This window comes from Dermacentor variabilis, chromosome 9, assembly GCF_050947875.1.
Source record: "Dermacentor variabilis isolate Ectoservices chromosome 9, ASM5094787v1, whole genome shotgun sequence".
NCBI classification, from domain to species: Eukaryota; Metazoa; Arthropoda; class Arachnida; order Ixodida; family Ixodidae; genus Dermacentor; species Dermacentor variabilis.
Genome location: NC_134576.1, coordinates 46,853,589 through 46,997,767, shown reverse-complemented (window position 1 = coordinate 46,997,767; position 144,179 = coordinate 46,853,589). Strand labels below are relative to the sequence as shown.

At 47.0% G+C, this 144,179-nt stretch overlaps 1 protein-coding gene and 1 long non-coding RNA gene across 2 annotated transcripts; both read right to left on the bottom strand.

Annotated features, from left to right (window-relative positions):
- Window positions 1–2,914: 2,914 nt before the first annotated feature.
- Window positions 2,915–7,421, bottom strand: LOC142558003 (uncharacterized). Its single transcript, XR_012822912.1, has 3 exons — window positions 7,267–7,421; window positions 5,768–5,803; window positions 2,915–3,115 (listed from the first exon to the last, which is right to left on the bottom strand). It is a non-coding gene; the product is annotated as an uncharacterized LOC142558003 (long non-coding RNA).
- Window positions 7,422–46,653: 39,232 nt separating this feature from the next.
- On the bottom strand, window positions 46,654–123,139 carry LOC142558333 (MIF4G domain-containing protein-like). The gene is made up of 5 exons (XM_075670479.1): window positions 123,065–123,139; window positions 81,162–81,303; window positions 74,386–74,504; window positions 69,179–69,427; window positions 46,654–46,878 (listed from the first exon to the last, which is right to left on the bottom strand). Exons 1-5 carry the CDS (start codon window positions 123,137–123,139, stop codon window positions 46,654–46,656), a joined length of 810 nt encoding a protein of 269 aa, XP_075526594.1.
- Window positions 123,140–144,179: the final 21,040 nt, after the last annotated feature.

Genomic DNA, 144,179 nt, shown 5'->3' with positions numbered 1-144,179 from the left:
TAGAAAGGCACAACATTTGTAAGCTCATTTGAGAAATCCAAATTGGGCCCTTCAGGAGACTAACACAGAACATAAAAATGTCGTGAGTTACAAAAGCACAACACTTGTGTTTTGGTTTGAGCTGTCCAACTTGGGCTCTTGAGAGGTTATTGGTCCCATGCGAGAAGCGAGGCCACAGTTCTTTACATAGGGCATGTTGGTACCAGGCAATTTGTGACACGTGAAGCCTGCAAAAACAAGAAGCCAGAACAAGTTTTAAAAAGCAACTTCCACATGCAAAAGAATGGCATGCAATCTGCCCTCGTTATAACGAAATTGATTTATGTATTTGTGTTGCTTTATTCCAACTTTCCATGGGTACAGCTTTACAGCATGACCATTTAAATTTATTCAGTGCGGCACAGGACTCCACTAAGTGTCAAATGCAGGAAAGGGCGAAGAGGAACAAAACACTGTAGCAAAATAACTTTATGAATATCCTCAATGTCAAAGATGTGAGCTTTGCTTGCCGAGAAACGAAATGGTGAAACAAATTCATGTCGTTCATAAATAAACCTGAACTGACAACTAAAATTATTTCTTATAACTTTCATAATTAAAATTTGCTGCACTTCACTGTGCTTTTCCATGCTCCAAATACAATACTGTCATGTCACTACAACTGAGTGTAGCTTCATTTGATGTTAGGTTTCCTGAGTTCACATGCAATCGGAATGTACTTCTCGCCTTACAATGACTTAAGACTTTCTACATTAAAGAAGACACTGCTTACAGTGAAGTATGTTTTCTGCCTCGACGACTGAATTACTGTTATAATGAGGATTCCGTGTAGTGCACCAAGCTGCTTAGCATGACACATGCAGAATGTGACAGAGACGAAGAAATGCCGTCTTTTAAGAGCCATATGCCATAGGACTGACTTCTTTAACCCTTTTAGGGTTCACTGCCGTACATCTGTGGCTGTGATGGAACGTTCTGAAAAAAATTTGCCTTTTCAGAATAAAGTGTTGCCTAGCATCCCACTGGAGGTGCTGCAACCTTCTGAGACTTCTAGAAAATATTCTTATAGTGGTGTCGCTCCTTGGGTTTCTCCAAAACTGATTTTTCACCTAGCTCCTTGGTGTCTGTCATTGCAGTAATTTGGGAGTGTTGCCACAAGTTTTTTGTAAGTTTCATTACACAAAAAAAATTATGCTGCTTTATCCTGCATAAAAAATAAAACATGTAAAACTGCAAATACTGAAATGGTATTGCCACTTTATTGTTATTTAAAAATATTATTTACCAGTTTATTTTCTCGGAATGTCACTCTGAAGAACTTAAATCTGCAATAAAAATATTAAGGGTGCGCGAAAAGTGATTTTTGAGGCTGAACCGAAAAATGCTAGAAGCAAATCAAATAATGGATAGCTTCTGAATAATGAACAGCTGATATCACAATTAATGTAAGATGAGGCTCACATCCTAGTATTATTAAAGTTAGCAAGTTTCTGTCATTGTTATGTTATGAAAAGCTGTTTATTAAAAGCACAAATGGAGCAGCAGAAAGTTTCTTCACATGCACAGGACTCTTCAGTAAGCATAAATGATTGCTGTAAAGCCTCTAAAGTACAGCTACTGAAGTAACGTAGCCTGGTCTGCTATTACAAGTTCTTACATTTTATGTCTACGCTATGTTATTGGAGGTGAAAATTTACCGTACTTTGGCTCAAATTTCATGTTTTATTGGTGTTTCGAAATATTAGAATACTCGCACTTACAAATAGTGACCACTCAAAGACTAAATTGAATAGGACACTATTCAATTCGAAAGTTTTGAGCATTTGCACACCACAAAAAATATATAACTCCTAAATTAGAGAGGCATATTTCTCCCCAAAATGTGATCCTCAACGGGCTAAACAAGAGCGACAGAAAAGCCCATTCATCTTTTTGATTAATTTAAGCCCATAATCTACTTGGCAATAGTTCATAATAACCCTGTTAACAGGTAGGTGAAGTAAGGAAGCAGGAATCAATTCTAACAATTTCAGAATGGGAGTAGTGAACATGTCCGATGGTCTGTAAGAAGCTTTATACATTAGGCCCCAAGATCCTATTCTCAATTTATTGAAGTATATGGGGAAAAGCCACATAAATATTTTTTTCATATCTTAGAATACAAAGTGATAAAGTGTGCATTAATAAATACGAGTCATAGGTTAAGTGCTTAGAATGAGTAAGCGCCCACTAAACGTAGTACTGTTGACAGCAATGCTTGCAACTCTGTCCCTGTTGTTTCTTTGATTGAAACAACCAAAAGAAAATTGCCACACCACTCAGGTTCCCTCCGCTAAAAGGCTGCTGTCTGGCATCACATGGACCTCCTTCAATATAGGAGCAACCTTAATTCGATGTGGTCAGTTAAAATTGGTGAAACTACTGTTTCACATTTCAGAACCTGGAGAGCTGTTTTGACTTCTGCAATTTGGTGAACATGCTCCTGCTCGAGCTGAGCAGTAACCACACTTGAGCATACCTTCTCCGCAATTCGCGTATTAGAATAACATTTTCAGGCTAACTAAACATGTCCTCCATGCCAATAGATTTGGAGCGTGCTTCACAAACAACTATTCCTTGCAATGACAGCCAAGTAACACTGCTAATGCGCAAATGCAGCTCATTTTATGTGGTGGAGCCACTAAAAACTTTCAGCAGTGAAGGCAGCTTTTAAATTTTAGAAGCATTTGAGTATGGCGGCATTACGCACTTAAGATCGTATGAACAGTCATTCCAAATAGTAGGCTATTGTTGCACACAACTGCACACACGGGCTACTTGAAAGTCGTTTGTTATGCCAATGGCAAGTTCATAATCTTAGAAAAAAATGTGAATGTAAAAATGCAACCAGAAAGGATATATGGTACTTGCCTATAAAAGCACTGACCCTGGTGGGGTCAAGAGCCTTTTTTGCCCCTTGGTGTTATTTCCAAAGCCCAAATGGCCCATGAGCTCCTCCTCTGTGAACACATGGTGAAGCAAGGCCCTTGCAAACTTTCCTGGTCCACCATGGCAGGCCATGGCAAGCTGTGCCAGGATAACCTTCTCAATGTGCACTCCTTCAACCTATGTGAACCTGCATGTTTAAGTAAATGTTAGCAAAACAGTTTTAAGCCTTTCAAGCACATTCACACAACAGCCCTACTGCAAATAAATTACAAAAGTACCTGTTGCAAATCTAGATTGCTAAACTTGACTTCTTACAAGCTTCTTATGCTGTCTGGACGCCACATGTTTCAGAAAAACAAGCCAGCACAAAGAAGAATAATAAACCAAAGTATCCAAACATCTAGTACTTGAAAAAGGGGAGTACCAGCGAAACATAAATGACACGCACACAAGGAAACGGCATTAGACACGGACGGACGTTGGGATGGACCAGCATCCGTCCCTGTCTAACGCCTTTTACGTGTGTGCGCGTCCTTTGTTTTGCTGGTACCCCCCTTTTTCAAGTTTATCATGCACCAACTGGCCCAAGAGCTTGCGCTAATGCACATCTAGTACTATTTATTGTGATTACCATTCTTAGGATACTTCATATTTTCAGGTGTTTGTCTCTATTTTCCCATCCATTTGTGTCAATAGGTAGTCCATGGTCTAATGGGGAGACTGGGCTATGTTGAGGGAAGAGTTCAAAATCAACCGTTGGAACAGCTTGGGTGACTGGGTATGCGACCTTGAGCATATGCCACTTTTCAATGAATCTCCTTCCCGCTATCTTGGGCAACTGCTGCTGCTTGTGTTGGCAAGCAGCATTAGGAGCTCAAAGAGGGACATGATTGTCGATCATTACTAAGATTACCACTACACGTCACGTTAGCTTGCTGTGCTGCAGAAGCAATATGTGAGATTCCACTCCACTGTATGAAATGTACATAAGCTGCAAGGACAGTATGTGCCAACCACCACCTCAATTAAATTAATCGACTCGCAAAGCACAGGCTGCACAAGATCACGGAGTGAACTCAGAAGTTTGTGGACAGTCAGTTGATGTCCATATCAGGGACCTCTAGGGAGACTCAGTCATTTCCTCGGTGTGCATCATCGTGCCGTCATACATTGTATTACAATTCTGTCTGTCTCGTTGTACCACCGTTCTAATAGTCATCACGTATCACCACAATTCAAAATATGAATAGACACTTATATCTACTGTTTATTTAATCTTTATGGAGAATACTTTGAGCATGAGTTTTTGCAAAGATCATGAATTCTACAGCTTAAAGGAGCACTAAAGCAAAATTAAATTAATTAAATTCTGGCGTTTTAAGTGCCAAAACGACAATCTGATGTTTAGGCACGCCTTAGTGGGGAACTCTGGACTAATTTTTACCAAATCAGGCTGCAAGGTACCTGGGCAGTTTTGTATTTCACCTCCATCAAAATGCGGTTGTTTGATCCTGTGACCTCGTGCTTAGCGGAGCTGTGCCAACACCCCTAAGCAACTACAGCATGAAAGCACTAAAGAGAAAAATTATTTTAGATGTATCTGTACATGACCTTCCTACAATTCAAGAGATTCACTCATACCGTGACAAGAGGCTGAGTAAACTGTAAAAGCAGCAAGAGGAAAGATTGGTGGCAGTGCTGCTTTGAAGTTACCACACCCGCTTGCTGTGACGTCATGGATTTTGATGATGTCTGTTGAGGTGTAGCAATTTTTTTTACAAATAAAGATGTTCTTCATCGTATTCCAAAAACCCAAAATAAAAAGCGCCAAGAACTTTTACAGAACCAATACAGCCCAAGTTTGAAAAAATACTTGGAATCCATGATGTGACAATGAGGTGTCAGCACAAAGATTTTGGGGCGATACTCACAAAATTGAACTTTGAGCTTTATTTTCTCTAATAATCAAACAACTACCAAGAAAGTTACAGAAGTAGTTATTTAAGACGATGCTTTATTTTAAATTCATTTAAGGTGTCATTAGTGTCCCCTTAATACAAAACAAGGAATGCACTTGGCTGCGTAATAGGTTAACATGCATCACTGGTTCTCATTAAGGTAGGATTATCAGTATAGCAAAGGGCATGCACTGGCTGCTCCAGAGGGGAGCCCTTCCACTTCCCCTCAACCTCCCAATTTCCAATTTCTTTATGAGCAGTGATGCAATTTCTGTATCTTAACGAGACATAATGCCAAGGAGAATAAAAATGCCATGCTGGCTACATACAGCATGTGGTGACCGGCACTTCACACCGTCCAGCTCGACATCAACCTTTTTTGGAATTTGGCCCTTGAAATGTAGAAAGCCTCGATCACTGCTCGTTTTTTCAGCCAACTTTCTCAAGGGGTGCTGCTGTTCTGGTTTGATACCTCTAGCTGTGCACTGCTGTATGACATAGGTCATAATACCTTCATTCTGGTAAAACTAGAAAGATGTGCACTCATGCAGACCACTAATGTCCACACTAAGTTTCTGAACGCCCCTCTCATATCAGGCATATACACTGAAAAAGGCACATTCTGCGTTTAATATGTTCACAAGTGGCACTGAAATTCACTCCCAGTCCCGGTGCAGTTGCAAAGTCTTTAAGCTGAATGCTTAAAGGCACCATGTCTCCTAATGAAGGCACTCTGTGCCAATTGATCACTGGAGCAAATGCGTTGCAGTTGCATCAGCAATGTTGTTGTTTTTTCTGCTTCCTGCAATACATTTTCACGGTATCACTGTATTTGATCATCGTGACGCTACAGAATGGATGGCCAAAGAATTCACTTTTACCGTTCCAGCGGGGGCCTCTCCCAGCTCATTTTGAATCTGAAAAAAGATGTCACTATTAAAACGTGAAGCCACGATGCAGCAAAAGCGACAATCAAAAGAGCTACATGGACCATTAGGCTGACATAAATGGACGGATACAAATGACTAGTCATTGAATACACTAAAGTGTGGCCGCTCTTGCCAATGGCAGTGTGAGCTTGTCAAAAAATTTATTTCACATTCCTCTAGTTACTTTAAACATTATTTCCACGCATCTACTTAACTGTTATGGCCACATATAAGAGGCAGCTCCTTCATATAAAACCAGTGTAACATTCTTTTACTCCCCGTCTACCTGATGCTACTGAAGTTTTGCTTACTCTCAAAGAAAGAATTTCACAAAACTGCTCTTTCGACAAAGCATTATTCCAAGCTTGTGGCAAAGTGTCGTGATTTAGTTCACAACGATGCGCTCCCCTTTCAATCTGTTCACTGTATAGTGCTCTGATTCAAAGCAAAAATAGCTTTTCGACATAACTAGCTACTTCTATGGTCACAAGAAACAATGCTAATTATTGATGTTTATGTTGTCGATAACGTATACATGCCGCCTCGAAACACAGTGGGACGACAACGCAGATATGCCAGGCATCTCGTTCCTTTACTGATTTTAAAACTATTGTTAAATCAGTTACTGAAGTGCCATGAAATCTGCCTTTCCGTGAATGCAAAGAGCGCCTACGCGAAGCCGTTTGGGCGAAGCACTCGATGGCGTCGAACGGAGAAGATGATAAAAGAAAGTTGAATGCGCGCGACCTGGGGGAAAACAAAACACACGCGGTTGGCAAGGCGTATAACTCGATGATTTCGCAGCACTCTGTGGCATCACCCCTATTGTATCTCACGTATCGCATGTACACCCTTGAAATTCTTTATTATTATTGCGCGACAGCCTCCTCTGTTTTCCGATCGCGCGAACATCGGCCGCACGGCGTGTCAGATAGTAGCTTTGAAGCACCGCGGAGTCACTCGATCCTGAAGGGAACAGCGCAACAGAATACACTTTCGCCAATCCCACCGCACCCCCCCCCCCCTTTTTTTGCTGAAAGCTCGCTCACACGCCTTGTACTAGCGTGGCGCAAACGAAATATCTTCGATTACAGTACAGATCGGATGGTTTCACGTCGCATTGTTTTGCGCTCATTAATAAGGCTAACTCAATCGGTGCTCGAACACCGTATCAGAAATCATGGCGTACAACATGCCCTGTTTTAGGTGGCACCACATAGCTGCCTTACGCCACCATAAGCGGAGTGTAAAGTTAAACCAGGACAAAACTCCACGTTATCTACCACAAATCTAGTGCTGTACAACCCATTCTCGCAACGGAAGGATAGTACTAGGAATGAAAACTAGAAAAGAGGCGCGCGGAAGACACGCACAAGCGCTGAAATCATTTCCCCGCTTCCGTTCACCGCGTCGCAATGGACGAACAAGGGGAATTCGAAACACTCACTCACCCTTGATGTCGCTGAGTCGGAGGCGATCATGGCGATCTTCGAGGCAACAAGTCCATAAAAAGCGAGCAATACGCAGGAACATTCCAAAGATGTCACAGCGAAGCACACAAAGAACACAGAAAACGCAGGAAACTCTCACGCAAACGGCGTGCACGAACTCGCCGGAATGCGGCAAGCATCAACAGCGCAAACGCGCAATCATACATGTACACTCATACAAATACACGCTTATATTATCATAAATTGTACTATTGGATAACAAATTATGTAATTTCATGTTATTACTGAACAATTGTTGCGGTTTGCAAGTGTATAAAAGTTTTTGCTTCGCTTCTTTGATGAACTACTTTCTTTAGCGCAGTAACGCAGTGCACCGGCCGGAGCTAATGGCATGCGCGGGAAAAGGCGCCAAATTCAAACGTCACAAACGCCGCGCTAATTTGTGCGCGCACAGTTTTCGTCGTTTGGATAAAAAAAAAAAAAGTAATGCGTGCCGCAACAATACGAACTGAACTATTGACCAGAAAAGTACAGAAACGTCGCTGTTTGTGCTTCTTATTTCGACGTCATGGCAAACTGCAGGCGGTCTGTCGTCCCATTCTTTGAACATTTGTGCGTGTGCTCCTGCGCTGTGCGATTTGTCACCGAGAACGTATAGCGGCGCAGATTGTGCTTGGTGGCCGAGCAGACTCCGAACACATTCGCCAGCACCCCGTCTAGGTCACAGAAAAGAATTTGGCCTCCATGTGAAATATGAGCACCATGTCGTACATATCGGCCAAGCTTTTCGTTTCGTTCTGTATAGCGCGCTAACGGGTAAGCGAAATGCACTCTGTAAAAACGATGTTCACTCCTTTCTCCGCCGCACCCACCGTGGTGGCATAGTGGCTGAGGTGTTGCTCTACTAACCCGAGTGCTTGGGATCTAATGCCGGCCGCGGCGGCTGCATTTCGATTGGGGTGAAATGCAAAAACGACCGTGTACTGTGCGTTCGGTGCAGGTTAAAGGACCCCAGATGGCAAAAATAAATATGGCATTTCTTACTACGGTGCGGCTCATAATCAAAGCGTGCTTTTGGCACGTCAAACGCCAGACTTGAATTTTGTTAACGTTCCCCGCCACCTTGACCATATTTAACCTGGAGGCATGCAATGCCGTTTCCTAACACAGCCAGGGCACTGGCCCCTTATAATGGACGCCGATGGAAATGCAGGATGTGTCCAATCATCGGTTGTTTGTCACTGCTTGTAGGGACGTTTGTCTTCTCAAACTGCATATATATATATATATATATATATATATATATATATATATATATATATATATATATATATATATATATATATATATATATATATATATATATATGCAGGGTGTTTCTGCTAACTTTAGGCCGAGTGTATAAACTCTATGACGACGCGACTAAATGCATGTTGCTCCCTTTGGTATGTAGCGTGTCGCGCTATTTGAGTATTTTTGCTTAATTAGCTAATTAGTCAAGCATAATTAACCAACTTCTGAAGCAAGGAAGTTAGGAAAGAAATTCCAATTAGAAAGTTGCAGAGCTGTTGGCAACACGTCCGAATAAACAGTTTCTGTCTTTCTATCTGTTAAGTATTATTGTTTTTCAGCTGACTGCGGATGCTCGCGAAATAGAAAAAGCACCACGTGACATATGCCCGCCTGCGTCGTCATTGCACTGCTCCTAAGCCTTCTGCGCACAAACGAAAACATACCATTTAACCGGTGTGAACACCTGTCTGCTTATCGCCATCATGAACCGCAGCGAGGGAAGCACGTCGCTGGCGTCAATACCACAGCCAACGCCTTCGTCACTGCCCTGTCGCCTTTTAAGCGGCAACACACCCTGCTCGATGGTATGCTCGTTTGGGAGCGCTGCAAGCACGGCGCGCAAGCGGATATGTCAGGTGATATTTTTTGTATTTCACGGGCATCCGCAGTAAGCTGAAAAACACTAACACTTAATAGATAGAAAGTAAGAAATTGCCTAATAGGACGTTTTGCAAAGTGCTCTAGAGCTTTCTAATTCGAATTTTTCGCCTAACTTTGTTCCTTCAGAATGGCTAATTTTCTTGACTAATTAGCTACTTAGGAAAAATACAAGAATAGCGTGACACGTACAAGAGTGAGCAACATGCATTTGGTCGCATCGTCTTGTGGTGCATCGGCATATTTTTAAACTCTGAGTAAAGTTAGCTGAAACACGTGTATATACGTCTATGGTTCAAGTAACGTGAAACAACACCCTGTATATATGCAATGGTGATCAAGTGATCAGTAAAGCAACATATATGTGCAAAAGACGCACACATACATATGTGCGTGTGTTTCACATGTACTTCGAAACTCAATATTGCTCGTGACTCAATTTTATTCAACAATAAGTTAACAGCATTTAGTCAACGACTTTATTGTTGGAAACTACTCAACAATGGTTCAATAGTCAATACTATTCAACAATATGTCAAGAGAATTTAGTCAACGACTTTATAGTTGAAAACTACTCAATATTGGCTCAATAATACTCAATACTATTCAACAATATATCAACAGAATTTAGTCAACGAATTTATTGTTGGAAACTACTCAACAATGGCTCAATAATACTCAATACTATTCAACAATATATCAAGAGAATTTAGTCAATGACATTACTGTTGAAAACTGCTCAACAATGGCTCAATAATACTCAATACTATTCAACAATATACCAACAGAATTTAGTCAACGACTTTTTTGTTGTGAACTGCCCAACAACTTTACTGTTGAATTATTGCCTGTGGTTTCAATAATTGTTGAGGTATTGTTGAAAGGCTATTGAGTCAACAATTCGTCAACAATATGCCAACAACTTTTCAACAGTCATTTTCATAAGGGAGACGCTCACTTACAACTGAGGTTTAGTGAAAGGTTTTCCACGGAGCGGAGGGCCGCACATGCGCATTGAAAAGGTTGATAAAAAGCTCATGCACATTCGCGTGCAATACTTGTAGAAAATGCTACCACCCAAGGAGATACCTAATTTCTTTGTCAAGGCAACTCACGGCACACTGACACACGTGGCGGGTTGTGCGTAAATCGGGACAACCCCAATAATTTCTGTCGCCAGTCTCGTTAGACTTGTTTATTATGATTGCATTTCTAAATCGCGGAGTGCAACCACAATCTTTGATTTGTGGAGGTAGGTGCACGCCACCCATTTTTCACAATTTTTGCATGTGATCATGCTTGAGCTTGCATCAGCCTTTTCAATGCGCATGCGCGGTCCTCCGCTATCTGAATAAACCGGTCATTAAACATCAGTTGTAAGTGAGCATCTGTCCTGTCCACTCCGTTTCTTCCCACCCGTATTTGCGCTCAACCACAGTGCATATTATTTGTTGGTTTTTGTTTGGTTGCTTTTCTTTCCATTTTCTTTCTTTTTCTCGCAGCCTTTGTGACTTCTTGTGCGCAACAAAAATGATTGGGCCCGTGTCTGAATCGTTTATTTTCTTTATATAACTTACATAGATAACTTTGTATAACTATGAATGGATCCATAACTAGCTCGTGGTTAGAGGCATTCTCACATAACAGCAAGTCCTGTATATTGATCTATATAAAGTTATTATTATTATTATTAATACTATTATTATTATTGTGATGTTCCGGCGAAGAAGAAGAAGAACACAGAAGAGACAAGAACAGGAGGGGAAGAGGAAGGAAAAGAAGAAATCCAGGTGGATACCTGTAAATAAATGAGTGTATTTTAACTCGTACTTTATATTTGGCGCAGCCGACCATGTGGCTTGAAGTGACGTTGGCAAGAAGAACAGATGGGCAGACGACCGTGAAGACCAACCAGCTTGATGGCGAAGATCCAGTGCTTCTTCAGGAATCAGCGACTTCATCGGAACTGCTTCGCATCATCACTGAGAAGAGTCAACTGAACGAAGCGGCCCTCGTTGAGAAAGGTGTGGTAAGAATCGATGCTTCTATGTCTAAATTTGAGGTTATGTTTCCGGGACATTCAAGGATAGATTCCAAGAACGAGACTGAGCACAAGAATAACGCCTTGTTGCAAGCGCTGTTTCAGCAGCAGACCACGCAGTATGAGCAACAGCGACTGATTTTCGAAGCAGTTAGCGACTCACTAAGAGCACAGAAACCACATGAAGAGTTCAAGCCCGATAGTTTCGATGGGGTGTCCAATGCCGCCAACTTGTGGCTCAGATTTTATGAATACGCATGTGCGCAAAACCACTGGATGTCATTGGACGACAAAGTGGGCAACATGCGCCGTTTTTTATCTGGCAATGCCAGAAAATGGTGGGACATGCGAATCGCAAGTCAATGCCGTGGTTCATGGCACAAGTGGAAAGATAGTTTTCTTTCTGCTTTTGAGCGAAATCCGGTTGACAGATGGGACGACGCAATAGCTTTCAGACACAGAGAAGGGACAGCCATGGATTATTTTTTCGTGAAGAGGCGTTTACTCTACATTGACGACCCTAATCTACTGGACCCTGCAATCCTTCCCTGGATAATTCAAGGCATGACTAACGAATCGCAAAGAGAGGTTTGTGTACACCGTCCAACCTCCACGGATGACTTACTTGCTTGCCTTAAGTATGTGTCCAGTGATTTTCTGATTGACGGTCCCATCAAAAGGTATAGTACTCTACCACTGAGCATTGACGCACATGGCGAAACGGTAGAATATTTTAATACCGAGTCCGACCAATGTGAAACGATGGAAAATGTGTACCTTCTGAAGTCAAATCTCTTATTTGTTAAAATGATGGTAAATGGAAAAAGTCTGGACTCCCTGGTTGATACTGGAGCATCCGTAAGCCTGGTAAATCAGGAAATTGTCCAACCGAGCAAGGTGTATGAAGGAAGAATAGTTAGTGTTCAAAGCTATGATGGAAAAACTAGAAGGTTGCAACACTGGGCCGAAGTAGAAGTTGAATTCGGTGGACATCACGTGAAAGCAGATGCCCTTGTCATGCAGGGTGTTGACTTCCTGTTTATTTTATCTAGACCTGATATGGAAGCGATTGAAGATGAATATTTCTTGAGACGAAGTGACTATTGACGGATCATTTAAGCCTAATTTGTGTGGAATTGAAAATTCACATCGAAGAGTTAGAAATGCTGATGAGATACTGACAAATTTTTCTGAACTTAGTGTTGAGACGTACCCGCCAGCAGCAGATGTCTCCGAGGTACCGTTTAAGCTTCGTGACGTCACAGTAGTGCGTAAAAAGCCGTACAGTCTCTCCCACGAGAAAAAGACCTGGCTAAAGGCGGAACTGCAGCAAATGCTAAATGCCGGTATTATAAGGCCATCAACATCCACTTTCGCGTCGCCAATCACCATAGTACCGAAAGACGATGGCTCATTTCGCCTTTGCGCAGATTACCGGTAGATAAACGGCCAGACTGATTTGTTTCCTTTTCCCATGCCCCGAATAGACGAGATCATCAATGAAACTTGTGGATCAAATTTTTTCTATCGGATCGACCTCTGTAAAGGATACTGGCAGGTGCCACTACGAGAAGATTACAAGCAGTACACTGCTTTTGTAACACCTTTCGATGTGTACGAGTACAACCGCTTACCATTCGGTTGGAAGAATTCTGGAGCTTGGTTTCAGAAAATGATGGATGGCATTCTTGATGAGTTCCTGGGAAAGTTTCGTAACGTATCTAGTGACTAGTGCACTTGCAGACAACCAAGACGTCAACTGCCTTGCTAATTACTTTGCGCGTCTTGTCAAATCATGTATCGAACGTTTTGTGTCCATCAAAACTAAGAAAAGAAATTCTAACATTCCATGGATGACTCGTGATATCTTGCATTTGTCCCGTCGCGTTCGAAGGCTAAGGCGTTCCAGAAGAGGCGCTGATCCCATGGCGTTGGATAGATATGTTAAGGCAAAGAATGAACTCAATCTTAAGTTGCAAAATGCCAAGGATTTCTTTTTTCGCGTTCGCCTGCACAATTTGTTGAGAACTAACCCACGAAAATTTTGGTGTTCTATTTTACCTCGCGATGCTTCATCCACTTCTTTCAGAATAGATAATGACGTCATCAACGACCCGGCGGTGATATCCGAGGCTTTCAACTATCCGAGGCTTTCAACAAGTATTTCCAATCCGTGTTTGTTTCCGATAACAACCTTATCCCGACGCTTACCAATATAGTTTCTTCTGAAGCAATCAGTGACGTTGAGATAAACTGCGAAGGCATCCTCAACCTTATATTAAACCTGGATGTTAAGAAATGCACCGGTCCGGACGGGATACACAACGCGTTCTTTGTTCGTTATTCGTTGTGGTCATCAAAATATCTGTCAGTCATATTCAGAAAGTCCTTATCACCCTCTACTATAGCTTCTTCATGGAAGTTAGCCAAAGTGCTCCCTCTTTATAAATCTGGAGATAAGCAGTGTTCGTCGAACCACAGACCAATTTCACTGACGTCACACTCATGCAAAATGTTGGAACACATCATTCATAAGCACATCATGCTCTTTCTGGAATCAAATAATTTACTGTCTAATATGCAACATGGGTTTAGGCGCGGTTTTAGCACGATAACGCAGCTAGTTGAGTTCACGCATGAGGTTTCATTTAACCTTGATGTAGGCAACCAGGTTGATGCCATTTTCATAGATTTCTCGAAGGCCTTTGACACCGTTTTACATTCTAAACTTATTGCTAAACTTAATGCTGTACTGAATAATCCTCATTTAGTTAACTGGATTTTAAGCTTTCTCTCATTTCGCTCCCAGTTCGTCTCTTACAGTTCGACTGACTCCGCTACTGTTGATGTGACATCAGGTGTGCCTCAAGACTCCGTCCTTGGGCCGCTTCTTTTTATTATACATAAACGATTTGCCACTTCACTGCTCTTCTGATATCCGTCTCTATGCTGATGACTGCGTTCTATATGAAGTGATTAAATCTTCTAATGATCATTATCGCCTTCAAGAGTCGTTTTCTAGATTTTGTGATTGGTGTAACACTTGGTAAATGAACATTAATTTCAATAAAACCGTTCTGATGTCTTTCTGCAACAAATCTTCCCCTTCCCTTTTCAGTTACTCGTTCAATGGCCGTGCTGTAGATAAGGTTTCTGAGTATAAGTATCTTGGTGTCATTTTTACACATAACATGTCATGGTCCAAACACATTGATTACATATGCAGTAAAGCACTACGAAAATTAGGTTACTTGAGGCGAACGCTAACCCGATCTCCTAAAGATACAAAGTTACTAATGTATAAATCTCTAATCCGCCCTGTTCTTGATTATGCATCTGTAGTTTGGAGCCCGTATAAGCAGTTAGAGATTAATAAACTAGAAGCTATACAGAAAAAAGCTGTGCGATTTATATGTCATCGTTACGATCGCGACTTTTCGCCCTCTTCAACACTTTCTTCCTTGAACATAAACACGCTCGCTTCTCGTCGCCCTGTCGAATCATTAAAATTCTTGCATTGCATTGTCAATTCTTTAGTTAGGCTCTCAAATGATAATTACATTCACTTCGCGCCGGGATCATCAACGAGAAGACATCATGACCTAAACTTGATACCGTACTACTCACGTACTAACATGTTCAAATTCAGCTTTTTTCCCCGCTCAATCGAAGACTGGAATTCATTACCTGGGTCCATTCGCTCATGCTCATCCCAAATTTTCGCAACCGCCATCCTAGATGCATTATCGCGCTCACCCATGTCTGACAGCATTTGTATAGCTTCTCGTGTATTTTTCTTTCATTTTCTTTCATCAGTGCTCTTTTTGTAAAAGTGTTCACTTTTGTTTATTTGTGTATTTTCCTTTCATCAGTGCTCTTTAAAAATGTTCACTTGTGTCTACCGCTGTATACTCCAATGTATTTTCTGTACCTTTTCTTAACCCACTCCTGCTATAGCGCAAATTGCGCTGCAGTATAAATAAATAAATAAATAAATAAATAAATAAATAAATAAATAAATAAATAAATACATTGACGACATCATCATATACTCACGTACAAGAGAAGAACATGAAAAACACCTTTCGTGCGTGTTAGAAGCCATCAGCAAGTCAAAGTTAAAGATTAACAAGAACAAGAGTGAATTTTTTCACACGACTGTTGTCTTTCTAGGAAGAGCTTCTGACCGTAAAACTAAAACAACAAAAGAGGAGTCTATACAAAGGATGAAGAAGCTCGTCAAGCTATATGACCTACACTCACTCCGTGTTTTCGTCGGACTCGCCGGTCAATTTTGTGCGTTCATTAAAGATTACGCTGCAAAGACACGATGCCTTACCAAGCTGACGCAAAAGGATGTGTCATTTATCTGGAGTGAAGAGTGCGAGCAAGCGTACGAGTACCTTGTTGAAGCTATATCGTCGGATCCTGTGCTTGTGATACCTGACTTCAACAAGCCTTTCGAGCTGTGCACGGACGCTTCACAATATGGTACAGGGGCCGTTCTATATCAACTAGACGCAAAGGAACAGCAAGGACGCCAACTCAAGGTGATTGGCTATTATTCTTCTACGTTCTCAAAAGCTCAAGAACATTACACGACCACAGAAAAAGAGGCTCTGGCTGTTGTGATGGCACTCCGGTATTTCAGAAGCTACGTAGAGGGTCGTCATTTCCGGCTTTTCACTGACAACCGAGCGTTAACCTACCTCTTGGGAATAACCCAGCCTAAGGGCAGGGTGGCGCGTTGGATCAGTGAAATACAACAGTTCACTTTCGATGTAAGCCATCGACCTGGTGATAAGCTTCCTGACGCAGATGCTCTTTCCAGGCTTCACATCACAGAAGTGGGAACATCTGCTCATGAACACGTTTACAGCTTGTGGGAAGGCACCGAAGACCTGATGGGAAGGCACCGAAGATCTGACTTGCGATAATGGCAAATTTTGCGTGCCAGGAAGTTTGGTGAAAAATGTTTTGAAGCTGTACCATGACAGGCCAGGGTCAGGAGGGCGTGATCGATTCTGGAAAACTTATTGGAAGATAAAAAGTCGTTTCATCTGGAAAAATATGAAGGAAGATATCAAGAACTATGTGCAAACCTGTTGCCAGTGCCAAATTAACAAGGCCAAGTATCGTCCAAAAGGCAATCAAATGGTCATCGCTAATCATTGCCAAGTACCATTTGAAGTAATTCATCTAGATTTTGCTGAAATAAAGAAGCGAGGAGAGGGAGTCAGTAAGACCCAAGCATTCGTTGTCGCAATACATGAATGCACACGCATGGCAGCTGCAAAGCCAGGAAAGGAAGACGCCAATTCTGTTTTGACGTTACTGGAGCGGAATATGTTCAAGAAAACCAAGGTAGTGGTCTCCGACAGTAAGAAGCTTCAAGAATGGGCCCGTGATAGAGGAATTGCCCTAAGATTTTCCACACCCTACCATCCAGAAGGAAACGGCCTAGCTGAGAGGCTCATTCGGCATTTGAAAACATTCATCGCAATTTACCATGATTTCCGTGGAGGATGGAACTGTGCCTTGGAAGCAGCAGTCAGGCACCAAAATCATTCTCATACCATGGGATTAGGATGCACGCCTAACTTCGCTGCATTAGGCGAAGCAACTTGGCTACCGGCAGACTGCGACCTTGGAATCGTTGGGAAAGTAGATCTGCAGGAAAGGCGCAAGACAGAAGAGGAGCTAGCACGCTGCAGATCAACCATGAAGAGACACTTCGATCTGCGACAGCTCGAAGATGCCTGTAATAGAGCCTGGAGATACAGTTTTAGTCCGGAGTAGTTTAGATTGACCGAAGTCCAGATTTTCTGGGCCCTTCACAGTGATAAAGACCATCAAGCAACAATCGCTGCCCCAACAAGGAATTTTGAAATTGCTACACTATTTGGGACCGGAAGGAAAAACTGAAATAGCAACAATGGGAAATGTCATACCCTACATCCCAGGAGGGATGAAAACCGAAGTCCGGGAGGATGTGATGTTCCGGGGAAGAAGAAGACAGAAGAGACAAGAGCAGGAGAGGAAGAGGAAGAAAAGAAGTGATCAAGATGGATACCTGTAAATAAATGAATGTATTTTAACTCGTACTTAATAATAATAATAATAATAATAATAATAATAATAATAATAATAATAATAATAATAATAATAATAATAATAATAATAATAATAATAAAGAATATATTATTATTATTATTATTATTATTATTATTATTATTATTATTGGCCCTACACAGTCTTCCAATGCTCTGGCACTATGTTGTAGGCATCACGTATTCGAAACGCTGATGTCCCGGTGAGTGAAGAACTGCTGGAACGAGCGGTGCTCATTTATTACGTGTCAAGAGCGCGTCTGAAGTCCTTTTTCGCACTGGGGATTATGTACTTCTCATTGTGCGAGGCTGCACGGCTATGCCAGATTATAATGCTCTATTCAACACGCCTGCTCTCTCAACTAGAAGGTCATTAATTTCGTGAATGGTCTGCTTTTACTCCTTTGCGCTTTTCATGCATTTCGGAGATTTCACTGCCCGCCGCTAACGGGTTCACTTTGCAAGCCTCCTTCCAGCAGCTCAACTACATACTTTAGTTAGAAAAAGAGCTTCGGAGTATTATTCAGAAGGCCCGTGTGTGTGTGCGCGCGCGCGTGTGCGCGCTTTCGTAAGCGCTAATACATGCTCATGTGCGTGTGCGTGCTTATGCGCGCGTGCCTGTGTGAATTATTTGCCGAAGTTATTAGAGAGTTTTAGAATTGGGGGCGCAAGGCTCTGGGCCCCCAAGCCGCGTTGTGTCGGTTGCTCTTGGGTCTAGGTGAGCAGCAGAGTTTGAGGATTGGGCCGAACGCAGACAGCGTTGGGTTGAGCGCTCAGGGCGCCGCAGTGTGGAAAATAGAAAGTTGCTTGAAAGAAAAAAACAAAAACAAAATGAACCTCATTTCTTACAAGTGAAAACGAACAGAATGCATTTTTGAGCAAAAAGAACGAACAATAGAATGTAAGAAACTGTGTTAGTACCGGTTAGCATTACGAATTAAGTGTGCGATTCTAAGCCAAGCAAAGCCAATCGAAGCCAAGTGCTCTTAGTTGGTGTTTTCTTGTGACGCGCTGCGAAAAAACTGCGAGTTCACCCGCGTGAAATGGCGAAAATCAGTCGAAGTAAATAAAGTTTGCTCTGCGACCATCTGCTGTACGCCATCGCTGTCACCCGCGAGGGCGGCCCAAGACGGCTTGGGGGCCCACGCTAGTTTTCGATTCTTGGGTCTTGGGTTAACGTGAACGCAAGAACCCAAGACTGGCTTGGGTTCTGCGCATGCGTACTTGTGGGCGCGCAATTTTCTTGGGTCCCCAAGCCGCTTGGGCCCCCAATTCTAAAACTCTCTATTGCCCACCTTTCATGACTTCGGTAAGAACCCTTAAAAGCAAAGTAATGTACCCTCACTTGCTTTCCTTCAAGATTATCGTACTGAAGCGTGAATTTTCTCATTTAGTGGAACTCATAGTGTAAGAGTTAGGGTCGGGCATTTCAAAAGGGGTAGCCGGTCCATGCCGCCTTCCAACTCACCTACGCTAAGGACGTTGTAGAAGGGAGGAACATCCTCTTTCTCACCGAGAGCGAGGAGTACCGGGTTTATTTACAACATCTACATGAGGAGCTGAGAACGTTACGTCTCATCAGTCTAGCAAGACTGAAGTGGAGCAGTTCGAGGAGCCCAAAAATTTTGCTTAAACCTCCTCTGTGCTCCCTAGGCAGGGGGAAATCTGCCTTCCCACCTTCATCCTATCGGAGCGTCCAAAGTCGTCGAAGGAGCCGCGTTGAGGGCGAGCGTTCACACACTCACTCCCGCACCTTTGTTTCACTGAACACACATAAAGGATGGGAGCTTCGCAGACAGGGATTGTCACGCTTGACTGAAGCTGGCGCGTCTTGGTTCCTGGGATGAACCAGCAGTTAGCTGGAGCGTCTGTCAAACGACCGTGGCCGTTACCGTCGTTCGTGAGGAAGGGCCTTAGAACACCCTTTCCCAGGAGTGTTTTGCTCCAACGTTTGGTCCGGGACGGCGACAATGAACCAACAAGCAACATTCGATCCGCCAAACGTGTCTCGCCTTGCTGTCGCCGCAAGTCTGTTGGAGGGGGACGCATTGTTAGCTTCATGAAGCGATTCGTCGCAGAGGTCCGGGAGAGGCTAGAAGGTCACTGCCCCCGCTGGCCGGTCGTAACAATAGTTGTGCTTCAGCAGGCTCAATCAAAGCTACCGCGTCATGACGAACTGTTCAGTTGAAATGAGCCCTTGCTGTGGTGGTGGCACATATGGTGATGATGATGACATTGACATCAAAGTATGAAAACAAGAACTCCGGGAGTAATATTGCCTCTTGTCCAAAAGAAACGTTATACTTGCGGCTATTATCTCTTCAACCAATGACTGCGCTATGAAGGACTGCTGCAGGAATCGGATGGACAACGATTTTTGTAAATCAGATTGCGAAAGCGAAATTCTAGCACAGGCATCAACATTGCTTCCTTTCGAAAATAAATTTCCTTTTAGTCATATATTTCACGCAAATTGTATGAAAAAAAATTACGAAAACGCAAGCGACTTTCACACGCTCAACGATGCACCGTGATAAGATCACCCTTTTATGTCCCTATAGGAGAGAGAAATGAGGCAAACACAAGTCTGTTTCACTGGCACACTCGTCGCAAGAGAAAAAAAAAAAGGAATAAGCGAATGATAAAATAGGCGGCGAATTTGTTCTTGGCGCCTGTTTTTAACATCCCATGTGGGAGTAGCACAGTGGCCTACAGGAAGCCAGGAACAACAAAATCGCCATGGCGTGCAATCGCTGCCCCAAGAAATCAAGGCCCTCTCGCACAGGAGCGAATGAAACCGTCCGCCGTTTTGTTCCCGCCGTTTTCGCGGCGGCAGCAACGGGATGGTCGCTCATGCGCGGCACGCGAAGGCTGAGCGAGATGCGATCCTATTCTTCGTCCGGCCATGCCGTGCCCCATTGTAAGACGGCGCCAGATTGCAGCCTGCGGCCCCCGCCGACTAAACTGCGCGGCGATGACGACGGCGTTTTAGCCGTGCGCTAGCGACCGCTTACAACGTCGCGAGCGTCAATTATCTCTCGCGGCGGAGCCAGAAGAACAAAAAGGCGTGTCCCTGACCTTGTTTCGCCTCTCCGAGCCGGGCCCGCGGATGAGCCGGCGTCTCGGACACGCGAGTGCTACCCAGAAGCGACGAGCGCCTGCGACGACAAGAACTCGCTGAAGTGCCTGCTCGACTAAACGCGAGCCGTTCTTTTCGGTATGCAGTGCGCCGATTGCTAAACGACCGCACTATACTGGTATACTTTAGGCGCCCCCGCCAACTGCCCGACGGAGGTTCGAAAGCCACCTAGCATCATTATACTAAAAAGAGCGCCTGCGCACCTTTCGGTGGGAAAGGACACTGAAAGAATTCTGCAGACAGCGCGGGCAATGATCTTCGATATAAAACGAATATTTCGTTCCGGAGCTGAACCGGAACCTCAATCGAACCGAACAGTGGGAACCCCGCCTCCCCCTCCCCCCAAAACATCAGTTCGACGCTTTCCCTACAACAGAATCTTTCCTATATATTTATATATTCTAACACTTTCCCCTTACATTTGTCGCCAACCCGCCACCGAAATTTCTTGCATGGTATTTATTACATATATAAACATGCACGCATAAAGTATATACATAGCGGCAAGAACAGCCATGTATACACATGTCTGCAGCAACAAATAAACACTTCACCGTATAATTAACCCGAGCATCAGTTCTCTAAAGGGGGGGGGGGGCAAAAACAGATACACTTCACCAGCAGAGGATAGCAGTAGGGTGAAGAGTCAGTAAAAAAAAAATTTGTGGTTTTACGTGCCAAAACTACCTTCTGATTATGAGGCACGCCGTAGTGGAGGACTACGGAAATTTCGACCACCTGGGGTTTTTTAACGTGCACCTCAATCTAATTACACCGGTGTTTTCGCATTTCGTCCCCATCGAAATGCGGCCGCCTTGGCCGGGATACGATCCCGCGACCTCGTGCTTAGCAGCCCAACACCATAGCCACTGAGCAACCACGGCGGGTGGTGAGGAGTCACTTTCATCATAAAACTACTTCAATTGTAAAATAGCTTGGATGAAATGTCACTGCGAAGGTATAATTGGTTCTGTATTCCGATCTAACATGCAAGTTTTCTATATACTGCGCTGCCCCGTAAGTACATCAGCATGCCAAAGGCATAATATCCCTCTTACGTGGCATATAATTTCGTACAGTAAGACCACTCACATCAAGAGAGAAACAAGCTTTAATGATATGCTTGAGATGTTAGCCTGGCTGTACACCTGACATGCTACTCCTATTGCTGGGTGATGATTATGATATATGCAGTGAAATATACACGTCAAGATCTTTCTTAAAAGTCCTCTGGAGAACATCCTAAAATAATGAAATGGTGTCCTTGCAGCTAATAAACCTGGGTTCTGTAGTTTCCGGCACATCGCAGAGACGGCCATTAATTGCACGTACAAATTCGTCTCTCCTAATTCACGATGATTTAACAGGCAGCGTTTAGTGTGCAATTCATACAAAAATGTCTTGAAGTGTGGAGAAATAGACATTTTACTGACTAGTGCAAGCGCGTCGTGTCCCAATAAGCCGGTGTAAGGTGAGCGGTTTGAGGGAGGCAGAAAAAGCACAGCTATTATAATTCTGCACATATTTGTTAGTGAGACCGAGAATAAATATTAATTTGAGACACTAACTGCCAGAAGACGCACTGAGAAATAGACTTCGTGCAATTTATCCCTGCAAATAAGGACAGCAAAAAAAGTTTGTCGGAACCACTAAAATCGGCAACCCGCTGACGATATTCGCCTAAAAGAACACCCGGCGATTTTGTGCGAGAACAGTCACGAAAACAAGAATAATAGATACATTATTTGTATAACATAAAGCCTAACCAGTGCTAATGTAACCAGTCCTTAGAGTAAGGGGGGGGGGGGTTTCGAGGCTCGGCCACCCTCTCCACTTCTTTTTTTAAGGAGGGGCTCGGCCCCCTCCTTGGCAGGTCAACTGTAGTACTGCGGCACGCATACGACAAGCGCTGAAGGTGATTCTGTTACCACTAGTGCTTTGTGTGCGGCAGTTCTAACTCTCCAATTTTTTTATTAATAATTTAATCCCGATTATTCGGTTGATGGGGCATGAGAAAAACGGGAAAGCAGGTATTGTTGTACAGCCGCATGTATTTCCCTCGAGGCACTGCGCATGACAGTCACCCCCCTTGTTCGACTAAGCTTTTTGGCACAGCATACTGTTTCATACCCGAGCGCGAAGCTACCTGCTAATCAGTTAAAGAAGGTTCATCTTGGTTGCTTTACACTACCAGTTAATTTTGACTTCTTTTGTGATGCATTACGAGCGCTCTGTCATAACAAAACTCGATGTATTGTACCCCCTTTTGCACGTAAGTACGTGTGAAATCGTAAAATATATTGTTGCCGTGCCTGTGGTTGTCAATACAGCAAGGCAAATAATGTTCTGTGTTGCAGCTAAACTTATTTGCTTTGAGCTCACATACCTTAACGCCTTTACCTCCCGAGCTATTTTCGAAAAAAAAAAAAGTTTCTGAAAACGCTATTTAAAGTGATTGATTGAATTGGCACATTAAATAAGTCGCCAAAATACACCCGGGATGACAAATTTATTTGAAGAATATTCGTCAAAAATTGCTTAATTCTAAAGAAAGCTGTTTTCATTGCAATACTTGAAGTTGGATTTTTCAGCGCCAATAAACGGAACGAAGTGCGTGTGTGTGTAATATATACAATGCAACAGAAACAGAGTCGTGTTCACGCGCCACACTCAGAAGACCGGAATGCCACGTTTTTAATCACACCTGAATAAAAAGGCTGGATTCTGCGGAAAGCGGTACCCTACGCTGCGGCACTACAATGTTCAAGCCTCGCTCACGCGGGCGAGCTCCATGAAGATCGATGGTGTCTCGCTCGCATGCATGCTCCGAAGCGAGCCCAAGAGAAAAAAGCTAGAGTAATTGCAAGGAAGACTTTTGCAAAGGAATAACTGGTAAATAATGATGCAGTCTATGTCGCTTATGTATTTTAGGCTTGATAGCTTTACAACTAAGCACTTGAATGCTGTTTCCGGAAAACGCTGTTTTTCCTTACAAAAAAAAAAAGTATTTCCGCGACTAACAGTTCTTTTCGTGCAAGATTTTGCTAAATTGTTTAATTTGTCTATTACTACTGCTGAACTAATGCAATAATCTTACTTCAAGTAGAGTTTCTGAAATAAGAATTTCTTGACAAATTCTCCCAATTTAGCGATTTAGATGATGACGATTGAATTTGAAGCAAATTTTATTTGGAATGTTATTATTTTGGTTCAGTCAACACGCTACTTTGTGAGCAATATATTTGATAGAGGTTTCAACGCTGTAACTGCATTAGTTTTTTAATGTTCCTTGGCTAAAGTACAGCGTTGTAGAAGCTTACGATTTCGACATTTCTTAATACTTTTAGATAAAGCACGTTACGAATAATGAGGAAAACCATTACGAAGCACACGCATATTTCAATAAGCTTTCAATAATAGGGAGTTGACCACATTAACAGCAAAAGCTAAGTTCTCCTTAGTGCTGAAAGCAGAGTTCACTTCTCGGCCGCATACTTTTTACAAAAATTGCAGCAAATCAGTAAGGTGAAGCATGAAATTGAGGAAGTTTACATATCCATAAAAACGACAAGTTCATGATAGTTCTGTAAAATGTATCTAATAGACTATCTTAAACAGACGCAGGTGATGGATCGACTTCCTGCCTACGTGAAATTATTACGATGTTCACGTGGACTTAGCAAAAGTCACACAAACAATGTGAAGTCGACTCCCGCTAATTCGACCCTTGGGGCACCACTTCAAGATTTGGTCGAATTAAAAATGACCCGAAAATGAACAAATTCAAATCTTTTTTTTTTATTGCGTGAAGTAGTTTGTAATGTGTAACCTTCTGGTCGAAAAAATTAAGTCCGGGACGTGGTGCTTCATAGCGAGCACCTCTGCGTTTTCGCTGAGGACTTGCCCACCAGGGGTAAGGTTATGGCTCCTCACATAGCAAATCCATTGTAGCAAAGCCCCTCCGACCAGGTGCTCCGATGTGCACATAAGTTTTCTTCAGCTGTCATCCTGATCCGCGCTGTAGGCTTCAAAAATTTGCTCCGTGTTGACTATGAGCGTTGCCGGCATGCTTTTGGTGGCACGGTATTTCTCACCGATTTGTGCTCTGCGGAGAACACCGTTTTCAGCATCCCGAAGGATCCCTTTCTTGGCCTCAATAGACAGCGCCGTGTAATTGCCGCGGGACGCCATGGCGAACAGACGAAATAAACTGCTGAATACGGGGGTGAAACACTACACTAAACAAGTGGGAATAGATGGCTTCATGCGCGGAAGGAGCAACTAAATATAGAACAATTTAAAGCCTAGGGAAAGGTTAGCGCCATCTGCCGAATTTCTTGTGTTTTCGGGCTCTTATGAGCCACTGCACAGATGAAGTGGCACCGGTGGCGACCGGAGCGGGTCTAACTAGCTCAAGTGGCGTGATTTCGTGCTGGAACATAGCGAGTTTTTCTTGCGTAGCAATGTACGGCTTCTATGCGATGCTATAGAGTGCGTTCCATATTAAGCGAGAACTCGAATAATCGATAGAGGTCGTATTAACGGGAGGCGAATGTAGGCTCCTATTTCAGAGTGGTGTATAAGTACACATGTCCTGTCCCCTTAGATGCACCTCAGTAGGTGCCGTTTACAGAACAAGTTGCAGAGGTGTAAACTTGACGTGTCTTTGTTTTTTGCGACTTTTAAGATCTTCTGTAAAAAAATATTTCACAGCCTTAACAAAAAACTCCTCACAACAGTCGTTAGATTCCAAAATTTGCTTTTAAATGCAACAAACTTCATCAAAGCGAAAGACACCTTGGGACGGTGAGTAGCGGTGAGCAAAACTGCAGTTACGCCACGATCTTGCGCTGCGAAGGAGGCGGCACAACTCGGCAGACGACTGCCGCCAAATAACGGAAGTACACAACCGAATTCTTATGCGAGCACTCTGAACGCAGTGGCATTTCGTAATTTTCATACGTAAAGTATCATTGACATTGCAACCGTAGCAGACACTGCTGTGGGCGTTGATAAAGTTAATATTGCTCGTGACGTCTTCATAGATCTACCCAATAGTCATATGAGGGCGCAATAGTGTCATCAGACTCAGTTTAGATAGCGGGGATTTGGTCGAGCCGTAGGAAAGCATGAGTAATACTTGTAGAGGGCTATTGTACGTTCCCCGCTGCATGGAATTGAGTAATATGTTTGCAAGGAAGTATTTTACCGCATTTAGCCCGATTTACTTACTATGCTCAAAGCGGTGTTGCGGGGTCCTTTAAAAAAGTGAATGTGCGTATTTCTGCCCCTGCAATTCTCAAAACAGTAGCTCAGAATACATTCTTGCTTTTCAGATGCTATAGTTTCTTTGCTGGTGGAAGCAATACCCGACAGAGGCTCCGAAATGCGAGAATGTTGGACATTAAACAGTGCTTGATAAATGCGCAGGCTCGTTTACCCTTGGGTGAACACGCAAGCACCCGGCTCCGCTCCACGGAGAGTCAGTGCAGCCAGCGTGGCGGCACATCGAACTTACGCTGCGCAAGACCAGTGATGCCTGCAGGCATGGCTTCATGTGATCCGCTACCCTCTTCGGGTGCGCCAAGCCGGCGCTGCCGTGAAGCTTCGTTTTCGGTATCAAATCGTCGTCGCGTGCAAGCCAGCCTTTGTGCGCGCTCGTGTGCCGTACGTAAAAGACTGGAGGTTTTGCCGCCTTCAGCTCGGGAAGCTGCATCGGCGCCAGTCAACATTTACGACAGGCACACACAGTCTGGCCCCTCAATATCCCCCGCAGTAACGAAGGAAGGCAAATTTTCTCCCCTCAAGGGTGAACAATTTGCTGGTGCCGATGCAGTTAATTTGGGAGGACAATCCACCAGCCTCCTACGCGCAATGGCTGACTTCGCAGACATGACCATGTGTTCGTGCGAGCGAAGTTTGCTTCCCCTGTACTCAGGCCTGACACGTCCGAACAGTGTACAAGGGCGTCCGCAGAACTTTTTACAGTGGGGAGCATCCGTTGACCGGGCGACGGGGTGGGGGTGGTGGACGGTGGATATGCACCAAAAAGGCACTATTTGCGGTCCAAACAACGCACATGAAAAAGAAATTCGAAATAGCAAATTAGTGATGGGCTTGGAGAAGATACGTTGGATTTTATTAATGAACGAACATTTAAAGTTAATAAGCAAAATGCAGGAAGCTAGAATCACTCCGTGAAAAAGAATTATGAGTCTCGTCATGTGCGGGTGCTCGACTCATTTGTACCGATCACCGGTACACAGCACAATATGTTGACCAACATGTAACTGCAGCCAGCCCTTCTTCCTTGAATAGCAGCTGCAGACGCCTCGGGTTTTTCTGGGCCAATTGCGTGATGACACAGGCGTTAAAGTCACTCTTGTGTTTGATTACACGCTATCGGTGCATGCAAAGGGCGCCTAGTCTGTCATTTGTCATTGCTCAGCATATCCAGGTATTCCCTCAGTTACCACAGGTAGTAACTGGCAAGGCCACAGCAACCTCAATGGCTTTTGCGACAGCGGTGAAGCAGTTCAGAATAAGTTATTTCTAAGGAGTCCCCAGTCTTGTTGCACCACATCTCGTACCATGTTTTTTGAACTTTTCGATGCAGTAAAAGCCTTTGAGTTCTTCAGCGAGGACACCAAACTCAACACGGTTCAAATACTTCATTTTTTGCTGAATGCAGCTGGAGAAGTTTGAAGCTCTTCGCATTGCTTTCACATAAGCGGAGCGTTAAAGAAGGAGTGAGAGAGTTCAAGTAGGGCACATATATTCCCACGCAGTAGCATTCCTCCGGCGACTGAGTCCCGTAGTTTTTTCGGTGGGCCTGAGGACAGACTTGTCTTTGTAGAGACATCAGCCCGTTTAAGCGATACGCTGCCTCAGTTGCTGTTTTCTTGATATCAGGGAACTGCTTTCCAGCGTTACTCCGGTGGCCATGAAAAATATTCTGTAACTCAGATATGTGGTTGTGTACAGGATGGAAGTCCATGGATACACTTTCCAGAACATTCGTAACTGGTTCCAGCCGTGCGCTGTACTACGCTATAGTGTGCGAGCAAACGATGAAAGGTGAGCTTGTTGTTGCAAAGTAGATGATGTGAGCTCCTTGCCTACAGCCGAATCGTTCGAGGTTGATTTCATTGACACGAGCTCCTAGAGTGCTTCGCCTATGGCGATGTAATGCGGAGAGAGGGTTCCGGATTGACTTGTATTTTGCAGACCGTCTTGTTTCACACAGCATCGGAATGTTGGGCACCAATTTCCTTCTAACCACGTTCCACCGGAAGAAGCTTTTGCTTTGTTTGATGATCCCTATTGTCTTTCAAATTTCAGAGACTTCGTTCACATTGTTGATCATGAGATTCAGTTTCTGACTTGCGCAGTGGAAGAATAGTGCTTTGAAAGCTATTTCGTTAGTATTCTGTTCACTCCAGCTCCTTTTCCAGCCATTGTAGAGCATTCATCGTACGACCCAATGAGGTTCGAACGAATCAGCCCGCCATCCGTTAAAAACTTAAAAAATATGGGGTTTTACGTGCCAAAACCACGATCTGATTATGAGGGACCGTTACAAACTTCAAGGTCGCAGCGGTGATGCAAGAGGAGTTCAGCTGCTCCAGCTCCACAAATCCTATAGACTGCTCCCGAACGCTGAAATCGGCCCCCGCATTGTCAATGAAGCGGATGCCTATAGATATCTGCTCTGTTCCTTCAATATCTGCAGTTTCATTCGCAAGGACGAAAGAAGCAAACGCTGTGTTAGCTTGTGTAATGTTCAAAGTTGGCTCGCAGTCCTGAAGGGCGTTTCATACGGATATGCGCGGCCTGAGTGTGCTAATCAAGCTGTGTAGTCTTTTGCTAGTGCATAAAAATATAAAAAATTAAAGGGTTCGGCAACTCTGTACTGTTTCCACCTGCATTGCCATGTATTTTTGGCGCGTGCCACTAAACTTAGACCAAAAAGGTCGCGAAATTTGCACTTAATCTTGCTTCAATGTCGAAAAATTTTCGCTAGAACTGTTGTGTCAAATTAAATAACGTAGTTGGTTTTGAACAGTGTAACTTTAGCGAACATGGCGTGAATCCCCTACCGAAGCGTTTCACGTTTTTCCAGTGTCTGCGAAAGTGATTGAGCAGCAAAGTCACAGGGAGGGTGTATGGGGTTTTTAATTTACCAATATAAAAGAAAAGCGATGACCCTTACTTGCTTGCTTCTGCTCCCGTGCCCAAGAGTTTTCTGTGAAACAGCTTCTGAGTGTTTTTCTGTGGAGTTTCTTTTGTTGTGCTCAGGGGACGTTGAATTGAATCTTGGCCCTAACAGCCGCTCTGAATCTCTGCTTGACATAGAGTCCTTGCCAGATAACCCCTCTGAGCAGATGAGCCTAATTTTCAAGCTCATAAAAACCATGCATACGAGTTCTTTACAAACGTCAAAGTTCCAAGCGGAGATTACTGCTGGTGCTAAGGCCATAAGAAGTGGACAAAAATCACTTGAATCAAAAGTTTCTGGCATTATGAAAAGGCTAGAAGCCCTCGAGGAAAAGTAGCAAAACTTTGATGGTGTCATCCTGAAAGTTTCCAGCATAACGAAACCAATTGAGGAAGTTAACAGTCAGAATAAACTTGAATCTTGTTCAGATAAATTGGAAGATCGGTCACCCCGTGATAATTTAAATTTCCATGGTCTCCCTGATAATAATGAGACATGGCAACAAACAGAATCGAATATAATCACAATAATTGGTAGCATTACCGACACACTTCCTGAAGACACAATCCAACTTGCGCACCGTCAAGGTTCGTATTTGTCTTGCAAATCCCGTCCTGTTATTGCGAAGTCTGCAAGCTTCAAAACCGAAGGAAAACTGATAGCATTTGGTAAGAGCCAAGCTTCTTGGGAACCTTTCATATTGCGTTAGAATAAGTTAACCCTGAACGAAAAGTCATACGTGTACAACGCCAATTCTGATGAAATAGAAGAATTAAGCAACGTAGTGGTAACGTAGCGCGTGCACTTCCTGTTCCGCCACATCCTCCCATCTAGCAAAGCGCGACGGGCAGTGGTTCATGTTCTTAATTTCCTCGAGTTTTCTGTCTTATGTTGGAACGTCAGAAGTGCCTCCAACAAATACGATTCTTTATCGGTGCACCTGACACATGTTCTGCAAGAATCATTGCGCTTACTGAAACATAGTTCCCTGCACATGTCACCTACACTGAAGTGGTTCACGGTGCTTTGAAAATGTGTGCTTATAGCGGCGACCGTACTGCGCATAGAGGTATTGGCATCCTTTTGGCAATTTCAAATGGCATTCCATCTTCTATCTGCACCAGCGACGATATGGTGGCTGTGTGGTACTCCGCAGCTCTTGGTCGCAAAAAAAATATATATATATCATAGGCGTATGCTATCGCTCACCCTCTGCACAGCTTACATTTTTCCGTGACCTGCACGACATTATTAACCTTGTTCGCACGCGGTTTCCTTCATCTCCCATCCTACCCTTGAGTGATTTTAATATTCCAAACATAACCTGGAACGATAAACCTTCTTCCCTCTCTTTAAGGCACAGGCTAAGCATCTCTTTAGACTCGTTCTCAGTTTTTTCATTGTCACAATTAGTAACACACCTACGCGTGTCGCTTCTAATCCCGCAAGCATGCTTGACCTGGTTTTGACATCCCACCCTGATACAATCTCGGAGATTACACACCTACCCGGTATAAGCGATCACTGCCTACTTGCATTTTCAATTAACACTTTAACCCGTAAACCAAATAAAATCAGAAAAAATTATACATATTTACAAAAAAGCTAACTTTACCGCCATAAATAGCGAGTTAACTGCATTTCTCGATACTTTCCTACCGAATTTTGAAACAGAAGGCAGGAACACACAGGACGGCTGTTACTTCCTTCTGTCTTCCTCATATTGCGTTGCCCCTTCAAGATGTTCAACTAGTACCAACTCGCCCAAATGTTGATCCTTCTACATCATAATCATCATCAGCCTGGTTACGCACACCAAAGGGCAAAGGTGTCTCCCATACTTCTCCAACTACACCGGTAATGTGCTAATTGTGGCCATGTTGTCCCTGCAAACTTCTTAATCTCATCCGCCCACCTAACTTTCTGCCGCCCCTTGCTACGCTTCCCCTCCTTTGGAATCCAGTCCGTAACTCTTAATGACCATCGGTTATCTTTCCTCCCCATTACATGTCCTGCCGATGCCCATGCCCCCCCCCCCATTTCTTTTTCTTGATTTAAACTAACATGTCATTAACTCGTGTTTGTTCCCTCACCCACTCTGCTCTTTTCTTATCCCTTAACGTTACAACCATCATTCTTCTTTCCATAGCTCGTCGCGTCGTCCTCAATTTAAGTAGAACCCTTTTCGTAAGCCTCCAGGTTTCTGCCCCGTACGTGAGTACTGGTAAGACACAGCTGTTTTACACTTTTCTCTTGAGGGATAATGGCAACCTGCTGTTCATGCCAAACGCACCCCAGCCCATTCTTATTCTTCTGATTATTTCAGTCTTATGATCCGGATATGCGATCACTACCTGCCCCAAGTAGATGTATTCCCTTACCAGTTCCAGTGCCTCGCTACCTATCTCAAACAGCTGTTCTCTTCCGAGACTGTTAAACATTGCTTTAGTTTTCTGCAGATTAATTTGTAGACCCGCCCTTCTGCTTTGCCTTTGCAGGTCAGTGAGCATGCATTGCAATTGCTACCCTGAGTTACTAAGCAAGGCAATATCATCAGCGAATCGCAAGTTGCTAAGGTATTCTCCATTAACTCTTATCCCCAATTCTTCCTAATCCAGGTCTCTGAATACCACCTGTAAACACGCTGTGAATAGCATTGGAAAGATCGTATCTCCCTGCCTGACGCCTTTCTTTATAGGGATTTTGTTGCTTTCTTTATGGAGGACTACGGTGGCTGTGGAGCCGCTATAGATATCTTTCAGTGTATTTACATACGGCTCGTCTATACCCTGATTCCGTAATGACTCCATGACTGCTGAGGTTTCGACTGAATAAAACGCGTTCTCGTAATCAATAAAAGCTACATATATAAGGGTTGGTTATATTCCGCACATTTCTCTATCACCTGAATATGGTCTATTGTCGAGTAGCCTTTTCGAAAGCCTGGTCCTTTGGTTGACAGAAGTCTACGATGTTTCTGATTCTATTTGCGATTACCTTAGCAAATACCTTGTAGGCAACAGACAGTAAGCTGATCGGTCTATAATTTTTCAAGTCTTTGGCGTCCCCTTTCTTATGGATTAGGATTATGTTGGCGTTCTTCCAAGATGCACGCTCGAGGTCATGAGGCTTTGCGTATACAGGGTGGCCAGTTTTTCTAGAACAATCTGCCCACAATCTTTCAACAAATCTGCTGTTACCTGATCCTCCCCAGCTGCCTTTTCATTTGCATAGCTCCCAAGGCTTTATTTCTTCCGGCATTATCTGTGGGATGTCAAATTCCTCTGCACTATTCTCTCTTCCATTATCGTCGTGGGTGTCACAGGTACTGTATAAATCTCTATAGAATAAATCTCTTCTACATCTAATATTCACTAACGTGCTGATGATCGCGTTATATTTCGTGAAATAACTAAAGCAGAGGATCCTAACCACCTTCAGTCTGGTCTAATTAGTGTAGCAAACTAATGTAAAGATTGGCTAATTGAACTAAACGGTGGCAAATTTGTTGTGGTGTGTATCCGAAATAACTAATAGCATGCATACATATTAGCGAACTAATGTTCCCCTGGAATTAGTTCACTCTTATATATATCTATGCGTGCATATCTCTACTAACTTGGAACGTTTATACCGACTACGTAATCCGGAATGGTAACCGCATGCTTGGGTGCCGATGCTGAAAGTTTTCAACCGCCCCTTCATCCCTAAAATTGCTTGTTTGTACTACCCTTATACGTCCGAAACTAGAATATGCATGTGCTGTTTGGGATCCTGCCAGTGAGAAACTAATCAATTCATTAGAAATTGCGCAAAATAATTCAGTTCCTTCCATCTTACGTAATTACAATAGAAATGCGAGTGTGTCTGCCGTAGAAACCAACCTTGCACTTACCCCACTTCCTTCTCGTCGTAAAATCGCACGTTTAATACTTTTTCCTAAATTATACCACCATTCAACACTCCGCAACGATTCCATTTTTCAGCCACTTTACGCATCGCCTCGAATCGACCACCGTTATAAGGTTGGTATAGGATCGTGCCACACAAACTTGTTTTGCAGTCACTTTTCCTTCTTTCCTTCGGTCATCCACGGAATGGAACATCTTCCTGATGAAGTTGTATCCATTTGCGATAACCAAAGATTTCGAGCAACTTTAGCTAACATTGTGTAATGGGAGCATATTTTGTTTATTGTATGCTTGTAAATTAAGGGCATTTTGTATTTAGCACTTTAATATCTTATCCTGCTACCATTTTATCATGATGTTCTAAACCGCAGCTAAAAGTACACTCAGAAGCCTTTGTACTTAAACGTTCTAATTGGTTTTAACTGTTTATTTCTCTCATTTGCTGTAACCCACTCCCCTCTTTAATGCCTTCGGGCCTAAGGGTAATAATAAATAAAATAAAATATATGTATAACAATGAGTGAGATAAGAGGAAATTTTGCGTTCACCTTCAGATGGTAAGGCTACAAATCCAGGTTGGTTGAAATTCGCTGGTAATCTAACTTCCCTATCACGAACATTGAAGCATTTGGAACACAACACCCCTTCAAATTTTGCGATTCTCGACGCTCGTGAAAGAAGCAACTTCTTGGACACGCAGTTGGTCGTGTGTTAACACGGCGATGAGAAGTGCGTGGCCTTTATGTAGGTCAAATACTACGCTTCCGCCCCCTGACCCACCCGATAGCTGCGTTGTCAGGATTGGGGGCTCAATCCCATCGCTCGTAGCCCGTTGTCAAGATTGGAGTCCGGCATGAACTGGAAGGTATCTGGCCCACGCCGTCGTCCATCTTATCCACGCTGAGGACGTTGATGAAAGGAAGGACTGCTTCTCATTGAAAACGAGGAATAAGGGTTTATTTACAGTATTTACATGCAGTTCATCAGTCTAGCATGACTTCGAGAGAAAGTACGTCAGTCTAACACGACTGCTTGAGAGAGTGTCTCAGTCCAACATGACTGGCTAAGAAAGTGTGTCGAGCATCCGCACAACAGCGGCTTATAAGCACTCGGTCCCCCCTTGAATCCAAGGGGACGGAAACAATGACTTCAGTTTACAATGAACGAACCGTCCAGTTTACAATGACTGGACGGTTCGTCCAGTCATTGTAAACACGCCGCCTCTCCCCGCGACGGCTTACACACACACACGCACTCAGGTGCACGGTCCGGAGCCGACGTCAGAGGGGCTTCGTAGAACTCGGAGCTGACTCGGGTATCGCGCCCGGGTAGCCATTGTCCTGCGTTTGGTCGGCGCGTGGGAAGGGGCCTTCGTCGATGTTCCCGCGGCAACTCCCCCACTCATAGCAGAACAAGGCGGCGTCGGTGGGTTCGGTAACAATAGTTGGCCCGCCGAACGCACTCAGTCACAATGGCGACTTAGTGACGCCATGGCTAGAGGTTTGCGGCGGCGCTCCAGGAAGCGTTGACGCCCGTTGTCGCAACTGGCTGGCAACACTTGCACCTCAGCTGGGCCGTTCTTAACAGCGTGCAGTTTGATGTGTCCGAAAGCAGTGAGAAACGTAAGCGTTGCATTTAGATTCACTCGAACGAGCCCAGCCACTCTGTTATGGACGCCTTTCTACTGTCGCCTTCTAAATATCTAAGTACACTTTATTGTGATTATGTTTTCGTTAATAAATTGCTTCTATGGTTGTGAACGTTCACCATTAGAACTTGTCGTGAGACTGCAGAACCTCCAGCGTTATTGTCCATTCAAATCAGTTTTGTGAAAAAAAGAAAACGAAAAAGAAAAACCACGTTTTTATGAGCGCAATGTGAAGCCTGTTAAGAAAGCGTGCTGTGAAAGACTGGTACGATGTGCACACCGCCCTTGCGACGACCCCAATTTCTGTATTATAGTCCCAGAGTCCACGTGTCCTGCAGGAAATTTGAGCCACCTACTTGTTTTTCAATAATGAAGTGCGTCCGAGACTAATTTTCTAAGCAATTTCTCTAACTTCGAAGTTGCTAAATATCGCCAATAGTTCTGTCATATGGCCAAAGAAAGCCGCCGGTCACTAAAAAGAGAAAAAAGTCTAAATATAGCAACAAAATCGCCAAACTGGCAACAGTGAACTGGTCACCTTGAGTCTTTTCATTGACCCAAACTTTCAGAAATGTTTTTGCGCTGTTGAATTTGATGATACTGCTCCATTGATAGAATTTGGCGAAAAACACCTATAACTTCCCACCATACTTTAAAGTTAAACATCTCCTTGATCCCGAAATGCTATTGGCTACATTCACTGACAGATGGCCACTTGATGGTGACACTGATCAGTGGTCGTAGTGATCATACATGAGCAGCAGCTGAGCACTGCAGCTTACGTGAGCGAGGCGCGCGATCGTTTTGTTAGCTGCCACCTACGCTCTAAACAGAGTGAGGAATGGAATGAGCGATGGATAACAAAGGTAAATCATCTGCTCCTTTCTCCCGTTATACTTATGGTGCATCATGCGATTCATACACAGCTCGCAAAAGGCACATGCATGTTATCCTCACGGATGCAGGCTTTGTGCTTGTTGCGCCACCTTGGGACGCCATGACGAAGTGCGCCGGCAAAAAAGCGTCGCGGGAATTTTCGTATGTGATTTATTCTTACACAACGAAAAGCGGCTGACATCTGCAGCGGCTTGTGAATTGAATGAAATTACCTAAAGCTTAGGATTACATTTCGATTTTATCTGGAAATGAGCACTGTAGAATATGCATACGCGTGCTACATGATTGATGAATGCAGGCTATAAGAGTGCATACGTGCAATAAAATGCAAGAAATATTTCGTAGTTCGAAACAATCACATGTTTCAACAACATGCCTGCAGAAGCAAATTTGTAGAGAAAGATTATCAATGCACCCTTTCAAGTGGTTGCGAACAGTTATGTTCCGAATTGTGTTTCCGAATTTCGGCGCACCAAATTTAATTATTACATTTCAGTAACACATCTTACGGTTATGTTTCAAGGTACAATTGCCAAGGTTCGTCTGTTGGTTAGTTTCGAACCTTGCTCCTTCAGAATAGTCCAATGCTGTCATCATCATCATCATCATCATCATCATCAGCGTGGTTACGCCCACTGCAGGGCAAAGGCCTCTCCCATACTTCTCCAACAGCCCCGGTTATGTACTAATTGTGGCCATGTCGTCCCTGCAAACTTCTTAATCTCATCCGCCCACCTAACTTTCTGCCGCCCCCTGCTACGCTTCCCTTCTCTTGGAATCCAGTTCGTAACCCTTAATGCCCATCGGTTATCTTCCCTCCACATTACATGTCCTGCCCATGCCCATGGCCCCCCCCCCCCATTTCTTTTTCTTGATTTAAACATGTCATTAACTCGTGTTTGTTCCCTCACCCACTCTGCTCTTTTCTTATCCCTTAACGTTACAACCATCATTCTTCTTTCCATAGCTCGTCGCGTCGTCCTCAATTTAAGTAGAACCCTTTTCGTAAGCCTCCAGGTTTCTGCGTCGGACATGAGTACTGGTAAGACACATCTATTAAACACTTCTCTTGAGGGATAATGGCAACCTCCTGTTCATGATCCGAGAATGCCCGCCAAATGCACCCCAGCCAATTCTTATTCTCCTGATTATTTCCGTCTCATCATCCTGATCCGTGGTCACTACTTGCCATAAGTAGATGTATTCCCTTACCACTTCCAGTGCCTCGCTACCTATTGTAAATTGCTGTTCTCTTCCGAGACTGTTAAACATTACTTTAGTTTTCTGCAGATTAATTTTTAGATCCACTCTTCTGCTTTGCCTCTCCAGGTCAGTGAGCATGCATTGGAATTGATCCCCTGAGTTACTAAGCAAGGCAATATCATCAGCGAATCGTAGGTTACTAAGGTATTCTCCATTAACTCTTATCCCCAATTCCTCCCAATCCAGGTCTCTGAATACCTCCTGTAAACACGCTATGAATAGCATTGGAGAGATCGTATCTCCCTGCCTGACGCCTTCCTTTATTGGGCCTTTTGTTGCTTTCTTTATGGAGGACTACACTGGCTGTGGAGCCGCTATATATATCTTTCAGTATTTTTACATACGGCTGGTCTACACCCCGATTCCGTAATGCCTCCATGACTGCTGAGGTTTCGACAGAATCAAACGCTTTCTCGTAATCAATGAACGCTATATATAAGGGTTGGTTATATTCCGCACATTTCTCTATCACCTGATTGATAGAGTGAATTGTTGAGTGAATTGTCGATAGAGTGAATTGTTGAATAGGTCTATTGTTGAGTAGCCTTTACGGAATCCAGCCTGGTCCTTTGCTTGACAGAACTCTAAGATGTTCCTGATTCTATTTGCGATTACCTTAGTAAATACTTTAAATGTAACGGTCTATAATTTTCAAGTATTTGGCGTCCCCTTTCTTATGGATTAGGATTATGTTAGCGTTCTTCCAAGATTCCGGTACGCTCGAGGTCATGAGGCGTTGCGCATACAGGGTGGCCAGTTTGTCTAGAACAATCTGCCCACCATCCTTCAAGAAATCTGCTGTTACCTGATCCTCCCCAGTTGCCTACCCCCTTTGCATAGCTCAAAGGTTTCTTTACTACTTCCGGCGTTACCTGTGGGACTTCGTATTCCTCTAGACTATTCTCTCTTCCATTATCATCGTGGATGCCACTGGTACTGTATAAATCTCTATAGAACTCTTCAGCCACTTGCACTATCTCATCCATATTAGTAATGATATTGCTGGCTTTGTCTCTTAACGCATACATCTGATTCTTACCAATTCCTAGTTTCTTCTTCACTGCTTTTAGGCTTCCTCCGTTCCTGAGAGCATGTTCAATTCTATACATATTATACTTCCTTGTGTCAGCTGTCTTACGCTTGTTGATTAACTTTGAAATTTCTGCCAGTTCTATTCTAGCTGTAGGGTTAGAGTCTTTCATACATTGGCGTTTCTTGATCAGATCTTTCGTCTCCTGCGATAGCTTACTGTTATCCTGTCTAACGGAGTTACCACTGACTTCTATTGCGCACTCCTTAATGATGCCCACAAGATTGTCGTTCATTGCTTCAACACTAAGGTCCTCTTCCTGAGTTAAAGCCGAATACCTGTTCTGTAGCTTGATCTGGAATTCCTCTATTTTCCCTCTTACCGCTAACTCATTGATCGGCTTCTTATGTAGCAGTTTCTTCGGTTCCCTCCTCAGGTCTAGGCTAATTCGAATTCTTACCATGCTATGGTCACTGCAGCGCACCTTGCTGAGCACGTTCACATCTTGTATGATGCCAGGGTTAGCGCAGAGTATAAAGTCTATTTCATTTCTAGTGTCGCCGTTCGGGCTCCTCTACGTCCACTTTCGGCTATCCCGCTTGCGTAAGAAAGTATTCATTATCTGCATATTATTCTGTTCTGCAAATTCTACTAATAAGTGTCCTCTGCTATTCCTAGAGCCTACGCCATATTCCACCAATGTCTTGTCTCCAGCCTGCTTCTTGCCTACCTTGGCATTGAGGTCGCCCATCAGTATAGTGTATTTTGTTTTGACTTTACCCATCGCCGATTCCACGTCTTCATAGAAGCTTTCGACTGCCTGGTCATCATGACTGGATGTAGGGGTGTAGACCTGTACAACCTTCATTTTGTACCTCTTAAGTTTCACAACAAGACCTGCCACCCTCTCGTTAATGCTATAGAATTACTGTGTTACCAGCTATATTCTTATTAATCAGGAATCCGACTCCTAGTTCTCGTCTCTCCGATAAGCGCAGGTAGCACAGGACGTGCCCGCTTTTTAGCCCTGTATATGCTTCTTTTGACCTCCTAACTTCACTGAGACTTATTATATCCCATTTACTGCCCTTAATTCCTCCAATAGCACTGCAAGACTCGCCTCACTAGTTAACGTTCTAGCGTTAAACGTTGCCAGGTTCAAATTCCAATGGCGGCCTGTCCGGTCAATGCTGTGCGCCTTACAAAATGATATTCTCGAGAACACATATTGGCTGGAGAGAGAGAGAAACCTTTTATTAAGATAAAGTGAAACCTCTGGGACTTATGGCTGGCTCTGAGTGAAAGACGGGGAAACGGTTTGATAGAACGGCAGATATTCCCATGAAAGTGGGTTAAGTTCCCCCCCAAAATATAATCGTATCATAAGCTCACTTGATCTATGACGAAAGGATAGGTTACTCGCTAAAGGTGATGAAATTGTATCTATGGGTGCAGTTGTGCGACGTATTGCTGTCGTTTTGAACCTAGCCCATCCTGCAATTCCAGGAGGCGAAGGGATGAAATGTGGCTTCCACTGGCATTGCCCACGACGCCAGCGACGGACAGCTTTGGCACTCGGAAACGCTGTGTGCATAATCTTCGAATCCTAAGTTTGGCCGCCTCCCATGTCAACAAAGATGCAGCGTACTAGCCCTCTGACAAGCCCCCATTGATGTGTTGCGTACATGGCGTATAGAGGTGAGCTATATGTATGCTGAGTGAGATAAATGATGTGTGCTGTGCTGAGGTGCTTGGTAATGTCCAGGGATCCAATTTGGCGTCAACTAGATTCATTGAAGCGCGGCACGCACCTAGCGACTCATGTTAGTCCAATGATTGGTTTCGAAGTTTCGATCCCTGTTTCCTCAGCACAGCAACTTGATCGTTTGTCCATTAAACCATGGACTAACCAGCATACCTAAAGTTTGCGGGAAAACCGTTAAATAGGTAGGTAGTCCCCTGAAAGTGCGAGAAGTTCAGGAAAAAAATCTAATCAGATAAAATTATTTGCTGTACGATGAAAACAAAAAAAAATTCAAGAGTCACTTGGTTATACCTACGTAGATGAATGCGAAAGCATTGCGACCACCGCGCGATGCCTATGCCCTTTCAGTCACCTGAATTTACCGTCACCTTAACACTAAAGGTCGTGGCTTCGACTGCCATAATTAATTCAATCTTAATAATTTGTACCATAATTAACTTCGCCTTAACACCAAGGGTCGTTGGCTTGACTCCCACCAAAGGTAGATGGTTCGTAGCCTTTGTGTACCATTGTGCGTTCACGTCGACAACGCCGGATTTTACGACTCATGATCAATTTAATGCTTTTCAAGTAATGATTTTGCTTTTGAAGTGACGAAACAGCTGTATCGATGGACACAGTTTTTCGACGTATTGCCATGCTCAAACCTGCCTATTCTGGAACTGCTGGAGGTAAAAGCGTGCAAACAGGTATTTCCCGACATTGCCGCATTGAACGCGGGAAGCAGGAAAACCTCACGCGTTTACATTTTTCAAATACACTGGTCTGTTGTGCAGGTGTTAAATACGCTACTAACACTGCAAGAGATGCCCAGTCGGACCATTTGCCGGCTTCGATCGTCAGCAGCCATGCTGCAGTTACAACACACCACCATGTCCACCACAGCTTCCCGAAAGGAACGCATTCTGTTTTATGAGCTTGTGTTAAGTGTGTTGTTGCCTCATTAACCCATTTCTTTCCCGAAACGACAGCCAGGATGCGAGGCCGCCACTCGCTTCTTGCGTTCCCGCAGGGCTCGCAGTATCCTCCCTCTCCTCTACTCTTTCATGGTCTACCCTTCTTTTATTGAGGTTTAGAGTAGCAGAAGGCTTACTACTCCAGCGAATCCATCAGTCTTTCCTGTTATTGAACTTCGCTCTTGTCCACTACATGCACTTGTTCTTTGAAGCTTTTTCATTTATTTCAGCTCTTTCCTTGAATAGCTTCACTAGTTTGACCCCCATGGTTAAAAGTGACACATCTACCAAAGAGAACCAAATAATCATCCACATAACGAAATATCTTGACAGCAAGTCCCGTACTTGACACTCAACCAAACTACTTACAACGCTCAGAAAAATATTATTTAAGTTCGTGCCACTATGCTGTTTTCATCTTGAACTTCGCGCGTGAGCTGCCCAAAGGAAATTCTTGGCAGTTTCTCGATTTACGCTTTTCCTTTTCTTCAACCAGAACACCTGTGCTAGTCTTTTGCTACTGGATATCAAGGAAATCTCTTAAGTCATTAGTCTGACCATTCCAAGATTGTGAAGAAGGTCACTGCTTTGAATTCTTTAGATTTCACCCTTAACAAGTCTTGTGCCCGCAGATCTTATGAGTTTTCAGGAGTGGTTCGGCCGTCTCAAAGACGCAGGTTGTCCTGCGCTTGTGCTGGCGACGGCGGCTGAAAGGCTTCTCAAAAAGAAAAAAAAACACTTCCTGCAAGAGAAACTGACGTAATTGGCAAGACCAAGCAGTGATTTAAAGTTGCAGTCGTGCCATACATGTCTACAGACAATTTCATGGCTTCGAAACATTGAAGCGATGCCAAAGGTTTTTTACGTACATGTGTTGCTTTTTCTGCTAAGGTAAAAGTTCGAAAAGCTTGCGCCGTGATTTAGCAGCAAGGTAAGTAGGCTCACTACTAATTTCTCTGTAAAATATAGAAACCCTTTTGTCTGTTGCGCCATTGGCGTCATTTACGAGATTCCACCGTCTTGGGGGAAAAGCCTACATTGGGCAGACTGGAAACTTCGTGATCGAGCGCCTTCGCCGGCCCAAAGATACTTTGAAGGGAACGTCTACCTTCCATCTTTCAGCACACTGCAAAGCACGCGGTCCTAGGCCTCTCTTCGATAGAACAAAAGTTACCGTCAAGAACGAAATAGCTCGTGAATTTACAGAAGCCTTTCGCATACAAAAGATGTGCGATGATTGTATTTCGGAGCCGTCTATCTCTATTAGATTGTAGGTTGCAGATGCTTGGTGATTTATTCCATGTGACCTACATAAGGACATGGGCACGCAAACGGCATCTTCTTTGTTGCTTTTTTTGCGTTTTCTTAATAAACTTCAGCTGCTAGATAGTGCTTGTCCTGTGTTCTTCCCTTTTTGTTTTGTCACGGATTTCCATGCTAATGCGAAGAATGCATCGATTTCAACTCGCCCAGCTTTCCACCTTACTGCAATAAAAATGAGGTGGTATTTTCAGAAATAGGCAGTGTAATGGACATCGAGACAATAGAGAATGTCTAAGTGAGCAGTGAACTGTGGTATGAGATTTTTAACAGCGTTAGGGGGACACATTCAAATTGTTAAATTTTCGTTTACTTATATTTAATAGCGCACTAGGTTGCTAAAAAAAGAGCAGCACTAGTTTCAATACATGTGACCAATATTTGGAGGAAAGATACATTGGTAACCGCATCCGTCCTTCCGACTGGCCCTTATGTATATGAACTTTTTGACATCAATTAACTAACGCACAGGTGCACGGAGCTAGGTTAGTAGCGCTAACTACTTCGTCGGGCAACAGTGTTACGCTGCGATTGTGAGTCATATAAAAATATAGACAAACTAGTTTCTTCTAATATGTTGGATCAACAGTGATGTGCTACGTCGTCTCACACATGTGAAGACTGTACCCTGTAGGAATTGAGGTCTGTAACTAATTAATCATCCAAATATGTATGTGCTCACTGGTACAATTAATGGTCGCCGATGTGATCGCCGGCTATAAATGCTGTCAAAGTTGTTCATAAACGAAATTTTGCTGAGCTGCTTTGATGTCGTTGTGTTCTCGTTTATCATTTGTTAATCGCTTTGCATACATAGTTGCCCGAAGTCACTGTGCCGTAATGTTACCGGTAAAGACTACGTACCGATAAATAATGCCTAATGAAAATACAACTAAGGATGCGGTTCACCTTTGATTTTGCATTTTTTCTTTACATTTTACCCTGCGCTGTTGCAATAGCATAAACATAATATGACTATGAAAGTGGCACTTGTAAACCTGGTGAGAAAGAGTGAAGGCGCAAAAAGACGGACGCAGCCTGAAATTAGTGAGAAGGAAACTTGGCATAGGACAAACCAAAGTGTATGCACTGAATGATAAGCAGGGTAATATCAACAGCAATCTCGAAGGTATAGTAACAGCAGCGGAAGAATTCTATACTGACCTGTACAGTACCCAGAAAAGTCAGAATGCCTCCATTCGAAGCAGTAATGAACAGAATACAGAAACTCCTCCTATAACTGGCGATGAGGTCAAAAGGACCTAGCAAGACATGAAACGGGGAAGAGCGGCAGGAGAAGATGGAATAACAGTCGATTTAATCAAAGACGCCGGAAACATAATGCTTGGAAAAACTGGCGGCTCTCTATGCGAAGTGTCTATTGATTGCAAGGGTCCCAGAAAACTGGAGGAATGCAAACATTATACTAATCCACAGAAAGTGACACGTTAAAGCATTGAAAAATTATAGGCCCATCAGCTCACTCCCAGTATTATATAAAATATTTACCAAGATAACTTGCAATGGAATAAAGGCAACACTGGACTTTCGCCAACCAAGGGAACAGGCTGGCTTCAGGAAGCGATACTCTATCGGATCACATCCCTGCCATTAATCAGATAATCGAGAAATCCACAGAACAAAATCGGGCTCTCTATATGGCTTTCATGGATTATGTAAGGGCGTTCGATTCAGTAGAGATACCAGCAGTCATAGAGGCATTACGTAATCAAGGAGTACATAGCGCCTGCGTAAATATCTTGGAAAATATCTACAGAGATTCCATGGCTACCTCAGTTCTGCACAAGAAAAGTGGGAGGATGCCTGCAAAGAATGGGGTCACACAAGGAGACATAATCTCTTCAATGGTATTCACTACGTGCTTGGAAGAAGTGTTCAAGCTAGTAAACTGGGAAAGCTTAGGAGTAAGGATCGACGGCGAATATCTCAGCAACCTTTGGTTTGCCGATGACATTTTTCTATTCAGAAACAATGCAGATGAGTTATAACAAATGATTGAGGACCTTAACAGGAACAGTGCAAGAGTGAGGTTGAAGAGTAACACGCAGAAGGCAAAGATAATGATGAATAGCCGGGCTAGAGAACAAGAGTTCATGATCGCCAATCAACCTCTAGAGTCTGAAGGAGTACGTTTACCTAGGTCAATTAATCACAAGGAACTGTGACCATGAGAAGTAAATTTATAGAAGAATAAAAATGGGTTGGATCGCATAAGGCAGACATTCTCAGCTCGTGAGTGGAAGCTTAACATTTGCATAGAAAAGGAAGGTGTACAATCAGTGCATTCTACCGGTGCTAACACGTGGGGCCGAGACTTGAAGACTGACAACGAAGCTTGAGAATAAGTTAAGGACCGCGCAAAGACCGACGGAACGAAGAATGCTACGCATAACGTTAACAGACAGAAAGAGAGCAGATTGGATCAGACAGCAAACGGGTATAGCCGATATTCCAATTGACAATAAGAGAAAACAAAAATGGAGCTGGGCAGTTCACGTAATGCGGAGGTTAGATAACCGTTGGACCATTAGGGTTACAGAATGGGTACCAACAGAAGGGAAGTGCAGTCGAGGACGGCAGAAGACTAGGTGGGGTGACGAAATTAGGAAATTCGCGGGTACTAGTTGGAATCGGTAGGCGTAGGACAGGGGTAATTGGAGATCGGAGGGAGAGGCCTTTGTCCTGTAGTGGACAGAGAATGAGTTGATGATGGTGATGATGATGACTTGTAAATCACATAGCTCCCATTGCGGTCATGATATATATAATTCACTTGCTTTAGTAGTTTATACCCGTGTCACACGGGTAAACAAAAGTGCACTTCGAGCAAGTGGACTTCAGCGCGCTGTCATTTCTGCGGCGCGCTGCTAGACGAGAAACAAGGTTCTTGCACATTGGTGGTGAGGGCGATCGGAATTCAGAAGCAAAGCATATATTTGTAAAAAGCCCGAAAGCGAAGGTAGCTTCTTGCTGCCTTTCTTTTTCATGTGGCACATTTTATTCGTAACATTAGCAATTAAGAAAAGAATGTTAAAAATTACTCCTGACGCTGCTTTCAATATTTAGGTATTTTTAACTAATTGCTAACGAGGCTACACATTTTGCCACCGCGTAGTGTGATCGCCTAACACACTCGCCGAGGAATGCGCACTGGAGCGAGTGTCACCAAGCGCTCCCGTGTGACCGCCTGCGAGTGACACCAGCGGCGAAGCGCAGTCGCTCAAAGTGCACTTAAGTTTGCCCGTGTGACAGGGGTATCAGTAATTGCACGGCCAAGATGCGAACCGACCTTGTTGTAGCGTATGTAGCTCAACGGGGCATTTATCAACTCGTATGCCTTTCCCACTGGAATGCCCAGCAGTTCCACGTGCGACACATGCAGCTGAGCTGTGGCCAGACACACATTTAGTGTCCACCCCTGCTACAAAGCCGAGAGGCAAGTGCTAGACAAACAGGACAATCGCCCACTGTGAGAACAGAACGCCCTAGGCCCGTGCTAAAAAAGAAGAAATAAAGAAAGTCAGCAGAGAAGGTTTTATTCGCTCTACTCAGGACATTGAGGCCTACGGGCTTTCATGCCAGACTACAAACGCCGCCTGCTATAGCTCTATAGCATTGTGTCCGCGGTTATTTTGTGCTTCTCGCGTTATCGCTGTCTCCTCCCGGTATTCGAGTTTGAGCTTATTTAACCTTTCTTTTTTATTCCCTTGCCCCTTTCCTGCGTGCAAGTAGCCAACCGGAACTACACCGGCTGAACCTCCCTGCCTTTCTTTCATCCTTTCTCTCTCTCTCTACTACCAAGGTAGCGAATATCGTGACAAAACATCGCTAGGATATTGTGGCGATGGAGTGGTGGTGCAAGATCAGCGAGCGCCAAAAATGAGTCACGACTCTAACTCTTTATTGGGCGAACTTGGACCCAGAAAATAACACTCGAAGAACAATAGCGGCAAGCAGAATTATTAGTCATTCAAATCTGGTAAATGGGTAAGAGGCGCCGGCTATTTCTACATGACACATCGAACATTCCAGCGTAATCGCCAGGGCCTACATGTTTGAGAACATGATGTACTATCCGCGTTTCACACGTGGTCTCATAGACAAAGGCTATTATTCCATAGATTCGGCGAGAACTTTCAAGAAAGGTCCTCTACGTGTAGGCACGTCTTGCGCCGAGCGGTATACTTGTAACAAACGGGCAAAACGGTCACTGCAAAAGCTAAACAATATACGCGTAATTATTGTTAGTACATAAAACGAAATTACAAAGAGTGTGAGTCTAAGTTAAGGCCATTCAGAATCTTCAGTAGGTAGTTAATGAAGAGTTCTAGAATAGGCATCCCGACCGTTTGGGGCCCCAGAGAAATAGCGTCGAAGCCACTGCGCATGCGCGAGACGCAAAGTGCGTTTGGGTTTTGCGTCGGGCACACTATTTCACTGACTTAACGGGAGTCCCAAAAGCTGTCCCAATAGCTTTGCGTCAACAAACATCCCGGCACCCGTCAAAGTGGTGGCTCTCAGCTATCACCAAGCTGGGTTCAATTCGTGGCAACACGTGAAGTTCGCAAGCTACGAGAAGTAACTGCTGTCATCGCTTTCTCTCAACTAGCGTGTGTTATGAAGATTGATTCATTAGACGCCGCTGATTCCGAAATTGATTGTCGATTTCATGACTCGTAGGCCTAACGCGGCTTAACTTTGCTGGTGAAGGCACGTAAAGATAGCTACTCGAAAGTAAGCGCAACTAATTACTTGCCGCTAATAGAATAACCTCTAAATTGTAATTAAACGCGGAAACAAGGATGTAGAAATTATTCTTATAATAAATTGCATTTTATTTATTTATAATAACTTTTCTTTGACGCCATATAGTGGCGCTGCAAGCGCAAGACGCTATCCGCAAACGGAAAGCCCTATTCTGAAACACTTCAATCCTGCGTACCCCAACACTAATATCCGTAAAGCTCTTTGGAGCCCCAAAAAGTTTCGGGCCCCTATTCTAAAACTAATATTAGTAAGTAAAGGTAGTAAAGACAGTTACTAAGAAGGCAGTGCTTTTTGTGACATGTAGCCTGTTAATATTTAGTTAGTGTTGCTATATGCCGATACCTTTTGTATTTATGAGTGTGCATGCGAGTAATAGTACTTCATCTGCGCCGAGCTCGACTTCCACCCTGAAGCGTGGAGCTCGATGAGTTCGAGCAGCGTGCTACGCGCCCGCGGCGACACCCCCGACTGCAAGAAGGCGTCGCGCATGCGGCCAATCAGCATCTCCATAAGCCGTGGCGTGGTGCTCTTCACGGCTCGGCCGGCGACGGTCAGCGTCCACCACAGGCACTCCATCTGCAAGGGGATTCGAGTGCGCGGCCTGTAGTGAAACAAGGCGTTGTGGTAGCTTCAGCGCAGAAGCTTCGACTGAGCTGTACACAGTTTTATGCATAGCGGGCAACACTGCGCACTCTACGCGAGTAGCGCGTCCATATAAGTCTCACTCTGCGCGTTTGACAGTGCAGCAGCGGTAGACGCTTGGCGCCTTCAATCGTGCGCATGGGTTTCGCCCAATGGGTTCCCGAGTTTCTGGTCTTTTCCGAGCGACTGTCTGTACTGAAAGACCCGGACCTGTTCTCAAAAGGTCAGAGAGCGACCGCGAATCCCGCCGCCGCTGTTTTTCTGTGCCCGCAAGAACCCTTTTTGCCTCTTTAGGATAATTTCGTCCCCCGGCCGCGCGTAGTGTGGCTGGGCCTACTTTAGGCGTAGCGCGACAAGGGGCGCTGTCGACGCCGCCGCCGGCCCCCTGAGGCCGTCACCAACGTTGCCGCGATAGAGCATGCCGTAGACGGAGAAGGGATCTTTCCGGAAGAATATGATGACCGAAGCCTATATGGATCCAGGCTGCAATCAAAGCTGATGATCGAGCTCGTCCGAAGAATAGGGACGCCAAGGCAGCACAGGATACAGCTATGACACCGACGGACGCCAGCAAGGCCGTCCCGAGCAATGGGGCGAGCCCACCGACAAGACGCCGCCCATATAAAAATAAACCACTCCGGCGTCTGCCAGAGAGCGACTACAAGATCGTACACCGGCCGAGAGGTGGACTTCGGCTCCGAGACCACACGGACACTACGCTCCTGTACGCCCTGTGCCAGGACGTCGGAGTGAACTTTGGGGAAACCAAACACGACCATCTAAGGATCAACCCTTTTAAAAAAACTCCTTTACTGTAAGCACCCCTTCGATGGAGCGCACCAGAAAATACGCGATAGTACAAAAGATCAATATCTTAGACCAGATATATTCAACGTGTGCCTACGTGGCGACGCCGGACAACAGCATATCAAGGGGATAGCGTATCACGTTCTGGAAGACCAAAGCTACGCCGGTATCATGGACGACATCGTTAAGGTCAATCGACAGCTAGAGATTGTGGACGCAAGAAGGATGAGAAAATTATCAAAAACCCTTCTCATAACCATCGTCAACACCAAGAGAATCTCAGACTCCATTTGATTCGGCGGAGGAATCCACAACTGCTACCTCTTCCGACTCAAAGTGGAAGCTTTCTGCAACTGCAGAAGACTGGGACATCGTTCCGACGTGTGTCCGGAAGAACGAAGAAACCTCCGCTAGAGGCGCGGCGAACAGCACCCGAACAAAGGCGAACCCACGTGCACACCGAGGTGCATCCCGTGTAATGGACAGCGCTTCACGGGATCTAAGACGCGAGAGACCGCCCACCAAGGGAAACAGTAAACGGAATGGCAAGCCTCAACTGCAATTTCAGCGACCGGAAGGACAGCGAGCTGAACCTGCGCACGCGCAACAGCAACAGCGAGGCAGAAGCAGATAGAGAAACCGTGCCCATGGCAACGACCGAGGAAAACGAGACCACTCGGAGTCCTACCTGGCGCTCCCGAACGCGTGACGGGAAGGAGCGTCACATCAGGTGAGCGGAACACCGCAACCCTCCCACGAGAGTAATGAAATTAAACAACTTAAAGCAACGATATAGACGCAGGAAGGACTCATGCAGGAACTAGTGAAGGCAATAACGTAACAGCAGCAAAATAGGAAAGCACATATTGCTCGACAACCAGCGATCTTAACACAGGAATCGCGGAGGACCTCCCTGTCCCCGTCAAACGCATCGACGAGGGCACTGTTGTGGTCGGACTGCTGGCGCGAGTTGTTGGGAACTCGGCGCTGACGCCCGTTGTTGCACCTGGGTCGCAAGCCCCAAGGGTAGCGTTGGCCTGGCGGCCTGGGGTACAACTGGAAGCATCCGAAGGTCCCGGCAAAGCATGAGTCGACTGGTAACAACAAAACAACTTGTTTATTCTAACATCGCAAAGAGTTGGCGGTCAGGTTGACCGAAGTAGAGAGACGGGAGTGCACTTTACTCAACAGAAGAAATCGGAGCCCTCACTTTGGCGTCCGGGGGCAGCTGTTTTTATACTCTCGCAGTTGAGGGCAAGAAGGAACCCCTCTATAGACGAGCACGTGACTGTACAATGGGATAAGGTGACGCATACTGTCGTGTCGCCGCCGGTCGGGCACAATGGGGAGGAGAAGGTGACTCCTACTGTCGTGTCGCCGCTGGTCGGGCACAATGGGGAGGAGCAGGTGGCTCACACTGTCGTGTCGCCGCCGGTCGGGCACAATGGGGAGGAGAAGGTGACTCCTACTGTCGTATCGCCGCCGGTCGGGCACAATATGCACATACACTCACACACGCACATGAAGACACGTGGCATCGGAACATGCCTGGACGCGCTTGGCGGGGAGGCGTAGCGGCGACGCCGAACGGGCCAACATGTCTGCCGCTTTGTTGCAGTCGCGCCGGCTAAACCGCGCGTCGTAGGCGAAACGTAACAGCACCTTCACCTGCAAGAGGGCCACCGGCAAAAAGGAGGCTGACAGAAGACACAGAATAAGGGAAAAAAACAGAATCAAGAATAAGTAATGAGCCTATTACGAACAGTGGAACGCAGATTAGACAAAATTGAGGAAAGTCAAAACAATATGGAAGTAATCATAGAAGCGCGCTTCACACCTATCAGAAACGAGGCCAGGGAACAATGTAACACCTTAGAGGGACAACTAAGAGTCCTTACAAACATAGTAAAGGCAACCAACCGGTTGCCTTTACCGGTATGGAAACATCACAAGCAACTGGTTAAGTGATGGGCCAACTCTTCTCGGCCCACCGCAGCGACATCCCTCCCCTTTCCTAAAGCCAGTCATGGGGAAGGCCAGACGGAGAGAAGAATATCAGGATGTCTACCAAGACGACATTCTTAATTTCCCCGAGTTTTCCAGGTTTGCCCTGAGTTCCTTTGCAAAATTCCTTGAGTTACAGAACTTTGTTTCATGTCAAGACGGGCTGACACCATGTCACCCAATGATGTCACTATCTAGTAAGCGTGTTAAGAAATAAAAAAAAAACTACTTAATCTAGTTTGTATAGTAAGGAGTAGCGTTTATTTTATTCAAGATAGAAAACTGAAGGGAAGGTTTAGTAAAATGCACAGCGAATAAAATATCTTCTAAAGAAATGGTGAAGCACGTTGCAAATCGAGTCGAACGTCTTCAAATAAAAATAAAAAGAGATGCATACAGAACGAAATATTTTCGGATATGAGCTATTTCTATCGACTGACAGCAAGCTCATTGGTATTAGGCCCGAACTTTGTTACAAGTGAGATTCTCTCAGCAGCTGGAAAGTCAACCTCAACTGTCCTGACATACACTCAGCCTGCGCACAACGCCTCAGTGTTGCATTGCACTGAGTTTGGTTTGGATGAGGGACATCTGCATCTCAGCGTGAGACAATACTTCGTTTTTTGAGCTCAAGCTCCTTCGAAGAAATGGCGGCGCACTTCGTTTCCCATTCCTTCCTCAACGCATCGGTCTTTTCTGTTCTCGTCTTCCTTCCACTACGTGTTCGCCCCACGTCCGATTTGAAGCATCCTCTTGGTCATTTGTACAACCAACGTCCGATTCTTCACTGTTCAGGGGCCACGAAAGCGTAAAAAAAATCAATGCACGTCTTTTACTGTCCTTGAGTACTCAAATCACCATGGGCACGTAGGAAAAAGCTCTGAAGGCCTGCCAGTACACTTGTTAGGCATATCGGTGCTCGTACTGGGACAGGTGACGGCGGGTACACGCGTGTGTAATTAGGGAATACGTTCTGTGACCCTAGACAATTGATCCTTCCCACGCTTCTTAAACTTCGCCGTAATACTTTACGTACGCTTCACCGCGTGACATTCTAGTGTTGAGGTGAAGTTGCCTTTCGGAAAGCGGCATTGCGCAATGCTCGTGCTTTCTGAGCTTCGAAGCCAATCGCGAGGATTACAGAGGCAGAGTCGGTGCCAGTTCTGACAGCGGCGAATTCGTTCAATGAAAAACACGGCACCCAATGGCAAGAATTTTAATATCGAACGTCGAAGGAGCTAGGCCTAGCGTTGTCGCGGTGGGGGCTACGGCTGTCAGCGGATCTGCGTGCGAGAGCGCCGGTTCGAGGCGGCGAGGAAATCGAAACGTCGGTGTTGACTTTGATTAATGCCACTTCAGACCTTCCGTCACCGCAAAAAGTCCTGAAAAATATCGGACGGCAAAGAGTTCTTGCTTCCGAAATTTCGGACGTTCTTATACGTTGACTCTATGGGGTACGTAGTGGTGCCGCGAAGCCGCCCGGATTGTCGGGCATGTCCCAAAAATCGGGCATCCGGAAAATCGGCCGTTGGCTGTACACTCGCAACTACAGCCAGTGTACAGTGTGCCAGTGTACAACTACAGCCAGTGTACAGCCAGTGTACAGAATTGTCTTTGACATGGCGTCAAAGACAATTCGTTACGATTCCTCTCTTTTACTGGAGCCGGAATAGAGCGACTTTCTTTCCCTTTCAATAAAATGACAGCTAATTTTCCCTGAGTTTTTCCTGAATATTTCCTGAGTATTCAAAATACCTGAGAATTTCCGGCTTTCCCGTTTGGTAGGCACCCTGGAATACGGGAATGGAACTGTAGGAGCTTCCGCGGAAAGCGGGAGAACCTAGAACTCCACATTAAACCTCAAAAAAGAAAAAAAAAACCAGATGTCATAGACCTAGAAGAAACCAAGGAAAAAGTAAAAGTTCGGGATTATAAACCACACGAAAACGCCAACGAAGAAAAACCACTCACGGCCTTCTTGGTTCACAGAAATCTAATGGCAATAGAGACAGAAGTAAATGGAACGGCGCAGACTGCCTCCTGATAGAGGTCATGCCGCTAAAATGAAGTGAGGACTCGCTCTTCGTCGTAACACATATACCATCCCCAACTCCCCTTTAATAGAAGGGATGAACGAAGCCAGAAAAATCAGTAAAACGAGTCCCTTAATAGTAGTCGGAGATATGAACGCACAACATATGGCATGGTGTTATAGAACAAATTGAAAGAAAGGAACTAACCTCTGGCAGCATAGCCAGGACGAAGTATACGCGCTTCTGACAAATCCGGTGGCACCAACTAGGATAGAAAACTGTGTGCAAGGCGAAAGCATGCCCTGACTTTTCTCTATGCAAAAACAGAGTAAATGCACAATGGCGCAACACAAACGAAAACCTAGGGAGCGACAATTACATTATAGAGTCCACTATGCCGAGCAGCACGCTGAAGAAGAAGAGAAGGGTGACACGAGTAGTAGACTGGGATAAATTCAGAGAAAGATGACAGGTTCACGCAGATGGCAAGAAGATTGAAAACCTAAATGAATGGATTGATAAACTCTTGAAGGACGCGGAGCACACCACCAGGAGGATAGAGATAGAAGCCGAAAACAAAGCCGCTGATAGTAGGTAAATTAAACACGTGACAGGCAACAATACCTTACCAAAAATATGGATGAAGCAGAAACACAGCAGAAAACTAAGGATTAGAATAGCGAAACGAAAAAGAGAAATTTCAAGTCATTGTCAAAGCTTAGTAAAACAACAATGGGTACAAACATGTGATTAAATGAGCGGAAAATTGCGGCTCAAGGACACATTACATCATCAAAGACAGCTTTTAGACCCAGAAAACAGTAGAGCCACCCACCAGAAGGATGTAGCACGGATAACACATGCAATCCCGTTTAATATGACGAAGAAATGATAGCGGAAATCCAAACGCGATACCTATGCACTACGAAAAAGCAGACGCTTCCCAACTACATCGGCAACCTCAACCTTGAGCTCGACGAATACATAACGGTAGCAGAGGTAAAGGCAGCCATGTAGAAAATTAGAACGTGCTCTGCTCCAGGAGCGCATGGGGAGAGCAACAAAATACTAAGAAAGCTAGACGATGACCCCATTCAAGAGGTCACGCAGTACTTTAATAAGTGCTGGAAGGATGGATGGCTGCCAGAGACGAGGAAACACGCCAAGGTAACTGATACTCAAGCCAGGCAAGAAACTTGAACTAAGCAACCTCAGACTCATATCCCTAACATCATGCTTAGGGAAGCTTTGGAGCATGTGGTGCTATCTAGGTTACAGGACCACATGGACAAGCACAATCTCTTTCCGCACACGGTGATAGGCTTATGCCCCAACCTATCTACTCAAGATATATTGCTCAGGCTTTAGGAAGAGGTAATAAATACACTGAATAACAACAACACTAAAACAATAATGACACTAGACCTCATCAAATCCTTCTATAATGTCACCCATAATGCCATCATGAATGCCCTCTCCGACTTGAACGTTGGAGAGAGACTATATTCATACATCAACGCTTTTCTAAAAGAGAACGGCTGAAATCAATTTCGGAAGCATCAAGTCGGATCCACTACAACTAGGAAGCAAAGGTACACGCCAGGGGTCGGTGCTGTCGCCCTCCCTTTTCAACGTAGCCCTCATACCCATGGCCATACTTCTTACCACCCTACCAAACCTATCCTCGGCGCTTTACGCAGACGACATCACCGTGTAGACAATCAGGCGAAACGAAGGCGATATCGAGAGCACGCTACAGATGGGAGCGAATATAGTGACCGGATACGCCAGGAGAGCCAGGCTCCTTGCTCTCCGCAAATATCGGAACTCCTAATAGCCAGACACAGGCCAAAGAAAAACGATCCGCCGGTACTATTGGATATGAAGGTTGATGGTACAAAAGTTCCAGAAGAACAAACCTTGTGAATCCTGGGAATGTGCATTCGAAACAATGGGGAAAACACAACGACGCTAAACAAACTAATAACGTGCGTTGGACTTAAAGAGGTTCACAAGACGAATAGCTAACAAACAACAGGGAATCAAAGAAACAAATTTGAGGCGGCTAGCACATGTGTTCGTGCTTAGCCGTATAGTATACTCCCTCCCCTCTCTCAAAATTTGGGCAGTAGAAAAGAAGAAGGTTGTATGCTTCATAAGACAATCATACAAGGTAGCCCTTCACCTCTCCAAGAATGCATCAAGAGACAGGCTGCTAATGTTAGGCCTGCACAGCACGCTTCCCGAGCTGGTCGAGGCGCACAGAATCGCACAGTACGACAGGCTAACAAAAAGAACCACAGGAAGACACATTCTGAGGTCCTTGGATATCAGGTCGCGAGCTAAATGCGGCATTCGTTCGCAAGCACTCAGCAAGATGGCACTTTTGAATGCAGACTACGCTCGAAAGATTGGCGTAGCCGGAGGGGTGCCAACCACCCATATTTTTAGTCTGTATGTACATATATACACGCACATATACAAACGCGCACGTGTGTATAAGGAGCAGCACCGCCCTCGATCCGTCGAAATGAAATTCTGACTACGCCTGCGGCTCGAACAGCTCAAAAGCTCGCGTGCAAACGCGCATTACCTTGCAACAAAAAGCAGTGCAATGTTTTTCAGCATGCATATTAAGTTTTCTCACGGAGGCCGGAAAGCAAGAAATGTTTTAAAGGGTGTTTAAAAAAACCTTCACAGCAGAGCAAAGCTCGAACATAACAGTGGACCTATAATTAACTCTTTTCCTTGCGGGAGCATATACAGGGACACTAATCAAAATTTGTATCAGAACACTACAGGAGAGTATGACAACGTAGACCGCAATATTTTGTGGGATATCCTGAAAGGGGAAGGCTTAGGCGATGATTGTCTACAGCTTTTGATAGGGATGTACCTAGAAAATAACTTTTCCGTTGAATGAGAAGGGATGCGGAGCGAAGAGAAAGTTGATGTCAACAAGAGACTGAGGCAGGGGTGCTAGCTAACAAGCAAAATGATTTGCAACGTCTGGCTAATATCTGTGGACAGGAAGGCGAGCATGTAGGTTTGAAATTTAGTGTTAGAAAATCAGGTGTTATGGTATTGAATGAAAACAGTGAACAGACAGTGGCAATACAGGGCCACGAATACCTCGGGTAAAAGAATATAAATATCTTGGTATATGGATAAACGAAGGCAATAGATATACGGAAAAACAGGAAGAAACAATAACAGTAAAGGCGGAAAGAAATGCAGCCATAATGAAGCGCATAGCACTATGGGGATACAATAGGTACGAGGTGCTCCGGGGTATGTGGAAAGGTGTAATAGTTCCAGGACTTACTTTTGGAAATGCGGTTGTTTGCTTTAACTCAGGGGTACAATTATGACTCGATGGGAACCACTGGGTCGCCTCGCGCTGGGCGCTCACGGGAAGAACTACAATGAAGCTGTACAGGATGATATGGGCTGGTAAAGTTTTGAAGTGATGGAAGCTCAAAGTAAAATTGATTATGAAAAACGACTGAGATATATGGAAGAAAGTAAATGGGCCGGGAGAGTGTTAAGGCATCTTTACAGGAAAAACGTTGATTCACAGTGGAGGAAAAGAACTAGAAAGCTTACCAATAAGTATGCGGCCGGTAGGGTGAGCAACACCGCAATAAAGAACGTCAAGCGGCAAGTCAGAGAGGCTGAAATAATCCCATGGGTGGCGGCAATGGGAAAGAAACCTGCCAAGAGTAACTACTTAAGAGGAAAAAACGAAATCAGGAAAGAAACAATTTATGATAACTCAAAGGGAAGCTCATTACTTTTCGAAGCGAGATCAGGATGCCGTAGAACACGCACATATAGAACCAGATATAAGAACGAAGAAGCATGTGCTTGCTGCGGTACAGCTAGGGTAACGATGGAACATATTTTATTAGAATGTGATGATATCTGCCCAGCGATCGATTTAAGCACCACTAGCCTCCTTGAAGCCCTTGAATTCAGCGAGAGCAAAGAGAATGTAAACATGTTAAGAGGTGATCGGAAGATTGGTGGAAGTAGGGAAACGACAAAAAACGGGGACGTACAAAAACAAAGTTCAAAGCGGGTCAGAAAATTTGGTTACGGGAATCCATCGGGAGTTTTCTTTTCTTTTTCTTTCTTTTTCTTTTTGTACCAAGGTAAGACATTAGGCAGCATAACAAGAGCTTGGTGGCGCAGCCCACCGCCCCATTCCAAAGGGGGCGCTCATAACATCCATCCATCCATCCACTAATATCATCACCATCACGTATTTAGCAATATGGCCGCTACGGTAGCGGCTGGTAGGGCTCGTCGCGCTACTCGCTCGCTGGTTTCGGGCGCTTTGTTAAGCCTTTCTCGGTGGTATTTGTGTGTACGGTACTCTAACATGACTACATATATTTTATTATGTCGCCATGTGACCGATAGGCCTCTATTGGCAAAAAAAAATTCAAACAAGTAAGCTTACATTGTTTATTGTTATGATTAATGAAGCAGTACATGCCACAATTTTCGTACATGTCAGGTGGAGTTAATGCTGACAGTCACTGAGTTTACAACATACAGAAACACAGATAGCCATCTATTTATTGAAATTGAAAGCTGAAATTGAGTTTTCTCATCGTGCTCGATCAAAGCAGGGAGAACGAAGCTTCAGACAGCAATATTGTGACATGCTGACGAAGATGTTGTCAGCTTGGTCGGAAGAAGACGACGCTCTGGACTTCGCGCGCTGTCTGCCATATTGTCAGCCGCTACGATTATTGTATATACCCTGTAAATATACGTCTGACTGTTTTTAACCCCGTAACGATTTTGGTGGAGGGGCGGGGTATCGATCCCCGTACCTCTCGCATCTGTCGTAAAACATCGAATAAACACCGGTGATGCGAACCCTATCCATCGGCGACCCTACCGCGTCTCACCTACTGAGCGACAAATCATTCAACATGAAGTTGACAAGATGCTTTCTCGAGACATCATCGAACCTTCTTGCAGCCCATGGGCATCCCCTGTTGTACTAGTTAAAAAGAAGGACAACAGTTGGCGATTTTGCGTGGATTATGGACACCTCAACAAGGTAACCAAGAGGGACGTCTATCCGCTACCACGCATTGACAATGCCCTGGATTGCCTGCATGGAGCACAATATTTTCGTCCATGGACGTTCGCTCCGGCTACTGGCAAATTGCCGTCGACGACATTGACCGCGAGAAGACAGCATTTATTACTCCCGATAGCCTGTATTAGTTCAAAGTGATGCCTTTCGGCTTATGTAATGCCCCGGCCACATTTGAACGAATGATGCAAGCCCTCCTACACGGTTTCAAGTGGTCCATCTGCTTCTGTTACATGGACGATGTGATCGTTTTTTCTGCGACTTTTGCGACACACCTCGAACGCCTATCGACGATCCTATCTGTTTTGCGTCAGGCGGGGCTACAATTAAATTCGTCCAAGTGCCACTTCGGTCGTCGGGAAATCTCTGTGCTTGGGCATCTCATCGATTCTTCTGGTGTACGCCCTTATCCCGTTAAATACGGGCAGTGAAAGACTTTCCCGTGCCAACAAGTGCCAAGGATGTTGGCAGCTTCTTGGGTCTTTGCTCCTACTTCCGTCGGTTTGTCTGAAATTTTGCGAACGTTGCGCGCCCTCTCATCAGCTCTTCAAGAAATACGCCGCATTCATTTGGGGCCCTGAGCAAGCTGGTGCTTTCACCGAGCTGGTTGGGCTGCTTACGTCCCCGCCCATTCTCGCTCAACTTTGATGCGTCAGCTCCAACAGAAGTCCGTACCGACGCCAGTGGCCACGGTATTGGCGCTATCTTGGCACAGAAACAACAAGAGCGAGAACGTGTTATTGCCCGCTCTAGCCGCCTTCTTTTCTCTGCTGAGCGCAATTATTCCATCCCCGAACGCGAGTGTCTGGCTCTCGTTTGGGCGGTGGGTAAATTCGCCCCTCTTTGTACGACCGCCAATTCACAGTCATCACTGATCATCACGCTCTGTGTTGGCTTTCGTCCCTCAAAGATCCTTCAGGGCGCCTTGACCCTGGGCTCTGCGCCTTCAAGAATACAACTATTCAGTTGTATGCAAGACCGGCCGGTTACATCAAGATGCGGACTGCTTGTCGAGCCATCCTGTCGACCCTCCTGACGTTTCTGCGGCCGGCATACCTGTCACCGTTCTCCCTCCGGCTTCTTTTCGCGATATTGAAGCCGAACAACGTCAGGACGCCTTCTTACAAGACCTTATTCAACGGTTCACTTCAACGACGCCCGAGCCTTCCCTTCGCATGTTTGAACTCCAAGATGGTATATTGTACCGCTCTAACATGCGCCCGAACGGCCCTGCCCAACTCTTTGTTGTGCCTGAGCGTCTGCGTCAGACTGTTCTCGCCCAGCTTCATGATGTCCCGACTGCCGGTCACCTTGGCGTGTCATGGACCTATTACCGCGTTCGTCGGCGCTTCTATTGGCCTGGTCTATACCGTGACGTCTGCCGTTAGGTCACTGCGTGTGACCTTTGTCAACGACGCAAAAAGCCCACCACATTCTCTGCTGGTCACCTTCAACCACTTGACGTACGATCAGACCAATTCTTCAGTATAGGTGTTGATCTTGTTGGCCCATTTCCTATGTCTGATTCGGGAAACAAGTGGATTGCTGTAGCAACAGACTACGCCACCCGATATGCAATCACACGGGCTCTTCCGACAAGCTGTGCAACCGATGTCGCCGACTTCCTCCTAGAGAACGTCATCCTTCCCCACGGCTCCCCTCGACAGCTCCTCACCGACCGCGGCCGCTACTTTCTTTCTAAAATTGTCAACGACATTCTGCACTCGTGCGCGACTAAACACAAACCTGCTACTGCTTACCATCTACAAACGAACGGTCTAACCGAGCGCCTTAACCGCACCCTTACTGACATGCTGTCCATGTGTGTCTCCGCTGACCATCACGACTGGGACGTTGCGCTGCCGTTCGTTACTTTCGCCTATAATTCGTCTCGCCATAATACCGCCGGCTTCTCTCCATTCTTCCTCTTGTTTGGCCGCGACCCTACGCTACCTTTCGACACCATTCTGCATGCTAGCCTGAATTCCACTTCTGAGTACGCCCGTGAAGCCATACTCAAAGCTCAAGAAGCACGCCATATTGCCCGACGTCGACTTGTGGAGTCGCAGTACAATCAGGGGCGCTTATATGACGCCCGCGATCGTGACCTCCATTACACACCGGGCACCCTGGTTCTCCTTTGGTCGCCGTCGCGACGCGTTGGCCTCTCGGAGAAGTTACTTTCACGCTACTCTGGCCCTTACCGTGTCTTGCGTAAAGTAACTGACGTCACGTACGAAATCACCCCTCTTGAGCCAACCGTGGCTCAGCATTGCTCCGACGTGGTCCATGTTGCGCGCCCTAAGTTGTATCACTCGCCCGCCTCCTAACCAGCACCGAGGCGGTGCTTCCGCCGCCGGGGGCCATGTGACACGCTGACGAAGAAGATGTCAGCTTGGTCCGAAGACGACGACGCTGTGGACTTCGCGCGCTGTATACCATCTTGTCAGCCGCTACGATTATTGTAAATATCCTGTAAATATACGTCTGACTGTTTTTAACCCCGTAACATTTTTTATGCTGGGCTATCCTCGTAATTGTATTGCGTACAGTGCTGCTTGACGTGTTTCATAGTATATTGTCTGCGTTCAACGGTTCCAGCTATATTTCAAAAAAAGAAACCTAAATAGTGCTCCACAAAGATGCACTTTCCGCAAGATACGCTCGAGCTGCAATGTCCCGTTGTCTTCATGACACATTGGCGAGAGGCACTAAGTGTAGGGGTAAAAAAAAACGTTATGCTGAATTTTACATCGCACATTGTCTCATCTTGATATTTCTGTGAAACGAGTTATTGGGCGAGTTGGTCACTTATTCCAGGCATAACAGCAGCGGAAAAAAAACACTCAGAAGAAAGGATCATTGATTCGTAGAGATTGTCGGTGTCTGTCAGTGTTCCTATCTTCTGAGTGCGTTTTTTGGCACTGCTGTTATGCCTGCAACTTGATATCTCTGCTGCACATTTAGTGTTCAGGTGCTGCAAGAAAAGCTTCGGCACAAGTGGAGTACTCGTAGGAAAGCGAGGAACGTTGTGAAGGCAACAGTGCTTACAAGATTCCTTGCAAATATTGTGTGAATAAACAAGGACACTAAATAAACATATAAAGCCAATTAATGCTAAGGGATCCTTGGGAAATCGAATTTACGGTTTTATATTTAAAAAAAAACTCGTCCGCTTGCGTATTCAAACAAGTCAAAGAGGTTGCAAGGAGATAAACAATTCGATTAAACAACAGAGGTGAGGAAAAGGAGCCTCCGCCTGGAGCCAACGTTTCAGCGAGCAAACATATTTGTGAGGGCCGCGACGAAGAAAAGTTCCCACTGAGGCTTCCCTTGCTCGTTCACTGTTGATTGACTGAATGTTAAGCTAAACTTTTTGCGAGTATAGTTCAAAAAGTTTTTGGGAGCACTCTGCTGAGGTTTGCCATCTGCGGTTTGAAGAGAAAGAAAAATTGTTTTTATTGATTTGTCATGTTTGAGAAGTGTGGAGTAGGCCGGCTGTGTGCATTTGCATTTTGTAGCATCCTCTTACGGTGCAGGGTTAGTCTAGTTAATGATTCCTTGCCAACTGTACATGAGCCTTTGTAGATAACAGATGTAAAATAATGTGCGTATCCAGATCTAATACTAATCCTAGCCTTTATCATCTGAATAATGTTCTGTTAGATTTATTCATGTCATATAAATATCTGGGTGTACACTTTACAAATAACTCAAATTGGACCATTAATATATAATAATTAATGATGCTAATCAAATTCTCGGGTATTTATGGTGCAACTTTTACAGAGCACTGTCTACTTCAAAACTACAGCTTTACAAGAGTAATACCAGAGTCCTTCCATGTTTTTCTGGTCACGAAACTCCGCCGTCACGCTATGGGAGAGGTTCATATGCTGCCCAAAGGTGCCGCGACGCGGCGCCACTGTGCCACAGAGGGCATCGTTCGCGTACCGGAACGCGCGCGCAGTGCGAGGCAAGCTGAGTGGTCGGGCGCGTTATGTGCATGTGCTGCGCTATTTTTCGAGTGCTGGGCTGTTTGGTTGAAGTGGCGGGGTGGGACAACGATGCCGAACAGGGCACGACCGAAAAGGTGTCGTTGTTCTGTTTACCTAATAACAAGGAGCAGCGCGAGAAATAGAAGCGGGCCATACCGCGGCAGGAAAGTGGCGGTTTTAATTTCGAATCGAAGTATACGCGTGTGTGCGCGAAACACTTTGACGCCTCGGACATCGTCACTGCGTACAATTTCAACATCAACGGCGACGACGTGTCCCTGGAGCGTGAGAAGCCGACGCTGAAGACTAACGCCGTTTCAAAGATGCTTTTAACAAACTTCTTGCATTGTTAATGGTGGACCATTTATGACCGGACGCCTCTGTACTATCTGTATTTCGCTCCGCTTGTTTTACATGATAAATAAATGATCGTGCTTGTATTTTGTTTTTACACCAACACGTTTTATTTCTTTTCTTAATCGAATTGTAAAGTTTCTTTTTCATTTTTCGACCATGATAAGAATATCAGGACCGGTGATTGCAACATTTTAACACATTGTAAATAGTTGCGAATTAAGAACCAAAATACCTAGTCTCGTCGTTTCTGCGTCGAAACCACGAGCAGCGTGAATAAGTGCTGGGCTTACTGACGCTTCTAAACGACTGCTTGCTAAGGCAATTGCCTCATTACAGCTAGTTTCAACTGAACCTAACACTTCAGGTTCGCCTTAATCCGTTGTTAAAAGCCGCACCGAAGACATTTAGTAGCGAAGTTCGTCTTCCATTATCTTATTCAGAAATGGCATCGCTTTGCAAGAAATCTTAAGCGCATGGAGCAGCTCAGTTCGCTTTTCTTTGTCATGAAGTATTCTACGGTAGCAGCCCTTTGCAATAGCAATTTCATTCTTTTGATCTCGTTATAAGATACTGCCCACAGAGTCCTTCTCTGCCACAGTTTAACAGAAACTGAACAGCTGTGCTCGGCGAACAATCTGGCGCTATGCGCAACGGAGAATTGGCGCTTACTCATCTGGTGATAAGTGGGACCACTGGCGTTTTGTTGCGAATGCGCGGTGTTTAATTTAAGGCAAATATTAAAAAGCGGAGCCCACCGAAGCGTTGAGGCGAACGGCGATGATGAAGAAATCCGGACCGAGACCGCCCGGCCGTGTACAGCGGACGCACTTCGACGAGGGCGAAATGCAAAACACCCGTTTATTTAAATTTAGGCGCATTTTAAAGGATCCCAGCTGATCAAAACTAATCCCGAGTCCCCCACTACGGCGTGCCTCATAATCGTATCGCGGTTCTGGCTCTTAAAATTCCAGATCTTTCTTTTTTTTCGGTCTGAGACCACCGCAAGCTCCATGTTATGAGCGGCTTTTTTTTTTCATCCCGTGCGCTCATATCATCGCAGAAGACACGCTGAGGCAGTAATTTAATTATATTCAATGTTAAAAATAGTTACGTGAAACTAAAGCGATGGTTGAGGAAGTTGAGAAAGCTAGAATACCGAGGCTGCCCCACACACAACCACAGCGGCAGCGGCGTTCGCATGCCCTCTCATGCACGGTTGCGCCTCTAGCGGCGGGCGCTGGCGCTATATGAAACTGAGGCGGCAGTTTCGTGACCAGAAAAAACATGGAAGGACTCTGGTAATACGCTCGAAACTTGAATATGCATGTGCAATATGGGATCATAGTAGCGTTGATCTTATTACTTCACTGTACTCTTTTCATTCTTTCTAATTACAACTGTACCGCGAATACATCAATGAAAACTAACCTAACACTTATTCTACTAGCTAACCGCCGAAGGTGGCCAGTATTTCGCTATTTCGCAGAAGTTTCCATCACACCCCACTTCACGAAGAGTTCATTCTGCGACCTCGGTACATTTCAAACCGCGTTGATCATCGCTGTAAGGTAGGAACTGATTTTTGTTGCACGAAGTCTTTCTTTAGGTCTATCATCCTTCGTAGGTTTCAGGAATGGAACCACCTTCCCTCAAGTATGGTAGCCATCACCAACAGCAAACTTTTTTTTTTGCAAAACATTAGCTAATATTGTATAGACGGGAGAATCATTACGTTACCGGAACTCAATTCAGTTGTATCTGTGTTTGCTTTACTCTACTATATTTTAATCACTCCCTATTTTAATGCCATATGCCCCTGAGGGTACTTTAAATAAAAGATAGAATAATAACCTGAAGAGTGACGGCCAGGGTTGCAGTCAACATGAAGTATAACTTCTGCAAAATTGCATTGAGCGTTCTTGAGGGTTTTAAAATTATTTGCGTTTTCATGTAACAAATTAACGTTGTGAGGGAGTTAGTGATACTCGGTGCTAATGCCCGTTAAACTGATTTGCAAAGAGCAGAAGACATAGTTTGTGAATTAGCAGGTAGAGCTTGCTACATTATTTCTATCTGGTCATCATGGCTATAATCACTTGAAAAGAGACAAGTTGGCACTCAACATGTTACTTCTCCGGTTGTCATAAATCGTCGTAAGTGCAAGTAAGCTTGCATGTAAAATTTTAGCATCGCCGCTCGGTACGATACAAACTGTAGACTGCTGCTTTCCTGATGCTCACACCCCTATATCTGGTAAACTTGCAAACATTTCATGGTGAGGCACATAGTTCAAGAGGACCTGTTGTCATTGTCACGATGATGCGGAGGACTGGCTTGAGCAGTATCAACGGGTAGCTAGACTTCATCACTGGCGCCCCGACCAGAAGCTTTTCAACGTCTATTTCGCCCTTGAAGGCAGTGCAAGGGTGTGGTTTTAAAACCACGAGGGAAGTTTGACGACGTGGGACGAGCTTTACCGTCAGTTACTGGATGCATTCGGGAACACAAATCGACGTGGAAACGTGCGCCTGCTTGAGTCACGTATGTAACGGTCAAATGAAGGTGTCGCCAATGTTTGCCGAAGATATGGCGCGTTTTTTCACCGAGCAGATCCCAACATGTCTGAGGCAAACAAGCTGAGCCATCTCATGCGGAGTGCCAAAGAACAGCTATTCGCTGGCCTTGTGCGCAATCCGTCAACAACCGTGGCCGAGTTTATTAAGGGGGCCACGGCAATCGGGCGGGCTGTGAAGCAACGGTACCAACAGTACGACCGCTTTGTAGCTGGGGCACCGACAAGACCCGCAGCACTCGCCACGGCCAATGATACCTGCTTGCGCCAACTTATCCGACAGATTGTGCGCGAGGAAATCGCAAAGGAGGACGCTGGGGCACACACCATGAGCACATGCACCGCCGCCACAGGAGTTCACGGTTGCCTCCGTTGCTGATGTGGTGCGTCAGGAACTCCGTCAGGCGTTTGTCCTTTCCGAGCCATGTCCCGAGATGTCATACCAGCCGACCGCCTACAGCTGCGCAGACGCAGTTCGTCGTCCATCGCCTTCCGAGGTGCCATACCAGCTGAACGCATACAGTTGTGCCGATGCTGTTTCTCGTCCCTTGTCTACCATACCAACACTACAGTACCGTGAACAGCCTCCCGTAGCAGCCTGGGCCCAACGGGAATCCGTAAGGCGACCCCAGCTACGCAAGACCGATATATGGCGCACTGCAGATCGGCGACCACTGTGTTATAATTGTGGAGAGCCAGGCACATTTACCGTTTTTGTCCTCATCGTCCATCTGGCTACCAGTGAAGTCCACATGCCGCTACGCGCCGCTTGTTTGATGAAAACCGTGCCTCCTTCGACGACAGCCATGCTGGCCGGCAAGTGAGCCCATCTAATCCATGGCCCCGCTCACCGTCTCCCTCGTGTTTTTCCTCACTGAGCAGCTGAAGTTTTCCTGACGTCACCAGAGGCCGGTCTCCCAGCCCACGGCGGCGAAACTGAAAGCAGCGACCTCTGGGGGGAAGGTTGCAAGTCCTCAAGTCGCCGGAAATTCCTCCCTGTTACCGAAAAAGGACAACGCCGACAAAACTGACGGCGGACCTCGCTGTAACGATTGACGGGCACGAAGTGACGGCCTTAGTCGACAACGGCGCGGACATTTCTATAATGAGCGATCCGTTGGCAGACAAACTCAAGAAAGAATGGATGAGCCCTTCCATTTAAATGCTGAAGGCTAGATAATGACACCCACAGGCAAGTGTACTGCAAGACTCGTAATCGCGAACGTAGCTTTTGTCGCCACATTCGTGATTCTACCCGAGTGCTGCAAATGACTCATATTAGGAATGGACTGCTAAGAGAATAAGGTGCCCTTGTCAACATACGTGACGGCGTGGTGACATTTTCCCATGAAAAGGACAGGGCCTATGGCACAGAACCCCAACCCCGAGCCTTAGGTGTTATCGAACAGGACATGTGCATACCGCCGCTATCATGCAGACTTGTTCCCGTTAGTTGCGGCGCACAGTAGAAAGAAGACGCAGTAGCGGAACATCTAACTGCTCTTCTTTTACGCCAAGGTGTTGTCATCGCCCGTGGAATCGCCAGTTTAGTTGACGTGCATGCGGAAGTGCTCTTGACAAATATCACAAACGAATGTCAGCACATCAGTAAAGGCACCGCTGTCGCATACCTAGATGAAATCGACCGCGCTCAAGACTTTTGTCATGCGATAAGAAGGCAAGGCTCGTACAACACCATGTACCCCAGCTGTTGACGTTGGTGCGGGCTAGAGAAGACTGCTTTTGGGATGCCTGATTGGTTTTACGAATTTAAGGTTCTGCCTTTCGGCTTATGCTCGGCCCCAGCCACGTTTCAAAGGCTCATCGACACTGACCTATCCGGTCTAAGGTGGAAGACTTGCCTGGTGTACCTCGACGGCGTAATTGTTTTTTCTGCCACTTTTGAAGAACACCTAAAATGACTGCATCCAATTCTTCAAGCCATACGGCTCGCGGGGCTTACACTGAAACCAGAAGAACGTCACTTTAGATTTGAAGAATTTCAGTTCCTAGGTCATGTCGTCAGTCAAGACCGTGTTAGCCCTGACCCGGATAAATTTGCAGCCGTCGCAAAGTTGCCACAGCCAGCGGATGAGAAGTCAGACGCTTCCTGGGTCTCTGTGCCTATTACCGGTGATTTATCGCGGATTTTGCGCACCTCGCTTCTCCACTCACCCACCTCGCAAGAAAAGGCGTGTTTATATGGGGACAGGAGCAAGAAACAACATTCATCAATTTACGGCAACGTCTACAAACTCCGCCTGTGCTCGCTCACTTTGACGAGGATGCATCAACAGCGATTCGCACAGATGCAAGCAACGTGGGCTTTGGGGCTGTTCTCGTTCAGTGGCAAGATGGTGCCGAGAAAGTAGTTGCGTATGCGAGCAGAACACAGTCACGCGCTGCGTCAAACTACTCATCCACGGAGAAGGAATTCCTGGTTGTGTATGGGCAGTCGCGAAGTTTCGCCTGTACTTATACGGCCGCGCTTTTCAAGTCGTAAGCGACCACCATTCCCATTGTTGGTAGACCAATATGAAAGATCCCTCTGGACGCTTGGCACACTGGAGCTTACGGCTTCTAAAAAGCACATGACAATAGCCTACAAATCGGGAAGGCAGCACTTAGATTCTGACTGCCTCTCGAGGTCACAGATTTAACCGCCGAGCGCCGACGAGGATGAATACGCAAGTTTCTTAGGAGTTGTTGATGGGGCCGCCATCTCTCGGCAACAGGAAGACGACCGAAAGCTCAACTCACTCAGAGTTTTTGAAATGGGAAACACGACTCTCTCGAGATTATTTTCCAGGAGCCTACCTTCATTCTGTTTGCATAATGGAATTCTCTACAGGAAAAACTTCTCTTCAACCGGGAAAAGCTATCTGCTAGTAGTTCCCGAAAATCTCCGCCACGAAATCTTGCAAGCCTGCCATGACGAAACCACCTCAGGTCACCTCGGTTACACGCGAGCATTGGTACGAATCAAAGAAAGATACTACTCACCAAGGTTCTCAGCAGATGTGAAACATTAGGTTAGAACTTGCCTTGAGTACCAGCGACGTAAAGTACCATCTACAAAACCCGCTAGGCTATTGCAATCCGTCGGACTATTGGAAACGCCGTTTGCTCAAATTGGAATGCTCGTTCTTAGCCCCTTCCCAATATCTCACAGCGGCAACAGATGGGTCACATTCGCGAGGGACTATCTCACCCGATACGCGGAAACTAAGGCGATTCCGAGTGGCACTGCAGCTGAAGCGAGACGATTCTTTATCGAGAGCATTGTCCTGAGACGTGGTGCTCCGGTGGTCGTCATAACCGACAAAGGAACCGCATTCACAGCTGAGCTTTTGCGCATTGGGCTCACGCTCAGTGGCACAATGCATAGGAAGACGCCAGCCTATCATCCACAAAAGAATGGGCTTATAGAATGCCTCAACAAGACTATAGCAGGCATGCTTTGCACGTACGTCGATGTGGAGCACAATTGGGACAATATATTGCGGAACGTCGCATTCGCATATAATACGGCGCGCCAGGAAACAACCAAAATGACGTCGTTTGGTTTGATCCATGGTCCTGATGTCACTACGATGCTTGACGCTATGCTGCCTCATGACTGCAATGATTGACACGAAGATGCCGCAGAATTCACTGAGCGCGCCGAGGAAGCACGACAGCTCGCGCGCGTCAGAATAACTACACAGCAAGAAGGTGACGCCCGACGATGCAATCTCTACCACCAATTTGTCGCCTATACACCCGGGGAAAGTGTCGGTTTGGTATCCGGTACCACGCCGAGGTCTCGGAGAAACATCTACGCCGATACTTCGGACCATACAAGGTTCGGCGCCGTATTAACGACGCGAATTGCGAGGTCGTGGGTGACGGTTAATGCAGCTCCAAACGCCGTCAACAGGTGCCTAAGATAGTGCACGTGGTGCGCATGAAGTCGTATCTTTCCGAATGATGCGGACACCGACAAGCTGTTTATAGAGTCTAACGACTACCATTTGATGAGCATCGGGACGGTGTTCGCTCTGAAGGGAAAGTGATGCCGCGTCACTATCTGTGCCCAATACACACTGACGGCGACAAAAACGACGACTGGAGCCGCTCGGGAGTACGAACATGACAAACAAAAGACAAAGACGTTCTTTTATGCTGGCCTTCATCTTGCACGCCCTTTTCGAGTACAGCGCGGTACTGATACTTGCCGCAATAAAGCCCCTGTGTTTTGTGACGTGCGACAATATGTACATTTACGGATCAAGTATTTATCCGCCTTGAGCGCCTCTAGCAGAAAAAATACGAATTAAAGTATGCGATTAAATTACAGTAATTGCGCGCTTCATGTTGTAGCGCGCCGCGGTTGATTTTTCCCTTTCTGTGGCGATCGCTGGAACTTGAGTGTGCGGGGCTTGATACGGGTTCTTCTGGAATTTTTACAGCTCCATTTCGTCACTTAGTGGCTATGGCAAGTGCTTGCTTAATGGCTATGGAGTTGGGTTGCTAAGCACGAGGTCGCGTAATCGAATCCCGGCCACGGTGGCTGCATATATCGACGGGGGCGAAATGCGAAAACACCCGTTTACTTAGCTTTAGGTGCACGTTAAAGAACCCCAGGTGGTTCAAATTTCCGGAGTCCCCAACTACGGCGTGTCTCATAATCAGAAAGTGGTTTTGGCACGTAACACCGCATAATTTAATTAAAGGTTATCTTAAACATTGCGGAAGCTAAAAAAAAGAAAGGAGCTCCATAAGGTAGGTAAGAAGAAAGCTTGCCAAAGGAAAGAGCAAGTTACGTAAATGATATTGCGCGACAAAAAAAAAAAAAGAAGTAACCGACACGGACGTGAGAGAAGACGACACACCAAGCGCATGGTGTGTCGTCTTCTCTCACGTCCGTGTCGTTTTTTTGTCGTGCAATATCATTTACGTAATGGATTACCAACTTGCCCGGAATGCTGCTCTCATAAAGAGCAAGTTGTATACACTAAACGATAAGCTTGACAATGCTTCGGCTATATCATCATAATCGTCATCGGTTATTTCAGCGATGTAGTAAAGGCAGTAAACGGGGCTAATAACTGTACCAGTGCGAAGTTTAGTAGACAACATTCGGTCAAATAAAGAAACCAGAGTGTTGTAAGACGATGCTCTACTTATCCCTCTATTGCTGAACCGTACAGCCGTGGTCACAGCGCTCTGCCGATGGCAAGTCGACACACCAGCACCCCATTTCCGCCATGGTGGCATGAAACTCCACACGTGCGCCGTGGTCTACGAGATCGCGTGCACGATTTCGGGGGCCCCACCTGCACGGTAATGCACGACATAAACTCACCTCAGCGTTGCCGCCAACCGTTGGCCACAGAATGACGAGGGAGCACTCGCAGACGAGCGCAGCCAAGTACACGCTGTCGCTGGTTGCCTTGATGCGCCTCAGTCCCAGGAACAGCTCCGTCACCAGGACAACGTAGGTCGTCCAACGACGCGGGCATCCTTCGGGCGCATCCAGAAGCTCCCCGCGCCGATGGAACCATTTACGGACGGTGTTGATGAGAGTCCACGAGAAAGCCGTGGTCTTGGCCCTCTGAGCAGGGGATGGAAAGGAACACACAAGTAGAAAGCAGACTCAACTCTCAGTTTTAGGCCGTGCGAAACATCCACGGTTTAGTCGACATTAGTTGTTACGAAACACATAAATGTTCTTCGGCGAACGGCTACTGCTCTTGCTAGGTGTGTATACTAAAGGTCTGATGTATATAAACATATGCATATAAGCACATATCCAGTGGCACTGAGTATGAGCGTCCCTAAAGATCTACGTGATTCTGCAAATGAATTTCTTTAACGCAGGCTGTATATCGTAGAATAGACTACAGAATAAAGCGAGCGCAATGCACGTCTCCGGAGTGCTCCGGTATCAACCCCCGCAGAGAGGGATTGCGCTCAAGCAAAGCTATCCTGCCATTACATTTCTAGTAGATTTTCTTTTTTTTTTTGACGTCAACCAAGCATGGTATATTGAATTTAACACCTACTTCAGCCGACTGACAGAAGAGGTTCGTATGCACGGGTCCTTTACTTAAAATGAAGATGCGAGTGTGTAGATGTAGTTAAAAAATTCACGCAGGAACTGCTCTGGGAGCTGTCTAAGTATGCGTAAGCATTGTGCCATTTGCTCATCTCCACAGCAGTCCGGTGTCATTATCGATGCTATGAAACTTGATCCGACCAGTACAAACGACAGCGCTGCGGTGACACGCACTGCTGCCGACGGGGGTGCAAGGTGAACCGATGAGGCCAGCAAAGTACTGCAGGTGGCTGCGCCAGGTGCTCTGAAGACGTTCCGGTCATGGTAAACAGTTATCGCTCTTCAGCGATTCAGCCATCCGCGTCGAACCATTATGGATGGATGGATGGAGCAACTTTATAGAAAGGTCCTGCGAGCTACGGGGCGCAAGGTCCCATAGAGCGGGCTACTCCCACGTTGGGACCGGGAGCTGGAACTCCCTGGCCGCATCGTGGGATCGCTGGACGGCCTAGAGCTGCTCCGCCAGGTCCGTGCTGCGTAATGCGTCTTGTAGCTTGGCGGAGTCTTGATCCTTGTTTGCGTGGGTCCGACCACACGGCCAGAGCAAGTGATGTACGTCTAGTGTGCTATGGCAATTTTCGCAATATGATGTTTTGTATAGGTCAGGCATGTAGTGGTGTAGTCTGTTCTGCGTGGGGTACGTGTTTGTTTGAAGCATTCTGAACGTCAGGGCTTGAGGCCTGGTGAGCTTATTGTGAGGTGGGCTGTATATTCTGCGGTCTAGATAAAAGTGCTTTATGATCTCGTTATATGTGGAGGGAGGGTCCCGATTCTCGCTGGGATGGTCACGACCAGAATAGGGGGCGTCGCGGAAGGTTAGGTCTCGCGCGCTCCTGTGAGCCATGTCATTGAGATTGCGAGGGGCGTCCTCGATCTCTCCGAGGTGTGCCGGGAACCAGCAGATGGTGTGATGCTGCAGCGGTGCGGATCTATTGATTATTTGTAGTGCTTGTCTTGCAACTGCTCCTTTCTGAAAGGCTTTGACGGCCGAGCGTGAATCGCTGTAGACGTGGGTGGTGGTCGGGTCTGTGAGCGCGAGTGCGATGGCAACCTGTTCTGCTATCTCGGACTTGTGGGTCTTCACTTTGAGAGCGTTTCTCACTTGACCTTGCTTATTGATCGTGGTGGCAACGAAGGCTTTCCTGGTTGGGTACTGTGCCGCGTCAACGAAACAGGCTAGGATCTTCTTATCACGTATTTCGCGCAGGATGAACGATCCGCGTGCCAGCCTCCGGGTTGATGGTGCGCGGGGTTCATGTTCCGCGGCAGTGGGCGAACCGTGTAAAAGTTTGCTGACGTGTGGAATGGTTCCTCCGTCTGTTGTTCTGAGAGGAATGACGTGTGTGTCTCTGATTTCGTTCTTTGGTTTGGGACCGCTCCTCGATGGTTTGTAGACGAGGAGCTCCGACTTCGCAGGTGAACATCGCAGGCAGGTGGGAGAGAGGTATTCCTCGATCACGTCGATCGCTTCCTGCAGAGCGCCTTCAATTGATCCCAGGCTACCTCCGGGGACCCAGAGCGTTACGTCATCGGCGTATATCTTCTGGTAGTGCTCCATTCCTCCAGATTTTGTTGATTTCCTCTGTGAGGGTTTCGATTGAAGTTTCGTCGAGGTTTCTAAGTGCCTTGTTAGTTACGCCATCCGGCCCGGCGCTGACTGCAACAATACATTCGAACCATTATGAACCTTGATCAACTGCACTATACGCGCTGTAATGTACGCTGCGCTGTACGCTTGGCACGGCGGTGTGGACCGTATCTTGAAAGCGATGTGCGACGCCGACAGAGAGTATTGACTGCTGATAGCTTGGTGCGCTGTGTTTTCGCCGCCTGTTAAGCGTTGAAGAGAGACGCATGGGTTCATATCTTGAAAGCGGTCTGCGAAACGAGCAAAGTGCGGCGTATGCTGCGAGCTCCATGAGCGCCATGTTCCTGCCATGTCGTTCACGCTGAAGCGAGAGGCAGCACGGAGGTGACTTAGCTCGCTTCTGCGGGCGCTATTTCGAAAGCGACCGTCTTACATGACGGACGGACAATTTTGTTGTCTAAGCATATAAGTGATTACACATTTAAAGGTGGACGTCATACGCACGTGTCAATTATTTTTTTCTCTTTCCTTTCTTTATTTTTGTGACAAGAATAAGCTGTTACAGAAAAGTGTGTGGAACTCGCTCAAGATGTTTTGCTATAAAGAAAGCTTTAATGACGTATCCTAAAAGGACACTTTATAGCGCATTGCTATATTACCTTCCTTACCGCAATACCAAAAGTGTCGCTCTTGTTGTGATAAGTGGATAGAAAATGCAACCACGGTTGGCTGACGACACCGACTTGAATTTGTCGAACAAGCTTGTCCTTACGCAATGGACTTTGATAGCGCCGGTTGAGGCTTCCTTAACCTGTTGGAGTATAAGATGGACTACATTGAATTCTAAAACCCGTACACTGCATTTAGACAGTTACGAGAATAACAAGGGCGATGCAACGGCCGAAATACAAGAAAATACTTTGAAATTAGCCGCGTCAACCTGACGTGTGCCGGTGCTGGTATTTAGGGCGTGAAACAAGCAATTGAAGTGTGGTCTTGTTTGCATGATAACTAGTTTGGACTTCTTCCAGTGTACCCGCGCTTCATTTTGGTTTCGTGTGTAGTATGGAATGTCCAACGTTACTTACATTGTACAGAGCATGAGTCGTAGCTACAAGGACAAACCAATGGCTACTGCAGGCCGTGTGCAGCTAGCCGTTCGCCTGTATGCGCACACGTCCTGCTGTTTCGTGGCCTTATTAGAATGGCGAATTGGGCAAGTCGGTACCACCCATCGTTTACAGCACCTCTTTTTGACACGGACAGGCAAAAGAACACGGTACAACCACACAATCATGTGCTCTTTCGCTTGTACGTGTCAAAAAGTGATGCTGTAAAAGATGTTTCCTTGTCTGACGCAAACACTGTAAAGGAAGATGCTATTATTGGAAAACCATTTACAGCTCCGCCCACTGCTCCACCACAAACTTCATTTCAAGCTTGTTGTTTGGATTAAAGCGCAAGAACAAGAGAGGGACAGAAGATAATATCTAGCGCTGAAAACAGTCAAGGCCTTAATTTCATTTCTTGTACATCGAGCACTATTAAAAGTCTACGGCTTGAACCGCATGCTATCATGGCGTGCTGTTCGCTCTTCTGTCCCCTCTGTTTATCTTGCACTGTTGATCAAAACTTTAAGCCGTGTTTTATAGCAACAAGTCCAATCTTACACTCTTTCTCATTTCAAAGTTCTCACAGTGAACGCATTAGTGTGAACCTTCTACACGATGTCGCCAACCATGTTTGTTAACTGCCTGTAAAATTCTATCGGACGATGTGTTTCTTATAACCACCAACATGGCCGCGGGGATAGGGGGGCCAGGGAGTCATTTAATGTCTCTCCCCCCCCCCCCCCCCATTTCTCATCCATTGCCCGCTCGACTGCTTAGGAAGGTGAAGGACGTAGTGGGCACAACTGAGTGGAGATTCGTTAGTTCTATGCCTCACAAGCGCCTTCGATGGTTGCACCTTCCTTGTTGCACCTTCCTTGTGAGGAAGCAGGGCACTTCTCTGTCTGCCATCTTTGCTTCGATCCGTCCGCATGAGTCAAGGGACCGCAGACTTTTGCTTTAAATAAGTGAGAATACGGCAGGCATGAGATGAACGGCCGCTGCAAGATAGCTCGAGCCCCCTACTGAAAAGCCCTGCATACGCCTCTGACTACCATCTTGTGTACCAGAAACACTTGCCAACCTATTTAGGACGTAACCTGAAGCTCAATGTCAGGTCAGCAAACTACATAAAAACTTGGTAAACTCCGCTGTTTTCTATCTAAATATACGGAGAGCATTAGAAGCTGACTAGCCACATAGCTGGCTTGGATAGCATTGCCTCCTGATTATATCAACTCAGCACGAAAAGACCACTGATTGCGCACCATCATTACGATTGTCTGATCTCTGCTATGGCGTTTACTTTCGAAGACAACGCCGAAGAAAAATCCGGCGTGTCGACGAGAAAACCAGGCTGAAATGACGTATTTAGGCAGGAGTTAGAAAACCTTGCGGCAGGCCGTGCTGTGCATCTATAAGGAGGAATGCAGGAATGTATAAAAGTAATGAGACAAATATACGGAGTATGAGGTATAATTAATTCACTTGTATCTTGTACCTCTGTTTGAAATACTTATCACATCAGTACGTGACATCTGCTCCTTGAATTTAGCGATACAATTTAAATGTCTTTGCCCAGCCACGGCCATGCACCTGTGCTATCCTATACTGGCTGTTACCGTTGTCTTCCGTAAATGCCAAACGCAATGTCACATTCCTCGGTGTAGGCAATGTCAGGTCACTCTTATAACAAGTCTAAAAGACAAACGCCTGCAGGCAGATAACACAGGCCGTTCATGAATTGGCCAACTTACTGCGATAAAGAAGACGCAGAGGCAGGCCACCGTTCCTGCGTTTTCACCGCCTCGTATGACGCTTTCGCAGAAGGCTTCCGCGAGTTCCACCCACTGAACGGCCTTTACCACAGCCGGGTCTGTGCCATAGTGAAGCCAAGAAGCTCACGTCAGCACACTGAATGCACCGAAAATTTCACGAGTTTCTCCTTCAAAGCTGCAAGCACATAATTATAAAAGCATCATAATCTACCGGAAATTACAAACTCCACTAGACTTCGTATGTGTTTTTTTTTTTGCCAGTGGCACAACATTTTGACAATAAGCGAGATCAAATTGCTTTAGGATAGAAAGGCGGCAAAGTCATCGCTTAGCACGTAAACGCCATCACACGGGCATGTCAGTACAGTAAATAAAACATGTTCTTTACTTGCATATGGATCGTATATTGTTAACGAAGAGTTGCGAAGAAATGGTTTTGTTTACAAGAGATGGACGATGATCGTAGCGTGATCGTAGTGCAGCCCGGCCTCTCAAACTCCTCGTCCTCTTCGTCTTCTTTCTTGTCCGTGCCTTTCGTATCTGTTACATTTCCCCACAAGCAGACGAAGCCCGCGGGGCGAGTCAGGATGGACAAGCAGGGTAGAAAGGCTTCAGTCGAGCAATATGAGTCAGCTGAGTTCTGCTTGATCGCCGACCATTGCACAGTAGGCGAGCTATGACGTAAGTGAGTTCGCTCAGGCGGTCCGCAACTAAAGATAGGCCTGAATATTGTGACAAGAACTTTTGGCACAATCCACGCTTGCGTTGCGTTGTCCAAAGAAAGACCAAGTCACCTTTTCCCAACGATACTTGTACGTGACGGTCGTCGTATCGCTCTTTCGACCGACTTTGCGAGGCCTGAGTACGAAGACGAGCTATTCGACGGGCTTCTTCGGCGAGACACAAAGTCTTCGATACAGAATCATCACTGTGCCGAACGAAGGGTAAGAAAGTGTCCAGAGGGCTTCGCGGTAACCTTGCATACAGGAGACAAAATGGGCTATAGTTCGTGGTTTCGTGCTTCGCCGTGTTGTATGCGTTAGTGATGAAGGGCAGCACATCGTCCCAGTTCTTATGATTGGAGGAGACGTACATGGCAAGCATGTTGGTCAGCGTTCTGTTTGTCCTTTCAACGAGGCCATTGTTCTGTGGATGATACGGCGCGCGATGACGGCACTGAAGTGCACAAGCGAAGTAACTCTTCAATGGCATCAGCAGTGAACTGGCGACCACGGTCGCTGATGATGACACGTGGTGGGCCATGACGATGGACCACGGAACGCAGCATGAAGATCGCCACGCAAGCGGTGGTGGAAGATGGTATGGCTGCAGTTTCTGCATACCGTGTAAGATGGTCTACGCAAACAATTATCCAACCGTTCTTGTTGTTAGATAACGGGAATCAACCCAAAAGGTCAACGCCTACTTGCTCGAACGGCGTACTGGGTGGTGTCAATGGCCGAAGGGGACCCGGGGCTACGGTGGTCGGTCGCTTGTGACGTTGGCACGTTTCACAACTAGCGACATAGCGCTTGGTTGTTTCGTACATCTTGGGGCAGTAAAAGCGCTCCTGCGTGCGGTGTAGCGTTCGTACGAAGCCGAAATGGCCGGATGTCACATCGTCATGCATGGCGCGTAGAACGTCGGAGCGGAGACTCTCGGGGACAACAAGCAGAAAATGCGCTCCATGCCCGGAGTAATTAGTTTTGTAGAGTAATTTATCATGTACAGTAAAGCGACCGCAGCACTGAGAAGTACGGGCGGCGAGAAAAAGTGGATCGAGGGTAACATCACTCCGTTGTTCTCGCTGAAAGGCTGCCGCGTGAGGGAACGTAGAAGTAACAGCAGCGAGACAGTCGTCAAAATTCTCAGCATCGCAGTCGGCAGCCGCAAGAGGAATCCGAGAGAGGCAGTCTGCGTAAGCGTGACGACGGCCACTCTTGTACGACACCACAAAGTTGTATTCCTGGAGGCGCAGCGCCCAACGTGCGAGGCGACCAGAGGGATCGCGCAAACCGACCAGCCAGCATAAAGAATGATGGTCGGTGATAATCTTGAATGGTCTACCGTAAAGATAACACCGAAACTTCTGTATGGCGAAAACAGCTGCCAGACATTCCTGTTCCGTAACCGTATAATTGCGTTCAGATTTGCTCAGGCAACGGCTGGCATATGCGACAACATGTTCTGCGCCACTGTGACGTTGTACAAGCATCGCTCCTATCCCAATTCCACTAGCATCAGTGTGAACTTCAGTCGGAAAGATGGATCGAAGTGACGCAAGAGGGCTGCTGACGCTAATATAAGCTTCAGTTGAGAGAATTATGCGTCACACTCTGGTGTCCAATTGAAGGATGCATTTTGTCGCGAAATACTTGTCAACGGGTAAACGATGTCGGCAAACCGGGGGAACAAAACGACGAAAATACGAACATAGGCCAACGAATGAGCGAAGTTCTCGTGTTTATTGCGTTGGCTTGAAGAAGCTCAGCGCTTCAATCTTACGAGGACCGGGTCTGACGCCATCCTTGTCGACTAAGTGTCCCAGGACCAGTGTTTGACGTTCGCCAAACCGACATTTTTTTTAGTTTAGAACCAGTCCGGCTTTCTCAATGCAGTCGAGAGGCTGAGGCGTTCGTTATGTTCTTCAAACGAGCGGCCAAAGATTACAACATCATCGAGGTAACACATGCAGATCTCCCACTTTAGACCACGTAGTGCTGTGTCCATGAATCTTTCGAAGGTGGCAGGAGCATTGCAAAGGCCGAAAGGCATAACATTAAATTCGAATAGGCCATCTGGAGTCACGAAAACGGTCTTTTTCTAGTCAGCAGGGTCCATGGGTATTTGCCAATACCCCGATCGCAAATGAACTGTTGAGAAGTAAGAAGCAGCGTGTAAGCAATCAATGACGTCATCGATTCGCGGTAGTGGATAGACATCCTTCTTCGTCACTGCGTTTAGATGTCTGTAATCCACGCAGAATCTCCAGGAGCCATCTTTTTTTCGGACCAGGATTACTTGGGCTGCCCATTGTCTAGACGACTCTTGAACGATACCTTTGTTCATCATCTCCTTGACTTGCTCTGCAATAACTTTGCGCTAGGAGGATGACACTCGGTAGGGCTTCTGGCGGATGGGGTGTGCGGAGCCGGTATCTATCCTGTGACGAGCGCGGGACGAAGGTAAATGAAGGGGTGCATCTCCATGCGTGAAGTCGAATGCAGCCTCATGCCTGGCAAGGACATGTACCAGTGCTTGCCGTTCCGACGTACCGAGAGCCTTGCTGATCATGCCAAGTATTAGCTCTTCAAAATGGCTATTAGCGCAAGGAGAGCAAGCTGTAGAGACGTCCGTAGTTAGGGCCGCCATTGAGTTACATGCGGCTTCATCGAAGAGAGCGATTTTCATACCGCGAGGAAGGACAACCGGCGTGGCGGAACAGTTCAGCGCCCACAATGTGGCGATTCCATTCGTCATGCACACAACAGAGCAGGGCACAAGTATATCTTCTTTAGCACAGTTCATGCGGAGAGGCCTAACTACAAGGTCCACACAAGCAGCGTCAGGAGTAGTTGCAGAAACACGAACGGGCATCAGGCACCACGATGGTGCAATCACTTCATCAAGAACACTGAGTGTGTGTGTCCCTGTCTTCGCCACGCGAGCTTTGTTCGGAATGTGCTGATTTAATTAACTTGTTCAATGATATTTCGCCTCAACCACAGTCCACGGAAGCGCCGCACTGTTCAATAAAATCGATACCAAGAATAACATCGCGCGAACAACGAGAAAGAACAAGGAATTCCGACATGAAAACTTTCCCACCCAACAAAACACTCAATACAAACATCAAGGGGATGAAGCCACTCGCCGCCTACTCCAGGAAAGGTAATACCGTTGTTCCAAGAAAACATAACTTTGTGGCCTAGACGGTTTTTGAAAGCGAGGCTCGTCACAGACATAGTCGCCCCAATATCAACTAACGCTATGGTCGGTATTTCGTCAATCGAGACATCCAATTTGTTTTTGAGCATCACAACAGGCAGAGGTATTTCTTGCAAAGACCGACAGGCGACCTCACCTCCATTGGCCGCGGATGCTAGTTTCCCGGCTGCGGTGACGAAGAACGGCGCCGAGGGGACGGAGAGTGACGGGGACGGTTATTTGGTGGCGTCAAACTCCGCTCAGAAGCTGGCGAATCGCTGCGTCTGGTCTCGAGTGAGAAGTGGTCCATTGGAAGCAAATCGGTCGTCCGCAAGTCATATGAAGTACGGGTTCTGGGTGGCGAGGACATCGGTGGTGTCCGTGATTGACGGCCTTGGCGACCATACCGAGCTATATGGCCTGTGTAACCGCAGTTGCAGCACACGGGAGAGTCGCGGTTCACAGCATCTTCCTCGAAACGAATGCTAAGCTGCTGCGGACGGCGAGAAAGTTCGTTGTCATGTGGATAACGTGTCTCTGCGGCTCGGTGAAATCCGTTATATCGTGTATAAGTAGCGTCGTGGTAGTAGGGTCGGTGCTGTTCTTGTCGCGGCCTGACAGAAGTTACAGGGCCTCGTGGGTAAAAACGCGGCTGCCCCCGCTGTGGCCGAGCGTCATAAGTAGGACCTCTGTCGTAGAGACGTGGCTGCTGTCGGGGCGCGATTTCATAATCCTCAGTGCCCCTCGCCGCAGGATACAGGGAGAAGAATGCCACGTTTGGCTCAAAATCTGGTGGTAGGCGGAAGCTATGAGTGCCTGGATGTGTCACTTGCGCGTGGAGGCTGAGCTCTTCCCAAACTATTCGTCGGATCGTTGATGCCAGATCGAGGTGCTCGTTGCTGTCCACGCTTGCAACTGTCGTCACATTGGCTAGCCTGACAAACTTCGGCGCCTCGTCTTCAGTTGCTCGAAAGTACGACAGTGCCAAATGATGTCAGCGACGGAAGCCAGGTTGTCTTTTGCGATGAGGAAATTATAAACATCTTCGGCAATTCCTTTCAGGATGTGCCCGACTTTGTCTTCCTCAAACATTCCAGAGTCCATCATCCTACACAGTTTTATTACCGCCTTAATGTAGGTCGTGCAGGTTTCGCCTGGCACTTGCGCACGTTGTAGTAGCGTCTGTTCTACCCCTTTCTTTTTCGTCGCCGAGTTGCCGAATCGCTATTTGATTTCCGAAACAAATCTTCCCCATGTTGTGAACGTTTCCTCGTGATTGTCGAACCACAACAACGCCGTATCCGTTAGAAAGAACACGACGTTCGAAAGCTGAGAAGCGCTGTTCCACTTGTTGGCGGCACTCACCCGGTGATAGTGGATGAGCCATTCCTCGACGTCTTCGTCCGATCTTGCGGCAAAGGGACGCGCATCTCTCAGTTGTAGAACGGAACTTGTCGGCGCAGCAGTTGGAATGGGCCGTTGTTCGTCTGCATCGTGGGACATATTCAACTCCGGTAGATTCGGTGGGAGTCCAGCAATGCGACGGCTCCGTCAAAGAACTTCTGGTTCAGCTTCCGTCTTCGGGTGTCGATTACCCCGCACCTTCCACCACAACTGTTACGAAGAGTTGAGAAGAAATGATTTTATTTACAGGAGATGGACGATGACCGTAGCGTGATCGTAGCGCAGCCCGGCCTCTCAAACTCCCCGTCCTCTTCGTCTTTCTTCTTGTCCGTGCCTTTCGTATCTATTACAATATTTATTACACAGGCCGGCGAACCAGGCCACGGTTCTTGATTAAAAGTTATTTTCCTTCTCTCTGTCTTTCACTTGCGCATGCCAGTACAGTCACTGGTAGCCTGATTCGGCTGCACCCTACGTTGGCAAGTATATTACTGAAGCTCCTCTTGCCCAGCAATACTCCCTCCCTAATATATTGAACGTGTTCGCGAGTACACGCTAGCAGTAACGGAAAGCAATTATTCCTAACAGGGAAATTGCGTTTTACACCACTACATGCCAAGCAACATACTTACAAGACACTAATAAGGGAAACACGGGGAATGCTGGAGATGGAAATTCAAGACGATGAGCAAAACGATAACAAGGTGGAAGCAGGAGCCAACGTTTCGACAAGTGCACTTGTCTTCTTTAAGGCGACGTATGCTTTCTTCGCCACAGTATATGTACTAATACTAATAACACACTAATAAGGTTATGCTTAGAGTACGACGATTTCATCTGGAGTTCACATAAAAAATATCTCATTAATAAAATAGAACGTATGCAAAAGCTAGCAGTCAGATTTATGCATTCTGATTACTCAAGGCAGTCTAGTGCTTCAGGTTTTCTCGGAAGGGCAAACGTTAAAGCACTTTCGCAGAGAAGAATAATTTCATGACAAATTCATTTATCAATCACATCAAGGCCATTTGAACACAATGTGTTCTAATTACCTACGACACCCTCACGAGCACTCATCGGGACTGAGTTATTCCAAAACAATCCGCCAACCATTAAGTCATGTTAGCACTCACTAATGCTGCCTTCTTCAGTCTACTATCTTCCACTAGAACAATTTGTCTAGTGATATTGTGTGGTGCGATAACATTGACTCATTTACGAACCTAATACAGTGCATTGAATTTTCACCACAAATAATTACCAATTTTTGTATCTTCTACTACTGACCATTTATGTACTCACTCCTACACGGGCCGTGATGGGCCTGCAGTATATCAAAAGAAAATAGTGGCACACCAGCGAGGCTATCGAGTGTTGCGACATCTGCCTAACGCAGCTTCTCTGTCCTGCGTATATGTTGTTACCGTGTATCGCTTTCTCGACAATCTCCCGATAGTCGGCCGGCTGTCTTTGGCTCCACGAAATGGCTTCGAGGCAAAAGGAGCAACTCTCTGCTTCCGTCTCCTGGCCATTTGTAGAGGCTGGCAGCGGTGAGACAGGTGCAGCCTGGAGGACAGAAGACCAGGACAAAGTAGGCACGGAGCAAATGTCACGTAAACTTTTGGATCTCACGACAATGGTGACCGATGCGGGGGAAAGATGTGTAGATAATAAAAAAAGATTTGGGGGTTTTACGTGCCAAATCGACTTTCTGATTATGAGGCACGCCGTACTGGAGGACTCCGGAAATTTCGACCGCCCTGGGTTCTTTAACATGCACCTAAATCTAAGTACACGGGTGTCTTCGCATTTCGCCCCCATCGAAATGCGGCCGCCGTGGCCGGAATTCGATCCCGCGACCTCGTGCTCAGTAGCCAAACACCATAGCCACTGAGCAGCCACGGCGGGTATGTGTAGATTATAAGCAAATTCAATATAAATGTTTCAGAGGAATTAATACCGAACATGGGAAGCGAAACGATAATCAATGCACTTTTTTCGTTGCAGTGAGCACAGAGTGCCCAGCGCCAATAGCTTTTTTTGACACTAAGGTTTATGAGCGAACGCCAACATATTGATTAGACGAATTTGACTTACAAATGAAATTACAATGATAGACTCTTCAGAACTTTAATACAGGAGAAATGCTTCGAAGACCAAGTTAATCTTACTTCGACCTAACGAGATTAGCAATTTTGTCCGAATGGCAAAGCAGTGATAGTGCATGGCCGCGCACAAAAGCATCGAACAGCAGACACCGTTCCTACCGACCATGCGACCGAGCCTTTCGGTTTCGCCTCCTGATCACATCAGTGGCATCCGGACCCAACCTCAGTTTACAGGCAACCGCTGCATACAAAGAATTACCATGTATGGGCAGGCTCCCTAAATTCAGCTAAGGAACCGAATATCAAGCCCTGCTTTAGGCTGAGGACAGCACCAAAATTTCAACCACTTTGAGCCGCTATTTGCCACCAAATTTTCGAGGCAGACATTCTGGTGTCCAATCTGGTTACGAATAGCGACGCACATTTCTGCTTTTTTTTGTTACACCCTGACATGAATTCATGTTGGCATGCGTTTTATTAAATTTCCCTAAATTAGGTTTACTGCGATGCGCGCAGCAACCGTGCAAACACCTTCAATATACAGGGTGCCCAACCTAGCTGTGACAAAATTTTGAAATATGTGAGTGCCACGTAGCTAATAAGTAATTTCAAGGAATATTAGGCAACTTGCCCATTTTTTTTTACTATTGTATGTCGTACAAAGTAGGGTTGGTAATATCGGTGAATGATTATTCTAAAGCAATCAAACAAAGGCTAAAATGATGAATGATTATTGGTTAATCGAATAGAAAAATTAATTTACCAACCGTAGCACAAAACACACAACGATAAATTATGTTGCATGGTGGACAGTGCTTGGTAATATTGACACGTGTACTTATCTTTATCGGGCGACCACGTTTCGCCGCCTAACGAATATAATCGCACAGCGCGGGACGCGCCTGCATGTATCCGAAGTTTCTGGAAAGTTATGGATGCTTCTATCCGGCTGTCTGTTGTAGCCGAGCGTTTTGTTATCTGATTTCATCGCGTGACGCGAATGGTGTAGAACTTTGTGGAAGGCACGCGGGTCCGAACGGTTAATCTGGAACATTCGACGACCGATCTATAAAAGCCGACGCGCTTGACCCGCAGATCAGATTTACGACGATCGCCGACTGTGTTCGCCGCTCTCGTTGTGCTTTAAGTGTAGCCTGTTTTGTGGGCACAGGTTCGCCCAATAAAAGCAAGTTTTTGCCTTTCGCAGTATTGCTACTGTGTTCTCTGACGTCACGACCACGTGACATCTGGTGGAGGTGCTTGTGCGTTCATGTACCGAACGCCCCCACAAAGCCGCGACCCAAGCCCGAAGCCCGAGGACAGAACCAACATCGCCCAAGACCAGCGTGCTAGCCGCAGACTGCAAGGACTGCCCCCAGAGCACGGACATCTACCTGAGACGACAAAGAAGATCGTGGTCAAGACAACTCCAATGGCTGCCCCAGCGTCCCCTGTTATCCTACAACAACCTCGGGACCCACCAACCTTCCGTGGAGCAGCGACTGAAGACCCGGAATCATGGCTGGAGACCTACGAACGAATCGCAACATTCAACAACTGGGACTCCGACGAGAAGCTGCGGCATGTCTACTTCGCCTTAGAAGACACCGCCAGAACTTGGTTTGAGAACAGGGAATCGTCCTTGACAACGTGGGACCTGTTCCGTACCGGCTTCCTACGCACCTTTACAAGCGTCGTGCGCAAGAAAAGGGCTGAAGCTATGCTGGACGCCCGAGTGCAGCTACCAAACGAGAACGTTGCCATTTTTACGGAAGAAATGAGCCGTTCGTTCCGCCACGCCGACCCGGATATGGCCGAGGAGAAGAAAGTCCGCCTACTGATGCGTGGTGTAAACGAGGAACTTTTCGCCGGGATGGTAAGAAGCCCACCGAAGACCGTCGAAGAGTTTCTTCGTGAGGCGACGAACATCGAGAAGACACTCGAAATGCAGAACCGGCAATTCAACCGCCGTACAAGCTCTACCCACTACGCAGGAATTCAATCACTGGCCACGGACGATCTGCGCGAGGCCATCAGGGCCATTGTGCGCGAAGAACTGCGCAAGGTCTTGCCTTCGTCGCAGCCTCAAGTGGCCTCGATCGCCGACATCGTAAAAGAAGAGGTGCACCGATCGCTTGGCGTTCCTGAGGTGCAACCAGAACCGCCGCAGCCTCAGCCGCAAGCGATGAGCTACGCCGCCGTCGCCCGCCGTCAAGGTCCCTTTCCACGACCGCGCCAGGGCCCCGTAACGCCGCAATTCCGTCGACCACCACCGGCGCCGCCAGCACGCCCACCCGTCGCCCAGCGCAGCCACCCGAGGAAGACAGACATTTCGCGCGCTCCTGACCACCGCCCGCTCTGCTACCACTGCGGAGAAGCAGGTCACGTCTACCGACGATGCCCATACCGAGAGATGGGACTGCGAGGTTTCGCCGTCAACGCGCCGCGTCCACAGCTTGGAGAGCGCCCACGTGACATCGTCGACTACCTCGCCACTACTCAATGGAGCTCTCGACGACCGTCGCGTTCGCCATCACCAGGCCGCTACCTCTCGCCGCAGCGCCGACCATACACTGGCCCAGCCCGGGGCCGGTCAGCGAGCCCATATCCGGAAAACTAAAAGCAGCAACCGATGGAGGTGCGGTTGCTGTTCGTCGAACTGACGAAGATCCGCCGCCGCCGACGAAGACGACGAAGAGACCATCTCGACGACATAATAACGACACGCCGCCGTCCCGACGAAGTCAGGAAGCCAAGACTACACCGACGAAAGACGACTTGACGACGCGACGTACCAGCTTCAATTCAACACGACGCAGCCGTGATCCGACGCCAAGACCCAACTGCAACGCAAGACAAAGAACCACCGACCTCGACGTGCTTCTAGACGGCCACGCAGTCACCGCCTTAGTCGACACAGGCGCCGATTACTCAGTCATGAGTGGACACATCGCCGTCCAGATGAAGAAGGTTAAACCTGCATGGGAAGGCCCTCAAATTCGGACCGCTGGAGGACACCTGATTACGCCGGCAGGAATGTGCATGGCAAGAATTACCATTCACGACCGGACTTACCCTGTCACCTTCGTTATCCTCCAACAGTGTTCACGAGACGTCATTCTCGGCATGGACTTCCTCAACCAACACGGCGCAGTCATCGACCTGAAGTCGAAGTCCATAACGCTGTCGGAAGATCATGCGGTACCGCCGGAGAGCCCTCATAGTCACCACGCCTTGAGTGTGCTCGAACATCAAGTCAGCATCCCGCCTCGCTCCACCATTGTCATTTCCGTAGGCACCAAAACGCCTGCCGACGTAGAAGGCGTTATCGAGGGTGACCAACGTCTGCTGCTAGACCGTGAAATTAGCGTCGCAAGAGGGATCGCTCGACTACATAGAGGGAAAACTGAAGTGTTGCTGACAAACTTCAGCCAGGAGTTCAAGCACATCAACAAGGGCACGACAATCGCGTACATCAAGGAAATTCTGGAAAACAGCAATGCGTTTGTCCTCTCGGATTCTGCCGCATCTACCCCGACGACCGTAGTTCCCGAGCCAGACTTCGACATAAATCCAAGTCTCCCCATGATTAAGCAACAACAGCTCAGAAGTCTGCTTCGACGATACAAAGAGTGCTTTTCGACGTCATCAAGGATTCGACGAACCCCAGTCACAAAGCATCGCATAATAACCGAAGAGGGCGCTCGACCTCTCCGCCAGAGCCCATACCGAGCTTCGACGCGAGAACGTGAAGCTATAAGGCACCAAGTCGACGAAATGCTACGCGACGACATCATCCAGCCGTCCAAAAGCCCGTGGGCATCTCCTGTAGTCTTGGTGAAAAAAAAGGACGGAACCCTGCGTTTCTGCGTCGATTATCGTCGTCTCAACAAGATCACGAAGAAGGACGTATACCCCCTCCCACGGATAGACGACGCACTGGATCGGCTCTGCAACGCTAAATACTTCTCGTCAATGGACCTCAAGTCTGGCTATTGGCAAATAGAAGTCGACGAAAGAGATCGCGAAAAGACGGCCTTCATCACCCCAGACGGTCTCTACGAGTTCAAGGTTATGCCATTCGGACTGTGCTCGGCGCCTGCAACGTTCCAGCGCGTGATGGACACTGTTTTAGCCGAACTGAAGTGGCAGACGTGCCTTGTTTACCTGGATGACGTCGTTGTCTTCGCCGGAAATTTCGACGATCACCTTAGGCGGCTTGCGACAGTGTTAGAAGCCATCAAATCATCAGGGCTCACTCTGAAGCCGGAAAAGTGCCGCTTCGCTTACGATGAGCTTTTGTTCCTAGGCCACGTCATCAGCAAATCAGGAGTAGGCCCCGACCCACAGGAGACAGCTGCCATCGCAAAGTTCCCGCAGCCAACCGACAAGAAGGCGGTGCGCAGATTCCTTGGCATGTGTGCCTACTATAGGCGCTTTGTCAAGGACTTTTCACGCATCGCGGAGCCGCTAACACATCTAACCAAATGTGATGTCGAGTTCAAGTGGGAAACGCCGCAGGCCAAGGCATTTCAAGAACTCAAACGACGCATGCAGTCGCCGCCGGTACTTGCACACTTCGACGAGGACGCCGATACCGAAATCCACACTGACGCCAGTAGCCTAGGCCTCGGTGCCGTCCTAGTCCAGAGGAAAGAAGGACTTGAACGGGTGATATCGTATGCTAGCCGGTCGCTGTCAAAAGCGGAAAGCAATTATTCTACGACTGAAAAGGAATGCCTCTCCATCATTTGGGCTACAGCTAAATTCCGCCCTTACCTCTATGGCAGGCCATTCAAAGTCGTCAGCGACCACCACGCGTTGTGTTGGCTAGCTAACTTACAGGACCCTTCAGGACGGCTGGCGCGGAGGAGCCTCAGACTACAAGAATATGACGTCACGGTAATATACAAGTCCGGAAAAAAACACTCCGACGCCGACTGCTTATCACGCGCCCCCATCGATCCCCCGCCGCAGGACGACGACGACGCCTTCCTTGGGATAATAAGCGCGGAAGACTTCACTAAACAGCAACGAGCAGACCCGGAGCTAAAAGGCCTCGTCGAGTATTTAGAAGGGAACACCGACGTTGTCCCTAGGGCATTTAAGCGCGGTTTGTCTTCGTTCGCGCTACAAAACAAGCTGCTTGTGAAGAAGAACTTCTCACCAGTCCGCGCCAGCTACCTTCTTGTTGTACCGTCAGCGCTGCGTCCAGAAATACTGCACGCCCTACACGACGATCCAACCGCTGGGCACCTCGGGTTCTCCCGGACGCTGTCGAGAATACAGGAAAGGTATTACTGGCCACGTCTGACCGCCGACGTCGCCCGTTACGTCAAGACATGCCGAGACTGTCAACGACGCAAGACACCACCGTCAAGGCCAGCAGGATTACTACAGCCGATCGAACCTCCTCGCCGACCATTCCAGCAGATTGGGATGGATTTGTTGGGGCCGTTTCCGATGTCAACATCCGGGAACAAGTGGATCGTCGTGGCGACGGACTATCTCACCCGCTTTGCTGAAACTAAAGCTCTACCAAAAGGCAGCGCGCCGAAGAAGCCCGACAGCTCGCCCGCCTACGGATCAAGAACCAACAGAGAACCGACAGCCGACACTACAACCTCCGACGACGCTTCGTCGAGTACCAGCCCGGTGACCGTGTTTGGGTTTGGACACCGATACGCCGACGAGGACTGAGTGAGAAACTATTGCGTCGCTATTTTGGACCCTACAAGGTCATTCGACGTATTGGCGCACTGGACTATGAGGTCGTGCCAGACGGAATTTCGCATTCACAGCGGCGCCGCGCACGATCTGAAGTGGTCCACGTGGTGCGTCTGAAACCCTTTTACGGACGCTGACGAACTTCCTTATTTTGTTGTTTTCTTTGCTACGGGTGTTTTTCTTTATTACTTTCGTTTGTATACAGCATCGGGTCGATGCTTTTTAAGAGGGGGGTATTGACACGTGTACTTATCTTTATCGGGCGACCACGTTTCGCCGCCTAACGAATATAATCGCACAGCGCGGGACGCGCCTGCATGTATCCGAAGTTTCTGGAAAGTTATGGATGCTTCTATCCGGCTGTCTGTTGTAGCCGAGCGTTGTGTTATCTGATTTCATCGCGTGACGCGAATGGTGTAGAACTTTGTGGAAGGCACGCGGGTCCGAACGGTTAATCTGGAACATTCGACGACCGATCTATAAAAGCCGACGCGCTTGACCCGCAGATCAGATTTACGACGATCGCCGACTGTGTTCGCCGCTCTCGTTGTGCTTTAAGTGTAGCCTGTTTTGTGGGCACAGGCTCGCCCAATAAAAGCTAGTTTTTGCCTTTCGCAGTATTGCTACTGTGTTCTTTGACGTCACGACCACGTGACAATATTATATAAAGTCAAGCATACGAAGTGAATTCAGCTCAGTCGTTGCTTTCCACATATACAAAAGATACAGGGGTATACTTTTTGGCGAGTGCGTCAATACAGACTGATTACGTGCCTGCTTAACTCTGAGGTAAACTCTGAGGTAAACTGAGTATGCGCACTGCGCTTGCATACTGAATATCTTGAGTATGTAAACAACGGTTGCGGGAAACATGGCCATTCTTGCTGGTCTTTCGCCATGTCTCCCATATTGCTAAACTTAGCGTAAAAAAAAACCCTCCAAATTTGCTGACAGTGGCAGGTACCCCGTACCATCCTAAAGTAAAACTAAAACAAAAATTGCGTGTAGGTTACCTAACTTCTGCTCGAATACGTCAGGGTGGCGTCGGAGGTGACGCTAGCGCCGAGTTTGCAGCCTTTCAAGATTCTGAAAAACCGCTATTTATCGACTCTTCCTGGCATTTGCGGAACATTATTTCGACTGCACTTTCAAGGAGTTTGTCTCGCATCGACCGTCATCGCGCGTACTGCAGAGCAGCCGTTTGTGTGCCGTTGTACGAGTTATTATTAACACTGTTTTATGGCGCAAGAGGCCATTGTATATGCGTGTGCGCACGGTAAAAGCCACAAAATGTCGTTTCATTAGTTTCCAAGTGATTGGGAACTGCGGACATGACAATGATGACGATGGCAACGGAATAGCGGCAACGGCGTGACGACGTCGGCATGGATGACGGCACTTGAACGACCATGACAGAACAGCCACACTGAGGATGGCATGACGAGAATGGGATGACGATTATAAGGCGTCACGATAACGGCATGGCGACGTTACAGAACAGCTACAACGTCGTGACAACGATTGGGAGAATACATCACACTGACGTCGATGACATGATGGAATGGCGACGAAAGCATGCACGACTACGACGACATGATGACAATGGGATAGGGCGACGCTGGAACGACGAACTGTATGACACCGATGTAATTAGGATGAAGGAATGACGGCGATGGCACGGGCAACGGTGGTGCGACTGCGACGGGGTGACGATGACAAATCGACAGAAGGATGGCTACGCATTGAAGTCGCAATTTTGGTGACTGCGCACTGGCGACGAAAGATTGAAGACGGCGGAACAATGGCGACGGCCTGACAAAAAATTGTCGCACAGGAATGAGGATGGTGAAATGACAACGACGGCTTGGTGACGACGGAATGTTTGTGTTAAAGCTCACGTGCACACTTACGTGTATTATCGTAGTACCAGTGACGAGGTAATGGCACTGTGCTGTGTCCCGCTTCTCGCTTTTTGTGCGAGCACCGTACGAAGTGAGAAGTGGTTCCCTTCAAATCGTACGGTTGGAACTGAACTATAAGAACCGTTTACATCGTCCCAATTGCATATCCCGTAAGGTCCGCCTGAAGGGAATGCACGAACTGATCGCCTGTGCTAGGCCTAACATCAGCTGAACGAGACCGACACCACCCTAAACTTTATCTGCAAGACAGGCGCGTGCTAGCAAGCGTGTATTTCAACTTAAATACCTTATTTTGACTAGCTTTCAGCTCGAATGAATATTTCTACAAGCGCAGTTGCCGCGGCGATCTCGTTGATGGTGCGATGTTTGTTTTCGCTCAGCGGCCAATCACATGAAGGCCGGCCGAACGACAGTTGGTAGACTTGCATTAGTAAATGGGGGCTACTTGGTTCATACTTAGAACTGAGGTGAAACAGCGCGAAAAAGATGACGACACAAGGAAACAATTACCACAGACAAGCGCTGACTGCCAACTGGAAGTTTATTTGAAAATCACCGGACATTTATACCTTCTTCAGCATAGGCATGCGCACGCACAACAGTCGCAAAAACATCTGCAAATCAACATTTTAATCTTTCTTTCGAAAATGTGATTTCTTTTCCCGACAAGGCAAGAGAGGGAGTGCTTACACATTTATCTCCTTCCTTTCTTATATGAAAGACCTCTGCTATTGCCCTTTTCTTCTTACCCGTTCCTTTCCCTATGAATTTTGTGTTTTCAAATATGGGGGTGCATTGACACTTGTTACAGTGTCCAGCGAAATGACTCCCATAGCCATTCTTTAGTTTAGTGCTGTGCTAACGAGCTCTTTCATTGACGCACTGTCCCGTTTGACCTATATAAGCTGAGCGGTATTTGATAGATGACGTTGCGCCTGCACTCAGTGAAACAAGTTTTATGATTTGTGGTGCACAGGTGCCTATCACGCTTGTTTATGCGATTACATATCGAGGTAAACTTACACGGGGCACTGAAAACCAAATTAATATTATGTCTATTGGAAACTTTCTTCAGATTGTGTGACAACTTGTGTAGGTATTGCACCGCGTGCGCTTGTCTTTTGTCTTTGTTTTCTTTTTGGGAAACATCGGAACTTTTCTCTTTCTGCAAAATGGCTTCGCATACTGAAGTGATCACAGAACTGGGAAAGCCTGCGTTCTGTAGTCGCGATATCTGATTTAAAGAACTTTGATCGCACTCATGCTCACATGACTTACTAAGTGCTGCCTTAATGCACGTTGTTGCTCTGCCTCTCTTAATCAATTTAGAGTGTGCGCTGTCGTAACGCAACGAAGTTTTCTTAGATCTGGGATGATATCCCCAGCATATATTGGTTGGTTGGTTAAATGTGGTTTAGTGGCGCAAAAGCGGCTAAGGCTATGCTGCGCCAAACACGAGGTGTTTTATAATACTATTTAAGAGGAGAAAGGCCGTGTTAATCTACATTTTGTTTAAAAAGCCAGTGTCGTTTAGGAATTTACGCAGGTCAGGTAATGGGATTATCGAATCATCTCCTAAAATAAAAGAAGGATGTAAAGGTATGTGCATTTGATGTAGGTTGTGCAAAAAGTTTCGTCTTTGTACTTCAATGTGTGTGCATGTGAGTAGTATATGCAGGACTGTTAGTTGTTCTTGGCATTTTTCACATGTTGGCACGTCTTATTTTGTAAGTAGATAATTGTGTGTGAGGTGCGTGTGCCCAATGCGAAGTCGGCATAGAACTACTTCAAAAAAGCGCTCCTGATGGTTGCACGACTTCCACTCACCAGGTACGGGTTTAGTGAGATATAGCTTGTTTTCTCTTCAATGGTCCCATTCGTGTTGCCACTTTGACGTTAAGGCCTTCCTAATGGCACGGATATTATCTTTATATGGAAGTGTTTTGTTTATTAGGTCTTTGAATGCTGCCATTGATGCACATCTATCGGCTGCTTCATTATCCGGTATCCCAACATGACTTGGTACCCAGCAGAAGCGGATTGATCTCCCATATTTGTTAAGCGTGACCATGTTTAGTATGTCCCCTAACAGGGGTTCACACTCAGATTTCAGATTTATAGCCTTCAGTGTACTTAAGGAATCAGTGTATATGACTGTGTTTTTGTGCTTGCCAGTGATAGTCTTTTTAACTACAACACATTCAGCATAAACTTCAGCAGTGAAAACAGAAGCATGTTTTGGTAGACGAATACTTGTTTCCCAATTTTCTGTTACGGCCGCTACACCCACGTGTTCTTTTGTTTTGGAGCCATCCGTGTAGAATTCCATGTGATTTTTATATTTGTCCTGAAGAGCACGGAATTCTTGTATGATGTGTTCGTGTGGAGTGTTTCTTTTCTTTAAATGTGTTAATGTCCAGTCGCACAACTGTGTGAAATTGTACCATGGGGCCAACCGTTGTGGTTTCTTGGCAACCTGGAGGACTTCGTGGGGGATGTCATAATCCCGACAGTATTGCTCATACCGCAGGACAAGTGGCCTAATCTTGTTCAGTTTATTTGCGTAGCGTAAGTGTGAGTTGCACTGTGTAGGGATGTTGTAGCATATGTGTTGCGGTGATGACTGAATTCTGAGTAGGTAAGAGAATGTTAGTAATGCTCTGCGCTGCTGTAATGAGGGTTCATTACACTCAACATATAAACTTTGAATGGGTGACGTTCTGTAGGCACCACTTGCCAGTCGCAATCCAAGGTTATGTACTGGATCAAGTAGTTGGATGTAGGACTGCCTGGCTCAGCCGTAAACCACGGAGCCGTAGCCTAGAAGGCTACGCACAAGAGACCGGTAAATACGTAAAAGACAGATTCGGTCGGAACCCCAGTGCTTATGAGACAAACCTTTTAGGATATTCAATGCTTTATTTGCCTTAAACTTTAATGTTTAAATGTGGGCTAGGAAGTTTAGTTTTTTTATCAAAGATTACTCCCAAGAATTTATATTCTTGTTTTACCGGCAGCGCGACATCATTCAATTTTAGAACCGGGTCTAAGAACAATCCTCGTTTCTGCGAGAATAGCACTGTAACGGTTTTTTGAGTAGAGAAGCGGAAGCCATTTTTCTCAGCCCACTTGGTTAGTTTATTAATTGTTATCTGGAGCTGCCTTTCACATGTTTGTAAGTTTGAGGCGCGGCACGCTATTTGCAGATCATCGACGTATATGGAGTGCATAACAGAGGGGGGAATGACTTTGTTAACAGAGTTCATTTTTGCTATAAAGAGTGTTGTGCTTAGTATGCGTCCTTGTGGCACACCATTTTCCTGAATGAATACTCGTGACAGCGCCGTTCCTAAACGCACCTGGAATGTTCGGTTCGATATGAAATCGGCTAGACATTTCAGCATTCTACCCCGGATTCCTAAATCTGCTAAGTCCCTTAAGATACCAAACCTCCATGTTGGGTCGTACGCCTTTTCAAGATCAAAGAAAACTGTGAGACAATATTGCTTGTGTCGGAAGGCCGCACGTATCTCGACTTCCAGCCGAACTAGGTGGTCTATTGTGGAGCAACCTTTCTTGTATCCACACTGATGGTTATCTAACATGTTGTCTGTTTCAAGGACGTATGTCAATCTTATGTTGATAATGGCTTCATAGGACTTTGCGAGACAACTTGTGAGTGCTATGGGTCTATAACTGGTTGCTGTTGTGGGAGGTTTTCCAGCTTTCAAGAACGGGATTATGATAGCTTTCTTCCACTCTTTGGACATTTTTCCCGTTTCCCAGATTATGTTGAAGAAATGAAGCAAGGTCTCAACTGCTTTAGGGGATAGGTGAGCTAGCATTGAATAGTGTACCCTGTCCGGACCGGGTGCTGTTTTCTTGCCATTAATAAGTACTCCGTTGATTTCTGGAAGTGTTAAAGCGCCATTATACAGTCTTTCTGAACTTCCTGTGGTCGGAAGCTTTAGTTTTTCTGCTAATTGCTTATGTTTCAGGAATGCCGCAGAGTAGTTTTACGAGCTTGATATATCATGGAAATGTTGCCCTAATAAGTCTGCTTGTTCTTCTATATTTGTTTTTGTGCCTGAAGGTGACAGTATGGGGCTAGTATAAGAAGCGTAATCGCCTCTAAACTTGCGAAGCTGATCCCCCATTCGTTTGGATGTTATTGAATTATTTATAGACGATACATAATTTTTCCATGACTGTCTTTCTGTTTGTCTGCGTGTGTACCTGGCTTTCGCTTTTCCTTTTTTGAAAGAGAGTAGATTATCTTGTGTTGGATATCGCCGAAAGATACCCCACGCTTTGTTTTGTAGTTTTTTGTTTGCGTACATTCTTTCGTCCACCAGGGTTTTAGGTTTTTTCTTAGGAAGCCTGACGACTGTGGGATTGATACTGCTGCTGCAGCGAGTATACAGGCGGTGATCTGATCGTTCATTTCATCTATGGTTAGTTCATCTGATATGTTATCCAGAGTGGCCTTTTCAGTAAAGAGAGGCCAGTCTGCTAGATGGAGTTTCCAACGGGGTGGCCTCAGTGGGATGGTAGGTAAAGGTGATGTTCTTTTAATGATAGCAAGCATATGGTCACTACCATAGGGGTTCTCAATAACATTCCACTGAAAATCGCAAAACAGAGATGGAGAGCACAGTGCCAGATCTAAGCAACTCATAGGTCTGGTGCTTTGGGAGTAGTAAGTTGCCGCACCGGTGTTTAAAAGGCATATGTCATTTGTTAGGATAAAATCTTCAAGCGTTTGACCCCTGTTGTCAGTAGTTTTACTACATCATAACGTGTTATGTGAATTAAAATCACCGCCTATTAAAATGGTTCAGGTAGCTGGTTTAAAATTAACTCTAGGTCTCTTACGGCAAAACGTGAATGCGGCGGAATGTATACTGAACAAATGGTGATGGTTTTGTGAGCTAAAATGGTGACAGCAACGGCTTCTATGTGAGTGTTAATGCGAACTTCTCTGGCTGCTATACCACCTGGAAGAACAATGGCTACACCACCTGACAGCCGGTTCGCCTGAGTACGGTCGCACCGTACAGCTGTGAAACCTTTTAAAATGTTTTTGTGTTTATCGCCTAGGTTGGTTTCCTGTAAGCACAGGGCCACAGGAGAGAAGTTTATTAACAGGTCTTTTATGTCACCTAAGTTATGTAAGAGACCTCTACAATTCCAATGGATCATAAAAGCCATTATAATATTGAAAGGTAAAAAATGATATTAACGAGTGAATGGGAGATAAGAAAGATGTTAGGTGACATGGATCTGAAGAAGGCAGATAGAACAGAGCGATAACCCTTACGTTATCGCCTTCTTATTTAGAGTTGTTATTGGGATTTTGTCCCTCTTACCGCGCTCGAGAGAGCGCTTGTTCCTTTGGTGTCGAGGACACCGGGGTTTTTGTTTCGACCTCCATTGCTCTCTCTGAGGCGCTGGAGGACCGAGAGTTTGGCGCCGAGACACGTGTCTCGGGCCTTTCAGTGCGCTTGATCTTAGGGCCCTGCGGGACTGCTGTGTGCAGGGCCGTTGAAGAGGGCGGAGCAGTACTGACTGCTTCCACCATGGGGGCGGGAGGAGTCACTGCGGCACCACTGCGCGTGGGCTCGGAGGACTCTGACACTGCCCCCGCCTGCGTCACATCAGCATAACTTCTTCGCGTAAGGTATGATAGCCGCTTCCTGGCTTCAAAGATAGAAATTTTTTCTTTCACAGTTAGTGCAATGATTTCTTTTTCCTTTTTCCACATGGGCAAGACCGCGAGTATGCTGGATGATCTCCTTTACAGTTACCACAATGTGGCGAAGTGGTGCAGTTGTTAGATTGGTGATCATTTGAGCTGCATTTAGCGCAGGTTGCTTGGCCTCGGCATGCATGTGAAGCATGTCCGAACCTTTGACACTTGAAACATCGTCTGGGGTTCGGGATATATGGTCTTACATTGACTTTAACGTAACCTGCATCGAGTGAAGTAGGCATTATGCTTGTTTCGAAGGTGAGTATGACAGGTTTGGTGGGGATTTCTTGGTCGTTCCTGCGGATTACTATTCTTTGTACTTTGGTGACATTTTGTTCCTGGAAACCTTCCAGCAGTTCCTCGTCGCTTAAACCAATAAAGTCTTCTTTAGTTATTACTCCCCTGCTTGTATTAAGTGTTCTGTGGGTTGAGACAGTCACTGTCGCATCGCCAATACTGGAAGTTCAGACAGCTTATCTGCTTGATCTTTGTTATTCAGTTCTAGGAGGAGGTCCCCGCTAGACATTTTGGAGGCTTCGTATGTATGTCTGTCCGATTTTATCTTTCACGCATTTGGCTACCAGGAATGGAGAGAGTTTTCTGACAGGCGTGTTGCTTTCACTGTGGACTACATAGTATTTGGGGAAAGATGGAGCGTTGCTTCGAAAGGAGAATTGAAATGGTACTTCTGTGCGGCATCTTTTCAGACGCCGATCTTGAACAACAGAGATTTGAGCTACCATAGGAAAGTGTGTGTGTTCGGCAACAGCGCCGACCGCCCACCATGGAGCTCACCGAGGGAACGCGGCAGAGCTTGTGTACAAGCTTGCACGACGCCAGCCGTACGCCATCACTATAACCCAATATGGTGTACCCAAGGTAGGATATCCACACAAGGTTAACCGTTGCCGCCGTGGAGAAAGGAAGTAAATGGAAGAGAGAAGAAGACAGGAAAGATATAACGTGAGAGAAAGACGAAGGTTTGAGAAGAGAGAGACAGGAAGAGGAGACTACCGATTTCCCCCGGGTGGGTCAGTCCGGGGGTGCCGTCTATGTGAAGCAGAGGCCGAAGAGGTGTGTTGTCTCCGCCGGGGGGCCTTAAAGGTCCGAACACCAAGCATCGGCTCAACCTCCAGGATCCCCCTTTCCCCAGACACGGCTAAGCCGCGCACGGCTACACGCGGGAGGGTCCAACCCTCGTGTGCTCGGGTACGTGATGTCGCAACACGCCAAACGCCTGCTGACGCAGGCGCCCCTGCGGGGCACAGCATATGTGCTCGTCGAAAGATAAACAGAGGTTATTATCTAGAAACTAAAGAATGATGAGCTTGAAGTACTACAGGCAGATAAAGAAGGCGGTTTTGTTGTTCTGCCTAAAAACCTTATGAACCAGAAATCCAAGCAAGATATTATTAAAAATTTCAAAGCTGTTTCGTTTGACCCCCAAAAGCAAAAGAAGGCCACCCTGAAGCTACTCAAAGACTTGCACCTAGACTCGTTACGGCAGCTTGTGAACAAAGCGGAGACGGAGTTCCTTGATGTTTTCTTCACTTGCAAGACACACAAGCCTGAATACCCTTTCAAGGTTATTGTGTCCGATAAGACGTCATGGCAATATCATGTAAGAAAAGTTCTGCAAGGCCATCTCAAGATGTTGCAGATAAATGACTCTTTCCTGGTAAGAAGCTCGGAAGAAGTTATCTTGGCGATAAATGAAGACCAGGGAACAGCACTAACCACATTTTCAGTAGATGTAGATGACTTATATTATTCTGTGCCACGAGAAGGTTTGATGTGCGCTGTGCGTGATAGGATAGAAGATTTCGGAGTCAATTTTGAGAATTCTGTATGTGTCAAAAGCGACAATTTTTTGCGCTTTTAGATTTTTATCTTCATTCAACTGCTGTAAATTATGATGGCCAATTCTACATCCAACGCACTGGCATCTGTATAGGATCAGCAATCGCCCCCATATTATGTGACATTTTTTTTATCCTCGGTTGACAATGTAATTTCTGCTAAGTTGGTGGACATGCCTGTAAGGCGAGTCTTTAGATATGTTGACGACTACTTAATTGTTATGAAGAAAGATACCTGTATACATTTTCATGACGCGGTCGAAGAAATCTTGAACTTGTTCATCAACTCATCGGGAGGACTTAAGTTCACGTATGAATTGCCAATTAACAACCGTATTCAGTTTCTAGATATTAACCTCTGTTTTTCTTTGGACGAGCCCGTATGCTGGGGATATAATCCCAGATCTAAGAAAACCTTGTTGCGTTACGACAACGAACACTCTAAATTGATTAAGAGAGACATAGCAACAACGTGCATTAAGGCAGCGCTTAGTAAGTCATGTGAGCATGAGTGCGATCAAAGTTTTTTAAATCAGATATCGCGAATACAGAACGCAGGCTTTCCCAGTTCTAATAATAATAATATTTGGGGTTTTACGTGCCAAAACCACTTTCTGATTATGAGGCACGCCGTAGTGGAGGACTCCGGAAATTTTGACCACCTGGGGTTCTTTAACGTGCACCTAAATCTAAGCACACGGGTGTTTTCGCATTTCGCCCCCATCGAAATGCGGCCGCCGTGGCCGGGATTCGATCCCGCGACCTCGTGCTCAGCAGCCCAACACCATAGCCACTGAGCAACCACGGCGGTTGCTTTCCCAGTTCTGTGATCACTTCAGTATGCGAAGCCATATTGCAGAAAGAGAAAAGAAGTTCCGATGCTTCCCAAAAAGGAAACAAAGACAAAAGACAAGCGCACGCGGTGCAATACCTACACAAGTTGTCACACAATCTGAAGAAAGTTTCCAATAGACATAATATTAATTTGGTTTTCAGTGCCCCGTGTAAGTTGACCTCGATATGTAATCGCATAAACAAGCGCGAAAGGCACCTGTGCACCAGAAATCATAAAACTTGTTTCACTGAGTGCAGGCGCAACGTCATCTTCAAATAGCGCTCAGCTGTGGAAAATCTTATATAGGTCAAACGGGACAGTGCTTCAATGAAAGAGCTCGTTAGCACAGCACTAAACTAAAGAATGGCTATGGGAGTCATTTAGCTGGACACTGTAACAGGTGTCAATGCACCCCCATATTTGAAAAGACAAAATTCATAGGGAAAGGAAAGGGTAAGAAGGAAAGGGAAATAGTAGAGGCCTTTCATATAAGAAAGGAAGGAGGTAAATGTGTAAGCACTCCCTCTCTTTCTTGCCTTGTCGGGAAAAGAAATCACATTTTTCGAAGAAGGATTAAAATGTTGATTTGCAGATGTTCTTGCGACTGTTGTGCACATGCCTATGCTGAAGAAGGTATAAATGCCCGGTGATTTTCAAATAAACTTCCAGTGGGCAGTCGGCGCTTGTCTGTGGTGATTGTTTCCTTGTGTCCTCGTCTTTTTCGCGCTGTTTCACCTCAGTTCTCAGTTCTGGCAGACTTTTTTTGTCGGCGTCGTTGGCAGGAAAGGTTCTGACACTACGACGACTCGTCATCGTCGGTCACGTCGGCGCCGTCCTAGTGTGACAAAATGTCTCTCAGCGACACGATTTGTTGACAAGTCGGCTGACCGTCGGCGTCATGTCGGCACTGGTGTCTCGCCACTGAGCCTTTAGAAAGAATTGGCTGACTATTTAGCTCTGGACAAGCATGAACTATCTTGCGCTAGCAGCGTTAACCCTGGTTTTGCATAGTTTGTCTTAGCTTATCACGGGTGTGTCTGTTCTAGTCTCCAGTGAACCTCTCTGATGCCAACTTAGGTTATTGGGTATGCGCCAGTAGCTCCACTCTTCAATGAACCTATACGTATTTAACCAAGCGCGCGGCATACTCTCCCGCAGACTCCTTTACCCGTCGAGTGCTCATAGCTTGAACGGCGGGGTTTACGCGGTATTGGTGTTGTCGCTGTTCATGAGTTTCGTTAGCTCGCGCGTTTCTCGTGACCTCGGCATCAACGTCGAGACGGCGCTGTGCAGCAGTTTCATTTACACGTCCGCGACGTTTTCTCAACTTGCCTGCTTCCAAATTCTCTCGTTTAGCTACAATGTAAGGATCAGTCGACGCGCGCTCAAGCTGTCGTTTCAGCCGTAGTTGTGCGTTCCGTTGACCCCGGCGCTGCGCGTCGACGAACCCAGATGGACCCGACGCCTCCACTAAGGCTCACATCCGATACGACTTGTTCTGACGCGCTGTTGTACTATCTGAGAAAAGTGTGTCTGTTTGAAGAAAGGAAAGGTGAGCCCTATATTGTGCAGCACTTCAGGGAGCACGTATCAGCCAACACATAGCTGATACACTCACTGATACACCCACCAGCCGCAACTGGGGCCGAATGCGGCTTCCTTTTGACTGCAGCTGCCGCGGCGCGCGAGCTCTGATAGGATGGGCAGTACGAGGCGGGAGCGCGTCATTGTCTGCAGGTGGTTAATCTTCAACGCGTGACGTACCTACTCTTTGCCTTCTCTCCACTGCGCGGCGCTGCTGTTGGCTCTTCATGCCAACAGCAGCCAAATGTTCGCAATTAGAGGGAACATTCGTAATTAGACGAGGCATGTCTAGGCTGCAGAAAACATACGGGGACCACCGAGCCCATCCTAATGAAATGCGAATGAATTCACCGAGCGAGAGCAGTACGCAACACACACCTTCCAGAAGCGCTGGCATTTAAAGTGAACGGGCGCATCAACCGGTCAGCGATCTAGATAAGCAATAGACGTTCAGAGTTTGGTGGCAAAAAAAGTAGGGATGAGCTTGATCCGACCGGGTCATGTGCTGGCATGGGTAACGGTTCAAGGTTTGAAAATAAAAAAAGACGTTTCGGGTTCACCTTGGCTTAAACCTAGTTATACGAGCGGCAGCTCTGTTAACCATGGTTAGATGCGATTCTCCAGTGCTTTTTCCCGACCAGCTATATCGGCAGGGCGCTCAGACTCAGCCTAGCGTCTGGAGCGAAGAGTTAAAGCACTCGCACCAGTGCGTGCTTCATCCACGGCGAAATTGAGCGATCAGGCGCCGGCGAAGCATCTGTTAAACCCTAGCCTAGTCACGGGCTACACAGCGGCGAGGCTAGGCCGAGCGCACTTGTGACGCTTCTCCGCAGCGGATCAACGTAAAGTGACGTAACAACTTCAGACTAGCGCGCCGAGACTGGCCTTGGGAGTTGTTCTAAAACCTCGTGGGAGTCTTCGTCTGGCATGCGAGGCGCAAACGGGACGACTGGCGAACATCGGTGGTAATGCTCGTCCAGAAGGAGTAAGGAGTCGCTGCGTGGATCGGATGCTGGTATGGCCGATGTGAAGTGATTGGAAAACGGCACGACCAAAGGATGTCGAAATTAAGGGGCGAGCTGCAGCCGCTGACATGTCGCGCGAGAGTGAGTCAGGCAGAAACAGGTCAGGAACGAGTTGCAGACGGAGGAAATGGGGGTAGACATGCAACTCGGGCTCTTCCATCTGCGCGGTTAAGAACGGCCAGCTGCAGTGCAAGTTTTGCCAACCAGTTGCGACTGTGGAGGCAACATTCCGGGAGCGTCGCCGACTAAGTCGTGACTAAGTCGAATTTGTGTCGGTAACAATACGCGCATCCTCTACTCTGCGTCGCTTCAGCTAGGATGCGTTGTGACTGAAGGAGTTCGACGAAGCAGGCTTTGTGCGCAACACGACAACGCGGACCTGATCTCCCACGGGCGGGAGAGTTGCCGCGGGAACGCCGACGGAGGCTCCTTCCCACGCACCGACCAAGACGCAAGACAACGCGCTACCCGGAACGGCTCCGAGTTCTACAAAATTCGTGTGGTGTCGGCTTCGGACCATGAACACGTGTGTGTGTGCATGTGTGTGTGTAAGCCGTCCTGCGGAGAGGCGGCTAGTTTGCGACTAAACGAACGTTCGCGTCACCTTGTATCGCGGGAGGACCGAGTGCTTAAAAACTGCTTTTGTGCGGATGCTCGACAATTTTCTTAAACAGCCATGTTGGACTGAGACACTCTCTCAAGCAGTTGTGTTAGACTGACGTACTTTCTCTCGCAGTCATGCTAGACTGATGAACTGCATGTAAATACTGTAAATAAACCCGTATTCCTCGTTCTCGATGAGAAGCAGTCCTTCTCTTCATCAACGTCTTCAGCGTGGATAGGTTGGACGACGGCATGGGCCAGCTACCTTCGAATTCATGTCGCACTTCAATCTTGACAAAGGATCACGAGCGATGGGATTGAGCCCTCAATCCTGACAGCACCCGAGCTAGACGTTCCCAGTCCGCAGCAGATGTAAAAGGGCTAAGGGAGATGATGCGCGAAAGTGCGTCAGCTGCCTCGTTGCAGGTACCTTTGATGTGCCGCATATCCATTGTGAACTCCGATATATAAGGCATTTGACGAATGGCTTATGTGCATTATGCAAAAAAAGAGGTGAGGCGTGCAGACAGGACACGAGAGTAGAGAAGTGGACAGCACGAACACCGACTATCCACTTCTGTTGTCCACTTCTCTACTCTTGTGTCCTGTCTGCACGCCTCACCTATTTTTTGCATAATGAATCCTTACCAACTAGTCCAACTTTCTGTCGTTCTAATGGCGAATTCCATTGGGAGAACAGGAGCACTCAAAAGCACGCTGAAAGTGCTCTTTCCAGGCGCGGCGTGTTTCATTGGTCGAACAGGAGTGGGAGCGCCGTCATCCAGTGGTAGAACAAGAGCAGTTTCGCTGCGCCGAGAGCAGCCGGGAGCAGTCCGCACTGCTCTCGCCTGAAAAGCGGAGTACCGAGGAAGTCACGTGATCCAAACGTCATATCCTCCTCATTTTGCTTCAGCGGGCGAGCGCGGCGGCAATTGCGGCAACCAAGCGTAGGCACTGTTTTGGCCCCAGTGACTTTGACGTCGTTAATATGAACGGGCTTAACGATTCAGCGAGAGATACCAACATTTCTAGTACACCTTGCTTCTCTTCGGATGCGCGGGAAACAGTGGCAGCAAAGCGTCTTCGCCTTGCTGAAGTGCTCGAGACGCTCGACGGTGACAGCAGCGACAGCATCCGGAGCTCAACTTCGGATTCGAGTTGTAGTTCTACGGACGACACTAGTAGCGATGACGACTACGAAATGCACGCGGCGATCTCTCAAGAGCTATTTTCATTGCCGGAGGAAAGACCAAAAGTGGACTCGTACATTGGAAAGACTGTCTCTTCATACTCCGACGAGGAGGTGCGTTGTTCAGCTTCCGAGGGAAGTCAGATCGTTAAAGTGCCCGTTTTTCTTTCTAGTTCAAAAGAAATTTCCGCATCGCGCGGCGACTTCCCCTGAATAATAGAAAGCAGGATGCGCTGAGCTTCAGAATCCATTTCGGATAATCTTGCAGACGGAAACGTTGCGGGATGCGTCGGCGTTGCACAAATGCACGTTGTACGCTGCGGCGAAACGGTGAACGTCCGACGACCACAACACGGTTACACGTGTTTTGCCGCTCTCCCGCAGAGAATGCTGGGACGTCGATTGCTTGTGTCACGTGGTACATTTCTCCTCACACGTCCCCCTCCCACCTGCTCTCCGGATCAACGCCGCATTCCAGTGGCGGGTCGAGTGTTCCTGCTCTCACTGCGCTGCCACCCGACTCCGCACTGCTCGGCTCTCTACTCCTGTTCTCCCAATGGAATTCACCATAAGGCTTATGTGCGACGTATTTCACGCCGACTTCACGTGCGAGGTACTTGGAAGAGTTCGCACGGAAGACGTACACGAGAGACACGTGATCGGATAGTGCGTGAAATGGCTTGCCCTCCAAGCAGTGGCGGAAGTGCTGAATAGTGAAGTAGATGGGCGACAGCTCAGGGCCAAAAAACACTGTGGCGAGGCTTGACAGGTTGGAGCTTCCAAGAGAAGCAGCCCAGTGGGTGCCACACGGAGTCGATTTTCTGTTGGTGAACGGCACCGATGGTCACTATCGAAGCATCCACCATGATGCGAGTGGGCAGGTTAGTCCTCCGGTGGATGAGAAGCACCGAATCGGCGACGGCTTGTTTAGCAACCCTAAAAGCAGCTTGAGCTTCGGGAGACAAGGAAATTGCGGATGAGGAGCTATCAGTTGTGCGAAGAAGTTTTGGGGGGAAAAAAGATGGAGATGTATACAAGCATGCTAGGACGAAAAACATGTAGAGCAATCCTAAATAAGTCAAGCAGGCTGGGTGACTATTGGTCACCGCCCAGTTTCAAAGGTGATGCCAATAAAGCATCATCATCACCATGGTCACGCAGCGCGCGGACAAATACACAACGTCTTTTCGCAAGAATGGAAGCCTTAATGCTATAGCGCACTAAAAGAAAACATCCTTCGTCTGGTCATGACAAGCAAAACGTAGTACAGGGATCTGCGAACGCATTTCGAACTGCATTCTCGCTTCCTTTACCGAAGCAAGAACCTTCTATCGATATATATGACATTGCGCATGCGCGTCCTTCCATGCTTGTGCACCTGCCAGAGCTGCCGACCTCCAAAGCCCGTTTTTCCCTAACTCGGACGAATTATTTAAATAGATTTCCCTAGATTTGTCCAAAATGTGGTTCAACTATGATTTATGTAATAATAAATATCCATGCTACGCAAACAACTGCAAATTATGTACTCTAAATTTACTTTTAAGCTCGTTAAAAAAATTAAAAGTGTGAAGTCACTGATGATGATATATGGGGTTTTATGGCGCAAGGGTCAAGTATGGCCAGAGAGCGTCAGGCTAGTGTTAATGAGTTGGCAATGTAATATTGAATTGTGAGAGGTACATATGATGTGGCTGTAAAATGGCCTTAAAAACAGTCCCTATAAAGTGCGCAATATGTATATTTAATGAGATTATGGCAATGGCTAATGATGTCTACTACGAGTATGAAGTCTACATTCCAAAAGTATAATACATTTACGAAATATATCAGCGGTAAGAACTTGTAAGACGTACTATTGCCTTGAGTGACTTGCACACGCTAGCTGTGTATCGCTGCTATAACCCAATGCGCCATACTCAAGATTGGATACACCGCACCAGGTTAAACCAAGCCGCTTGGGAGAGACAGAAAATTGGAAAGAAAGTAGATGAGAGGACAGAAAAGGCAAATTGATAGGAAAACAATAGATTGAGGACAGGGACAGGAAAAGACGGCCATCGATTTCCCCCGGTTGTGTCTGTCCGGAGGGTGCCGTGTACGTGAAGCCGAGGCCAAAGAGGTGTGTTGCCTCCACCTAGGGGCCATAAAAGTCCGAACAACCGGCATCAGCTGAACCCCCGGGATCCCCTTTTCCCCGCACACGGCTAAGGCGCACACGGTTAAGCGCGGGAGGGTCCAAGACCCATGTGCTCAAGTACATGGTGTCGCAACACACCAAACGCCTGCTAACGCAGACGCCCCAGTGGGTGTGAAGTCACTAAACCCAAGCTTATATGATATCGCATTGCATATCATGTTAACATTGCTTTTGTACCTCTGTTCACAGGAGACGTCAGCATGTGTATACTTTGTAGTTTTCCTAAGTTATTTTGAACCTAGGGCAATGTGCCAAGGTTACACAAAACCTTATTCAAGTTGGGAAGATGGGCGCTGGAGCTCCCCTGCAGAACGTAAAGTCGTCAAAACAGTACGCCACTCCACAAAACGTATGTAAAGGATGTGAATCATATTTTTGCTTGTCGTGCATAGTCGCGTAGCACCACCACACTGACGCTCTTCAACGCATTTGTAGCTGAAGCACAAAAATATGAGGCTATTCTCCATATTTCCTTTAAAGCAAAACTCGCCCACGCATCACCACTGTGACTCTGGACAAGGCTGATATTCTTGCAGGCGCTTGTCTCTAAATTTTTGTACAAGTTTGCGCAGTCGGCTAGTTGTTTAGCGCCACGACCGCATTGCCGTGCTCGGCTCTAAGCAAAGGGGTGGGCTTACGCACAGTTGTTCCCATGGTGCTTTGTTTCATGTTCCAGCATACGATTGCTTTACTGTTCAGAGATAAATAGTTCATTCATAGTGCACAGACATCGACAGTACACCTTAAGTACGATACGGAAAGATTGTAATAGCACTACTTCGTTTTGAATCAAGGCGTCCAAAGCCCGTTGTTTGCTTATCGAGGGGCGCTCAATGCGCTGCTGTACGGTCAAAACTCATACGTTGCGTGCTAATGTGAAAGTAACTTGCGGCGAGTGAAATCAAAGCACGCTGTCACGTGAGAAATTTCACCGTTCTCACGTCCTAGCGCGAAATGTTCCTAGATTTGAACAAATCTAGACTTAGGGAAATTTTCGTGGGGTACAGGCAGCACTGGTGGCCACCCATGCATCAGTATTTCGCTAGCCTGCTGGCGGAATCACTATGGTTGCAGAAATTAACGCTTGGATAGCGGTGTCTGTTAATGCCATTGTGGCGATGCACTTAACACTCCACTGACCAAAAAGGACAGCAATTATTTGGAATCATCGCAATTCCAGCAGCACGTCGGTAAAAACCGCGCGTATAAGCAGACACACGACCATGAAATGACGCGCATGCGTATTTCCGTGTCTCGGCAGAAGGCACTTGCATTGTTAAAGGCCGGAAGAATGCAGCTTGGCACGTGGTCTCCGATCCCATTTTCAGTAATACGATTTCTTGGGCGACTTGGTCATTTATTGCAGGCATAAAAGCAGCGCCAAAAAAAGCATACACAAAATAAAGGAACAGCGTCAGGCAGGGACAATCGCTGCACTCACATGGGATTTTATTCCACGAAAAGAAGTTGAATATAAAGGCTGCTTTTGGCGCTGCTGTCATGCCTGCGATCCCATTTTATTTTCCCCCGGCCTCTATACGTTACACTTGGCCGCGATGAGGTTCTGCTGAGGGTTGGTTGAGGTTAGGTTTTAGAACAAAAGCAACGCTCATGTGCAGGTCATTTTAGTTGAGAGCTGCTTCGGCATGCGCGCATTTAAATCGCGCAGTTACAATTGGTTGCAAGCGCTGCTTTTACCACTGCTCAAAGCTAAGGGTACTGTGCGGTGCAGGTTATTGGCCTGAGTGGTTGTTACGCATACCCAAGGGCTCCGCGATTGGCTGTGAAATGCGTGGTTCATTCTTCGAACGCTCGTTTCGAAAAACGTATAAGTACGAAGAAAACTAAGAACTTGGAAGTGGAAACGAGAGAAGCGTAGAGCACCCACAAAGAGGAAAAGAAGAGCTTCCTCACCGAGGACCCTGGCCGCTGCATGCCGTGGGACGAAGATGAGCAACGCATCCCGAACAGGCACAGCTCCATCCGAGCAAAGCCGCACCGCCAGAAAAAGAAAAATCCAAGAAATGATTCGCACTGTAGATGTGCCTCAAACGAGTGTCACACACTTTGTCGTAGTTTAGCAGGTTCAGTGGGCGTCTTTCATAAGTATAGTCACGGCGCGGAATCTCTTCGCTAGTTTCGTTTTGATCGCTATGCCACCTGCCGCATATAGCAGACGTCGAAAAAAGGTTCCCAGGACAAGCTTCGACATATTACTGCTGCAGCTATTTTTTACGCGTGTTATTCCACTGAGAGAGTAAACAAAAGAAGTTAAACAATTTTTCTTTCCTCTGACTTCTCGCCCTCAGTCACCGTGTCAATCGAAAGCGATTGCACTTGCGCCGTTCCCAGGGGCGCGTCACGGTGTTATCGATATATATATATATATATATATTTTTTCTTGTGTCACTGACTTTATCGGCTTCGCTAACTCTATGCTCAGCCCAGTTCATGTGTTGCCGATTGCACCTCTGGACGCCTGCACAGCGTTGGTGCTTTCTTCTGGATGCTTTTTGAGGCTGCTGTAGTGGTTGCAGGGTTTCAGCGATCCCGCAATTTTTCTCGATCTCGTAGAAGACACGCTGCCGACCAACGATCAGACCTACTCCACGAACAATTCTGTTGGCTATGTGCTGCGGTGCATGAACTCCATCAGAAGGACACGCAATTTCTTTTCTTTTTTTTTTTGCTGTCGCTTTCCGGCAGTCGTCAAGTGAGATAACGTTTTACTTTCTTGCTCTGAACCAAGGTGTCAGCTTTGCTAAAACGCGAATAGAGCGCGCGTCACTTGTGCAGAGCGCAGGAACGGCGGCAGCCTGGGCGCTCCATTGCCATCCAGCGACGTCTAACGGTAGCTGCTGGGCTCGAGATAAGAAGTGTCTGGGCACGCAGCGACTGACGCATCTAATCTCGGCCCCAGCTACTACCGTTAGGCGTCGCTGGTTGCTTGCGGAGCGTCCCGGCGACCGCCGTTCCTGCGCTCTACACAAGGGTGACGCGCACTGTACGTGTGCCCAGTAAACAAACAAGCACACTTTTTCAAGCGTTCCTGGTTAAAAATTTTGCTTGGCAGCTATCGAACTTAAGTATAAATTTCGTTGCAAAAACCGACTTGCTTTTTACTGGCGCCGTTTAACAAGAACGCGGCAAACTTGTGTTCGGCGACGAATATAGAAAGCACTCCGGACAAGTGCTTGTCCTGTGTGGTTCATTTTCTCTTTGTCACCGTCAACTTCACACTACCGTTATATACATCTTGAACCAATTAGGCCATTTGAACCGTCCCATTTAAAATAGAAATTTATCTGTCCTTCGCATAGCACATCATCTGCCGTGTGGCCATTTTATTTTACTTGCGGGCGCTAAAAGGACCGTACGCCTGTTCATATCACTCTTCATTCTCAGCGTTTGCGCGCACCAGCAAGCCACGCATCCCGGAGGCCATGAGCGCACTTGGGCGTGCTGCAAGTAAACGCGTCCACAGGGAAACGCATAGGATAAGCTGGAGAGAGGAGCCCGATTCCAGTACCTGGCTCATACGTAACGGCGTGCCACCGGTGCACTCTCAGAGGTCACACATTCTCGGAGGCCACGCAAAGTACTTCGCGGTGGGGCCGCTAGATGGTGCAGCTGCTCAGAGGGAACGGAGACGTACAAAAACACTGTTCGCAATAGGCGATCAGGAAATTTGATTGTGGGAGTTTATAGGTTTTTTTATTGTTTAACCTAAGTAGAACATTAGGCAGTATAATAGCAAGAGTTTGGTGGCGTAACCCGCCGCCCCGTCCCAACGGGGACGCTCATAACATCCATCCATCCATCCATCAATCCATCCAACAGCTGCCGGAGGGCAAAAAGGACAAAAAAATACCGAAGCAAATGGGCGCCACCGGATGAGGCATTTGTGTCCTGAATAAAAAAAAAAGCCCGAGAACGACTCTGCATATCCTAATGGAATGCCAACTTATTCACTCAGCGAGACCTGTAGAGAGTGTCCAACTTCCAGAAGCGTTGGCTTCAAGAAAGATGGAAGAAATAACCGGTCAGCAGTCAAGATAAGTAAGAGGCGATTATAGTATTGGGGGGAAAATGCAGGGAAGAGATTGACAGGACCGGAGCCATTCCAAGGGTCGGTAATGATATACTATACAGTAGTCTGGGTGCCGAACCGAATCAGGACTAAACCAACAACTGCCGCTGAACCATCATTTTCAGCTGAACCGGAATTATAGTGCACTAGAGTAGGGGTAGTGGGCCGAGGGGGAGGCGCGGGCAATGGGCGCGCGTGAAGCAGAAAACCCGGGGAAGCTTTGCGGCCGTAAGGCGGCGCTATCGTGCCTTTCACCTGTAAAACCCTTAAACTTCGTAAAGTAGCGAGATGCTTTGAAGAATGCCGCCTCCTCCTCGCGCGCTCTGGCCGAGGCCGACACCACCTCGCTATTGGCCTAACAGCATAGCGTGGGCCCTAGCGCCGTGCATCAGCGCAACTTTTGCTCGAAAAGCGTCTACGGAGTGGCGAGGAGCGCACGTTGGCGCCATGGCTACTCTCGAGCAGCGTAGGCGGCGCCACGCTCGAGGAGGGAGCGTGAAAGAGAGGAGAAAAGAGGAGGAGTGAAGGCGGAGGAGGAGAGTGTCGCTACTTTGCGAAGTTTAAGGGGTTTTATTTCAACTGGGGCCCGCCGTGCCACAGCTGCGCTCGCGCGTTGTCCTGTCGCCTGCACTCGTCCGCGTACTTGTGTTATTCTGTGTTTTGTGCGCGCATTCTTTATTTCGTGTGCAGTTTTTTTTCTCTGACCGATGAGGTGACAAGACGAAGCCTCGTCGGAAGAACTACTGCTTCGCTCCCGGTTGCACAAGTGTGTATGGCGGCGTGAAGAACGCGCCGAAGTTTCGTGTTCCCGAGGACGACGAAAGGCGCTGTGTTTGGAATCGGAACAATCCCCGTGCTGATAAGCCCCTGGAGCTGACTGACTCTGTGCGTGATATATACAGCTCTTCTGGACACGTACCAATTAACTAGCGCCACAAGCGGCCCCGGCACGACGCTAGCTCGGTTTCAATGGAGCGAGCGGGTTTTCAGCGAATAACAAAAGCTGCTGGTCGACTATTGAACAAAGGCAGGTGACAGACATGTTCTGGAAGATAATCCACACGAGCCAAATGCAGTGATCACTCTCTGCACGGCACGCAAGTGTTATGTTCCCAGAGTGGTTAAACATTCAGCAATGGAAGCTTATGGAAACAAAGAAAATTTGTTCTCGATTTTCGAGACAAAAATGGTAGCTGTCATAACACTACTGCGTCTATAGTACAAGTCGTTGCAGCGTATGTAGTCAGGAGACTCGGCTTTCGATTGATGCCTATCTCGACTCTCTACACATGACGTAACACGGTTCCCAAAGGCAATGTTTGACACAGACGTGCAAGTTCACGTGGTATCTATAAAAACCCGGGCTATCACTTCTGGAAACTTCGGAAGCCGTGGCCGAGGCGTTTAATTGCTCGCACCTATCGTTCCGCGTCATGCTGGCAGTGGTTCGATGCCGTGCTGCGTGATACCTCTTTTTATTTTTTAACGCCCCGTAGAACTCAGTTCGAAAGTCTCCCACCAGATGGCCGAAACACGAAACTCAAGGTTTGGTTTCAGTCTTGTTTCTTTCAGGAGGGCTCTTCAAATATTATATTTTCTATTTTTACTTCCTTAAGTGTAGGATTGGGTTGGTTATTTGTTAAGTCATCGCTTTTATAATCAGATCTTATTCCTTGGACAGCATAAGAACAAGCATGCGCATATCTTTGTGTTGCGTTAAAAAATGCTATCGTGCCTTATAGCATGGACATACCCAGGAATTCTGGACATTGCACCTTCACCGTCCTGAAAAAACTGAAAGGGTCAAAATCTTAAGCAATTTTATTTCTATATAATAGCCGATTATCAACAAGTTTTTACTCTCTGCGCCAAGAGGTTAGCCTTTTGTAACAACAGATGCATTTATGGCAATTAGTCGGAAAATTGGTGGTGCGTTAAAGCAGTATATTGGTCGGGGATGGGCGATTATGTCACACGACAGGAGCAAATGGTCTTGCACCCTTTCAGCAGAGGCACATTGACATGAAGCGCAAAACTGAAGCCGTAAAGCGATTTTTACAAGTGGAGTTTTGAACGATAATTGGCGTCTGTTTCCATGCGCATGTTTTTGTGAGGCAGCAGGGAGGAGAGGGAGTGTATATGGGTGTGCACACCTTGAGTGTGGGTGTGTGTGTGTACTTGTACTTGTGCGTGCGCGCGTGTTTGTGTCTCGGTATTTCAATATGCGTGCGCACAAGTGTGTGTATGCGTGTGCGAGCATTCGAGTGTTTGTGTGTGTGCAGTTCCGCGTACATGCGTACATTTTGTGCGTGCACATGTGCATGGGTGCGCGCGTGCAAATGTGAATGCGGGTGAGCATGTGTCGTATCTGTGTGTGTGCGTTTGTGAGTGTGTGCGAACGGGAGTGCGTGCGTGAATTTTTGTGCGTGGGCGCATGTAAATGTGAATGCGGGTGAGCATGTGTCGTACCTCTGTGTGTGTGCGTGTGTGTGAGTGTGTTCGAACGTGAGTGCTTTCGTGCGTTTTTTGTGCGTTTGTGCATGCGTGGGCACCTGTAAATGTGGATGCGGCCGAGCATGTGTCGTGTCTCTGTGTGAGTGCGTGCGTGCATTATTGTGCGTGTGTGCATGCGTGGGCGCGTGTGAATGTGAATGCGGGGGAGCATGTGTGTGTGCGTTTGTATGAGTGTGTGCGAATGTGAGTGGTTTCGTGCGTTCTTCTTGTGCGTGTGTGCATGCGTGAGCGCGTGTAAATTTGAATGTGGGCGATCATGTGTCATATTTTTGTATGTGTGCGTTTGTGTGAGTGTGTGCGAACGTGAGTGCGTGCGTACGTTATTGTGCGTGTGTGCATGCGTGGGCGCGGGTAAATGTGAATGCTGGCGAGCATGTGTCATATCTCTGTGTGTGTGAGTTTGTGTGAATATGCGCGAACGTGAGTGCGTGTGTGCGTTTTTGTGCGTGTGTGCATGCATGGGCACGAGTAAATGTGAATGCGTGCGAGCATGTGTCATATCTCTGTGTGTGTGCGTTACTCTGAATATGTGCGAACGTGAGTGTCTGCGTGCGTACATTTTGTACGCGCACATGTGCATGGGTGCGCACGTGTAAATGTGAATGCGGGCGAGCATGTGCCATATCTCTGTGTGTGTGCGTTTGTGGGAACATGTGCGAACGTGAGTGCGTGTGTGCGTTTTTGTGCGTGTGTGCATGCGTGGACACGAGTAAATGTGAATGCGGGCGAGCATGTGTCACATCTCTGTGTGTGTGAGTTTGTGCGAACGTGAGCGCGTGTGTGCATGCGTGGGCACGAGTAAATGTGAATGCGGGTGAGCATGTGTCATATCTCTCTGTGTGTGAGTTTGTGTGAATATGTGCGAACATGAGTGCATGCGTTTTTGTGCGTGTGTGCATGCGTGAGCACGAGTAAATGTGAATGCGGGCGAGCATGTGTCATATCTCTGCGTGCGTGAGTTTGTGCGAACGTGAGTGCGTGTGTGCGTTTTTGCGCGTGTGTGTATGCGTGGACAAGAGTAAATTTGAATGCGGGCGAGCATGTGTCATATCTCTGTGTGTGCGCGAACGTTTGCTTGCGAATGTGTGCGTAAGCGAGCCAGCGAGCATTTCCCCGATTACGCCTACTTATGCGGATGAATCGGTTATAGAGTTTATATAAACCTATATTTAAATCTATGAGACAAGAACGAATGACATTGCATTTATAGCGTTATCTCTTCATAAAAGCGAAATTAATGCAAAAAGAAGAAAACGCAGTTCCCTTCCACTCTGTGAAGAAGTATGACCAGCGAAGCTGTGTATCTGTGCCCCTTAATGGCGAACTGCACCTGGGCCACGGTTCGTCCCAGTATTGCATTATCTTCGGGATAAGCCCACGTATGGGGAGCGCTTAACGCCTGCTTCAAATCCGCCGCGGGTCAGTCCGGTATTGCACTATCTTCGGGATCGGCCCAGGCACCGAACACTCTCAAGTTCAAGAAATGGCCACAGAGGGCGAAATAATCGACCGCGCGTCGCTGCTAATGAAAGAAGCCTAGTAGAAACACTCAAGGGATGCTCGAGTTAGTTTCAATATCTCCCGCTAGGGGCGCCGTAATAAGCGCAATTTTTTCTTACAAGCTTTCTCCTACAATTACCGAAGCATGTTTATTACATAAAACAGGCCATATAATTATCATTACTAATTAGATACTGTACCTTTAATTAGTAAGTTTACTGTTATTGTCATTATAAACGCAAATAGCGTTCAGCATCATCGATCTTCCAGCTGACCTCTGGCCTCGATTTAAAATTTTTACCGGTATTTTCGAGTGCATGGAGGCACGGATTCATCCGTTCGTACACTTAGACTGGTTGCTTCTTTGTTGCTAAAACTAGTTTATTGCGCTTCGATGTCTCCCGTCATTTAACTTCTGGTGAAGGGACGTGTTTGCAAGCGGTCATGTAAGCCCAAAAGCTACGTTTCGGTCGTGAGCCATGCATCTGCATCGAAACGGGAACCGTATTCTGCGACTGAGGACAGCAGTACCGGTGAGTCGTTTAATATTGCTGCCTGAATCCTTATGTAATATTGCTCTCGTTAAGGTACAGGTGGAGACAAGTTAATGAACTAGGTGCTGCATTACATATGGGCAGTCAGGACTCTCCGTTGCTGTTTGCGAAATAAACTTTAGTTGTGAATTCACGAAAGAGAAAGCGATATCGGAACGCGCGTCTTATTTTTTATCTCGTTGTAGTCGTAGCCATGGGTGACAGAGTAGCCTTATCAATGTATTTTTTTTTCGAGTCCGCCTGCAAGTTCTTTCGTCCACAGAACCGAATAACCCTTTGATAAACTGAAGCTAAAGTACTGAATTTAATGTATCAAACAGTTTCACGCATAATAATTCACCCATATTTCGTACCTGTTGGTTCCAAATGTTCTTGCTGTGCAGTTTTGTTTACCTGAGGACATTTATTTTTGTAGTTGTAAAGCGGTGCATCACGTTCATGCAGAAAAAGAATGCGTCATTTCTAATAGCTTCATGTCTTTCACTTTTTGTGAAACCAGCAGTGTGATCTCTCCTAGTGCATAAATGAGCGCACAAATGTTCTCATTTGTGATCTTAATAATACTTAAGCTGCTGACATGCATTGTAGTTAGGCAGACATCAATATTATGGAGAGTGGCAATATTGATTTACCATGCTGCTAAGCGCCCTAGAACAAACAGTGTATATTGTGCTCTGCAGTCACAAACCATTACAATGTATATGTCACACCTTTCCTCATTTCATATTGCAAAATTGTGCTTATTCAATATCTTATGCAGCCAAAATTTCTGTTCCAGACATGCAGTAATGAGGACGGCATCAGTATAAAGCAACAAACTCCACGCACTAAAGAGAAGTTGCTGCCTGCTACAACATGGTCACTGTGTGGACTTTGGCTGCTATCACAATGTAAACAACACCTGGTTCAGAAATAAATATGCTTGATGTATGCTGTATTGGCTTGGTATTCTTTAGATACATGTAATTTGTTTGTAGCAGATGATATGAACATTTGTTCGTATTTACAGTTAAGTATAATTGGTTCGAACATAAGAGAAAGCACTACATGACTTTGTATAATCTCTGCTGTATCTCATGTGTCACTGTTTTGCCCCAATAGAGTCTGTGCCAAGCACATCTTCGTCATCACGGGAGCCCCCATCTACACCAACAGAAAGGGGCTGAAGCCGAATTCGCAAGGCTTTACACCACGAACAAAGAAGTCGTTCTAGAAGTATTTGGATGAGATATCAAGTCTACAGACGATTGTTTCAAGAGTGAAAAGAGCCTCTGCCATCATTACACAGCACAGATAGTGGCCGAGTCATCCAGGTACCTCAACAACAAAAATTATGTGTCTTCAGACGTACCTGCAACCTCTGAACAAGCACAGACGACGCTGGCCAAAAGAGTTCTGTCAGCTTGCCCTTCCTTAATGAGCTTTCTGGCCTTGTCAAATACCATTTGTGCCAAGTATAATTTTTTTCCAATGTATGCAAGCTTTTTCATTCCACATTGTTGTTAAAGATCATTCCTCTTCCTCATCCAAACATTAAAGGTCAACCAATTCTTTGCTCATACTTAATACCAGTTACTGTCTAGTAGCAAAACATATGTGTAGCAGTATTTTCTAGTGTACGTTGCCATGTGCAATTCCTCTCCTGAAATAGCTGATGCGGCATTGGCGTGTGTCTTGCATTAACATTTGTACTGTGTGCTATGTAGCATTAAACTTTTCTTAATGTTTTTGGCTTTCAGTGCTTGCAAGGTAGAGTGGCTTCTTTCTAGAATGCAAGCTTTTTCATTCTTATATTTAATTCCTAGTCTCATTCAGAATTGCTATTCTTGCTTGACAGCCTGTGTTCTTGCGCAAGTTACATTGAAGTGATCTATTGCGGAATTTTCTTTCGCTCCTGTCCGACTTGGTACTCGTCACCGTGTTACGTTTCTCGTATGTGGAAGCCTGGTCAGTTGCGTTGGGAAACAGTCTCTCGAGGTAAGCACCTGCTCCTGCAGTCAGCGCAGTGACATAGACTCCGAATTTGCACACACCGTGATTGGTGCTCCCCATGCCGTCCTTTCCTGCTGCTGCCGTGTGCAAATTTCGCGTGTGGCCTTCCTCGGCCATGATTTGGCATCAACGGAGACTATCATATGTGATTACATGGCCCGAAGTGTACGAAGTTGATATACACACGGGTGGAAAGGCCTACAAAAGTGGCTGCAAAATGGGGATGCCCACAAAACTGACCATGCCCATATTTGGAGAATGTGGGGCACCAAGTGTGAGTTAGACATTAGCTGCACGCGAAAGAACAAAAAGAAATGAGCAGGTTAGAAAGGAGGTAACGCTGAAATGGCAAGCACTTCATGTCTCTATGTTGGCTGCGGCAGCAGATGCTTGCGTCACCCGAATGCTTTGCAACGCAAGTTGCTCATCTTCAGTGGCGACTGTCAGTGCGCACAAGTAGGACACACTGTTCAATCTACTTGCGCTGCTGGTTGTTGCTATTTATCAGACCACCATGTGTGACGAAGGCAATCACTATGCCTTGTGGGGTCTCTCACACCCGTACTCTTGGGACAAAGGAACGACAAAACAGTAGTGCAAACAATCACAAGGGCATTTATTGCACCTTTCATAGATCAGTGCCTGCTAGCCGAGTTGCTACCCACAAAACATGCCGATGGGCGCGCGACAAATCCAGAAGTCCGACTCACCGCGACCGGAAGCGAGCGAATATGTTCGCCCCATGCTGGATCCCAACGCCTGGTCCTTCGCGTGTATGGTCACGCGAATCGTGGCGCGTTCGAAGGCGGCCACGCGAGGCGGTCTCGCAGAAGCATCGGTCGGCGGCGCGCGGGATGTCCACGCCGCGCGCCGACCCGCCGGGGAAGCCCCCGGTCCGTCCTCCCCTGCGCCCCCAAGTAACCGTGCCGTGAGGCGGCGTTAGCAACGCAACACTCGCGCCATCTCTCGCACTGCGCCCCAACCACATCTATCGCCGTGGGCATCACGCAGGCCACGCGGCGAAGCCGGATTACAGGAGACGCGCCATGCGGGAAAAACATATCAGGGGACGCGCGAGAGTCGCGCATCCCCACATCCCCCCAACCTTAAATCACTACATATTCCGGCAAGACATGTGACACGGTCTAACATCAAACGGTGCTTCGCGAACAAGGTAGAACACTAAACAGTGGTCGCGCCGAAGAAATGTCCGCACGCTGTCCATAACATGCGAGCCGACATTGTCCTTGGGTGCACCGCTGGCGTCCGCCGGTCACAGCGGCAGCTTTGCAGACTCGACGGCACGATTCCAGGCCAGGACTCCGGAGACGACGACGCAGTAGTCGGTCGCGAAAAGCGTCGCTCGCCCCAACGCGCCCTGCTGGGAAGAGCCGCCGTAGCTGTCGGTGACCGCCGGCTCTTTTGTCCGCCGCCGAGGGTTGTGAGCTGGATGCAGGAGGCCGCCGAAGTCGCCGCACCGAACTGGCCACAGCATCACCATCGCCCAGGGCGGCTCGATCGTAGTCCGGGGCAGCAGCGCAGACGATGTGCAGGTGACGGCAAACCAGGGGTGACTCCAATCACGCTGCGTAAACTCAACACACTCGGCAAACACTAAAGTAGTGCAAGGGAGAGGAATTATGCATGCGCATCGCCCACGTGGTACGATGTTCAACTCGGCTAGCAAAAGGTCGGGCAGCTACTCAGATGCTAAGTTCACGTGAACGAAGCTCGCTTTCTTGAGTCGAACGAGTAATTTCAATTCGTGCGAGGCTAACTAGAATGAGGGAAGCAACTTGCAACACCTCAACGCCACGGTCCACCAGGTTGTGTCCCTCCACGTGCGACAGGCAGCTTCGTAAAGCCTTAGGCCTAAAGCGTCGCTGCCCTGACAACAACCGGCATCCAAAAACAACACCCAAAATGGGCGCCAAACAGGCAGCCGCGAGGAGACGTTAGCTCTGTGAGGTGGTCCTACTCCGCTCGGTGCACGCAGCATCCGAGTTGACGGCGCCCACCGTCCCAGACGGTGTCGGAGCGCCCGGTGCCAGGCCGCAATACCAGTCAGCCCGTAGTGGCACCCGTGGCCCGTGGCCACCCGGCTCCCAGAGCCGCGACTTCATCAGAGTCAAAGAGATAGGAGAAGCTATTTACATGAGAAATTCGGACCACCCACGAGGCTTCCGTACTCACTCGCTTCAGGCTTGCCACTGCTCCGCGGGCGCTGAGCCTCGCTCTCCCAGGATGCAGACCACGTGGCTCTCGTACCGACGAATGCCATTAAAAAAACTCTTGCGAAAAGGCTTAGCATGTTGACATGTTCAAACACACTACAGCCACCATCACCTCGCTCAAGAAAGCACGCCGCCGACGCTAGCGATCAAAATTCACGCTAGGCCTACGCTTCGGTTCAAACAAAGGTCTCGAACGAAGCAAACTGTTAAATCTATCGTCCGATGTCCCAAGAGGTCCACGTTGGGCAGCCAGATGTGGGTTCTCTCACACTTGTACTCTTGGGACAAAGGAACGACAACACAGTAGTGCAAACAATCACAAGGGCATTTATTGCACCTTTCATAGATCAGTGCCTGCTAGCCGAGTTGCTACCCACAAAACATGCCGATGGGCGCGCGACAAATCCAGAAGTCCGACTCACCGCGACCGGAAGCGAGCGAATATGTTCGCCCCATGCTGGATCCCAACGCCTGGTCCTTCGCGTGTATGGTCACGCGAATCGTGGCGCGTTCGAAGGCGGCCACGCGAGGCGGTCTCGCAGAAGCATCGGTCGGCGGCGCGCGGGATGTCCACGCCGCGCGCCGACCCGCCGGGGAAGCCCCCGGTCCGTCCTCCCCTGCGCCCCCAAGTAACCGTGCCGTGAGGCGGCGTTAGCAACGCAACACTCGCGCCATCTCTCGCACTGCGCCCCAACCACATTTACCGCCGTGGGCATCACGCAGGCCACGCGGCGAAGCCGGATTACAGGAGACGCGCCATGCGGGAAAAACATATCAGGGGACGCGCGAGAGTCGCGCATCCCCACATCCTGCGGTCGGACGGTTGAATGTGCCGTAAGCGACCCGTGTGCGTGTATGCTCACTGTTGTCATGTGAATAATAGCCAATGTATAGTGTATAGTGCCAATGCATTATGTTAGACGTATGCTGAAGTGATTTCATTACATAGCCTTATTTCAATACTATACCACTTGATCATGGTTGCCTTGTTACATTTCTCGGATGTGGCAGCCTGGTCAGTTGCATTGGGCAACAGCCTCTCAGGGTAAGCATCTGCTCCTGCAGTCCGCACAGCGACATAGAGTCCCTGTTTACACGCACCATGATTGATGCTCCCCGTTCCGTCCTTTGCTGCTGCAGCCATGTGCAAATTTTGCTTGTGGCCTTCCTCGGCCATGATTTGGCATCAACGGGGGACTATCATACGTGATTACATGGTCCGAAGTGTATGAGGTTGATATCCACATGGGTGGAAAGGCCCGCAGAATGGCGATTCCCACGAAACAGACCATGTCCATATTGAGAGCAGGTGGTGCACCAAGCGTGAGCAACCCATTAAAGGCCCCTGAAAGAACAAAAAGAAACGTGCAGGAAAAGAGGTAACGCTAAAATGCCAAGTAGCTCATGTCGCTGTGTTGGCTATGGTAGCAGATGCGTGCATCACCCAATTGATTTGCAATGCAACTTACAGCGACTGTCGATGCAAACAGGTGGGACACTGTCCAATCTGCTTGCGCCGCTGGCTTTCACTCGTTACTAGACTTCCATATGTGACGAAGGCAAGCACTATGCCTGAAGTCGGGTAGCTGAGTGTTCTGTAAGCGACCTATAGTGAGTGAATGCTCACTGTTTTCATGTGGATCTTAGCCAATGTACGGTGTATTGTCTGGACCTTATGCGGTGATTGAATGCCGAGTCTCATTTGATCATTGTCGCCATGTTATGTTTCTTGGATGTGACGACCTGGTCAGCTGCATTAGGCAACAGTCTCGCGAGGTAACCATCTGCTCCTGCAGTCCACACAGTGACAATGACTCCCAATTTACACGCACCGTAATTGGTGCTCCCCGTTCGACCTTTCATGCTGCAGCAGTGGGCAAATTATGCTTGCGGGCCTTCATCAAACGTGATGTGGCCTGAACGGAAACCAGCATATGCGATTACGTGATCCGAAGTGTATGAAGTTGATAGCCACATGGGTGGAAAGACCTCTGCAAAAGTGGCTGCAAAATGGTGATGCCCACAAAACCGACCATGCCCGTATTGAGAATGTGAGGCACCAAGTGCGAGTTACACATTAGCGGCACGCGAAAGAACAAAAAGAAGCGTGCAGGTGGGAAAGGAGATAACGCTAAAATGCCGGGTAGTCCATGTCGCTTTGCTGGCTGCGGCAGCAGATTCCTGCGTCACCTGGTTGCTTCTCAATGCAAGTTACGGCGACTGTCGACGCAAACAGGCGGGGCAGTGTCCAATTTGCTTGCGCTGCTGATTGTCGCTCGTTACCAGACCGCCATGTGCGACGACTTAAGTGAGCTTCCCAGTGTATCTCGAGATGCAGATTTTATTTCTGCTCTTGTACGAGAAGGTGCACTGCTTTTCCTCTGCCAATAAAGTCGCACGTCCTGTTCACTCACTTGTTGGTTGTTTGTGTGGGCGTCAGTAGAGGCTCTTTGGTCTCCTGGCAATTATCACGCACCAGCTACGCGGCAGCCTAGGCAATAAGGCGTGCCGCATAGGCAGCAGCGTACCAGCGCACGCGACCGGCAATAAACGCCCCCGCACCCCCCCCCCCCCCGTATTGGATTTTGCTCTAAAAAAAAAAACACACACATTTCCGCTGCTCAAGTGCTCGTATATAAATACATGCAACAGGAGAATTAGTTTTTCTCGGCAACAACTGCACCAAATTTGACGAAGTTTGTTGCGCTTAAAAGAAAAACTTGTAATATATTGACTGTTGATTTCGAATTTTTGATTTAGATCATCATTTGTTTATAAAAAATTCAAAAAAATCGCAAATTTTCAGAGAACTAAACCGTCAAGCTTACAACTGTGTATTTCGGCAATGAAAAATGATATCACAATTCTGTTCATTGCATCTAACAGCTCATCTGAAGCGGACAAAATTGATATATTACTCATGAATCTCAATAAACATAGTAATATGGAAGTACAACTTTTGCTGAGCCCTTGTACACAACGTAACGAATTCACGTAAGATATAAATCGACATTTCGGATTTGTCCGCTTTCAATTATCTAATGGATGCTGTTGACAGAACCACGATATGAATTTTTGATGCGGAGTTATTGATTTGTAAACTTCATTCGTCTATTCTTCTCGCACTTTCGAATATTTGAAAATTCTTTCACCAATATTGAGGCCCTAAATAGAAATTCCGCTTCCAATAGGCACTAGAATATACCCTTTTTCTCTCGAATCCAGCAAATTTCATTAAGATCGGTCGAGGGGTTATCTCAGAAAATTCTTTCTGCGTTTTAGACCTGTTTGAATAGGCCGCGTCGGAGTTGGGCCCGAGCTAAAACTTCCTCTTAACGGCTTCGCTGCTATATTGGCACTAAAACTGCTAAAACTTTAAATTGCTTGCCTTCGAAAAAACTGCGTGCATTACAATCGAAAGCGAACTGGCCACAAGGAACAAGGTCACGGGGCCATTCTATTAATGACAGCATCACAAAAGGCTAGGTGCGGTCATGCTGACTTTACTGGTTTGCAAGGATTGACTGACGGGCTAGTTGATTCATTATCACAGAAAGGACAGCGCTTCAAGTTGTTAGCGCAGTGTGTGTGTAGTTCCTCCTCTGCGTCCCGTCTACGTCAAGCACAGTTAAGAAAGGTATAGTTAACTAGGGCACTCTAACCCACGCCATTTGGTGGGAGTCGAAGTCGAGTGCAAGAACCCCACCATATCAAAATTATTCCGGAACTGTCCACCGTCCCTCAGCACCCATTATCGAGTTTGGGAGAATTAAACTCCACAATTATCCGTTTTTCCCATGCTGCAAAAAAAAAAAAAGAAGAAAGTGCTCCAGTGTGGACGTGCTTGGTCTCGATATCAGTACCTCTCGCATGCTAAGCGAGCGCGCTACCTCCTGAGCTACCCCATACAAAAATGCTTGCTTACTTTTTTAGAACTTTTATCAACTTTCTATCAACTTTAGTAACATACAAGTCTTTTACGTTTTAGTAACGTTTGCCAAAAGAAAGTTGGTTACCTTTTTTCTAACTTCAGTATGTTAAAAGAAAGTCACTAGAGTGTTAATACGCACAATTTTAACTTTTTAGAAACACCATTAAATAGGAAGTTAATAAAAATAATTATGCCTTTTACGGTACGTAACCCAAGTTACAGAACATGTATGAATATTATTAAATAAGCTTATAATTATTCAGTGAACATCGCTGGTGCTAGACAGTCTTGTTTCATGCACAGGTGTAAATTTGCTTCATTTTCATTCAACTTTCTAGTAACACTGGTTATTAGGAAGTTTGTAAAAAGGATTTATTGAAAAATGAACCGATGACATAATCCTATTATGAATGAATATGCAAAGCCTGGCTGCTTTTAAACATTTTTTTGCACAGTAACTGTCTTCCTAATTTTTAATCAACTTCCTAGTAACAGATGATAGTAGAATGTTCATAGAAAAAAATGCTTCTAATATAACAAAGAATAGTCGCCTTCCTGCGCCACAGTACATCGCTATCGGCATGAGCTCGTGGTTGCTGTCCTTGGCCAAACGCTTGTGACTGCTACCCATTCGCGCCCGTTGCTAATAAATCTCTTAGTAAGTGGTGGAGGTGCTGGGTTTCGAACACCCTGCAACTTCGGAGTCGCACTCTACCCCCCATCATGCGCGACGACGCACGCACCCCTCCAGCTCCTCCAACGGTGCGGGCCACCTTGGTTTGTGCCGGTGCCTTACGTCAGTGAGATACACCTATCTTCTCCGGCACAGGTGACAAAGACGTTGAAGATTGGATCTCGTCTTATGAGCGAGTGAGTGCTCATAAGCAGTGGGACGATGTTACCAAGTTCAGAAACGTCGCATTCTATCTTACGGACGTTGCGGAACTATGGTTTCTAAACCATGAAGCCGACCTCACTTCGGGGTTGGTCTTCAAGACCAACTTTACCCAAGTGTTCGGTCGGCCAGCAGTACGAAAGCTTCTTGCAGGACAACGTTTGCGCACACGATCCCAAGAGGCCGGAGAGAACTCCACGAGCTACACTGAAGACATTGTTAACCTTTGCAAACGGGTGAATGCGTCGATGTCCGAGGAGGAGAAGATCAAACATATAATGAAGGGTATTCAGAACGACGCGTTTCAAATGTTATTATCGAAGAGTCCTCACACAGTCGCTGAAGTGATAGAATTGTGCCAGAGTTACGACGAGTTGCGCAGGCAACGGTTTCACACCCGACGTCCCACCCCGCCCGCCGAGTCTCTGTCAAGCCTTGGAGTCGACGACAACCATGCTGCTCTGTTCGTAAAAAATTCAGGAATTCGTTCGCGCAGAGGTCGCCCACCAGCTATCTGTGATATCTTCTGTCCAGGAACCGCCACCTACTTTGCATCTTACGATCCGCGGCTTCATTCAAGAGCAAGTATCTCAAGCCGTTCTTCCAGCCGCTGATGAGACACCAGTCACGGCACCTCTCACTTACGCTAAAGCAGTTTCCCGATGTCGTCCACAAACGCCCTTGCCGTCCTCTATGCATCGACCACCGACATTTTTGCCGCCGTCTATGCCGCTTCACGACCGACGGCATTTTCCTCCTATGCCGCTACCTTACCGACAGCATTTTCCGAATCCTCAGCGACTCGGACCTTACCCCCACCAGTGGCGCACCTTCGATGACCGCCCAATATGTGTTGCTTCCGGTGGTGCTGGTCACCTGGCGCGCCATTGTCGTCGCTGCATGCTTCCTCTTCAGAACATTCGGCGAGCGCCCCCTTTCTCCGCTCCGTTTTCCTCTTCGCCTTCCAGCCTTCCTACCTCTGCCTTTTCCCCTGACCGCCCAACCGCCTGTACCCGCCGCTCACCATCTCGCCGTTGTCGCTCGCTTTCTCCGATGCGGCGCCGTCCCGTGTCCACCGAGCAGGAAAACTGATGGCCGCAGTTCCCGAGGCACGAACTGCGTCCACGTCGCAACGCCCGAGTCCTCGTCCCTCTCCAGCCAACGTAATTGAAATCTCTGTCGAATGGGTTGCCGTCCTGGCACTTGTAGATGCAGGAGCCGCCGTATCTGTAATTTCCGCCGAACTCTGCCGCACACTACGAAAGGTTTTGACGCCTCTCTCCGACTTCTCCCTTCGAACCGCGAACGCTCAAAATATGACGCCTCTCGCTGCTTGTACTGCTCGCGCCTTCATTCAAGGTCCACTGTATACCGTCGAATTAGTCGTGCTGCCCTCGTGCTCCCATGACATTATTTTAGGCTGGGACTTCCTTGCAAATAATAACGGCGTTATTGACTGTTGTTACACCGGACTCGAATTTTCTGCCCTTCCCGACCTTCCAATGATCCAAGTTGGTGGGAAAACGGTAGAGACACAGACAGGAAAACAGACAGCCATACATACCGACAGCACGTGGAGAGTGCTTGAAGTGCCCTAAAAATGCTAATCACAATAATATTATAATCGCATTGAAACAGGGCCACGTTGTGTCTGGCCCTCCCACGTCTCCAATCACTGTACAGGCGCAATTGTACAGGTTGTCTTGCAAAAATCACAGATCATTTCTACTACTGCATTCACGTTGTCGCAACCTACGACGCAACGACGCCACCGACAGGCACATATACCTCCACGGACTATGATGTAATAATCAGCTTCGTGACAAGATGCGATGAAGGCTTTTTCCTTCGAATATGGGAGGTGGGGGGTTCGAACACCTTGCGGTGTATATTGTGGACCCACTACCCGTGAAACCGTGTTTACGAATCTCGGCAGAACAACGTGCGTAGCATTGATATCGGCAGGAGAGACTTGGGGTGGGAAAAGGTGTTAAGGATTTGGTGCCGCGCTAATGACAAACGTCTCCGTCGAGAACAAAAAACACGCAAGAACAAAATAATTTGGCTCGTTGGTTCTCCCAAGCCCCGCCAGCGGCCAACAGGCCAAGCTCGTACGCAAACGTTACAAACGCGGCCTGTTTTGTGGTTCGGCAAATTAACAAGCACGTTTTGTTTTAATGCGTTAGCATTCTTAGGGTGCTTCATGTACTTTACAGGTGCATCTATGCATGTGTGCACGCTTGTTACTTTGTTTGTTTTGTGCACTTCGGAGGCCACGCGCCGGTTTCGCGGCCGCAGCCTTTGTGCTAGGTGCCAACAACTGTCATAGGGAAACGCGATAGAGTACTTCCGCTGTACTACGCGCCCGATACATAACTCGTTCCTACGATGTCAATGCGTTTTGCTATTATAGTATGTCATTGTTAACGCATACCATCGACCGTCATCGCAGGATGCGTTCTGCCGCATTTTTTTAATGCGAGATCATTTCGTGGCTCTTGAGGCGGATAATCCAGCGTTAGCGTGACTGCACTATGGTCCAAAAAGGCTACGAACCTTCCTTTTGGTGGAAGTCGAACTCACGATCTTTGGTGTTAATTAAGGCAGAGTTCATTAAAGTCGAGTTAATTAAAGCACCGGCACCCAAGATCATTGGTGGGGGTCGAACCCACGACCTTTGGCGTTAAATGAAGCGAAGTTAATTAAGGCGCAGTTAATTAAGGTAGAGGGAATTAAGGCACTCTAATAACCCATGTCATTTGGTGGGAGTCAAAGTCAATCAATCAATCAATCAATCAATCAATCAATCAATCAATCATTTATTTCAGTATCAAAGGCACTTGGTGGGTACAAACAAAAAGCCATTCATCAGGCTTGACGAGATCTGCACCCCCCATTACTGGCAGACAAGGCGCATAACAAATACAGCCCGCCAACATAAACAAACTGAACAGCGTACAGAAATCAGGTGTATATTTTTTTACTGTCTTAAATCAGCTGCTATTGTCATAAATACTAATAAAAGAAGCACAACAAGAAGTCATTGTGTAGAAATAAATAATAGAATAAGAAAGAAATACGCTTGAACACACGACCGGGTCACACGAGTACATGAATACTGCATGAGATTACACAGTCTATTGCGAAAGCAAAAAGCACCGATAGATAGAACGTCACAGTAAAGCAAATAAAACAATTAGGTGTGGCGTTGTGCTATATTCGGAACTCTGGATTATTAAGCAGCGCAGGTATCTGGTATTTTAACATCTGAGTGTCGTACTTTGCACGTGTTCTAGGCACCTTCCGAAGCTCACGCATTCTCAATGTACGGGCACGCTCAAGCCCGCGTAGTCCGGACAATTCAAAAAGAAATGAATTGCTCTTTTTCATTTCCAATTTATAGCGTTGATTTAACATTATAGGGTAAAGCTCATATACTGGTAATAGATTTAGGGCCTTAAAGATTGGTTCCGTGTGTGTGTCGTATGCAGCATTAACGATGTTGCGAAGGGCTTTCTTTTGAACTTTATGCAGTTTCTGAGTGTTTGTTTCTGGTGTCGTGCCCCAGACTAAATAGCACTACGATAATTTCGACAAAAACAGGGATTTGTAAATTAACAATTTTATATTCTGAGGCAAGATGTGGCGATATTTGCACAATACCCCTACAGTTTCTGAAAGTTTATTTATTGTTTCATTTACTTGAACTGTCCACGTCATGCGTTCTTCAAAAACGACGCCACGACTTTTAGATTGGTATATCTGATGACCCAATTTTTAGACTGCTGGTTATATTTAGTCGAGTACCATTGCCCCAGCTGGTCAAAGCTATTCTGGAACTGTCGGGAACTGTCTAGCCTCCACCCGGCTGGGTCACGCAGTCCAACAACCCAGCCGAGAGAATGATGGTCGGTGACAATCTTGAAATGGTGGCCATACAAAAAAACTGCCGACGATTACGTTACTTCCTAATGCGAAATTTGAGCGCAGCAAATAAGCTGTTTCACCTTTTCGATAGATTGAGGCAAAGAAATCTAGCAACACATGTATGCGCTATCACAGAATTTTTTTTTATTTTTCACACGTATTCCTTTAACAAAGACTCCACTAACAGTTCTTGACAGTCATGAAGGAAGCTTTGTGGTCGGAGAAATAGACTGATATATGTTCGACTTGGTACACCAATGCTTGATTCTCAAAGACGAGATGTATACAAGTGCCTCGCGAGGTTGTCACAGCCGTGGGACGCGTTACGAGCGAGAGGAACGGGATGTTCTCCCGCATAAGTGTTAGGAAATTGCTGTTTGTCTTTATGTCAAGCCGCCACCGATCTGGCTCTCTGATTGCCACCGCACAGGGCGAACGGCAGCGGCAATTTCGGCTCGGGCGGTGCACATATACAGATCCGCCGCCACCGATCTGGCTCTCTGATTGCCACCGCACAGGGGTTGCATTGGAGGAGGAGCGAAGAAAGGAACTAAGTTCGAGCCGGCGCTTTGACAACCGGAGACTCGCAGGAAGAGGGGGGAGGGGGGCGGCGTGCACACCCAGCGGCAAACGATGGGGGCAGAAGCGCGCGCAGCAAGCGGACAACACGATAAAGGGAGGAGGGAAGAGATAGCAGCGACTGACTGATGCCGCTGACGCCGATAGTGAGTCAACCCCAGCTGCGGAGTTGGTTTCAGGGACAACGAATAACCGGCGCGTCGGCAACTGAAGAGCACCCTATCCGCCACACAAGAACAGGGGGGGGGGGACCCTTTCCTCCTCTTTCTGCATGGCGGCGACGGTGTTCTATGCAGTCACGTTATCTTGACTCTCTAGCGGCGTCAGCGGCATCCAGCGGTATCAGTCGGTCGCTGCTAGCGCTGGGGGGATGAAAGGAGGGCGGAGCTGGTTACGAGGCCGACGACGACGCCGACGCGAAACCCAGGAACGGACGCCAAAGAGCTGCGCTCTAAAAAGATCTCAACTTGTGGATGGCGAAAAGAACAGCAAGACATTACAGTTCTGTGAATGTATAATTGTTCTCTGCTTTCGTCAAAGTACGACTTGCGTATGCAAAAACGTGTTGGCGTCCTTCATGAAACTGGACGAGCACAGCACCAATGCCCACACCACTTGCATCAGTAGGCAGTTCGGTGAACGCATGCTGACCGAAATGGCAGAGAAGTGGCCCAGAGGTGAGCAAAAGCTTCAGCTGCTGGAAAGCAATCTTGCACTGAGCAGACCACATGTAGGGAGGGTACTGGCGGAGCAAGTCAGTCATTGGACAAACGAGCTGGGAGAAGTCTTCATTAAAACCTGCGAAAATAAGAACAAAGGCCCAAGAAACTTCTGAGGTTTTTCACTGTCTTCGGCTGCTTAAGTTTGCGAACATCAGAAATCTGTTGGGGATCTGGACGTATATCGTCCTTGTCTACGAGATATCCCAGCACAAGGGCTCGACGCTCACCGAGACGACACTTATTAAAGTGAAGTCAGCCTGTCGGATGCAGTCCAAAACAACGCCGAGCCACTGTTTGTGCTCGTGCAAAGTTCGACCGAAAATAATCATGCCAACTAAATAATATATACAAATCTCCCATCCTCATAGAGTCCGTGAGGCGTAACATAAGCGGTCTTTTCTCTGTCAGACGGGTACCTGGGGGTCTGCCAGTACCCGGACCGGAGGTCAATCGAAGAAAAGTACGATGCGGAGTGAAGGCAGTCAACAGCATCGTCAATCCGTGGTATGGGATGCACGTATTTCTTTGTGTAGGCACTCAGGCGGCCGTAGTCATAGGCAGTAACACATTGGGTAGTAACACATCTTGAGACAGCGAAAACGCGTCGGCCTGATCGGTCTCCAAATCATCAAGTAAGGCGATTGGCAACGTGCTCCTTACTAAAAGCTCTCTAGTGCCACAGTCAAGGGTAGCGCTACCTTCACGTAGGAGATCTATGCCTAAATTTACATCATGAGTGGCGTGGACCAATACAGTGAACTCGGCTCTAAAGCTCTGTCCTCTGATCACAACCAAGACCGAACAAACACCAACAGGGCGCAACATTTCACCGCCAATGCCACGATAAGTTTTTTTGCGATCCCACGCGGACATAACTTTCTGTCCTAAGCGATCTTTGAAGCGAAGGCTCATAACACATATAGCGTCACCCGTATCGACAAGAGCAGTAGTATTTACACCGCATAACAACAGACGGAGAAATTGGCGAGTCTCACAGTCCCGTGATGGCACCTCTATCGGCCGCACCAGCAAGTTTCCGAGATGCGGCGGGGAAGGTGAACGGCGCAGTCGGGTCGGCGGCGGTGTAAGGCTGCGTTCGGAGACAGCGGGCTCCTCTCGCCATTGGAACGACCACTGTTGCACAGAGGATGGACTTCAAATGGCGAGGGCGCGTATTCGTGCACATGAGCTATGTATGCTGAAAAACATGGCGCTCGCTGCGGGCGGCGGCGACAAAAGTGCGCAGTTATCACAGTTAGCTGACACTGCATATGTGCCATCTTCCCGCCGACATGGATCACTGGGTAGTCTATGACCTCTTGGTTCACAGCATCCCGCTGCTGTGTTATACGAGGGAACTGGATTTGACAGCAATTATTGTAGGGCCAACATGGATCACACTTATCTGACATTGCATATGTGCCATCTTCCCACCGACACGGATCACTGGGTAGTGCTACGGTTGGCGTCTAGCGCCTCGTGTAGAAAGCACTTTCACCCACTATGCCTCGTCGAAACGTAGCGTGACTTCTGTTACGGTTGGCGTCTAGTACCTCGTGCAGAAAGGCCTTTCACCCACCATGCCTCGTCGAAACGAAGCGTGACTTCCTAATTTGCCATGGTCATCTCGAGTGCCTGCCGGTCTGGCGGAAGCTCCGCAGTGTTTACAGACCTCATTTGTGTGTATGTGTGTGTGTGCGACTTTAGAGAGACCCTTTCCTCGAACTGTCAAATTCTACAGGAGAACTTCCACGAACCAGCAACGCGCAAAAGAGAAGGAAAAGCGTTTACAATACCCGGAGGCTTGGTATAACCAGAGGCTCGGTATAACCGGAGGCTGGGTATAACAGGTGGTGGGGCCATTTTAACGCGAATCAGACTCTGTGCCGGTCACGTGACGTCGACGGAATCAAGATCCCTCGTGCGATTGTAGGGAGCCTATTTAAGGGGCTCCGAAATGTACCTTTTTTACACTTCATTCTCTTCTCATCATCTTACGCCAATCTTTGAATGAACCGTGCAAGTTTCGCACTACAAATCGTCACGTTCCTGCCTGATCGCCATGGTCTACCGGATTTCTGCAGCCCGCCGACAACGCCACGCTACCAATAGTAACGTCGGTCGAGCTTCGATAAACAGGCGTCACTACAACTCCGCAGCAGTACGATAAGCTACCCTGCAGTACGCACCAAGCTGGCTGGCAGCGATTGGGATACGGAACCCTGGAAACCCCAACTTAGACGACAACTACGAGATCGTAGCCTCTTCTTACTGGTGACAACGTTCGGAAAGAAGGTGTCTGGATTCATGACTGTATATAGCGAGTGCACGGCTTTTCTTCACGAACATATCACTTGGCTTTACGCATTTTGTTGAAAGTACAGTGCAGTGATTTTTTTACCCGTTGACGGAAGTTTTGAGTACGTCAAGTTTGTTGTAGAGTGAAGAGTTAGCAGCACTAAGGGCAGCCATGAACTTGAAGGCACTAAAGAAGCCGGAATTGTTGAGCTTAGCCAGAGAGTTGGGCCTCCAAATTGCGGAATCAATGAGAAAGCCGGAGATCATAGATGCAATCGAAGCATCGGGGCAGACGACGATGAACTGAAGCAATGGCTAGAGAGCATTGCAGAGAAAGAGGAAGAACGTAAGAGGAACTCTTCCTTTTCCTCCTCAAAGAAGGAGGAAAAGGAAGAGCGTAAACATCTAGAAGAAAAAGCTGAGCGCGAGCGGGCAGTACGTGAGGCCAAAGAACGCGACCGCGTTGCACGCGACGCACTCGAAATGAAGCGCCTAGAGATTGAAGAGCGAGAGCGCGCAGCAGGTGAGGCCAAAGAAGAGCTCGACCTCGAAATGAAGCGCCTAGAGAATGAGCTCGTGAAAACTCAAAATACTGAAATATCTAGCACAGAGGCACGCGAAAGCGAGTGTAGAATGACAGACACAATGGCACCCTACGCAGTTGGAGGGGACATAGGTATCTTTTGGTACAGCTTCAGCGCCCGTGTAAGAAGGCAAAATTCGCGAGAAACACGTGGCCGCCACGCTTGCTTACGTTACTGCCACGTGAGGTAGCTGACATCATTGCCCGCATGAGGAAAGAAGAAGCAAAGGACTTCAAAGAAGTCAAAGCAAATCTGCTTAAAAAGTATGGACTATCAGCGGAAGCATTCAGGCGAAAATTCAGGTAAGTCGGGAAGACCAAAAGTGAGTCATACTCAGATTTTGCATACACCTTGGAGGTAATCCTGAAGGAATCGCTCAGAGAAGAGGGTGCACTCGGCGACGCCGAAAAGACAATGCAGTGCGTTGCGCTAGAACAATTTTACTGCCGGTTGCCAGTAAACATCAAGTATTGGTTTCAGGATAGGCCAGGCGTAGACACTATCACGAGAGCGACCAACCTCGCTGAGGAGTACGTAATCCGCCGTGCGTTCGAAGGCAACGTAGCTCATAAGAAGGAGGTGACTAAATACAGACCCGACAAGCAACAGCGATGGTCGAAGTCGAATCAGTATAAATCAAAGGAAAGGTCAGATTCACTGAAAAGTAGTGGCGAGAACAGCAAGAGAAGGGAGGAGTCACCCGAACACAGGCAGAAAGGCAAAAAAAAAAAGCTTTTGAGGCCAAGAAACCTATAGTTTGCTACAACTGCCAGCAAACGGGGCATATCTCCGTGGGATGCAGAAATACTAAACTAGTATTCATGTCACTATGTAGTAACGTAGAAAATCTGAACTTGCTAGAACCATACATTTGAGACCTCGTGGTAAGCGGCAAACCGTGTAGAGTGCTTCGCGACCCGCAGCCACAATGGACGTGGTGCATCCGTCGTACGTAGAGGAAGGCCAATTCACAATTGTGCTTCGATAAGGCAAGCCGTAGAGGCCTCCAGTATGTGTCTCCCTGTGGCCAAGATTCGTATCGAAGGCCCTTTTGGAGTACTGGACACTGAAGCCGCCGTCTCGGTACATCTCCCGCTGCAGTATCCGTGTTTGTTTTCTAACAAATCAGAGGATTTGCTACGACGCAAGGTGATCGGGTTTAGGGAGGGAACAGTGCAAGCCATAACTCGTTCCAAGGCAAGGGAGCTCGCCGCCAAGGCAGTGTACGAATGTCCAGTGGTGGAGGAAACAAATTTGACGGAGGATTCGTCAACCAGCAACAAACAGGACAGCCCTATAGGGGATAAAGCGGAAAGTGCACCAGCTAAGGAAGAGGTCAGCCAAGCGCGGGAGCCTGAAGCGTCTCGAGTGGCAGAATGCAGGAGAAAGTTATTAAACGTAAGCCCTGCCACAATGATTGCTGAGCAGGAAATGAGTAAGGCGTAACGCCATGCTAAGCATTACTGTGACAGGACGGCTCGGACGCGACGCTCTGAAGTTGGGGAAAAGGTAATGATCCTGAAACCGTCGAAAAACAAAATAGAGGTTCAATGGGAAGGAATGGGTGGCATAATTCAGAAATTATCTGCAACAAACTACGTAATCACGGTGCCGGGAAAACGAAGGAAACCACAAGTGTACCATAGCAATCTACTTAAACCCTACCGGCAGAGGGAAGCCATTGTGAACATGTCCCTTAACCAACCTGAGGAGATGCCTGTGGACTTTCCGGAGTTAACAGCAGTGGCGGAGGCAAAAGACATTCACGATACCATTGACAAGTTAGTAGAACAGGCGGAGTGGAATCTTAATCAAAGGGCCGAACTGAGGGAACTCGTGTTTGAATTTAAAGACGTATTTTCAGGCAAACCCGGCAGGACCACTGCGATCTTTCACGATATCGAGTTAACCTCGTCGGACCCAGTTCGTTCGAAAGCGTACAGCTATTCACCTTGTAAACGTGAAGTCATGGCCGCTGAAATAAAAAAAGATGTTAGAGCTAGATGTAATCGAGCCAGGAGAGAGGGATTATACCTCGCCTCTTATCTTGGTTGAGGTCCCCGGAAAATAGCCTCGACCGTGTATCCACTACTGCAGGCTCAATTTAATCACGATGTACCAGACTTATCCAATACCGCATATCGAGGAAAAGCTTGAAAAAGTGAGCAGTGCTAATTTCATCTCTACGCTCGATTTAGTCAGAGGGTACTGGCAGGTTCTGTTGACCGAGAAGGCAAGCAGACTTGCGGCGTTTATTTCGCCGATGGGAACCTTTCGTCCGAAAGTCCTGAGCTTTGGATTGAAAAATGCGACATATTGCTTCTCTAGCCTTCTGGACCAGGTGCTACGAGGAATGGAGGACTTTGCACTTCCCTATCTCAATGACATAGCAATCTTTTCTTCATCGTGGGGAGACCACCTGCAACACCTGCGAACCGTGCTGTGTCGTCTACGAGAGGCCAACATAACTGTTAAGGCTCCCAAATGCCAATTAGGGCGCGCGGAGTTAGCTTGTCTAGGTCACGTAATAGGGCAAGACCATCGTCGGCCTTCCGAGGTTAAAATGACCGCAATAGACAACTTCCCGCAACCACGCACTAAGCGGGACATCATGTCATTGCTTAGCTTGGCGGGTTATTATCAGAGATATATCCCTCGTTATACCGAGGTTGCGAGTTCTTTAACGGATGCTCTCTGAAAAACAGAACTACAAGCTGTAAAGTGGGATGACGCAAAAGAAAAGGCTTTTAGTATGCTGAAGAAAGCACTAACTAGTCAGCCTGTGTCGTTCGAGCCCGACTACTCAAAGCCATTCATTCTTCAGCGTGATGCCAGCGACGGGGGTATGGGGGTGGTGTTCTGTCAAAAGAGAGATGACGAGAATGATGACCCTGTACTGCACGCCAGTAGAAAGCTTTCAGTTCGTGAGAAAGCATACAGTGCATCAGAAAAGGAACGCACCTGCGCTGTACGGGCGGTACAGAAGCTAGCTCTCTATATCGCTGGTTCAAGGTTCACCATAGAGACTGACCGCTGTCCCCTCACCTGGCTGCAGTGAATGTCTACGAAAAACGGCCGTCTTTTGCGTTGGAGCTTGGCTCTTCAGTACACCTTCGATATTCGCTACAAGGGTAAGCTTAACGGCAATGCCGACGGTTTGAGTCGTTGCCCCTAGAGTAACGAAAGCCTCATGCTCACCCGAGTTTCCGTGGCATTTTTACGTTAGTTCATACGTTTTCTTTCCGAAGTGTAGTCGATTGTTAGCTAATTTTAATAACCACGTCTTAACGCTTTTAAGAAATGGCTGTTCTTAGAGCTCAGTGGGGGGGGGACGCATGTAAGGAATGGGAAAGGTGTAGCGGACATGACATGACAAGAACTTTATGACATGACAAGAAACTCCGGCAGCCAAACCGAAGGCTCCCGAAGATCAAGTCGGTGGCTCCGCCCACGATGGAACCGGGAGATCAAGTCCCGCGGCAATGTCGTGGGCCCTCTGGACAGCCTGGAGTTGAATGCGGAGATTCCTGCTCTTCAGACATTCCTGCCGTTGTTCTTTCGTGATGGGTGCAGAGGCGTTAAGGGCTGGGCAGAGCCAGAGGATGTGGTCAAAGGAGCATGAGTCATGACCACATTTGGGGCATGACTGAGTGTTCAGGATCTATCCTGTTAAGAGACTGAGGAGTGGGATATGAATGGGCTTGCAGGAGTCTTAGTGTGGTAGCCTGAGGTTTGTTCAATTTGGGATGAGGGGGTGGAAATATCCTCCTGCCTAGTCGATAATGGGAATTCGTGGAATGTACTTAATGGATCTTTGTGGATGTTGACCTCGTTCCAAGCCTGGCTACCCGCGACAGCGCGGTGCGCGAGATCGCGCGCTCTCCGGTGGGCCTGCTCGTTAGGATTACATCCAAGCGGGTTAATTGAGCTATCTAGATGGGCTGGGAACCACGAAGGTGTAGCGGGTTTTCTTTTTTTTTTTTTTGAAAAGCCTGGTGTGTCTTGGAGGAGGGTGGCCTTGTGGTTTTTTGAAAAGCCTGGTGTGTCTTGGAGGAGGGTGGCCTTCTGGTACATGCTTTGTGGTTGTGGGTCCGGCACTGTTCTGGGATGATTGGTTGCCCACGCAGGAGACGAAAAGTTGCGAGACCAGCTTGCAAGACCAATTCCACCGGACCGGACCACGGAGAAAAGTCACAAGAGCGTCACAAGGACTGATTACCACTCCCAGGAATCTACCAGCTATGAACTAAGGGTTCGTCACCTCTGAGGGGAATTCTCCTACTGAAACGCCGATCCCTCGCACAGCGGCTTCTGGCCCCTACGCGTCGGGATCTTGCTCCCCCGCCGGAGATGCTATTACGGTTGGCGTCTAGCACCTCGTGCAGAAAGGACTTTCACCCACCATGCCTCGTCGAAACGAAGCGTGGCTTCCTAATTCGCCATGGTCATCTCGAGTGTCTGCCGGTCTGACGAAAGGCCCGTATTGCTTGTAGGCCTCTTTTATGTGCGTGTGTGTGTGACTTTAGAGGGACCCTATCCTCGAACTGTCACTCTACAGAACTTCCACGAACCTGCTACGCCCAAAAGAGAAGAACAAGCGTCTACAATTCCCGGAGGCTTGGTATAACCAGAGGCTCGGTATAGCCGGAGGCTTGGTATAAGCGGAGGTGGGGTCCTCTTTCCGCGAATCAAACTCTGTGCCGGTCACGTGACATCGACGGAAGCAAGATCCCTCCCACGATTGTAGAGCGCCTAATTGAGGAGCTCCGAAATGTACCTTTTTTACACTTAATTCTCCTTTCATCATCCTTCACCAACCTTTGAATAAACCGTGCAAGTTCCGCGCTTGAAATCGTCTCGCTCCTGCCTGATTGCCATGGTCTACCGGATGGATGGATGGAAACAACTTTATTCTGAATCCGGCAAATTTGATGACCCGGGCTCAGGTCTCCCATGAGGGGACTTCGAGGCCTTGCCTCATCGCCGCCTCTTGGGCTTGCTGGACAGCCCACTCTTGTGTCTTGAGGTTGGAGCTGCGCAGAGCGGCGGCCCACTTCGACGCAAGAGCCTCCGGAGCTACTGCCATTGTAGCTAATGTAACCCGACACTCCCACAACATGTGTGACAGCGTCGCTCTAGTTTCCTGACATAATTTGCAAAGAGCAGTCGGGTATTGCGCGGGGAAAATGTGCTGCAATCGCACCGGACTGGGGAATGTTTGTGTTTGCAATTGATGGCAGATGACTGCCTGGCGACGTTTCAGCATGCGGTGAGGTGGGGGCAGCAACCGCCTGCCTAGCTGGTAGTGCTTGGTGATGTCATTGTACCTGACCAGGCGTTCTCGCGTATTTTGAGCCAGCAGTTCCGAACTCGAAGAGGTGGTCCCCGATTCTGCGCGGCGGGTCAGTTCTCGCGCAGAGCGGTGTGCTACCTCGTTCAAGTTAATGAGGCCCTCATCGGTGGGGGTGGCGACGTGCGCTGGAAACCATATGATGGCGGTGTTATCGAAGTGCTGTCGACCAGCTTTCCTTAGAATCTGGAGAGCTTCGGAGGAAATGCGCCCCCGCGCGTAGTTGCGAACTGCGGATTGTGAGTCGCTAAACACTACCTCGCAGAAGGGGTCGGTAAGCGCAAGCGCAATCGCTACCTCTTCTGCTGTTTCGGGCTATTCCGTTGTGACACTACACGCGTGCGTAAGCCTGGAGCTAACGTCTACGACTACAGCCGTGAACCGGTGTTCTCGTGTGTATTCTGCGGCGTCTACGAAGCGCGTAGTCCTCTGTCCACCCAAGGAGCACAGCAGTGCCTTGGCACGGGCCTGGCGTCGGCCCCGATTAAAATCGGGGTGCATGTTTCGAGGTATAGGGGCGACGATCTACCGGATGCCTGCAGCCCGCCGACAACGCCACGCTACCCAATGTAACGTCGCTCGAGCTTCGATAAACAGGCGTCGCTACAACTCGGCAGCAGTACGATGCGCTACCCTGGAGTACCCAACAGTAGTCTATGATTTAGTGGTTCACAGCATCCCGCTGCTGTGTGATATGAGGGAACCGGGCTCGAAAGCAATCGTCGCGCCAACTTGGATCACAGTTATCTGGCATTGCATATATGCCATCTTCCCGCCGACATGGATAATTGGCTAGTCTATGGTCTAGTGGTTCACAGCATCCCGCTGCTGTGCGATATGAGCGAACCGTATTCGAAAGCAATCGTCGCGCCAACTTGGATCGCACTTATCTGGCATTGCATATGTGCCATCTTCCCGCCGACATGGATCACTGGGTAGTATATCGTCTAGTGGTTCACAGCATCTGGCTGCTGTGTGATATGAGGGAACTGGATTCGAAAGCAATCATCGTGCCAACTTGGATCACGGTTATCTGGCATGGCATATGTGCAATCTTTCCTGCCGACACAGATTACTGGGTAGTCTTTAGTCTAGTGGTTTACAGCGTCAGGCTGCTGTGTGATATGAGTGAAGCGCTTTCGAACGCAATCGTCGCACCAACTTGGATCACAGTTATTTGGCATTGCATATCTGCCCTCTTTCCTGCCGACATCGATTACTGGGTAGTCTATGGTCCAGTGGTTCACAGCATCTGGCTGCTGTGTGATATGAGGGAACCGGATTCGAACGCAATCGTCGTGGTAACTTGGATCAGGGGTATCTGACATTGCATACGTTCCGTTCTACCGCCAGCTTATGTAGCATTGCGTCTGCTACAACCTACATGCCGCCGTTCAATGAACCTCTTTCATACCACTTTGGATTACTGGGCACATTAAACTAGACACCTGCGACATTTCCCTGAGCCTCCTCGATGTCACTTTGAGTCGATGGTACGTGCAACTGTGTTTGTACCGCGCTGTTAATTTGGACATTGAGCCATATCGCACATTACCCACCCACGGAGCCTACGTTTATTTTGTTTTATTCTCTTTGTTTTCAGCAGAGGCTTTTGCTCCCCCGTCGCGTCGTAAAGTCGAGGAACTCAACGCACTTCGAATTCAGCGCTCTCGTTTGTCATGAGTGCCCGAAATAAAAATAATGAAAGAAAAACAGGGGTGTACCCCTTTCAAAAATTTTTAGTAACATTGAATAAACTGTCTTTATACAAATGTTACTAAAACCTATCGACATTCAATAAACCGTATTTAGACTCCGTAACAACTTCCTAGTAACCTCCTACCGACTATTCGCCACCGATGTTGAATTGAAGATATAGATATAAAATGTAGATAGAATTCTTACTGACTGCTTATTATCTTACGTCGGTAGAATGGGTCAACTGTGAAGCGGCAATTTATTAACCACCTTTATACATAATAACTTGCTAGTAACATCCTGTCGACTATTCGCCACAGACAGATAGTTGACAGGATGTTACTAGGAATTTGTAAGGATGTATAAAGGTGGTTAATAAATAGTCGCTTCACAATTTTTAGGAATCACATAAAAATTGCATTCAGAGATAATTACTTTTGCTATCATATATTGCAAAAATAACCTTTTATTGTCTGTGAATAAATTATGTACTTCCTAAAAACCGTGAAACGACGATTTATTGACCATCTTTATAATCCTAACAACTTGCTAATAACATCCTCTCAACTATCTGTCTGTGGCGAACAGTGGTTGCCAAGTGGCTAGGTGTGGCATGCGACAGAAGAAGACAGGTTTACATGTGTGCTTGGACACATCCTTTTAATATCCCCGGGCGATGAGGACGAGTTCTTCAGCTGCCCTGGAAGTACGTTGAAATGTAGCGTTGTGTAGTCTACAAAAGAGAATAAAAAAGGCAGTATATTGAAAGCCTATTTAGCGCCAGCAAACAAGGACGGAAGGGACACGACACCACAATGCGCTAACTTCAACAACTTGATTTTCAGGAAATACACCTATATAACCCATGCACAGTGGCGCCACCTCATCCAAATCTTAACCATCCAAAAAAGCCGTCTCCTTATTTAACAAGTAGACCGAAGGGGCACTATTCTGCATAGATCCTGCCGGTTCTTACGAAGCACAAAGATAAAGATGTGCGAGATATTATTGAGGTTCAGGCTATCTGGCGGAATGGTGATACGTGTGTTTGTGCCCCTTCGGTCGACTTGTTAGATAAGGAGTCGGCTTTTTTGGATGGTTAAGGTTTGGCTGAGGTGGTGCCACTGTGCACGGGTGATATAGGTGTATTTCCTGAAAATCAAGTTGTTGAAGTTAGCACATTGTGGTGTCGTCTCCCTTCCGTCCTTGTTTGCTGGCGCTAAATATGCTTTCAGTTTACCAACACGCCCACCAAATGGCAATGTTGCAATAGATTGGTTTTGCTACTGTGATATTGCAACCCCACCCCCGACACCATGCATCTCTTTCTTAAAAAGGAAGTGCACAATACACAAGTTTTCAACCCTGTGAGCTCTATACATCACCTGTTTTGTGCAAAGTCCTAAAATGCATGAAATGGCTGAATTAGTGCATTAGAGCTGGGAGTGTGATGGATGTGCGTAACACCAACAGATGCACGACACATAAGCTCTATCATACCAATTGTCATCTACAAACAAAAGCTGTACACCAACTTCAGTTTAATGAACTTCGATATTCGTATACCAGTACATGGAAGATTCATGTGTGAATTATCTTAGGAAAGACAAGGTGGCAGTCGAAACTGTGCTGCAGCTTTGCTTGGGCACAGGTCGATAGACGAGTTGACTTGTGTGTGGCACTTAAGAACCAAGAAATGATACAAGCAACATGTAACCAGTTGAACAGGCATTATGGACGTTCTACAGCAAGATTTAAAAAAAATGCCTTTGCTGTGCAGGCAGACATTGACAAAGTAAGCTTGTTACTAAACATGTTTGCTTTCCGCAAGACAGGATATTGTCTTATCAGTGCATTCATATGACCAGGGACTCTATCAAAAAAATGCATATGCCAACAGTAATGACCATTTTCTAGTTACGGTGGCAAAGCTTGCATAATAATACGATATTATAATCAGGTTAACAGCTATTTTAGCAGGAAAGAAAGCATTACCCTATGATAGCACTGAAATTGTCATGAAAGGAGTTTTGTTGAAAACTGCACAAAGAATATTAAGATGCTTCTTTCTCACACACGTACCGACTATGGTGTTGACCTCTTGGAAGCCAACGGATCCTTCTGTTTGTCACCTCTGGATCAGTGAAAACCCGCTCCTCAGAAACTGCAGACGAGGTGGCGATAGCGCTAGCTATAGTTAATGCTAAAGCTGACCTGATTTTCAGTGACTCTAAAACAGCCATCCGAAATTTGGCGAGGAGCCGAATCTCTGTCACAGCGGCAGGATCGCTTAATCGGGCGACGGGGTGAGGAATTATGGAGGTGGAAATTGTCTGGGTACCGGCACACTCTGGGAACCCTGGAAACGAGGCGGCTCACATGAATGCTCGAGGTTTCGTCAGCCGAGCAGGTGAGCCAGACTTTCTGGGTAGGTCCACGAGAGATGGGCTGGTATCCTTTCACGACATGACTAACCATTACCAACTTGAGCGGATAATTTGCCTGCCGCCGGACAAGCAATTGATGAAGGCGCAGGAAAGCGTCTGGCGAAGATTGCAGACGAGATCTTTCTATAACCCATACGTGTTAAACAACATCCACCCGAACGTTCAGCCGCAATGCAAATGGTGCCAGGAACTGGCCACTTATGGCCCCATATTATGGAGCTGTAGCATAGCGCCGCCTCCGGTCGATATTATGCGTGACCCTTCTCTCGAGCAGTGGGAGGCCGTGTTGGCCAGTTCAGACCCGGTCGTCCAAACCAGGGCCGTGGAGTGGGCCACCCAGGTCGCCGTCAGCCATGAGTTGATGGCCATCTAGCACAGAATCTTCCGCACATGCGTTCTGACGAAAATAAAGTTTTTCCGTCCGTCCATTCTGTGGAAGGCATTTGATGGCCACCCAAAGAAAGACCTCTTTTCACCCTCTTCATTTGTAAAGGGAGCTTTAAGAGGCCCCCTGCGAACTGCGAGGCTGAATTGTTAGCATGCAGGCGCAGCCTCTTCAGCAGGCCCTTTTCAACATATATACCGTCACTGATGTCTACCTGTGAAACGATAGAAGTACAGATTCATTTTTTACACTTTTGATCAAGGAATGGTTAGGAGACAGGGTAAGGTTTGCAAAAACGGAAGTAGCTGCTTCTTATTTATTCGGTTTAAAGAACAAAGCAGCCTTACGTATACCATGCATGCATTGTGCTGAGCTGTGTACTTTCACCTAAGACTAGAAAGTATTGGGAACTTCAATGCGAAAGGAAGACATGCATCTTCCTAGATCTAAGCAAATGTGTGCCACCCCTTGACACAGAGCGAGATCTGGTGCTGTTTTGGCGATTAGCAGACATGAAAAGCTTCAAGCCTGATGGAGTATTGGGCCAAGGGTCAAGCTGTGCTTGACCCTTGGCCCAATTAGTGACGCACAAGTGCTCGAGAACTATCAAACAAGATGCAATTGTCTTTGAATACAATTGTCTGACTTCCCCTTGCATACATGCAGCTTTCAATTTACTGACTGCACTTGGGTATAAAGATCTTGTCTGACAAAGTGAATAAACCACATACACAAGCAGCATTTTCATAGTTAGCATAGTCTTTAATAGGTACTGATACCTTCAATTCAGAAAGCCCTGCATGTTGGGCCTCATCAAACTAATTTCATAAAAGGTTTGTGAAGGTAGAAGTATAAAATTTTAGAGTCATTAGAAGAAACGCTGTCTTCAGGTGGTAGAACACAACACTTCAATTCGTGGTTCTTAAAAAGGCAATTTGGCTAGATTACTATAGAGTCTATATGGCGTATATCAATCATAATTACTCAAGCCCCGAATTATATTTAACTTAGAGGAGGCTACTTTAGGTGAATTCATTAAACTGACGGCATTCCACCAAACATAAAATTCGTGATCAGGCACTGGAAATCCTGAAAATGGCAATACAGTAAAATGATTGCATATTAAATTAATGTATCCTACAACTCGAAAGGTAGCGCCAGTTTTGTACGCACCTTCGTGAAAGCACACAGATCAGGTGCTTTATCGTCGTGCTGTCCAGCTTCCAGCAGTGCAGCAGGTTCCTGCGGGATGTATGGATGCCTCCAGAATCTGCATAGCCTTCAAAAGTAAGAAACGTTTCTGTGAACCTGAAAATTTGTGATTTACCAGTGTCATATGGAATTGCAAAGAGAGCCTCACACAGCCAGCTCCATGAATCTGCGTCTGGTTGTACAAACGTCTCTTTGTTATATCTCAGGAGGTTACACTGATATCTTGTAACAAGTGAAATTTCAGGAAAGAAGGAAATCAGCAGCATAAACAGACTACCAGGACCATCAACAACAAAGCTCAAATATGTAGTAAAACATAGAGAATTGGATTACAAAATATTGAGTACGTGAAAAGCATTTTGAAAGCTAGACCGCCATTTTGTAGCGATGCTATTCCTCTTCGTTATTCGTTAGTGGTCTGACCGACGTCCCGGCCCGTGCTACGTACTGGAACAGCTGGCCGTTAGCGGTGGGCGACAAGAGTAGTATAGAATCGAGGGGTAAGTATCGCTACAAAATCGCACTCCTTACTTTATTACGCACTGCCCTAACCTACGATTGCGAGAGCTGACATGCCGTTCTTAAGATTTGGTTGGCTTATGTCTTTCTTAAAATCCGGCGTATGACTGAAAAGTCTCGATTAGAAATAAACCTCGTTATTGTAATATCGGCCTATTTCCGCTCTGCAACACAGAAGAAAAATACGCGAAGACACTCAAGAACATAAACAATACGAGCAGGTTCTCGCGACGCGGACCTCCAAACCAAACTGTACACATACAAAAATCTTCATTCAAGGTTCTATCTGCTTAAGCGTCAAACATACCAATCGTGTGCCAACGCGCGAAGCCCATGATACATCGACGTATACATTACACATGTACTGTACTTGCGGGAATACCCATATAGCAAATGACTTCTTGCCAGGAAACTACCGAACGAACAGCAACTTTCAGTGTTTTCATAATTTTGTGTCCATTCAGGCACACAGTCAAAGCGGGTAGCATATATTTCAAAGCAGAATGCAAGTACGCTGTAACGTCAGAGGAAGCTTTCGTGAAATCGCTTGCTAAATGTGCACAGCAACATGGCCAACCTACGATCAGAAAGCGCTTTCCTCTTGCTAGCTTCACAACGCTCATTACGCAAATCATAAGCTTCAAGAATGCGCGCCAGTGCCAAACTTGCTTACCTCTCAAGACTTAGCAAACACTCCTTCGTCTCAGAGGTACCAAGGCACCGACGTTTTTCTGGCGCAAGCACTGTAGAACTTCAGATGAACTCCAGCTCCCAGAAAAGTACAACCTTCAACAGTCTTCCATACACTACGGCTCCAAGCCCCAGCACCAGACTTTTCTCTAGAGCGCGGGCAGGCAGCTCGGCAGAACAAAGGCAGCTCGGACCGGCGCTGTAGTATGACACTCACTGTCGACACTGGGGATCGCACGAAACACACGGCGAACTAATGGCGGTACACGAGTCCGGAGGTATTGCGATGGTTAATGCACACGACAAGGACTGCGGTTTTTAGAAAAGTGTATCCTAAATGAGAAAATTGCGTGTTTTTTTCCTAATAACAATCGGTAGGGACCCTTTAACAAATTTGTTGGATCGAAAAAGTGTATACTTTGTAAAAATATGTGCTTTGTACTTTGTGACACGAAGATTAAGGAAATGTATATAAAGAAAAGCGACGCGGATGTTGCCTTCAAGATTCGGAACCGCTTCAGGCGCATGCAGTTTGCAAAAGCACGGCCTTCGAGATCAGACTTTGTCACTCAAAGGAAGCCGTAGCTGGGAGGAGGGCAGGCATTTAGGCCCCAATTGTTGCGTTTACAGTGTCTAGGTAGGCTTCCTTATTTATAAAGCTTATGCAGGGACTTAAGCCGACCCATGAGCGAGGTTTAGTTGGCGAACACGAGCCAATCAGCGCGCCGTCCGTGCAGCTCCGTCTGCTTGCAATGGTGGATGGCTTACGGGCCTCTTTGACACCTACTGAGCAAAACTTCATGATCACCGCTCATATTCACGCTTCCTGTGGCGCTAGGTGTCGTCGTTTCGAGAATATGTGCCCTCATCTTGAATTGGTGAGACCGTATTTCCACTTAGCGTCCGGTATTAGTGCTAAGAGATTTATTAGCAACGGGCGCGAATGGGTAGCAGTCACAAGCGTTCGGCCAAGGACAGCAACCACGAGCTCATGCCGGTAGCGATGGTCCTGTGGCGCAGGAAGGCTACTTTTCTTCGTTACAATCGCCCTCCGCAGAAAAAGGCGCCATCCTGGTGGCTTGAGGCGAAGAGACTACTATTGGGTCGTAGTACGGCTTAATGCAAGAGACGTAGACAAGTTCGCGGCCGCGATGGCGTAGGTCCGTCGATGGCGTGAGGAGCTCTACAATGTAATTGACGGAGGACGTTTGCTCCACAACGCGGTAGGGTCCTAAGCATTTTGCGACACGTTTTGAAGAGAGGCCAGGTGTAGTAGAGGGTACCCGAAGCCATACGAGAGAACCAGGAGAAAAAAGTTGGTGCAGAACGGTCGGCAGGTTGACGGGAGTGCTGCTGCCACTGGTCCTCGGTGGAAAAAGAGCGGGAAAGCTGGCGGCATTCCCCGGCATGAAGAGCAGCTTCAGATAGCGGATTACTTTCGGACGTGTCAGGTGTATATGAAAGAATGGTATCGAGAGTAGTAGAAGGATTTAGTCGTATAGGAGAAAGTAAGGGGG

Coding starts and splice junctions, on each gene's coding strand:
- LOC142558333 (XM_075670479.1), bottom strand. CDS start 123,139: ATGGCGCGCCAGGTGACCAGCACCACCGGAAGCAACACATATTGGGCG. Junction 74,505..81,161: donor TGTCGAGAAAGCGATACACG/GTAACAACATAT, acceptor ACTATGGCACAG/ACCCGGCTGTGGTAAAGGCC. Junction 69,428..74,385: donor TCTGCGTCTTCTTTATCGCA/GTAAGTTGGCCA, acceptor TCCCCTGCTCAG/AGGGCCAAGACCACGGCTTT.